Here is a 144,179-nt window from a genome sequence, read left to right as displayed (position 1 = left end):
ACCATTATTTCGATGCGTTACAAACTTGTTGGCCAAAACCAACTTATAATACCCTCCCCACATAATGGTGTAGGGTATAAACATCGCACGAAAGGCTGTATCATTGTCTGAAATCTCTTTTGGCACAAAACTATGTATTTGAAGTTGTCCTTTCCTATTTGAATCATACAAAATTCGTACATTGCACTATGGGACCAAGGACAGGTTTTTGAGGCAACAAATTACAGTAATCAGCAGGACCTTTCAAATTCCGATCCGATGGTTACAATGAGCATAAAAATACATTTGCAAAATTTAGTAAAAATCGGTTCAGATATAGCTTTCGTATATGTATATGTACAGTGACCAACCGTACTCTATTATAGAGGACAGTACTCTGTTTTAGGTGCCCGTACTTTATTTTTTCAACGTACTCTATTTGTCCTCTAGTTACATAGAGCATGTCCTCTATTTTTGACTTGTTTTACAAATACATGTGAATACAAAGGTGATACAATAAAATCCAAGAAACCTAGACAGAAATTTAACCAAATATTGTCTTTGTTGAAATGAAATCAGTCATTTGAAATCACTGTTTATTGATTTAAACACTTCTGCAAGCGCTCAAACCTATTGTTGAAACACTTTTTCCACTCCTATTGAAACACCTCCAAAACGTGGTTTTTGAACGTGTCAACAGTATGTTCTGTCGATTGCTGTTTTGTTTCGGGCATGTACGCATCGTATAAGGCTTATACATCGATCGTATTTTTTGAAATTTCTTGCATCAATCGGTATGGAATCCTTCGATAAGAAACCTTTTTTACGCCCACGTTTTCATGCGGTATGGAATGTAAGCGGTGAAAAAAATGCCTAAGGATGCCTCCATCATGGCGATCTTGCATTATCAGTTTACTCACGGCTTCAATGTTTTCTGTCAAAACGGCAGTTTTTGGACCACCCCTACTATTTTCGTCGTTGTTCGAGCGTCCACCACGATTGAATTCATTAAACCAGTTTTTAACAGAGCTATGTCAGTAGTCGCACGTACAAATTTTTTGGTAAAGTAAATTGAGTTTTTGGGCTAGAGCTCTACGTTTTGCACGGTCAATGGGGACGCCCCTTCCAGAATTAACGGCAAGTCTCACAGACATAAACATCGTGTCACCTGGTCTGACAAACGATGTCGTTTTTCTTGGACGTACATAGTTTGCGTAAAATATATTGAGCGTTTGGTAGAGAGTGGGAAGGATAGAGATCCTCTACAATCAATTTCACAAAAACGCAATTTACTTTACGGCAAACCTTTTACGTGTGAATACCACCGTTTTGGAGTCGAGCCATATTTGTTTCGACTCCGACTTTGGAGTCGAATCCGAGGACAATTTCTAATAGCACTCAATATGAATAAAATATACACATGTTTCCAATTTTTTCCTATATGTTGGCCTTTTTCTGAGGTGTTCCTTCAAAAGAACATTTGTTGTATATAATACACAACCACAAAACGTCTTTGTTTAAAACTTCTACGATTATAACAAAACAAGTAAAAGAGGGATATAGTCGGACGGGGCCGACCATGTGATACCCTACACCACTTCCCCTGGGCGCTAGTTTTCCGCTGAATTTATTTATATGATTGCGAAGTCTCCCTTGTTCCTTCGCGGATGTTACAGGAATATATGTGCATATGATTGCGACACGTTATATATTATTTTATAAATAAATATTTCTTCAAAAAATTAAAAAAAAAATATTAAGAAAAAATTAAGAAAGAAAACAAGTAAGAACAGACTATAGTCGGACGGGGCCGACCATGTGATACCCTATACCACTATCCCTGTGCACTAGCTTTCCGGGCTAGCTGTTATAAGATGTGCATTAGAAATTTTACCAATTTTCACACAAAAGTTTTGATCAATTTAACCCGCTAAATATTATCCGATCATACCGTTGACTTGCACGCTACTTCTTCATCTCAAACCAAAACTACGTTTAAAATTTCGCGCCGATCGGACTATTATTGCGACCTACAGAGCGGCTACAAAATCGAGCAAAAATTTTGTTTTTGGTCCATTTCATCCCTTTAACATTTCACGATCATCGCCAAAAACTAATCAGTTCTATTCTGGTCCAAACCCGACCTCCATACTAAATTTCGTGACAATCGGTCCATAATTGCGGCCTCTAGCTTGATTACAATTTTTAATGGACGGACAGACGGACGGACGGACGGACACACATCGCTAAATCGCTTTATCTCGTCGAGATATGAAGTTTGGTATACCACATGAGGGGTCTACGACGAATATTTCGCGGCGTTACATGAATTTTTGGGAAAACAAACTTATTATACCCTTTTCCACATTGTGGTATAGGGTATAAATACCAAACGCATTTAGAAATAGCTTTTGGTGACTTTATCCGATTCGATCAATGAAAGAGATCAATATTTCGAGGTACCACATTACTTATAATCAAAGGTAACATACAAACTTCAAAACACCGTACAGCATCGTAATTTGCAGCAACTTAAAAAATGTGAATTCCTCTGCCATGGCTTTAATACTTTTCTATCATGGTTGCGAAATTTTGTAGCATGGAAGATAAACGTAGTTCTTTATAAACAAACCAAAACTATAAAGGATAACACACTTTTATGTCACGGTTCACCTGAACCACGGACGGACACACATCTCAAAACCGCTTTATCTCGTCGAGATATGAATTTTTGTATACCACATGGTGGGTCTACGATGAATATTTCGCGGTGTTACATGCATTTTTCCCAAAACAAACGTATAATAAATACCCTTTCCACATTGTTGTGTAGGGTATAAATACAAGATCACCTAAATTTAAAACTCTGTGTGGAAGGTTCTGAAGTGGGCAGCCTTTCGCTCGGGAATATGAGCAATTTGAGATCATTATCTTCTTGGAATATCATTGATCATATTCTAGATCAAGAATGTATGGGATCTAAAACAAATATTCCAAAATATTTATACATTTCTTATCGTATATTAAGAAATCGAAACAATTCCTTGAAATTCATTTTTGATAAATTTAGAAAAAAATTGTTGCCCGGAGTTGGAGCCAAGTTATTTCATCGACTTAGTCTTAGACTGCAGCATAATTGCTCGACTCCAACTCAGGCTACGAAACCCTATTGACTACTGACTATAGGATGCTGCTTCATCGCCCAGCAAAAATTTGGTAAGCACATGTCATTTCTTCATGCATTACCGAGTAATGAGTGCTCATTACACTCCGCATTATCAGGCAGTACATCTATATCTATATATATATATTAGAGTGGGGCGATTTGAACACCATCACGGGCGTCTGGAGTTTCTGATTCTTGGGATTGTACTGACCGAAAAAGTCAACTAGACCATATGTCTACGGTGAAAATCGAGCCCCCGGATTTTGACTTGAAGTGTTTTTTAAAGGATTTTTGGACATTTTGGCATATAACAACCAAACCACTGAGATTTTCGATCCAACACAAAGACAACCATTGTAGCCAAGACAATAATAAAGAACTCTCTAGTACATCGCAAAAGCATTGGAACGCTCCTTCAGGTAGTTATGGCATTGAGAAAGTGCACATTTTTCGGAAAATATCGATAAACGACACTGTGCTACAAAATGGAACTCAAAGTCAGTGGGTGGAAAATTTCTTTTGGAGATGAAAGCCCTTGGTGAGTGTACTGAGAACCCAAAAGGAAATTTTCACCATAGGTCAAGTTTCCGAGATATTGCGTGATTAATGGTTTAATTTTGGCCCCTTAATTTGTGAACAAATAGCTTTATATCTCTCTAAAGCGTTATTGTAGCTTCATTTTGACATTACATGTCTTCAGTCAAATCGAATAGTGAATCTTTTTGTAGAATATTTCATCCCTCTAACTCAATTCCTTTCATGTCCTTTTCGTCCTTTATTTTTTGAACCGTAGTAAAAGTACGACAAGGCGAGATTTTACAGCATCCAAATATTCTACAAAAATGTTGTTCAGAAGATTTTAGGCACGGTTCTCATTGATGACCAATCGATATTTCCCCGTTTTCATGGTCCTTTTTGACATTTTACCGGTTTTTGTTCAGAAAACTATGTTTTGTTTTTATGTATGTACTAGGGGACCCGGCGAACTTCGTCTCGCAGTTTGTTAGGTACAGAACTTTATGGCTTTGGTTCAAACCTATAATACTATTATTGCTATCACCTTGTTCAATGGCAAATATTTCTTTGTTTTGAACTATTTAGGACGATCTTTGAAGCAGATGCACATAAGACAATTGTACTTTCGACAATTGTCAGTTTGACGAAGAGAGAAGGTACTGAGAGGCAAAGTGTTTATATTTTCCTCGACTCCCTCTTCTATAAACTGACAATAGCCGCGAAAAAAATTAGGTAACTCTAAATCGGGACTAAGATATATTTTTTAAGCAAATAACACGTTTTGCGATGTAAATAAAAATACTTGGTAGCGCAGTTGAAGCAAAATAATATGATAACGCCCTACTCGTTTCATAATCGATCGTTTTCTGAAATTCTTGTTTCCACCCACCACTGAACACGATAGGAATTGAATATGAATTTGAATTTAATGCTGAATATAGTGCTTATTTAAATTTGCGTTTTAATCAATTAACCCATTTTAACCTATTTACCCATTTTGATCCGATCGTTATCAGGTAACCACCTTCGTCTGTTTTTATACCCTCCACCATAGTATGGAGGGTATATTTAGTTTTTTTTTTCTGTTTGTAACACATCGAACTAATCATTTGCACATATATTCTTGATCAGGATAAAATTCTAATTCGATCTAGCCATGACCGTCTGTCTGTCTGCCCGTCTTTTTTTTTTTTTTTTTTTTTTTTTTATCGATCGTTCCCATCGCCACACTTTCCCGCCCCTGCCGACCGAGAGGGCCACCTCCCCTTAACGTAGGGAGCGCGTACACCTCATATTCCGGAATATGGGGGGTTAGTAGACTAGGGAAAACCAGCTACAGCAAAACAACAGCCGGTTATAAAATTACATTTTAAAGACAAACACATCAAAAAATAAACAGGTCTAATCTAACATATTGTCTGGCAACTGTTACAACAATACTAAGAACGTAAGATAAAGTTTTTTATGACATGCAGAGGTTCGGATAAAGAAATCCTATTATATAACTTGTTATATTCATCACATAAAGATCGGAGTGGATCTGTAATGTAATTTTTGGTATAGCCCCCATATAACGCTACCTCCCGATTTTCGGTATTTTGGGGATTTTAACTACATTTTTTGACCGAACTACCTGTAATTTCACGTTTGGGGTTCCCAGTGGTCACAAAACATCTCCACCAAAAACTGTCAATATAGGTCCATTTTTTGGTAGAGCCCCTATATAACGGTACCTCCCGATTTTCTGTATTTTGTGTATTTTAATTACATTTCTTGACCGAACTATCTGTAATTTCAGGTTTGGGATTCCCAGTGGTTCCCAAAGTATATCCACTAAAAACAGTCAAGGTCCATGTTTTGGTATAGCCCCCATATAGCGGTACCTCCCGATTTTTGGTATTTTGAGTATTTTAGCTAAAATTTTTGATCGAAGTACCTGTAATTTTACCGTTGAGGTTTCTAGTAATCACAAAATATCTCCACTAAAAACTGTCAACATAGATCCATGTTTAGGTATAGCCCCCTATAAAACTGTACCTCCCGATTTTCACTTTGATATAGCCCCATATAAGGTTCCTTACCGATAGAATACATTTTTTATGTTTTTTACCTTATTTAGGTATCAGAGGTCACAAAATATCTTCGTCTACAATTGTGGACAGGAAAGAATATAATTATACTGTTTTAGTTCAGAATATTTTATGGTGGAGGGTATAAAAAGTTCGGCCCGGCCGAACTTAACGCTTTTTTACTTATTTTTTCTGACTTCTCTATTTAATGTGATCTCCCGAATTCTACTTGCACTGCAAATTCGGTATTAGATGCAATGGCTCTGGTAACATGGACAGAGCTATTCTATTAGTTGCCGTTCTTTGTGTGTTTCGGATGCCTGAAGTCTTGTCACGCTAACACGTGACTGTTGTCGATTACTTGGTCACCCTATATTTACTTTCGACGTAAATAACATAGTCAAATTAATATCAAAAACTAATTAACGATTAATAAGTATTTACCTACTTATGTCGCCGATAAAGAATATTTGTCAGATAATTCGACCAAAAAAACTCCAATACCTCCGATTTCTTGTTTTTTCCAATTTTGAATCATCCTTTTTCGAATGCCATACATACAGTGTACCAGCAGTACCAATGTACATATGTATGTTTGTATGTATGTATTTGGCCGTTTGTAATTGCCTTCCACCTCTGCGGGAACTAAATTGATTGAATTCATACTCCTTTTACAGTGGGGGCATCATTTTTTTTTTTTTATCATGACAGAATCTAAACACTATCAAAATATATCTGGTACAGCTTAAATATTATACCGGAAGTTTATATCGGAAGTTTATCTTTCGAAGATGTTTTTACCTGCGGTTTAAAAGTATACATTTATGCTACAACTTCACTTCCAATGAAATTACCTCGGAGCTCTTGATGTTTCAATTAACCCACCAATTTTGTGGATTTGTACCTTTTTCCTTAAAACTGTGGAAACCACTTTTGGCATTATCATCTTAGTCTTTTCAATCGGTATCTAACCGAAACCACCACTAATCTTTACAAACTCTAAACTAAGCCCTTTTAACCATTTTTCGCTGTTAATTTCCTTAAAAGACGCTTGAAAATAAATGAAAATCGATTTGATTGTGAATAAAAAATTCTATACAACTTTCAAAAACTGTCCAAATAAGTGCCAAGATTTACTCCAAACACGAAGCTTGATAGAAATTTGTGGAAAAATTGACTTTATTGAAAAAATATTTTTGCAAATTTTCGCGATTTCTTTAGGTTTTATCCTTTTCTGCCATGAGAACATTTGGAATTGGTGCGAATTGTCAAAATCTGTTCAGCCTTCTTGAGTTATAAGCGTAGTAACTAACATCATCCTTTTTTATATATATATATATATATATATATATATATATATATATATATATATATATATATATATATATATATATATATGTGGTAACAAGGGGCGCCTTCGCCACGTTTTTGTTCAAAATGTTCTCGTACCGACACCGATAGATATCACAAAAAATACATACCATAATTATTTTTCCCAATACCCTGAAAACACAAAACCGCGTGCGTCCGCTATCATACCTATGGCACAACTGCCAACTTTTGCGAGACGATAGATCTTTATTAAACTCATGATCTTGTCTTTAGCGGATTTTTTCTAGCACTTGTATTTTGCGAGAAAATCGCTTCGTAACCAACAAAGTTGTAATCAGCTGTCATTTGATTGACCATTTTATTCGCTTTCTAATGATATACATATACGGTTAATCGGATACTTAAAACCGGTTCCAAAATCGGTTTTAATATCAGAATATCCGGTTCAAAAATTTAGATAACCGGATCTTTCCTCCAATAAAATTTGTTATTAGCGTGTTCGTCATTACAAGTGCTATTTATGGTAAGTATTTCAGAAGCACCACAAACCAATAACGAATATCTATATATATAAAAAAGGATGATGTTAGTTACTACGCTTATAACTCAAGAACGGCTGAACAGATTTTGACAATTCGCACCAATTCCAAATGGTCTCATGGCAGAAAAGGATAAAACCTAAAGAAATCGCGAAAATTTGCAAAAATATTTTTTCAATAAAGTCAATTTTTCCACAAATTTCTATCAAGCTTCGTGTTTGGAGTAAATCTTGGCACTTATTTGGACAGTTTTTGAAAGTTGTATAGAATTTTTTATTCACAATCAAATCGATTTTCATTTATTTTCAAGCGTCTTTTAAGGAAATTAACAGCGAAAAATGGTTAAAAGGGCTTAGTTTAGAGTTTGTAAAGATTAGTGGTGGTTTCGGTTAGATACCGATTGAAAAGACTAAGATGATAATGCCAAAAGTGGTTTCCACAGTTTTAAGGAAAAAGGTACAAATCCACAAAATTGGTGGGTTAATTGAAACATCAAGAGCTCCGAGGTAATTTCATTGGAAGTGAAGTTGTAGCATAAATGTATACTTTTAAACCGCAGGTAAAAACATCTTCGAAAGCTAAACTTCCGATATAAAATTCCGGTATAATATTTAAGCTGTACCAGATATATTTTGATAGTGTTTAGATTCTGTCATGATACAAAAAAAAAATGATGCCCCCACTGTAAAAGGAGTATGAATTCAATCAATTTAGTTCCCGCAGAGGTGGAAGGCAATTACAAACGGCCAAATACATACATACAAACATACATTTGTACATTGGTACTGCTGGTACACTGTATGTATGGCATTCGAAAAAGGATGATTCAAAATTGGAAAAAACAAGAAATCGGAGGCATTGGAGTTTTTTTGGTCGAATTATCTGACAAATATTCTTTATCGGCGACATAAGTAGGTAAATACTTATTAATCGTTAATTAGTTTTTGATATTAATTTGACTATGTTATTTACGTCGAAAGTAAATATAGGGTGACCAAGTAATCGACAACAGTCACGTGTTAGCGTGACAAGACTTCAGGCATCCGAAACACACAAAGAACGGCAACTAATAGAATAGCTCTGTCCATGTTACCAGAGCCATTGCATCTAATACCGAATTTGCAGTGCAAGTAGAATTCGGGAGATCACATTAAATAGAGAAGTCAGAAAAAATAAGTAAAAAAGCGTTAAGTTCGGCCGGGCCGAACTTTTTATACCCTCCACCATAAAATATTCTGAACTAAAACAGTATAATTATATTCTTTCCTGTCCACAATTGTAGACGAAGATATTTTGTGACCTCTGATACCTAAATAAGGTAAAAAACATAAAAAATGTATTCTATCGGTAAGGAACCTTATATGGGGCTATATCAAAGTGAAAATCGGGAGGTACAGTTTTATAGGGGGCTATACCTAAACATGGATCTATGTTGACAGTTTTTAGTGGAGATATTTTGTGATTACTAGAAACCTCAACGGTAAAATTACAGGTACTTCGATCAAAAATTTTAGCTAAAATACTCAAAATACCAAAAATCGGGAGGTACCGCTATATGGGGGCTATACCAAAACATGGACCTTGACTGTTTTTAGTGGATATACTTTGGGAACCACTGGGAATCCCAAACCTGAAATTACAGATAGTTCGGTCAAGAAATGTAATTAAAATATACAAAATACAGAAAATCGGGAGGTACCGTTATATAGGGGCTCTACCAAAAAATGGACCTATATTGACAGTTTTTGGTGGAGATGTTTTGTGACCACTGGGAACCCCAAACGTGAAATTACAGGTAGTTCGGTCAAAAAATGTAGTTAAAATCCCCAAAATACCGAAAATCGGGAGGTAGCGTTATATGGGGGCTATACCAAAAATTACATTACAGACGGGCAGACAGACAGACGGTCATGGCTAGATCGAATTAGAATTTTATCCTGATCAAGAATATATGTGCAAATGATTAGTTCGATGTGTTACAAACAGAAAAAAAACTAAATATACCCTCCATACTATGGTGGAGGGTATAAAAACAGACGAAGGTGGTTACCTGATAACGATCGGATCAAAATGGGTAAATAGGTTAAAATGGGTTAATTGATTAAAACGCAAATTTAAATAAGCACTATATTCAGCATTAAATTCAAATTCAAATTCAATTGCTATCGTGTTCAGTGGTGGAAACAAGAATTTCAGAAAACGATCGATTATGAAACGAGTAGGGTGTTATCATATTATTTTGCTTCAACTGCGCTACCAAGTATTTTTATTTACATCGCAAAACGTGTTATTTGCTTAAAAAATATATCTTAGTCCCGATTTAGAGTTACCTAATTTTTTTCGCGGCTATTGTCAGTTTATAGAAGAGGGAGTCGAGGAAAATATAAACACTTTGCCTCTCAGTACCTTCTCTCTTCGTCAAACTGACAATTTTCGAAAGTACAATTGTCTTATGTGCATCTGCTTCAAAGATCGTCCTAAATAGTTCAAAACAAAGAAATATTTGCCATTGAACAAGGTGATAGCAATAATAGTATTATAGGTTTGAACCAAAGCCATAAAGTTCTGTACCTAACAAACTGCGAGACGAAGTTCGCCGGGTCCCCTAGTATATATATATATAAAAGAAATGATGTTAGTTACTACGCTTATAACTCAAGAACCGCTGAACTGATTTTGACAATTCTTACCAATTCGGAATGGTCTCATAGCAGGAAAGGATAAAACCAAAAAAAAAAAAAACGAAAATCTGCGAAAAAAAAACTGCGAAAATATTTTTTGAAGAAAGTAAATGTTTCCACTCATTTCTATAGAGCTTCACGTTTGGAGTATACCGTGACACTTTTATGGATAGTTTTTGGCGAAAACTGTATATGCATCAACTGTGAGGCTCCATTGTGCGACTCTGTTTTGTAAACTTTTGAAAGATGTATAGAAAATTTTTCGACTTTCATTTATGTTCAAGTGTCTTTTTAGGAAATTAACCGCAAAAAAAATGGTTAAAAGGATAGACTTTAGTTTAGAGTTCATAAAAATTAGTAGTGGTTTCGGTCAGTTTCCGATTGAAAAGATGATGATGATATGACCGAAAGCTGTTTCCACAGTTTTGAGGAAAAAGTACAAAATTCACAAAATTAGTGGGTTATTTGAAAAATCAACAGCTTGGAGGTAATTTCATTGGAATTGAGGTTGTGGCATATATGCATACTTTAAAACCGCAAGTAAAAACATCTTCGAAAGATCAACTTCCGATTTAAGTCGTATATAATTTGAGTAGTACCAGATATACATTGATACTATCTAAGTCCTGTCATGATGCTAAAAATGATATCCCCACTGAAAAGGAGTATGAATTCAAGCAGTTTAGTTCCCGCAGAGCTGGAAGGCAATTACAAATGGCCAAATACATACATACATATGTATGTATATCGAAAAAGTATGATATTCAAAATTGGAAAGAAAAAATGCAAGAAATTGGAGGTACTGGAGTTTTTTTGGTCGAATTATGTGTCAAATATTCTGTATAGGGCGATATAAGGAAGTAAGCACCTTTACGATAATTAGTTTGTTATATTAATTTGACTATGACACAAAACACGTAATGTAAAATATACTAGAAATTAAATACAGTGTGGCCAAGTAATCGCATGAGAACAGCAACGTGTTAGTGTGACCGGACTTCAAGCATCCGAAACACACAAAGAACGGCAACTGATAGAATAGCTTTGCTAACAAGGAGAAATGTACCAAGTACTGGATTGTGCAGTCTCAGTGAAAATACAATTACCGCAGTTGTCCGTGTTACCAGAGTCATTGGCGTCTAAATCCGAACGTGCAAAGCAAGTAGAATTCGGGAGATCACTTCAAACAAAGAAGTTAGAAAGAAAAACGACGAAGGTGGTTACTTGATAACGATCAGATCCCTCTGCTTAAAATAGGTTTGTTGATAAAATTCAAATTTAAATGAGCCCCACCCCAAAAAATTAAATATTTTCACGTTCATTACTTTTTGCTACTTACATGATATGTGTTTTTACATATGTGTTGTCATTTTTACATATGTGTTGTCACATATACACAAAGTGACGGCACATACGTAAGAAACATATAGTGTAAAGTAGCCATTAGTAATGAAGCACTACAATTCTCTATCACTTTTATCACATCAATAAATTATCAAATTATCAGAAGTCATAAAATGACTTAAATTAATGGCATTGCAAATTATGATTGACGCAAATTTAACTTAAACAACATCAATTTAGTTCTTCATCTTCTTTCGATTATATAAAATTTTTGATTCAAAAACTTTAAATGGCACAATATTCGACATTAATCCCTACGATTGTATTCCTTCCTTCGTATTCAATTGCTTGAGTGAAATATCACGTTCAGTGGTGAAAACGAGGATTTCAGAAAACCATCGATTATGAAACGAAAAGGAGCGTTATGATATTACATTGCTTCAACTTTGTTGCATAACATTTTTATTTGCATCACAAAATGTGTTATTTGCTTAAAAACATGTTTGTCCCTATTGCCTAGTCGAGGAAAATAGAAACACTTTTCCTTTCAGCACCCTCGCTCCTCGACAAACTGACATTTGTATAATATATCGTCACCATAAATGCCCGAAGACGTATTTTAGTTTTCTGTATCAGATTTCATCAAAAAGCTAATTTCGCTTAAAAAATCGTCCTAAACAGTTCAAAACAAAGAAATATTTGCAATTGAAAAAAATACGCAAATTTCAGTACCTAACAGACTGCAAGACGAAGTTCGCCGGTTCCCCTAGTTTGTTATAAAAGCCAGATAGACGAAAACTTTAGTATCTCCCTAAAAGAAACGCTTACGAGTGAAAAAGTTAATGAGAAGGGTAGTGGTGTAGGGTATCACATCGTCGGCCGCGTCCCGACTATAGCCTTTGCTTACTTGCTGGCTGACACTTATTTGTTTTATTTTTTATACCCTCCACCATAGTATGGAGGGTATATTAAGTTTGTTTTTCTGTTTGTAATACATCGAACTAATCATGTGCGACCCTATAAAGCATCACAAAATATTTTTGATCAGGATAAAATTCTAAGACGATCTAGCTATGTCCGTCTGTCCGTCTGTTGTAATCAATCTAGCGTCCGGAACAATTGAGATAGAACGGTAAAATTTTGCACTCTAGTGTCTTTTTTCGTAAACATAAACATTGCAATTGAACTATACAACACATTTCGGGAACATTTTGGTCCCACATATTCTCGGCGAAGATCTGCTGGAGACCCCCTGGTCAACTCATAGAAGGTACATATATTTGTCTTCTGTAAGAAGTTATTTTTGTCTTCTCTGAAATACCTAATTGGACTTCTATGAAAGACGTTATGGCATTTTAAGAGAAATCTCACTAATCCCTGATATATATACGCGTAGTTATCTAAGCGTTCAATGATATCTCCCGTGTAAGCAAAATTTTATAATTCCAACTCATAGGTAACGTTACCGAGTGTTACTTGTACCAAGGATTTTGCCTAGTTGATCGTTGCCAATATGTTAAAAGTTGTAAATCACCTATACATGTATGTGGCAATAATTGTACGAAATCATATCTGGAAATCACTAATGTTACACCAATTACATGCCTCGGTAAATGATACATAGAAGCTATCAAACGCTCATGTCAGATAAATAGAGTGTTGCAACCTAGGCATTTACTTACGCGTTGAAAATACGTACATGAAAAATAAGTTTATCAGACGACTGTTGATTTCGATTACATTATCCTATTTTTCGTGTTTGAAAACATTTAGTGCATAAACTGTATATACATAGGACCCATGCATTGTAATTACTAATCCGCAAGAAGAACGTATCTTCATATAAATCTTGATATTTATTTCATGTTTATTGACTTTTATCATTCTATTCAGTTTGTGTGTGTTTTCAAGGACTGGAATCATTCCAGTGGAATGTATGGCGTCATTAAAGCTATGTCATAGTTTTTTGTTTGTTGTTTCAATATACATTAATAGGAATGATAGTCTGACTTTGCCAAAAAATTTTGTTCTGCTGACCTTAGCAGAACCATATAAAGCAATATATATGTTTTAATACACAAACATCTGTATGTTCATTAGGGTTATGACTTTTTGGCAGTTTTTTTCCTCAAATATGATTTCCTGTAGTGAGAATGAATGAACTTTTGCCCATTAATGCCTAAAATAACATTCATTCCACTTTATTTAAAAAAAAAAGGTACCGCACGAAAGAATTTTTTTTGGAAAAATACTATGAAATGAAAAAAATTGCTCTCAAAATAATATTTCCTGTTGCACGTGAAATGAACCTTTGCCTATTAATAACTAAAATAACTTTTATTCCATTTAAATGTTTAAAAGGTCCCGCACAAACCACTTTTAATTTTTATGATATATGAAATAAAGCTATATATAATATAAAATAATATATATGTAATAATACGATGGTAAAATTAGTGAGAAACAAATGGTTATGTCATTTTGGTTATGTTTTGTGCCCCTATAACTTGTATTCAGCTAAATATTTGCTTAAAGTGACTTCAATTTTTTTCAAAAGTTCTGAAAATTAAAAATTTTAAAAGCTTTTTGTGCGGAATCTTTTTATCGAATCACTTTATAATTAATATTTTATCAAAATATCATACAGGGATACAAGGTTGTAAAAAAGTCATAACTCTAATGTTCATACGAAGAAATAAAATCATGATAAATATTTGGACTCCTGCTGGAAATGATCATACGAATTGTGAATGTGAATAAAGATAGCACACTACACAATCTTACTTACCTATGCAGATGAATTTTGGACAACAGGCAGGGCTGCTAGATAATTTTTATGAAAAATCGTCAAAATTACGATAAATAAAATAAAATATCGTCAAATCTATTTTATAAAATATTCAAAAAATCGTCAACAATTAAAATACGAAATTTAGCTATATATAAATATATTTTTTATTAAAAGAAACATAAAATGGATATTCAAGTTATTAAACAAGTTTTTATATCAAATCAGTAAATTTAAGCTATTATATATAAATAAGAATGTGAATAAGCATATCGTCATTGATTAAATTATTTATTTTTTAAATAAATTTTTAAGTTCATCATTTTTTTTATGTTTTAAATAATATTTGATATAAAATATACCCTCCATTGAATCGTTACGTAGAAAATTTTGGTATTTCATTTTATTAAGATTTACCTGGCTGAGAACACGTTCAACAATGTTATCCCAATTCTTTAAAATTTTTTTTCATATGAGAAAAAATGTGAACCATCACCAAATGTCAAACCAAATACTCCAAAAATCAGTTTCAATATTTTTAAATATTTCCGTAATACCCAAAAATCTTGATTCACGAAATTTGGAATCCATTTTTTGTGTTTCCTTCATGTTTACGAAACTGAAAATCCTTTAAAGATGTCGACTAACTAAACTAAAATTGCTTTTAAAATCAAATTTATTTAAATTTTAAAAATTGCAGTTAATTGTTTTGTTCCAGAACTTGCAAGTAAGTGTCCACTATTATTGAAATTTTGACAATTTTTTCCTTCATAAATTTTCCAAGAAATTCTAAAATAATAGATTTTTGCTACTGAAGCGTACTTTATATACACATAAATATATTTAATTACTAGCGGACACGGTCCGCTTTGCTGGCCCTTGAGACAGTTTTATGTTACACTTTCTTAAGTCAATTATAGTTTTATTGGATCGCTAATTAGTCGGGATCTGCAAATGACTATATATAAAAAATAAGAAAATTTAACATACCGCCAAAGAAATAATGACTTGGGGCATGCATTTATTTCATCACTTCCATAGCATAACTGGAAGTGTTTATCTAAAATCTAAACGTGAATTGCTTCTAAAATTCTTTAAAAATTTATCTAATGCTTCTAGGGAATTTGTATGTGCCATCGTACATTCGTTATTTCCACCGTCACTGTATCATCTGAAATGACATGGAAATCGGGTTGGAAGTCTTGGAGATATAACATATTTAAAAAAGTGGTCGTAGGGCCACAAATAAGTGCCTCTGATGGAGACACAACCATCATTGTTTATCGAAATAATTTTCAAACCCCGCTCTGCCGAAATTCAATAAAATATATATTTTCACTAGGTGACCTCCCTGTACATCATTTAAAAATTACATGAAAATCGGCATATTTAAACAAGTAGGAAAAGCGCTAAGTTCGGTCGGGCCGAACTTTTTATACCCTCCACCACAAATTTCAGCCATTTCGTTGGATTAATGTGGCCACAACCTTCAAAATACCGAAAATCGGAAGGCACCTTTATATGGGGCTATATGATGGCGTGGACCTATACCTGCAAATTTCTGGGGGAAAGTTCTACGAAGGCTAAATACCAAATTTCAGCCATCTCGGTGTGAAAATGAGGCCAAAACCTTCAATATACCGAAAATCGGGAGATATCGTCCTATGTGGGCTATATCGAAGCGTGGACCTATATAAACATTTTATGTTAGAAATATTTCTTAGCCTCTGAAAACACAAAATACAAAGTTACAACCGATTCTGTTGTCAAATGGGACTAATACATTCAAAATATATTCAAATGACGCGTACTTTATATGGGGCGTTATATGGGGGCTATACCAAAATGTGGACCTATATAAACCAACTTTGGTAGAAATGTTTTTTGGCCTCTGGAGACACAAAATACAAAGTTACAACCAATTCGGTGGTAAAATGGGACAAATATCTGAAAAATTCCATAAGAAAAATCCCATGTAGAATTGCACGCTGATCAAGAATATATATAGTTTGTGGGGTCTACAATGATTATTTCGAGTAGTTACAAACGGAATGACAAACTTAATATACCCAAATCCTATGGTGGAGGGTATAAAAAGGCATACTCGTGCCTTTAGGTCCCAAATAAGGACCTAGGATGGGAGACACAACCGCCATTGCAAATTCATTTTCAAATTGATACGTTCGCAAATTTACAAAAATAGCGTTTTAAAGAATATTGCCTAGGGAAAGTACCACGCCCCTACGAAATTCAACAAAATATATAACATATTTTCACCGGGGTCATCCTATATTCTCTGAAACTTTCAGGAAAATCGGCTCAGTAGTTTCAGAGATATTATATATTTATAAAAGGCATGGTCTGGTCTTTAAACCCTAAATAAGTACCTAGGGTCGGAGATTCAACCACCGTTGCCTCGCAAATTTGTTTTCTAACCGATACGATCGCAAGATTTAAAGAATAGGGTTTTTAAAAAGTATTGCCTAGGGAAAGTACCACGCCCCCTACGAAATTCAACAAAATATATCTCCTATTTTCACCTCGGGTCATCCCCTACATTCTCTAAAATTTTTAGGAAAATTTTTTAGGAAAAGGTTCAGTAGTTTCAGTCGAGCCTGGGGGAGGTACCCCGTCCCCTCCGAAATTCAACCAAATATTTAACCTATTTTCACCACTTTACACTCTACATTCTCTGAAATTTTCAAGAAAATCGGTTTAGCAGTTTTAAATATATAACATATTTATAAAAGTGGGCGTGGTCGGGTCTTTAGTCCCCAAATACGTACTTAGGGTTGGAGATTCAACCACCGTTGCCCCGTAAATTAATTTTCTAATCGATTTTGCTAAAATAACGTTTTTAAAAAATAGGGCATAGGGGCGGTTCCCCGCCCCTACCAAAATTCAACAATTAACTTTTTAGGAAAATCGGTTCAGTAATTTTGAATATATAACGTATTTAAAAAATGGTCCTGCTAAAATTGCGTTTTTAAAAAAGTAGGGCATAGGGGTTCGGTCCAGCCATTCTCAACTGATGCCATTACCAACGAACAACATTTGATTTTTATTGATATACTCGTAGATATAGCATTTTTAGCGAAATAGGGTATATGGGAAGTACACCACCCCTTCCGAAATTCAACAAAATATGTAGCCTATTTTCACCGTGGGCAATCGCTCTTCAGTAGTTTTTGTAGAAAAGATAAAAATTGAAAATTGAAAAAAGTGGCCGTGATATTTTTTTTTTTTTTGCATAAAAACCTAAGTTGGTTTATGACGAACATTTCAGAAAAAGTATTACCCTCTGTCAACACCAAGGAGTGTGTTAACCCTCAAACTCAAAAAAAAAACGGTCCAGCCGTTTTCAACTGATGCCAACGAACGACATTTGATTTTTATTTATATAGATTGTCTATGAATTAAGTTTTAAATTAACTATAGAATATTTGAACAGTTTTTGGAAAATTATATTTTACAAAATTAATTATGACTATATAGCAAAATAAACAAAAATCATCGTTTTTTTTTGGCAAAAATCTTCAAATCGCCATTTATTAATTTTTGACCAAAAAATCGTCAAAATGACTATAAATCGTCAAATCTGGCAAAGAAATGCAAAGACAAACGTTCTAACAAGTTTTAAAAATGTCACTGTTGCTATGATGTTCGACCTATTGTTAAGGGTTTCATATAGCCTGGCAATCGTAGTATGTTATGTCTTTATTAAAACTTTTATTAATCGTATTTATTGGCCGATTGCTATATTACATTGCAAAATGCACAAAATTTAAACTTTTTCAAGTAAAATATACAAAAATGTAAAAATTAGCATTCTTGATATAGCCTCCATAGAACGGTTGTGGCTCATTGTCACACCGAAATGACTGAAAGTTTGTATATAGCCTTCGTTGGAGTTAGGTAACATTCCTCCCGAAATTTCTCGGTACAGGTCGAGGTTTTGATACAGCTCCCATATAGAACAGAGTACTCCCGATTTTCGGTATTTTGAAAGTTTTAGCCATATTAATCAAGTGAAATGACTTAAATTCGGTATTTAATTCTGATGGGAGTGAAAACGTTATAGCAACTAAAAAAATCCCTTGGGGGCTATACCCATTCAAGGGTACTGCCAGATTTAAAATTTTTTGAAGATTTTAGCCACATTTTTCTACCGAATTGGTTGTTAATTGGAATTTTACGTTCCCAGAAGATAGAAAACTTACTCGCAAAAAACTATCCATTTATGAGTATATCCAGGTTTTAGTCTACATAGCCACTATGAACCGGCATTGCCCAGTTCTATGTATTTTGAGTTTTTTCTTTTGTAAAATTTTCGAACCGAGGTTGCTGTAATTTGGCATCTTTTAAACGATTTTGATTCCTTTTTTCTCATGATTTTCATCAGTTAAGATATTCTACTCCTCTAAGGAACAATCCTTAACGTGGAGGAAGAGCTTAATATTTTCTTAAACGAAAGGAAACTAAGTGTTCCTATTTACTTTAATACCTTTTGTGATGGAGGTTATAAAAGTTTGACCCTGCAGATTTTAACGCCGATTTCACTTGTTTAAACATTTTTTGTATATTTTATATACAACATTTAAAAATGTTGTCCACCTCCCTTTCAAGCATTGCAAAACATTTATAAACTTTTCCATATGTAGATAGATGTTAAATACATCAAGCACAAGCCGTTCATTTGACTGGGATCAACGGTTGAAGTTGAAAACTGGATCTTGGAAAGATCAGATGGACAAACAGCGAAAAGTTTGGGTGTTTGGAAGTCCAAGTCAATTTTTTTAAACGTCCGATGTTTTAGTATTTTCGTCTCATTTGGCTCCTTTTGCCCAAAATATTAAGAAAAAAACATCTCTTTATGCATTAAAAGCTTTAAAACAAATTCTCCCTCTCTGTTTTATTTATTAATGGCCATGAACTCAAAACACATTTTTATTAGATCATACACGCATTGGTTTATATTGTGTTAGTGTGTGTGTGCATGCTTAGTGGCCCCCCATTTATGACTTCATAGTAGCCAAAATGACGACGCTTAAATATGTACATATGTATATACAAAAACAAAATGTTTTAAGTACAGAGAATATAAAAACAACAACAACATTCTATAAGATTGGCAAGCAGACGCAACTTGTTGACAATATGTACCTATGCCAAAAACAACAAAAGATGTCTGTATAAGCACCAGCAGAAGTAGTAGCGATTTCGAATTTCAAAATATGTGCGTATATATGTAGGTATGTATGTATATACAATGTATATTATATGTACATATATTTATATGTATGTTTTTATATGTATGTTTGTTGTAAATATCATGAATGGAGAAAGGGGTATAAAAGCGAAAACAATAAGTAGCAAGTAAGAACGGGCCGGGCCGAATATTTTATACCTACCCTCCATCACGAGATGTTTAACAATTAGTTTCTTTCGTTTATAAAATATCAAATTCAAGCAATTTCACTAAATCAATGTGGCTAACCTTCAAAAAACCGAAATTCGGGACGTACCGTTCTATCGGGGCTATATCGAACCGTCGATCTATACCGACAAATTTCTAGTGGAAAGTAGGACTAAATACCACATTTCTGATATTTCCGTAAGACAATGTGGTTGGGTGCCACCGTGGTGCAATGGTATACACACCCGCCTTGCACACTTAAGGTAGTGGGTTCGATTCCCCGGCCAGGTAACATCAAAACACTTTTCAACGGTGGCAAAATACCCCTCAGTAATGTTGGCGACATTTCCTGAGTATTTCAGCCATGTAAAAACTTCTCTTCAAAAGTGGTGTCTTAGACACGCCGTTCGGATTCGGCGATAAACTGTAGGTCCCATATCATTGAGCTAATATGAATCGGTGTGCATTCATTGATATGAGAGAAGTCTCCCGTGTCCCTCATGGGATGTTTGTGGGACAATTAATTAATTATTAATGTGGTTAAAACCTAAAAAATACCGAGAATCAAGAGATACGCTTCTACGGGAATATAGAGAGACATCGACCTATACGGATAATTCACTACTGGAATATTTTATAACCCCATGGAAGACTAAATAACAATTTTAAGTCATTTAGGTGGGATATTGACGTCAAAACCTTCAGAGTTACGAAAATCGGGGGTTACGAATATGGGGCTATATCGAAACGTGGAGCTATACCGTCGAATTTCAGTCAGACAAGTTTATAACTGCAACGTAGACTAATTTTAAATTTCACCCACCGAGGGTTGTTGTGGCCACAATTTCAAAATACCGAAATTCAAGAGGTACCGCTCAATGTACGGACAAATTTCTGGGGGAAACTTTTACACCACAAACGAAGACTAAATGCCAAATTTCAGCTAATTCGGTGGAATATTGAGGTCACACCCTTCAAAATACCGAAATAGAGATGGACCGTTCTATGGGGGCTATATGAAGGCGTGGGCCTATACCGACAAATATAGAGAGGAAATTTGAATGCCCCCAACGAAGACTAAATACCAAATTTCAACCATTTCGGTGGAATATTGAATATTGAAAATACCGGAAATCGGGAGGTACCTTTCTATGGTGGCTATATGAAGGCGTGACTTATACCGGCAAAATTCTGGTGGAAAGTTTTATACTCCCAACGAAGACTAAGTACCAAATTTCAGGCATTTCGGAGTGATATAAAGCTAAAACCTTCAAAATAACGAAAATCGGATAAAAAAACTTCTTTACCAAATAACAAAGCTCTATCTTAAAAATTGGGAGCTGTATCTTGATTTTAACATACGGACAGATGGACATGGTTATATCGACTTAGAACTTTACCCTGATTAAGAATATATTTTGTATAGGGTCACTTATGAATATTTCGATGTGTTACAAACGGAATCGCAAATTTAATTATACCCTCCATATTATGGTGGAGGGTATAAAAAATAGTTTCCTTTAGCTTACTAAAGTACAAAGCACTTCCAACACGCTACCTGAAAATATAGCTTTGTTTTAAACAAGGTTTAATACCAACGAGGCATCGATGTTTTCTACCTTTTTAGAATCCAGGCATTCCATTTGGAATGAGGTACCTTCATATAAGCGGTATCGTAGTACCTTCCAATCTGAGAATTCGCAATACCTCTTCGATGGGGATTATATTAAAACGTGTATCTATACCCACAATTCTCTGTAGGCCTGTTTTATACCCACATAGAATATTAAATACCAAATTTTAGCCTTTTCGGTAAGGTTATGCGGCTCGGTCGGTATCGTTCTATGGGGTCTATATCAAAACGTGAACCTATACTGACAAAATTTGAGGGAAAGTTTTGTAGCTTTAAAGAATGCTGTATACCAAATATCAGATATTTCGGTAAGTGGATAAAACCTTGAAAATAATGAAAATCTGGTGTACCGACTTCAAGGGGAAAGTTTTTTAGCCTCAAAGAAGACCAAATACCAAATTTCAGCCATTTCGGGAAGATAAATCCACATTACCTTCAAAACACTGAAAATCTGGAGGTTCAGTTCTGTGGGGCTATTAACATAAGCGTGGACAAATTTCTGGGAGAAAAGTTTTGTAGCCTCAAAGAATATTAAATACCCAATTTCAGATATTTCGGTAAGATAATGTGAAAAACCCCTGGAAAATATCGAAAATCTGGTGTACCGTTCTATGGGGATCTATATCAAAACGTGGACCTATAGTGACAAATTTCTGGGGAATAGTTTTGTAGTCCCAGAAAAGAACAAATACCAAATTTCAGCCATTTCGGGAAAATAACATGGCTAAAACCTTCTAAATATTGAACACGGTAATGCACTATAGGTAATTTGGCCTGTTTTTGAGGCAAAAATTATAGGCGGTGGACTTTTATATATTTTAAATGCTTTATATGCAAAAGTAGGAAAAAAAGAATTACACAGTAAAATTCGGATATAGCGAACATCGGTTATAAGAAACTACGTTTATATATGCGGACAGTAAGCTTTAATAAGAATGTTACAGATGAACACGTTTATAACGAACGCCGGATATAACGAACAAATTTTCATTTTCCTACCGCCTATTCTCATTTTACCTATTTTATTCGTTCCAACTTAATGAACGCGGTTAAAAAAGAAAACGGATATAATGATCAAATACAAAAAACTGATCCGTATTTTTAAAAATTGATATGTTTAAAATATTGATTCGCGACGAGATCTTTATAAATATTATTTTGTAAAGGACCAAATAAATCAAAATTGTTTTTTGTGTTTAATGTTTCCTTCACCACACAAAAAATTAAAAGAAAATATTTTTTCTGCAAGGAGTGTACCTTCAAAAAAGTGATATAATTAAAAAAAACGTTGATTCAGAACCCTTTGCTGAAGAAGAATCCCGGTGGCAGAATCTCAGATAAAGTTGGACAATTTTGTAAAAGTCTATAATATAAAACTATATAATAATAATTTTGTAAAAAATAAATTCTTAGGTTGTATCCTATATGACGATGTTTCCTGCTGTAACAAACATTTTGAAGAAAATTATTTCTTAAAACATAAAGTGCATACCGCCACCGTTCCACTGAATATCATACTTAAGTATTTGATTATTGCCAAACTCTTACAAATTGCGTTTAAATTCTACTCTGATCTTTAATTTTTAACATTTTTTTATTTTGTCTTCAAAATTTCCATTTTAACTTCGAATTATACCTCGAGTTTTGAATATTTTTATACCCTCAGCCTTTAGGCTATGAAGGGTATATACTAGGGTTATGACTTTTTGACATTTTTCCTCAAAAATGATTTCCTGTAGCAGATATGAATGAACTTTTGCCTATTAATCACTATGCTATCGTTTATTCCATTGAAATATAAAAAAAGTTCACGCACAAATCGATTTTAAAAAAATAAATTTTTGAAAAAATATATGAAATGAAAAAATCTTTTTTTTCAAAAAATATTTTTTTTTCACGAATGAATAAATCTAAGCCTACTAATAACTATAATAACGTTTATTTCATTCAAATATTAAAGAAGTCGCGAAAATGTCACTTTGAAAAAATTTCAAATTTTTTGTTGTTTGTTAAAAAATTATATTTTTTAAATAAAAGCGTTTACGACATTTTTACGATTCTCAGAATTGAAGAAAAATAGTGAGAAATAAATTTTATGTCATTTTAATTATTTCATGTGGCTCTAAAGTTTATTTTCAATTATATATCTGTTTTCTATGACTTCAAAAAAATGTCCATAATTTTGATAAATTCCAATTTTAAAATCATTTTGTGCGTGAGGTTTTTTCACCGAATCACCTTTTAATTAAGATTTTATGTAATCTTATGGCAAAACTCATCACTTTCATACGGGCATAACTCTTGAAGGGAGTAACGTATTCGGTTCATACTTTGCATATCGTGAAATTCCTGCCAGTCTTAGATAAGGTTCGAATACGTACTCAATCGGTTCACTCCTTCGGGTACCTCCCACACAAAATTTCGGATCAGTTCAGTTTAGGACCTGCTCTATAATCGCTTTGATTTTTATTTTAGAAACTTGTATTCATAGCCCCCAATACGACGGTACAAGTTTCATCAGGCGCAAGTCCATACTTCCAGAGAAAATAGCCTGAAAGATGCACAAAACCCCTATGACACCGTGTAAGGTGGTTGGAGCGCACGATAACCCTCGAACGGATCTGCCGATTCGGTCCAAAATATGGTCTTAGTAATGTTTTGTCCAAACATAGTTTAAGTTTGAAGATAAGCCCTATCGGTCCACTCCTTCAGGTACCTCCCCCACAAAAGTTCAAAAATGTTCGGAAAAATTTTCGTACGGTAACTCTTGAAGGGAGTGGCCGAATTGGTCTATACTTTACACATCCTAATATATCTACCAGATATAGATCAGGTTCAAATATGGACTATATTTGTCCACTCTATCCAGTACCTCCCATACAAAATTTCGGATAAGTTCACTTTAAGACCTGATATCGAATCACTTTGATTTTTGTTGAAGCAACTTGCATTCGCTGCCTCATTTACGATGTTAAAAGTTTTTTTAGGGGCAAGTCCATACTTCTTGAGCAAACAGCCCGAAGAGTGTAAAAACCCCTTGTGGCACCATATGTTGCGGCTGGAGATCCACTTCCATAACGGTCAATGTCGATCCATTCCTTTTAGTATCTCCTCCGCAAAACTTTTGATCTTTAATCCTAATCAACATCGGTTCAAACGCCCTAAATACATACGTATTTTTGGAAAAAATTGTTTCAATATACACATTCTGAGGGTATATCTCTGTCGGCAAAGCCGACTGATACTTTTTTACTTGTTTCAATATCCACAGGCTGAGGGTATATCTCTGTCGGCAAAGCCGACTGATACTTTTTTACTTGTTTGAAAACAAATTGCACATCCATATAATTTGACATGTTCTTTCTTCGAATCAAATTAGAAAACTCGCGTTATTAAAAGTGCAAAAATCGACTTTTTGCTCTAAAAACCTGTCCAAATTACCTATAGTGGGATGTACCGTTCTATGGGAGCTATATCGAATATATATAACGAATTTCTGGGAGAACGTTTTGTAGCCACATAGGAGATCAAATACCAAGTTGTTGAGAATAAATAATTATATTGTGTGGTATCTTCTAAGCAGCCTAGCGCATCCCGTTTTTTTTTTTTTTTGGTCCGGTTTTTTACACTTCAACCACTATAACTTAGTCATTTGTTACCCGATTTAAAAATAAAATAGTAGATTATTCGAAAGATATTATTCACCCCTTTAAAAGGAAAAAGGATCAATAGAAATCCGTTTAAATTTGAAATTGTAAGAAACCCAGATTTCCACTACTTTTACCATTATAAAACAATAAAATCAGAAACGCGAAGGGCCCATTAAGGTTTTTTCCTTCCACAAAAATCGCCCCGGCCTAGTATGCATAGTGAGCAAATTTATCCGCTATGCACAAAATCTATTTTAACTTCGCGCACTAAGTACAAACGAAACACAAACATCATATATGCCTCCACACCAATGTGTAGGGCACAAAAGTAAAACAAAACGTTTATGTTAGAAGCTATTTTTTGTTTAGAAACGAATTAGCCGGTTTCGATGCCGGCCATCTCTGCTCCCAATATTTTGGTCAAAACAAAAAATATGAAATCTGAAAAAAACTCATTTTTATACAGTACCTGTATGTGCAGTTCTAAGAGAAAGAGAGAGAAGGTGTGTGAGAAAATTGTTTAGTAGGTACATATCAACAAAATATATTTCAAACCGCCGGCAAATGCAGAAAATGGCAAAACAAACAAACATTTGTTTCGACTGGATTTGGTTTTTGTTTTGGCATCTATGGAATATTTTCGCAACACAGAGTTTCAGTTGTCAAACAGAATACAACGCCAAACGTTGTTAAAGTGAATCGAAAGCACGTTTTTTTAAAAGTTGTTATTTTGAATCTTGTTTTTTAAAAATGGCATCTTGCTGCAATATTCGAAAACTTAATTACACCTCGGCAATAGTTTTTCTCATTATTGGTTTTATTGGAGTTTTAATTTGTCTCGCATTCTTTGCTCTACCCAAGGATGAACAATTTTGGGAAGATATGGGTAATGGATGAAACAATTAACCTTGACATTATTATTTGAAAACAACAACAAAATAACGAAGAATTAAAAATTCTGTGTGATACTTAAAAATATAGATGCAAATGGACGAACATTAAAGGGTTTCAAAATTATATCATTTTGAATTTAACAAAATAACAAAGAATTCAATTAAATTAATTTAAATATACTTGATGTGTTTTTTGCAGTATAGTCTGCAATCGAGCGATATTTGCTTCCATTGTAAGTTTTGTGGAACCAAAGATGATTTTTAACGAATATTCTCTAAAGGCCACAATTTTGGTCCAATCGATGAAAAAGATTTATCAAATAATTGTTGTGGCTAAAAAATGTATCTTAAAAATTTTGTGAAAAATTTCTCTAAGTTTGGCATGTAGTCAGTAAATTAAAAACATATTAGTTTGTTTTAATAATATTTTTTTCGATATTTCGGTTGTCTCCGTCATCAGGGATTTAATACTTGTTATACCCTCATTTATGCTAACGAGGGTATATACACTTTCATACGGGCAAAATGTGCCTCATAAAAATAATGGTTTTATACCCCAAGTATGTTTGGATGAAATGTGTTTCAGACAATTTGGAGTTGATTTAGCCATGTCCGTCCGTCTGTCTGTCTGTCTGGCTGGTGCGCACGATAACTCTCGAACGGTGCAATCGAATTGGTTCAAAATGTGGCTTTCGTAATATTTTGCCCAAACTTAGTTTAAGTTCGAAGATGGGTTATATCGGTCCAATCCTTCCGGTACCTTCCCCACAAAAGTTCGAAAATTTTCCGAAAATTTGTGCGCACGATAATTCTTGCAGGGAGTAACCGATTTAGCCCACACTTTGTACATCTTGAAAGTTCTACCAGACTTAGATGAAGTTTAAATATGGACTAAATCGGTCCACTCCTTCGGGTACCTCCCACACAAAATTTCGGAAAAGTTCAGTTTAGGACCTGCTTTCGAATCGCTTTGATTTTTGTTGTAGCAACTTGTATTCGTTGTCACCCATACGACGGTACAAGTTTCATAAGGGGCAAGTTCATACTTCTAGAGAAAATAGCCTGAAAGGTGCAAAAAAACCCCTATGACACCGTGTGTAGTGGTTGGAGCGCAAGATAAATCTCGAACGGATCTGCCAATTCGGTCCAAAATTGGGCTTTCGTAATATTTTGTACAAACATAGTATAAGTTCGAAGATAAACCATGTCGGTCCACTCCTTCAGGTACCTCCCTCACAAAAATTCAAAAATCTTCGGAAAAAATATGCGCACGATAACTTTTGAAGGGAGTGATTGATGTAATCCATACTCTGCACATCCTAATATATCTACCAGATATAGATCAGGTTCGAATATGGAGGTACCCAAAGGAGTGCCAAATATAGCACTCCTTTGGGTACCTCGCATACAAAATTTCGGATAAGTTCACTTTAAGACCTACTCTCGAATCACTTTGATTTTTGTTGAAGCAACTTGTATTAACTGCCTCAATTACGGTGGTAAAAGATTTTTCAGGAGCAGGTCCATATTTCTTGGGAAAACATCCCGAAAGGCGTAAAAAGCCCTATGCCACCATATGGGGCTCTCGAACTGTTCTACCGATTTGGTGCAACATTTGGTCTTCGTCATACTTTATCCAAACTTAGTTTCATGGGGCAATACCGGTCCCCAACTTCCGGTACTTCTCCCCAATATTTAAAAAAATGTCACTACAATGTTAGGACGATATCACTTGAATGGAATTTGGTCCAAACTTTGGATCTCCTAATATTTTGTCAAAATTTAGTTTAACTTCTAAAATGGCCCATATCGGTCCTCCCTAAGGGTACCTCCCCCACAAAAGTTCAACATTTGTGTTAATTCCTAATCCACATTTTTGTCGGCAAGTTCAAATGTTGAAAAAGGACCACAAAATTCTGAAGAGACGATAAATACATTCTATCTGTCTGTAGATGAAAGTTTCAATTCACATTGGCTGAGGGTATACCTCTGTCGGCAAAGCCGACTGACACTTTTTTACTTGTTGTTGAAGCGATTTGCATTCGCTACCTCCATTACGACGGTAAAAGTTTTTTCAGGGGCAGGTCTATATTTCTTGAGAAAACAGCCCGAAAGGTGTAAAAAACGGCCACCATATGGGGCGGTCGGAGAGCACGATAACTCTCGAACTGTTCAACCGATTTGGTCCAACATTTGGTCTTCGTCATATTATATCCAAACTTAATTTCATGATGCAATACCGGTCCACAACTTCCGGTACTTCTCCCCAATATTTAAAAAATGTCACTAAAATGCTAGGACGATATCACTTGAATGGGGCAACCAATTTGGTCCAAACTTAAATCTCCTAATATTTTGTCAAAATTTAGTTTAACTTCTAAAATGGCCCTTATCGGTCTTCCCTAGCTATAACGTGACATTTAGGGTTCTTAAGTATCAATAAACTTATATAACAAAAGTTGTGGACATAGGTCCATGTTTTGGTATAGCCCCCATATAACGGTGCCCCCCGATTTTCGGTGTTTTGATGTTTTTAGCTACATTTTCAGAACGATATAGCTATAATTTGACATTTAAGGTTCTTAAATGTCAATAAACATATATAACAAAAGTTGTGGACATAGGTCCACGTTTCGGTATAGCCCCCATATAACGGTACCCCCCGATTTACGGTATTTTGACAGTTTTAGCTACATTTTCAGACCGATTTAGCTATAATTTGACATTTAGGGTTCTTAAGTGTCAATAAACTTATATAACAAAACTTGTGGACATAGGTCCACGTTTTGGTATATGAAAAAACTTGTGGGCATAGGTTCACGTTTTGTTATAGCCCCCATATAACGGTTCATTTAAGTTCATATTTTCGTATAGCCCAGATACCTCCGAACTAGCTGTTAATGACATTTGAAGTTCCCACGTTATGTACCGATTTTCGATATTTTGAAGATTCTAGCTAAATTTTTTAACCGAATTAGGAGTTATTTGACATTAAAGGCTCCCATCAAAAACTGTCAACATAGGCCCATGTTTTATTATAACCCCTGTATAACAGTACCTGCCAATTTCTAGCCCACCAAAAATTGTCAACATACATAGTTAGATATAGGCACCATAAAAAAGGGCCTCCCGAATGAAGCATAAATGTACATAAACATTATCTGACATTTTAACGTACCCACTTAAAGTTGGGGACAGGAATGAAAAGTAATTATTCCATTTTAGTTCAGAATATTTTATGGTGGAGGGTATGAAAAGTTCGGCCCGGCCGAACTTAATGCTTTTTTACTTGTTTTTGAAATGGTCTTAACATATGGGAGTCTTAAGCCATTATTTTAATGAGGCGCATTTGTATATACCAATAAGGTTGATGACTTCTTGGTAATCAGCGTTTATAATCATCCTCTTTGGTTCACCTATGTATATGTGCGGGTTTTAAATACAATGTACATTAGGGTGACCTAAAAAAATTGTTTTGGACTCATACCCCTAATTTTTCCACTTGATTCAAAAACCATATATATTAAATTTTATGGCGATAGGTTAACGCGAAACCGTGCCACTCTAGCAATCTTTGTTTCCATAGTAAATTTATAGGGCTAAAGGTGCATTTTAACGAAAATTCTCTAAAGGCCGTAATTATGGTCCAATCGATGAAAAAACTGTACCAGTTTATTGTTATGGCTAAAAGAAGAATCCTACAAAATATTTTGAAAATCGGATCGGATTTTAATATAGCTGTATAGTACCCAACATAACCAAAATCGGCCAAATATGCATGTTATAGCTAGATCAAAATCCGATTGGATTTTCACAAATTTTTGTAGGATAAGTAACTATCTAAAATTTTTTTGTATTTTTACATTATTTCATTTAATATTAAATTATGGTTTTTTGTCATTTTAGGTGAAACTAAGGGATGGTGTTACACCTTCATTTCGCTATTCCTGATCTATACCCTAGCATTATTTATCACATCGATTCTACTGATACTGGGACTTAAAAAGGTATAACAAACGATATACATACATGTATGTACGTGCATTTTAAATTACGATTTGTTTCTCTTTTTAGAATCGTCGTAATTTTATGACACCCTTTATTCATGTCGTCTATTCTGGCATTGCTATCACACTGGTTGTTGCAATACGTGTATTCTTCCGTGGTCTAAGAAAGAAACAGCCAACCGGTAAACTTGCCCTTGATTTTTTTGTGGATCTAGCTGTGTGCGGTAAGAGATATCTATAGATTTTTTAATTTGTTAATTTCTTAAATTCTCGTTTATGTTTTTCTTTTAGCATTTCAAGGTTTGCTACTATATCCTGTCTATAGGTATTACAAGTCACTTAAGTCCGCGCCATATTCGCCAGAGCAGCATACATTGAATGGCGATCAACCGATCAATAAGCCTCAATACACCATGCAAGGCCAAGCTTAATAATACAAAATACTCGCATTTTATATTACGAATTTAAGAGCTACTAACTAAGCTGCCACGAAATTATTCTATAAACAAAAAATATTATTCACATACACACACAAAATCTGCCATTGAAAACTACCACATTAATAAAAAAATTATGTATTTTTATACAATTTGAAAAATAATTAGTTACATATATCATCGTGGGAAGCAGTTTAGAAAAGAGTAATTAGATAGGCGTGTCTATCGGTACATTAGAGTATTCTCAAAACCAGTAAGCAAAATGTACCTGTCGTGAGCTCGTGTCGTCATAATATAGCCGAAGAATTTGTTGTTTCAATACAAAGAAATAAGGGGTCGATCATGCATTGCCACTAAACTTGAGTTGCGTTGTCAATTGCCAGCGTGACTGAGATGAAATGTTGCATTATTGATGTCAACCCAACTGGGTGGTCGATAGACGTGTTATCGACCAGTTTTTTTTTTTCAAACTTGTAAACTTTATACATATTCAATCCAAAACACACAATTCGAAAAAAAAAAAATTAAAATGATAAGTTCAGTGGAATTATTTCTTGATGATGAAGAAATTGTACAGGACATTGCATCTATTAGAAGAAATTTGAGGGGCAAGTCAAATCCATTGGAATTGCCATCTGCACTGTAAGTGTTTGCTCATGTTGGAAAGATCTTTATAATCAGTAAATTATTTTAGGTTTAAGGCGTATTTTCGATTGCCAAAGGATGTCGTAGTTTACATTGTGGAAACGTTAAAGGATGACTTTTAAAAGTGTGCGTTGCGTTGAGATTTTTGGAACTTCTTTCCTTTAGCTACCGTTCGTGGAAAAACTTTTTCTTAATTGTAATTTTTTTCTAAGTAGCCGATCTTCGGCCGGGGATTTAAGTCTTCCTCCTATGGACACGTGCAAATCTCGGGAACGGGAAGAACATTTATTTAAAATTGAAAATTTTTCTCTAAGTATGCGGACTCTAACAAAGGAATTTTCGGAACTTAATATAGCCATATCTCGGGAAAAAAATAATATATCGTTGAAATCAGTACAAACAAGTAAAATAAAAATAGGTAAAAAACTTTTTAAGTTAATCGGTTTTATGTTAAACATACATTACAATGTTTAAGATAAATGTACTAAAAACCAAAAAATAATAAAATAGATACAGTCGTGGGAATTATAAACATATGCATAGACTAGACTAAAATAAAACCGTGGGGCACGTCAATTGTCTACAAATTATCGACTTAATGTGCGATAGAAGAATCGTTTAATTCGTCGTTAGGCAGTTGGCCCGCAGACGGTAAGGAAATTACTTACTATTTTCTTGCTCATGAAAATTACAATAGTTATACACTCCATGTAAATAAAAAAGATGTTTCAACTAGTTTATCGTTGGACATTCACACTGCTGGCTGGCGAGGAATCGTTTCACTGCTCGTAGTTTGTCTTTAATCGACAAAGTACTACTCGCTCACCACTATGAAACCCTAAAACTCGCTTATAATCGAGCGTGCTAGCTTGTTTCCACATTCTAGCCCTACTTATCACACGTCCATCGTTGTCGGTTGAACAACTGCCTAATTATTGTGCAACATTACAAAACAAACATTTTAATCAACGATTGTAGACAATTGACGTGCCCCACGGTTTTATTTTAGTCTAGTCTATGCATATGTTTATAATTCCCACGAATGTATGTAGGCGTTTCTGACGCTATCATCTGTGTGTATCGCTCACGTTGCTTTGTTAACCTGGCTTAATATTCTTCAGGCGTTTCTGACGCCGTCATTTGTGTATATCTCAGGTGTTTTTGACGCTAATTGTTCCCGTCGTTTCTGTAATCGACTATTTCTATCACCTTCACTTTCTTTAGCTCGTTTTGCTTTATACTTTTCTTTCGCTTTTTGAAGCCTTCGTTTACGTTGTGTTGTAGTTTCTGTTTTATTTGTGTTTGTATTTTTTATATATTTTTTTACCATTTTGTTCCCACGAGTAATGGACATTTAAACGGTCGACCCCCCAGAGGTCCAAAAAAGGGGCAAGGCTATGTACAACAAGATGCGCCTTAGTCTTGAGGGGAAAACGCTAACGACATATCATTTTTATCCACCCTAATGCCATACAGTTCTCGGCGCGTTTTAACCTTTCACCTTAACTTGGGTGGTGTACCGCTAACGACGTATCATTTTTAGCCACCCTAATGCCACACAGTCCTCAACGCGATAAAAAATCTTGACTTGGGTGGTTGATTCAGGCTGGATTAATCAGATACCTAAATTACAGATTCAATTTCTAAATTTAAATCTTAATTATACGCCATTTAGTGGCTGCGCCCATCTTAAATATTGAGGTTGAATAGTGCACTGTATTCTTCTTGTCAAGCCCTTTTATTTGATACCCATATTGGTGGGATTGATAAAAAATTGTTGTTAGCCATTTGGTAGCGGCAGCCATCTTACATTTCAATTTTGCATAGTAAATTGTATTCTACTTGTAGAGACCTTTCATTTGATACCCATGTTGATGGGATTGATAAAACCTAAGTTATCCGCCATTTTGTAGAGGCCGCCGTCTTGGATTTTAATTTTATATAGTACATTGTATTCTACTGGTTGAGCACTTTCATTTGACACCCATATTGATGGGATTGATAAAACCTACTTTATCCACTATTTTGTAGCGGCCGCCATGTTGGATTTCAATTTTGTATAGTATATTGTATTCTGCTTGTTGAGCCCTTTCATTTGATACCCATATTGATGGGATTGATAAAACCTACGTTATCCGCCATTTTGTAGCGGCGGCCATCTTGAATTTATAATGATAATGAATAAACATAATTGTATTGTCACCAAAATCCAAAGTGTATACAAAATTACAGATTAATCGGTTGACAGGAAGAGGGTGAAATTTGAATTACTAAATTTGACCCAAGAATAAATAATAAAACAAACGGGGTGAGCTAAATAAAACCATTTAAAAAGTATCAGTCGGCATTGCCGACAGAGATATACCCTCAGCCTATGTGAATTGAAACATTAATCTACGGACAGATCGAATGTATTTCGGGTCTTTTCAGAATTTTGTGGCCATTTTGTACCTTTGAACTTGCCGACTTTAATGTGGATTAGGATTAAAGTTTTGCGGAGGGGCTACTTAAAGGAAATAATGAAGGAATAGACGACATAGGAAATGGATCTGATTTTGAGAGTCATATCTTTTTGATATATATTGGGCACACTAGTCATTTCAGTGGGAAGCATGGACTTGTCCACGGAAAACATAATATGACTGTTAACAGCAGGACCACAATGAACAGCATCTGCATTCATTTCCAAAGCATCTTCGAAGAGACCCTAAACTGCATATCGACACGAATGTTTAACTTTTGTGGGGGAGGTACCCTAAGGGGAAAAAGAAGTTCTCGTGCTCTCCAGCGATTACATATAGGGGTTTTTACACCTTTCGGGCTGTTTCCTCAAGAAGTACGGACTTGCCCCTGAAAAAACATTTATCGTCGTAATTGAGGTAGCGAATGCAAGTTGCTTCAACAGAAATCAAAGTGTCTCAAGAACAGGTCTTAAAGTGAACCTATCCGAAATTTAGTGTGGGAGGTACCCGAGGGAGTGGACAAATATAGTCCATATTTAAACCTGATCTATATCTGGTAGATGTATAAAGATGTGTAAAGTATGGACCACATCGTTCACTCAATTTAAGAGTTATCGTGCGCACAAGTTTTCCGAATATTTTTGAACTTTTGTGGGGGAGGTACCTGAAGGAATGGACCGATTTGGATTATCTTCGAACGTAAACTATGTTTGGACAAAATATTACGAAAGCCAAATTTTGGACTGAATCGGCAGATCTGTTCGAGAGTTATTTGCGCTCAAACCATTACATACGGTGTCATAGGGGTTTTTCGCGGGGTTTCAGCCTATTTTCTCAGGAAGAATGGACTTCCCCCAGATGAAACTTGCACCGTCGTATAGGGGGCGGTGAAAACATGTTGATACAACAAAAATCAAAGCGATTCTAGACCAGGCCCTAAACCGAACTTTTCCGAAATTTTGTGTGGGAGGTACCCGAAGGAGTGGACCAATCGAGTTCATATTGAAACCTTATCTAACTTATCATATCGTTATATTTAGCCTAAAGGCATGCCCTCAGCCTACCAGCCTACCCTCACACTACCTGTGGTAATATTTTTAATTCCTTAGAATAATGGTAGCTAAAGGAAAGATAAGCCAAATGTTTTGCGGTGGGAAGTTTCCAAAAGTCCCATGGCAATGATTGCAATTGCATGGCTCAATCTACATTGTCGAACGTATTGAAGGAAGTTGCCCACTTGATAGAGGACAACTTGTGCCAAAATTGGATCGTTTCGAAATTGACAGAGGAGGAAAAAAGACAAAATAAAAATCATTTTTAGTCCAAAACGAAATTCCCTGGTGTAGTCGCCTGTATAGATGGAACACATGTGCGCATTGGATTTGCACTAAATTTATCAATTAATATTTCAAACTGTTGTTTTGTCGTTATTTTCACCATATCTTTGATACACAAAATTAATTAATGATGCAATAAATCAACAATTGTTAAGAAAATGTTTATTTTCCTTTCTATTTTACTTCTTGTTTCTTCGAAAATGTTCACTGCAACTGAAAATAGGTGGTTGCTGAAAAATAGCCGCTTCGTCATAAATAAAGTAATTCTAGCAACGCCACTCTACGATAATTGCTATCGAAAATCGACGCCTAAGAAAACTGATGAGGTCAAGTGGCGTTGACTGAAACTATAGTCTTTCCTGCCTTTCCCGAAAGTAAACCAATTGTTAGACAAACATTTGAATATTTTTTTTTTCAATTTTTGTTAATACAGCTTTTTTACTCGTATACAAACTTGAGCTCTTCGATAACTGTATAAAATCTTCTCCTCCGGCAGCACTTTACTGTGTTCCTCTGTATATATTGTAAGACTTATTTCATCATAAAAACAATATTTTACAGCTATCGGTATTCCGATTAGACTTATGGCGCACCTCATTTCGCATAGACCGGAAGAGGCTGTATATGGGTGCAAATATAGCACACTGAATAACTGAAAGACAAAAGAATGAGAATATTAAAATTTATGATCTATGAAAATGTCCTAACGAGTTGTCAGATGTGAAAATTCTAGACGTCAAGTACAGGCTAACAAATTCTGCGGTGCACAACTGCTACGTTATAAAGAGACCGCGCAAAATGGTTTAATTTTACCTAAATACATAAGTAAAAACAAATAAAACATTAAGTTCGGCAGTGCCGAAATTTTTATACCCTCCTCCATAAAATATTCTAAACTAACATAGAATAATTAGTTTCCTGTTAGGTGTAAAAATTGTTCGATCACGGCTACCCCAAATGTCGAAATTAGGGCAAACAAGTATAAAGGTATCAGTCGGCTTTGCCGACAGAGATATGCCCTCAGCCTGTCTGAATTGAAACTTTCATCTGTTGACAATATCAAACCGATTTTTTTTTTTTTTTAAATATATTTGCTTTGAAGTTCAAAATTGTTGCAGAGGATGTACTTGAAGGAATGGGACGACATAGTCTACTTTGGAAGTGCATCTTATTTTGGCAGTCATTCCTTTCGACAGATATTGTGCCCACCAGTCATTTCAGGTGGTCACCGTATATCTTAAAGCTTTTGGACCACTAAGTCAGGAAGCATGGACTTACCCACGAAAAACATAATATCTCTGTAAACAGCACCCAAAGGAGTACATTTCCAAAAGATCTTCGAACAGATCCTAAACTGCAATTAAAAAAAATGCTGAACTTTTGTGGGTGAAGATTAATATAGACCATTTCTGAAGTAAAAATACATTTGGACATATATATATATATATATATATATATATATATATATATATATTAGGAGATTAAACAAAATTTGGATAAAAAATATTACGAAAGAATATTTTTGGACTGAATCGGTTGAGCCGTTCGAGAGTTATCGTCCGCTTCATTCAGCCACTATACATGGTGCATCGGGTTTTTATAGCTTTGGGGACTATTTTCTCAGGAAGTATGGGATTGCCCCTGAAAAAACTTGTACCGTCGTATGGCGTCAGCGAATGCAAGTTGTTACAACAAAGATCAAAGTTATTCGAGAAAAGACAGTTTTTTTCGAAAGGCATTTTTTTCAACCCAAAGGAGTTGAAATATATAGCCCACTAGGGGACCCGGCGTGTTTCGTCAAAACATATGATTAGTCTAAGAACATTATTTCGATAAGGTATATTTTTATCGTTAGCCTAATGACTGAGGGTTCAATATCACGGTGCTCTTGAACCAACGTTAAATGAATGGAGCTTACAACTGGGAAGTTTTTGTGGATTCTGAAAAGCAAAAAAATCCAAAAACAAGAAAAAATCGCTGGAGGGAATTTTAAATAAGTTCAAATTTTTAGGTTTATTTTAGGTTTTCGCGATTTTGTTTAGAAACCACAAGTCCTATCGAAATGAGGCTAAAGAAAATGTTGTAACTTTGAAAATTTGTTTCATTTGTTCCTAGGTTTTACTATTTTTGAGATATAGAAGTTCAGGTCACATTTTTAGTTTTTTTTTTTTTTTGTCAAGTTTTCACGATTTGCTTCAAAGAGTAAATCTTGTCGAAATGGGACTTCAGAAAATCGTATAGCGGTGAAAATTCTTTACAAGATTGGGATTCGTAATTTTTTTACTCGGTTGTACCATTTTTGAGATATATAAGTATAAGTTAGGAAATTGTAGTCCTGACATTGTTTTATAAGGAGACGATACAGTCAGTGAATTGTCCAAATTAGAACTTCTATATCTCAGAATTGGTAAAAACTATGGAGATATCATTTATAAACAATATTGTAGAGAATTTTCACTGCTACAAAATTTTCTTTGGTTCCATTTTGATAGGGCTTGTGGTTTCCCAGCAAAACCTAAAATCCCTAAAAATTATTTTTTTTATTTTCTCATCTAAGCTTCTTTCATTTAAAGTTGGTTCAAGAGCACTGTAATATACAATACAAATAACAGCAGATTTTAATACAATACCATATAACGAAAGTTTGAGCATTAATTTCGTTTACGGTTGTTTTCAGCTACAAATTTGTTACTGATAGGAAAAAATTCAGATGGACACGCTATTTGTAGCAGATATTATCACTTTATAATGCACAACAATACATTTTTCTCCATTATTTTATCCCACTGTTTAGCAACAAGTTTTATATTCATTACAGAATTCCAAAACACTGGCATGGCATAAAGAAGGAATTCAGTTTTACTGGAAGTTTCTCTAAAAAGAGTATTCAAACAAAAAAAAATTTGAATATTTCTTAGACAACTTGATGACAAAGTACATTTTCAGTACAGAACCTTCAGAACAATATCAGTTTTCATTTGAAATTTTAAAAACCAAAAATTATTTTAGAGAAAAAATCGTAATAATTTGTTAAAGTAGCTCAAAAAATTGTAGTCGACCAAACCATTTCGGGGGGCCCCGGGCCCCCCAGTGCCCCCAGTGCCCCCCCCTGCGTACGTCCCTGGTAGTGCTGCATTACTAATGGCTACTTTACACGATATGCTATTTACATATGTGTTGTCACTTTGTGTATATGTGTAAATACATATGTAAAAAACATATCATGTAAGTAGCAAAAAGTAATGAACGTGAATTCTTTTTTGGTGGGGGGCAGGTGTGGTAATTTTGGTTTATTAGAGCTCATTTAAATTTGCGTTTTATCAATTAACCTATTTCGAACAGAGGTATATGATTAATCCGATAATTGATAAAAGTTACCTTCTTCGTCTGCGTTTCTTTCTGACTTCTCTGTTTAAAGTGATCTCACGAATTCCAAAGTTCGGAATAAAATCATAGGTGAACACGGAGAGTGCATTTGTATGCAGAATCCTAATTTAAATTAGAAGGGCGCTCTCTTCTTGTTCATCTCTGAATTAGATGCAATGGCTTTGGTAACAGGGACACCTGCGGTAATTTTACCTATATCACAAATTAATATGTCGCCCGATATAGAATGTTTGTCCATAATTCGATCAAAAAATCTTCAGTACCTCCTATTTCCTGTTTTTTTATACCATCAGCCTTTAGGCTAAATGTGCCTCATCTTAATAATAGTTTTAGACCCCAAGAGTGTTTGGACGAAGTTCTTTCAGACAATTTGGAGTCGATTTAGCCCTGTTCGCCAGTCTGTCTGGCTGGTGTGCACGATAACTCTCGAACCAACCGAACCAAATTTTGAACTTCATAATACCTTGTCCAAACTTAGTTTAAGTTCGAAGTTCACCCATATCGGTCCACTCCTTCGGGTACCTTCCCCACAAAAGTTCGAAATTGTTCTATAAAATGGTGTGAACGATAACTACCGAACGGCGCAATCGATTTGGTCCAAACTTTGCAAATCGTATTACTCCTTCCGGATATAGATCGGGTTTAAATATGGACCATATTTATCTACTCCTTCGTATACCTACCGCACAGAATTCGGAATAAATGAAGTTTAGGAGCTTCTATCGGATGGTATTGAATTTTTTTTCAGCACATTGTCTTTGCGGCCCCTTTACCAAGATACACCTTTTTCGGGGGCAAGTCCATACTTCCTGATATACTGGGGTAAAAACTCCAAGAAACCCTGACGGCACCATCTACTATGCGAAATCCTGAAGATAACTCTCGCAGGGAGATCTGACTGGTCCAAACTTTGCACATCGTATTATTTCATCCAGTCCTTCGGGTACCTTCCTCACAAAATTTGGGAAAAGTGGACTTTGAGGACTCATCTCGAATCTGTTTGATTTTTTTGCAGAAGGTTGTTTTCACTATTCCTATTTCATCGGTACAATTTTTTTCCGGAGTTAGTCCATGAAGTATGAAGGATAACTCTCAAATTTTTCAACAATTTTTTCCAAACTTTGTTTAAACTCGCTGTTTAAAGTTGTGTTAGCTTCTTTTTTGTTTTTGGTAAAAGGCTGAGGGTACAGCTGACTCATACTTTCTTGTTTCTTTCCAATTCTGAATATCATACTTTTTCGATATACATACAAATGTTTGTATTTGACCATTTTCAATTCCGTTCCAGCTCTGCGGGAACTAAACTGATTGAATTTATACTCCTTTTCAGTGGGGATATCATTTTTTAGTAACATGACAGGACCTAGACAGTATCAATGTATATCTGGTACTACTCAAATTTTATACGACATAAATCGGAAGTTGATCTTTCGAAGATGTTTTTACTTACGGTTTAAAAGTGTCATGCATATATGTATATGTATATGCCACAACCTCATTTCAAAGAAATTACCTCCGAGCTCTAGATTTTTCAAATAACCCACCAATTTTGTGGATTTTGTACTTTTTTCCTCAAAACTGTGGAAATCATTTCCTGCGTTATCATCTCCATCTTTTTAATCGGAATCTGAACGAAACCACTACTACAAACTCTTAACTAAACCCTCTCTTTTTAACAAAGTTTTCGTGGTTAATTTTCTAAAAAGACGCTTAAAAATAAATGAAAATCGATTTGATTGTTAATAAAAAATGTCTATACAACTTCAGAAATTGACAAAACAGAGTAGTACAATAGACCCTGGCAGTTGGTGCATATGGGGATTTCTGAGTGAAATCGGACACTTTTTCAAGATGAGGTTTTTGATTTCCTTTATTTTTTGCTGTGGCGATGCTGCTGATTAACAAAACATTTTAGTATATTTTCAAATTTGTTTTGACTAACGGTTCCAGAGATATCGCCCCTTGAAAAAGTCAAATTCTTTAAAAACTACATGCAAAGAAATACTCATAACTTCTTTAATATTGGTCCAAATGGGACCATCTTTTTTTTGATTTGTTTGTTTTTTTATCAGCTATCGAAAGAAATATTTAAAAGAAAAATGCACTGTGGGCTTCAATGCAATTTTCGGGATTTAATATTTAAAATCAATTTTTATACATGATTGCACCCTTCGATTTTTTCAAAAAAATTTTATGTTAAACTACGTTCAATTACAACGCTTTGAAGCCCTATGTGGTAATGGGATTCGGACGATTACTATTTTTTCTGAATTTTTTAAAATTTGTCAATACAATTTTTCCTTAATACCTTTGCCCAAATTTTTATTTCCTGTATTTTTGAAGCTAAGAGTACATATTTATCATTATATATTATATATTTATCATAAAAAATAGAAAAAAAATCCACAGTGGACTTTAATGAAATTTTCGCTGATGCATTTTCAAAATCGAAAAATGAACCAGTTTTTAAGATGTTTGAGAAAAATTCATAAATATAAAATCAAAACAAATATTTATAAATGAAACTTTTAATTTTTTTAATAAAATAATAAATTTTGGACAAAGGTATAAAGGAAAATTTGTATTGACAAATTTTAAAAAATTCAGAAAAAATAGTAATCGTCCGAATCCCATTACCACATAGGGCTTAAAATTTTTGTAATTGAACGTAGTTTAACATAAATTTTTTTTGAAAAAATCGAAGGGTGCAATCATGTTTAAAAATTGATTTTAAATATTAAATCCCGAAAATTGCATTGAAGCCCACTGTGCATTTTTCTTTTAAATATTTCTTTCGATAGCTGATAAAAAAAACAAACAAATCAAAAAAAGATGGTCCCATTTGGACCAATATTAAAGAAGTTATGAGTATTTATTTGAACATAGTTCTTTAAAAATGCGATAATTTCAATAGGCGATATCTCTGTACCGTTGGTCAAAAAATAATTTTAAAATATACTAAGATGTTCTGTTGGCTAGGAGCATAAATTGAACCAAAAACAATTGAAATCAAAAATTACTTTTCTCCGAACTGTCCGATTTCACTTGGAATTCCCCATATACAATTTTTGTCAAAAACTGTCACGGTATACTCCTAACACGAAGCTACATAGAATTGTGTCAAAAAATGTCAAAAATATTTTTGCAAATTTTTCGCAGATTTTCGCGGTTTTTTTAGGTTTTATCCTTTTCTGCCATGAGACCATTCCGAATTGGTGCGAATTGTCAAAATCTGTTCAGCCGTTCTTGAGTTATAAGCGTAGTAACTAACATCATTCTTTTTTATATATATAGATATTCGAACCTGTTCTATGTCTCGTAGAAATATTACGATGTTCACAGTACGGACCAAATCAAATACTCTCTTCGAGAGTTATCGTGCTCATTATTTTTGTAAAAAGTTTTGAACTTTTGTGGCGGAGGTACTCAAATGAGTGGACCGATATGGCTCATCTTGAAAAACAAACTAAGTTCGGACAAGATATTACAATGGCAACATTTTGGACCGAATCGGCGGATCCGTTCGAGAGTTATCTTGCTCTCCAACCACTACACACGGTGTCATAGGGTTTTTTTTGCAACTTTCAGGCTATTTTCTCAGGAAGTATGGACTTGCCCCTGATGAAACTTGCACCGTTGTAAGAGCGGTAGTGAATACAAATTGTAACAAAAAAAAACATCAAAGCGATTCGAGAGCATGTCCTAAACTGAACTTTTCCCAAATTTCCATATTGGAACATCATCTATGTCTAGTAGAAATTTCACGATGTGCAAAGTATGGACAAATGCACTCCCTTCAAGAGTTATCGTGCACACAAATTTTCCGAATATTTTCGAACTTTTGTGGGGGAGAAAACGGAAGGAGTGGACCAATATACTCCATCTTCGAACTTAAACTAAGTTTGGACAAAATATTACGAAAGCAAAAGTTTGCACTTAATAGGTTGATCCAGCCGGCCAGCCAGACAGACGGACATGGCTAAATCAACTCCAAATTTTCTGAAACGAATTTCGTCCAAAAATACTTGGGATATGAAACAATTATTTCGAGGAGGCACATTTTGCCGGTATGCAAGTGTATAAAAACACACTGTTCATAAGCATAAACGTCAAACTACACCTGTCCAGTAGGGAAACCTTTATAATAACTGAAATCTGGAGTTTTCGATATTCGGGGGCTATGTAAAACTCTGTTCTCATCTATGCCGTCCATGTTGTGAACAGAGTGGCCATAGATTTAGTGGCGGATATTTGCATATTCCTCGCGTTGAAAAAGGTCTTAAGATCAGTAAAATAGAAGTTCAGCATTTCACAAATGACATTAGGGAAAGTATCTGACGCCAAGATTGTACAATAATTCGCCTACGCTACGATCTCAAGGCTGCCTGAAGGGGGCGAAATACTGGAGAGGTAGAGGTTCAACAGTTCCGAAAATATCACCCCACCTTGGGAAACTCCCTATTTCGCTCTACGGGGCTTCGACTTCTTGTTCCGGAATTCAAAGTACGACAGTCGTCCTCACATATTTTACTATCCAACGTGAAGGGTTGTCTGCCAAAGGCTTTTGATAGGTCAAGCGCCACAATCACTGTTCTATTATACGACTTGCTCTGGTTGAGTCCTCAACTAATATGTGTGGAGAGGGCGTGCGGCGCTGTTGTCGTGCTGTGCTGTTTACGGAACCCATGATGATCGGTATTTGGTACGGGCGACAAAAGCGAAATCGGTTGGTACGTTTCACCGTTGCTTGCATTCATGTATAGTTTCAGTAGCGAGACCACCCTGCCAATTTTCTAGTCTTCGTAAACAAAGTGGGTTTCTAACGGCAGGTTGAGAACTTTAGCGAGATACTCGACTATCGGCTCATCCATACCATGGAGATTCTATCAGGTCTTTGGATGATCTAGCGTTCCTGATGGCATTCACAACATCATCCATTTTACTGTTAACTTCCAGAGTCAGCTCCTGACTTTGGGGATGGCACAATGAAGATCATCACGCTCATTTGATAATCCCATCGCATGTGCTGGGAAGTTTGGTCTCACTTCGGGTATTCGACTAGCAGGTGTATGGCGAACGCCTATAGCAGTGGTGTTGTCTCGCAACGTCCTTTCTTCTACCCGAATATCAGAAGGGTTGGGCATGTCTCTGAAACGGTTATTAGTGAACTCTCTTGAACTCGACTAATTATAATAAGCACTGGAGTACAGCTATTTATCGGAGGGATGTATATGTTCAGCTATTCAATGTACGAGTCATTAGAGTCAGGCTCAAGCGAGATAGGTCTGTATGGAACAGACTGGTGCAAGAGGAAAGCTAATCCCCCAACTCAACTTCTGGTGCTATCCTTCCGTAACGCTGTAAGCTGAATTTGTTATTGAGTTTGGTTTTTTGCACCGCCGCGTCGTGATAAAATCCATTATTTCCTCGATCTTACCTCGGAGTCCATTGCAAAAGGATGCATTTTCGGGGAATGGAACAACCACTGCTGGTGTTAAATGCTGCGTGTGCGACTGCTGGGGGCTGTGTTCACGCAGTGCTGCTTGTTGCGTGAACACAGTCTCTGTCGTAGTCCCTCGCATGGACGAGTCCGGAACAAGCCCTGAGATGCACCCACTTCCGACATCTAGTGCATCTCACAGATTTGACGAACTGAGCACATTTAAATTGGCCCTGGATTATCATCCGTCCCGGCACGATCAAAAAAATCCAGAGCAGGCATTCCGAAAAAACCGGTACTAATAAAACATGTGTACACAGAAGTGGCGTCAATCCGGTACGAAAGAAGCCGCTGCTGTGGGATTGACAATGTTCGGTGGAGAAGTTTTGTGGTCACTGGGAACCTCTAATTACCGCAAGTTTGGTAAAGAAAAAAATAGGTAATATCTTCAAAATGCCTAAAATCGGGAGGTACCGTTATATGGGTCCTATACCAAAGCACGGACATATGTTGACAATTTTTGGTGGAGAAGTTATTTTTGAACACAGGGAACCTCAAATGTAAAATTATCGCTAGTTCGGCGAAACAATTAAGTATAATGCTTAAAATATCTTAAATCGGGAGGTACCGTGGTATGGGGGCTATACGAAAACGTGAAAAAAGCTCGAAATAAATAAAATCTGTTGATACCTACAATTTTTACATTTCTGTGGAAACGTTTTATACCCTCGGCGAAGACCTGAAAATGTTGGAAATCGTACGTTTAGAAACCTATTCTAAATTCGTTTTTAAAAGAAGTAAAGTTCCGTACCGAGCTTCATAATAAGAAATAATTATCTACAAATTTATATTCAGGGAATGAAACCTTTTTCCATCTCAAGGTGATAGAAGTAGAATTTTTGTTGGTCCTAAAATGTTATCTGACAACTCTCTCTACTTCACAATCACTCACCGAAGAAGAGCATAAATGCACTATATAGATATACATGGTACGGACTCAACAGCAAAACGGCAAGACCAACACACAGGTAGCCAAATATTTTTATATATGTTAAGATCACAAAGGGTGCCATATATTGGTGATCTCTCTAAAGGGGAAAGACATATAAGTTCATATTAAATACTCATATTTCAATTATAACATAGATACCTGTTTAATGCCTCTGATAAGTTGAAATTGAACAGTGATCCAGACGGCTATAGCAACGATTATATAAAAGCTCTTCACAACTATTTCAACTGAAATGAGATGATAATGAAATTAATTTGTTACAAAAAAATATAATATTTTGTAAAAGAGGATTCCAAAAAGTCATTGTATTGTATTCATATTAAGTATGTACGATTATTTCTTTGAATTTGTCTCCTCTAGATTTTCATTCTGGAAAATGATTCACTCACTTGCATTTTCGACACCATTCCCAAATGTTGGGACTTTCTCTCTGTTAAAAATGATGTATATTATCGTTAAAACGGTTGCTACTACGCAAAAACATATATTCCAATATGCCATAAAATAACCGAATTTTTCACGAAATCCCATTTTTGCGGAGTTTTTCCTTCTTGTTTTATTTGTAAACTTTATTTAAATTTCTTACTATATTTTATTTGTTTTTAGTTTGAAGTAATGTCGCTTAATGACAAGACAACACCGACAAAGCGATTACAAACCAAAGGTTTTTTGTCTGTTGTGAATACAAAATAATCTTCATGATGATCATGAATTGTATTAGTGACGACAATTTTGAGACGAATATTGACATAGAAAATATTTGGAAATCGAGTAAAGAATAGGTGCTGATAATTTTTTCTGAGCTAAGTCCCATAGATGACTGTCGCAGCTGAGTTTTTCTGTAGTATGAGAGATGTCTGTTTGTTTGTATTTTTGATTTTGAAAAGATAAGAAACGGAACTTCTGGACCGGACTGACGGAACTTTTATACCCTTTATTTCGTGAAGTAAGAAATTATGACGTATGTACATATGTACAGAATTTACAGTATTTACACCAAATCGCATTTCGTCAAAATATTAAAAAAAAAATTAACGAATTTAATGTATTAATGATATATAAGAGACAACAAAAATAAATAAATAAATAAAAATAAATAAATAAAAATAAATAAATATCATTCATATGAGAATACTAGACACTTAAAGAGTTCGGTTTTTCGCTAAAAAGGCATCATTTCAAAAACTGAGAAGCCAATTGATAATTCCCTTCGCCGGGATGAAATCATGATATTGGTAGCGATCAGTAAAATGTTGCAACCCTGTCAGTTCGTTTTGAAAAACATTATTCTCTGTAATAGAGGGTAATAAATGAAGTTGAGCCAATGGGGGAATACTCCACTCAAGCAATCGAAAATGAGATTGAATCTTCAACAATAAACAAAACAAACAAAAAACAGCCGAGGCACGGGCGAATGGAGCTTTGTTAAAAACAAAAAAACAAAATTCCAATAACAACCTCACAGGCAACTGTGTTGGTGTTCTTTTCAACTCACAGAATTCGAAGAATTCTTAGTTGATACGTGCTGACATGTTGCCAAATATTTTGATTTTGGTGTTTCTTTGGAAAAGCCGAAAAGTGAGTGTGATTCTCATTCATATGAGAATACTAGACACTTAAAGAGTTCGGTTTTTCGCTAAAAAGGTATCATTTCAAAAACTGAGAATCCAATTGATAATTTCCTTCGCCGGGATGAAATCATGATATTGGTAGCGATCAGTAAAATGTTGCAACCCTGTCAGTTCGTTTTGAAAAACATTACTCTCTGTAATAGAGGGTAATAAATGAAGTTAAGCAAATGGGGGAATACTCCACTCAAGCAATCGAAAATATCAAATTAATATTACGCTACGAGTAATTTTTTTAATGATGGAAAATTAACGATATTCTGAAACGGCAGCGTGAAAGAAGACCCGAAATATGAAGACACGTGTCCCAAAGACTTTGGGACTTGATGTCGAAAGGCATCATTTTGTCAAGCTCATATGGGCCTTAATGTAGATAATAAACATATCGCTCATTTACTCAAAGAGTGGCATAAATCAAAAAAATGGGTCTTTTGAGTTAGCAATTTCTATTTTTTCTACGACTTCTGCTTTATATTGTGTCAAATTTTCAAGTTGATATCTCTAAAACTCAACGAGTTACAGCTTATTTGCTAGGAGTTTGGAATAAATCATGAAAAAAGTTGTTTGAGGTTATGATGCACTTAAGCTCCTCAAATCATACTTGATCTTGCACAGAAATTTAGCACTGATACCTGGCTAGTTATTTACAAAAGATTGTCGAATTGGTTATTTTATTTTTTGTGTAATAATTTTCTTATGTTGGGAAGTCAAATTTCAATCGACAACTTAAAACGCGTTTTTTCTCGAAACTTGATTTTTTGAGATGTGTCACTCATTGAGTAAATGAGCGATATGTTGAATCTGAGGTATGAGTATTGTAACTCGCGAACGCATTTCTGTAAAATCAACTGTTTTAGCACGATTCATCGAGGAATTTTTTAAAATAATAATTTGAGCGGAAGCTCTGTTCGTACGAGATTAACGTAAAAACAATTAAGAAAGTATCAGTCAGCTGTGCTGACGGAGATATACCCTCAGCCACTGACCCAAAAAAAAAAAAAAACAACAACATAAGCAAATCAAACAAAATAACTATGCCGTATATAACATATCGTCTGCTCCGTCGGAAAAGGTCGTAAGTCCACTTTTTATGGAAATCGCGTTTTTGGTACAAGATGATAGTATAAGTCAAAACACGTCGTATGATACAAAGAAAATGGCAGTATGTCGCGTTTTTCTATATGTTTTGACCTTGTCAGAAAAGGTCGTAAGTCCACAAAACGTACAAATTTGAGTACGAAAAGGTCGTAAGTCCAAAGGAAAATGTATACTTTAAAAGAATGCTACAGCTAATGTAGTTCAGAGATAATTTTTAACGTAATCCATGGATGGGGTACAATGTAAAGAACTAGCCTACACCTTTCGATGATAATCGGATGATATTTGGCGGAGCCTGTGGACCAAACTTTTGAACAAAAATGTGATAAATTCTATATTGCAACGAAAATTTACATTTGAAATTCTGGCCTTTTCATTGAAACAAATTGGGATGCTGTATGCGTTCAAATACCTCATATATTGAAAAATTAAAAAAAAAAACAAAATTTTTACTGTTTTTACTGTCGTATATCTTATTTAAATTACTGGTAATTTGTGGTTTCTCTAGGGACATTTATTCACATAACAAGATTAGTTTGTATTCTGAATTCATGGTGTCAGAGGTATAGTTCCCTATGGTTTTCACGGTGATTTTGAAAGCTCTGCTGATAAACTTCCTGAACGCAGGAAGACATTACATGCTGAAGATTCTACATGGTTTGCAGACAAAAATAAAAGATGCAGAGAGTTGGGGCAGAAATACTTGGGAAGACAAAAAAGGACACTATTTGAAATTACAACGTAGCTAAAAAACGGAATTAACGGAATTAATCATGAAATTTAATTGAAGGAAAAAGGTCGTAAGAAATGTTGGTGTCGATTTGCAATTTTAACATACCACCAAATAACTGATGATTTGAGGCATGCCGACTGTGTCCACCTTCTTATAATGTACCTTATATACCTGATGAAACTATAGCTACGATATTTGCCTTCAAATCTAAACGCTTGCTTTCCAATAAGACCAAACCTTCGTTATGCATAACATCTGGTATTTCCATTAATTTGTAGCATATTTAAATAGGAGGGAGTGGTCGGGTCTTATTCCTAAAATATATACCCTGGATTGGGGAAACGGAAGTTTTATGTATATATAGCGCATTTAAAAAATAGGGCACAGGTGCAACCCGCTCCTCCGAAATTCAACAAAATATATAGCGTACTTCCACCAAAGAAACATCCCTCTCCCCCCCTCTGAAATTCAAAAAAATATAAAGCCTATATAGCCTTGTATATTCTCTGAAATTTTCAAAAAAAAATCGGTTCAGCTGTTTTTAAGCCTATGCGGAACATACAAACATACACACATTGTCTTTTATATATAAGATTTCACCCAAAAGTGTTGGTCCATTAAACCCGCCAATAATTATCTCATCACCATGTTAAAATGCAAGCTTATTCTCTCTTAAGCTCAAATCATTCTTAAAATTTTGCTCCGATCGGAATATTACTGCGATCTACAGGAAAGCTACAAAGTCGGGTAAAAATTGTGGGTTTGGTCCACTTCACACCTTTCGATCATAACCAACATCTAATGGGGTCACCTATTGTCGGAACCCGACCGCCACAAAATTTCGTGACGATCGGTCTAAAATTGAGGCCTAGAGTTTAATTAAAATTGTTAATGGATGGACGGACATAATGACAAAATGGCAAGGGGAGGGGATCTACGACGAATTCTTAGCGATGTTACACGAATATTGGACAAAACAAACTTACAATACCCTTTCCACATTGCACATAGGTTTCAATCAGGAAATTTTTGGCCAAAACCCTATTTTTGAAGTTTCGACATTTTAATTTGTTTTTGCACAGAATAATAAAAAACACATCAAGTCATCTGAAAATAATTAGTTTTTGTAAAAAACGTTAGTATTCGTTGATTGGCGCAGTACCAAAGTTGACACTTTTTTATGTAAAAATAAAACAGACTTTGTGCTGTAAAATATACAATTTTTGATGTATTGCGTCGCTGCATAAATATACAGAAGTGAGACCAAAGTTATTATGAATCGGGAAGCTGTTAATGAGTACTTTCATAATATTTACAAAAAGAACTATGAAATTTGTAAAATTAGCGTAATAAAATCAATGTTTTTATATATATTGAAAATTATTTTTTACAAATATTTTTTAAATATACTTAAACTTTTAAAAAAATGTCCAAATTTGTCCACCTCCAAATCGAATTTGGAAGATAGCAGGGGGTCTGTACTAATAAATTCAGAAGTAAAATCGTGCTCAAATTTTAAGATGGGAGAATTTTTTGTAAATACCTGTTGTGACTGTACGTAGTATCCAATTGAAATAGAACGGTAATACGCACATCTATCAACCGAATTCCCTTAAAATTCATATTTAAGGGTTTCAGAGTGTAGAAAACAAGTATGTATAATTTTTTTGAAAATAGGTAAATTTTTTGTCGTAGCCCCCACATAAAATTACTGTCCGATTTTAGATATTTGTGGATTTTAGCGACACTTTATGACCGATTCGGCTGAAATTTGGTATTTTGACCTCTTGGAAGATATGAATCCTTCGTACCAAAAATTATTAACATAGGTCAATGTTTTGGTTTAGACCCCACACAACGGGACCACCCTGTTCAACAAATTTTGGCAGTTTTTGGTCATTTTGGTCGTTAAAACGTAAGAATTGCTGTTTGTGCACATTTATTATAAATAATAACTAATTTCGACACAAAATGGACGTTGAAATAGTTTTGGCCAGAAAATTTGGATTTGGGACCATTGTGCATTGTTTTGTATAGTATAAATATTTTATTAAAAAAACGTCCGTAAATTGTAGGAAAAGGTCGTAAGTCCCTACAAAAATACAAAACTGTACAAGGAAAAGGTCGTAAGTCCAAAGACATCCAATTATCTCCCAAACGCGACGGAATTTTATCAAACAAAGTACAGGTATTGAAGCGGAATAAATAAACGAAGAATACTGCCTTTACCACCATAATAAAATCTTTAATACAAAAAGCGCTGGAATGTTTTTTCTTCCTCCTGAAAAATTTATTGAGAGGGACTTACGACCTTTTCCGACGGAGCAGACGATATCAAGCTTTTTGTAGAAAATTAACTTATGTTGAAACTGAGGTATGGGGTATTGTAACTCGCGATCAGTTTTACTATACCATAACTTTTGACCGCATTTCGGTAAAATAAACTGTTATAGCCCGATTCACCGAGGGGTTTCTTAAAATAATAATTTGAGCGGAAGCTGTGGTCGTACTAATGTAAAAAAATCGGAAAAAATCGTTGAATTATGTTATTTTCCAATTAGTGGATTTACAACACAATGAAGAGCTTAATGCTCAAAGGAGAAGTTAAAGAGTACACTTCAGAGTTGAAGTTTCTAATGTATGGTTTTTTAATATATCCACTGTATCTACCTCAAACGGATGCTGACATTTTGAAACCTGAAAAATTGGATTTTTTGAATTTTTGCTCTAATCGGGACGCGCAGCTGGATTTCCATAAAAGCTTATTATTTGATTCTAGTACTCGCGATTTCGCATTTTTTAATGTATAACATGAGGGTGTAGCCCTCACAGGATCACAGTAATCTGCGCCCAAACACAAAATTTTTGTGCGTAAATTTTTCTCAAAAACCTATTTTTTTGGTTTAAAATTTACAAACGTCATTCGATTTCCGTGGAAACCCGCGTAAATATAGTTTTTTTACGTTCTGAATCTAACAAGCCACGACGCGTAAAAATCCACACACTAGATCGGCGGATATAATACCACTCAAATTTCGAAAATTTGCAAAAAATTATTTTGAAAATATCGCATATTAAAAAGCGTTTTGGATGTGTCAGTTCTACTTAAATAAATAGATCGATACACGTGTTTAAACTGCTCGAAAACAGATATTTAAAAACTCTCGTAAATCCAGAGATATAATAGATTTTTTCTAAAAATTGAGTGCGATGCTACATCCACGGTTCTTGATGGATCGCATTGAAACGGCATAGAATGATGTATTTTTTAATGGTGATTATTGAAATCGGATGCGCATAAAATGTAAATGAACTTCGCGGAAATTATGACCATTTTGCAGTATTTTGCACCCTACTATGCAGCAGATGCTACATCGTGGCCGCCAAATAGAATTTGACAAACTGTACATCAAATAAGAGGGATTGATTCGCTGTTGGAAAATCGGATGCGCATCATGTCATTTTCATTATTACGCGGTTTATATGCGTCTCCAATGTTATAATATTCAATATAACATTATTTTAACGTTATGGCACAATTGGAATTCCTTGTGATTTAATATAAGGTTCTAATAATATTATCCAATAGGAAAACTATGTGTTACAACGGAATATCATCATTATTGCGTGAAATTTTGACGAAAATGCCGAAGAACTCAAACATTTTTTCTCCAACTTTTCCTATAAAACCATAAAAAAATAAAATTAGAACAATATGATTTTAATTTTTTCGTAATATTTTCTTCGTATTTTTGCAAATAACATGAATACTATAGCTCCAACCTTCACAACTTAGGTTTCATTTTATTCCTCAAAAAGTCTGGATGCTGTTATAATTTTTTTATATATTTTTCGTAAGTATGAGCGCTATTGTTTCAAAAATATGTTTGTAAATACGTGAAATTATTTAACAAATTTGATTTTTCGCGAATCCATTGAGACTTTGCGATTATTTTTTTGCATCATCGCAAAGGTTACGAATTCAATTAACGATAATAGGATAAGGAATTTTTTCTAATTATCATAATTAAAACGGCCATATCTTTTGCGCGCAACGATCAAAGTTAGTAACGAAAACAGATTTGGAATGCAGATTTTTTTCTTAATCTACATATCGCTCATTTACTCAAAGAGTGGCATAACTCAAAAAATGCGATTTCTGAGTTAGCAATTTCTATTTTTTCTACAACTTCTACTTTATCTTGTGTCAAATTTTCATGCTAATATCTCTAAAACTCAACGAGTTACAGCTCATTTACTACGAGCTTCGCATAATTCCACACAACAGTTTTTTGAGTTTATGAAGCACTAAAACAATTCAAATCATGCTTGATCTTGCACAGAAATTTAGCACTGATATCTGGCTAGCTGTTTGCAAAATATGGTCCAAGTAGTTATTGCAGTTTATTTGTAATAATCTTTTTAAGTTGGGAAGTCAAATTCCAATCGCGAACTTAAAACGCGTTTTTCTCGAAACTGGATTTTTTGAAATGTGTCACTATTTGAGTAAATGAGCGATATGTATGTACCAAAAATCATTGATGTAGTATCAACAATTTTTTTTTATTTTTTTGAAATGGAAAAGACAATTTTAGACATTTTTCCTGATATACATATTGAGTTTGTATGTATAACGAGTTTGCTTTAAAATCTGTACGTACCGTAATGTGGGGCTATGCCAAACCATTGACATAATCAAACTTCTTCAGAAAGGTCTCGAAATATTAAATTACGTTAAACTAAGTTTAGAAGAAATGGTTTTGGAGCTTTTGGGTCATTATCTCAGGAAGTATTGACTTATTCCGGAAAAAAGTGTACCGATGTAACTGAGGCCGCTAGAACAACCTAATGAAAAACAAGTAAAAAGTCGTTAAGTTCGGCCGGGCCGAACTTTTTATACCCTCCACCATAAAATAGTCTTAATTAAAATGGAATAATTAGGGACCTTTTACAATTTTAGGTGGAACAACTTTTCGACAATAAATAGACACCTACTGCCTCCCACTATTGTTTAAATTACACTGTGAACACAAATGTTGGGGCAGAGATAATTCCTTTTGGAGATGAAAGCCCTTGGTGTGTGTATATTAAAAACCCCGAAGGACAGATGCGCCGTGAGTCGAACTTCCGCGTTATGGCGTGATGAATTTTTTGCAAGAGACACTGTAAGCCATCATGAATTAGCATTATATCTTTGTTTGTTGTTTTTGTAGAGCACTTAAGCAACAGTGAACAAAGATATAAAGTTAATTCCTGATGGCCCACAGTGTCTCTAACAAAAATTTCATCACGCCTTAACGCGGAAGTTCGACTCACGGCGGATCTGTCCTTCAGGGTTCAAAATATACTCACCAAGGCCTTTCTTCCCCAAGAGGAATTTTCCGTGCCCCAGACTTTCACCTCCATTTTGTTGCACAGTGTTATCTAATCTAATCTAAAAAAATGTGTTCAGCTAGGTGAAAGGTACCACCTACGGGGCTATATCAAAGAGTCAACCTATCTTTAAATTTTTTGGCGGAAAAGTTTTATAGCTGCAGGGAACTTCAAGAGTCAAATTGAGGGTAGTTTCATTAAAACAATGTAGACCCTCAAAAATGGACCCATTTTGACGAATTTTAGTGAAGAAATTTCGTGACCACTGAAAATTCCCGAAAATCGGGAGGTACAGTTATATGGGGGGATATACCAAAACATGGACCTATATTGACGATTATTTTTGAATAGACAAAATTGTAGCTAAAATTCTCAAAATACCGATCATTACAGCTAGTACGGTTAAAAATTGCAGCTAAAATTCTCAAAATACCGAAAATCGGGAGATACCGTTATATGGGGGCTATACCAAAACATGGACCTATGTTGACGAAGTTTCGTTGGAGATGTTTTATGACCACTGAGAACTTCAAATGTCAAATTACAGCTATTTCGGTTAAAAACTGTAGCTAAAATTCTCAAAATACCAAAAATTGGGAGGTACCGTTATATGGGGGCTATACCAAAACATGGACCCATGTTGACGATGTTTGGTGGGGATATTTCATGACCACTGAGAACCTCAAATGGCAAATAACAGCTAGTTCGGTTAAAAAATTTAACTAAAATGCTCACAATACCGAAAATCGGGAGGTACCGTTATATGGGGGCTATACCAAAACATGGACCTATGTTGACGATGTTTGGTGGAGATATTTCATGACCACTGAGAACCTCAAATGGCAGATTACAGCTAGTTCGGTTAAAAATTGTAGCTAAAATTCTCAAAATACCGAAAATCGGGAGGTACCGATATATGGGGGCTATACCAAAACATGGGCCTATCTTGACGATGCTTGGTGGAGATATTTCATGACCACTGAGAACCTCAAATGGCAGATTACAGCTAGTTCGGTGAAAAATTGTAGCTAAAATTCTCAAAATACCGAAAATCGGGAGGTACCAATATATGGGGGCTATACCAAAACATGGACCTATGTTGACGATGTTTGGTGGAGATGTTTCATAACCACTAAGAACCTCAAATGTCAAATTGCAGATAGTTCGGTTAAAAATTGTGGCTAAAATTCTCAAAATACCGAAAATCGGGAGGTACCGTTATATGGGGACTATACCAAAACATGGACCTATGCCCATATCCTTTCGGATATAAGTTTATTAATCACTAGGAACCCTAAGTGCCAAATTATAGCTAATTCGGTCTGCAAATGTGGCGAAGAACGTCAAAATACCTCAAATCCAGAGGTACCGTTATATGGGGGCTATACCAAATAGTGGACCGATATAGCCCATCTTCGAACTTGACCTGCCTATGGAAAAAAGACCCTCGCGTGCAAAATTTCAGAACTCTATCTCAATTATTGCGGACGCTAGAGTGATTACAACAGACGGACAGACGGACGGACATACGGACAGACGGACATGGCTAGATCGTCTTAGAATTTTATCCTGATCAAGAATATATATACTTTATAGGGTCGCAAATGATTAGTTCGATGTGTTACAAACAGAATGACAAACTTAATATACCCTCCATACTATGGTGGAGGGTATAAAAAAATCAAAATGATGCGAGAGGAGCTCTTAAACTTCAATTTTTCCGAATATTGTTTGGGAAGTACCCGAAGGAGTGGACCGATATAGTCCATATTCAACCACAACCTGATACATGACTGGATGAAATAATACTATGTGCATATTCCACACCAATCATAAACTCCCTGAGAGAATTATCTTGCGCATTTACCATTTTTGTTGGTGCCGTCAGGATTTCTTCGAGCTTTTAGGCCAATATCTCAGGAAGTATGGACTTGCGCAAGAAAAAATGGTACCGTCGTAAAGGGACCAGCAAGGACAACCTACTGAAAAAATTTCAAAACGATCCGAGATCTCTAAGTTAACTTTTTCCGAATTTTGTGTGGGAGGTACCCGATGGAGTGGACCGATATAGTCCATATTCAAACCCGATCAGTTGATCCGTTCGAGAGTTATCGTGCGCACCAGCCAGACAGACAGACGGACGGACGGACATTGCTAAATCGACTCCAAATTGTCTGAAAAGAATTTCGTCCAAACATACTTGGGGTCTAAAACCGTTATTTCGATGAGGCACATTTTTGGTCGTATCAAAGTGTATATGCCCTTTCTAGCCGTTGCACGATGGGGCCAATAGCAGGTTTTCGAGGCAAAAAAGTCAATTTTTGAAGTGAACAATTTGAAAAAAATAATAACGGATTTCGATTGCCAACACTCTGAATCACTAAAAATAAAAAAATAAATCAATCTGGTAACATCACATTGCGACATACAGATCTGGCAATGGTGACATATTTTCTTATGCATAATTATAATAATATATAATTTCAAAGATATCGAAGACAAACTTGGCTTTTGTGGCGGAATCTTAGCCGATTTTTACTAACTTTGGCACCTTTTTTTATTAACTTATAACAGACCACAGGCAAAACCATAAAATTTGAACATATGTATATAAGGGAGCTATTTCTATATCTAAACCGATTTCAATATAAATTAACAAACTTATTTGTAGTCCGAATTCCGTAACATTTTCCAAATTTTATTGTAATTTGATGGAATTTGCATGCTTGGTCAATCATTTGCCTGAAATTGGGCGAACATATATATGGGAGCTATATCCAATTCTAAACCGATTTCAATATGATTTGTCAAAAATGTTTCTAGACCAAAATCCGTCACACATTTCAAATTTCATCAAGATTGGACATACATAGCGGGATTGGTGCCCAAATACCTAAAATCGGGCGAAAATATATATGGGAGCAATATCAAAATCTGAACCGATTTCAATATAACTTGGCAAACTTATTTGTAGTCCTAATTCCGTGGTATTTTCCAAATCGCATAAAAATTGGGCAGAATTTGCGTGTTTGGTCCATCAATTGCTTGAAATCGGGCGAACATATATACGGGAGCTATATGTATATATGAACCGATATGAACCAAATTTGGCATATTAGTTTCTAAGCCCATTATAAACATCTGTACAAAATTTGGAAGGTCTAGCTTGCCCCAGTGATTTGTTGCCTCGAAAACCTGTCATTGGCCCCATCGTGCGTTGAAAGGAACGAGTTTTTATACCCTCAGCATTTATGCTAACGAGGGTAAATACACTTTCATACGGGCAAAATGTGCCTCATCGAAATAATGGTTTTAGACCCCAAGTATGTTTGGACGAAATGTATTTCAGACAATTTGGAGTTGATTTAGCAATGTCCGTCCGTTTGTCTGGCTGGCTGGAGCACACGATAACTCTCGAACAGAGATGAGGTTCCAATATGGACTCAATCGGTCCACTCCTTCGGGTACATCCCACACAAAATTTCGAAAAGGTTCAGTTTAAGACCTGCTTTCGAATGGCTTTGATTTTTGTTGTAACAACTTGTATTCACTGCCCCCCATACGACCGTATAAGTTTCATCAGGGGCAAGTCCATACTTCCTGAGAAAATAGTCCATACTTTCTGAGAGAATCCCTATGACACCATGTGTAGTGCTTGGAGCGCAAGATAACTATCGAACGGATCTGCGATTCGGTCCAAAATTTGGCCTTTGTAATATTTTGTGCAAACTTAGTGTATGTTCGAAGATTAGCCATATCGGTTCCACTATTGCACTACTATTTCAAAAATATGTCTTCAAGTACATAAAATTTTGTTATAAATTTGAATTTTTGCGAATCCATTTAGCAATTTCGAGACTATTTTGCATCATCTTACAGAGTACGAATTCAGTTAATGGTAATGACATATAACAACTTATTATATCAAGCTGCGATTTTTTAAAAAATTTTCTAAACAATTAAAATGATCATATCTCTTGCGCGCACCGAGCAAGGTTAGTTACAAAAACAGATTTGGATTGACGATTTTTCTACCCTCAGCATAATGGTTTTAGACCCCAAGTATGTTTGGACGAAATGTGTTTCAGACAATTTGGAGTTGATTTAGCAATGTCCGTCCCTCTGTCTGGATGGCTGGAGCGCACGATAACTATCGAACAGAGATGAGGTTCCAATATGGACTCAATCGGTCCACTCCTTCGGGTACCTCCCACACAAAATTTCGGAAAAGTTCAGTTTAAGACCTGCTTTCGAATCGCTTTGATTTTTGTTGTAACAACTTGTATTCACTGCCCCCCATACGACGGTATAAATTTCATCAGGGGCAAGTCCATACTTCCTGATAAAATAGTCCATACTTTCTGTGAGAACCCCTATGACACCGTGTGTAGTGGTTGGAGCGCAAGATAACTATCGAACGGATCTGCGGTCCAAAATTTGGCCTTCGTAATATTTTGTGCAAACTTAGTTTATGTTCGAAGATAAGCCATATCGGTCCACTATTTCAGGTACGTCCCCCACAAAATTTCAAAAATGTTCGTAAAAATTTTGCGCAAGATAACTCTTGATGGGAGTGATCGATTTGGTCCATACTTTACACATCCTAATATATCTACCAGATATAGATCAGGCTCGAATATGGACTATATTTGTCCACTCCTTCGGGTACCTCCCAATTTTGGATAAATTCACTTTAAGACCTGCTCTCGAATCACTTTGATTTTTATTGAAGCAAATTGCATTCGCTGCCTAAGATGGTAAAAGTTTTTCAGGGACAAGTAAATACTTCTTGAAAAAACCGACCGAAGGGTGTAAAAACCCACTATGGCACCATATGTAGTGGCTGGAGATCCACTTCCATTATGGTCTATGTCGATCCATTCCTTTGAGTATATCATCCCCAAAACTTTTGATCTTTAATGCTAATCAACATTTTTGTCGGTTCATACGCCCAAAAAATTTTAAACCCCCTAAATACATACGTTTTTTTGGGAAACATTTTTTTCAATATACACAGGCTGAGGGTATATCTCTGTCGGCAAAGCCGACTGATACTTTTTTACTTATTTTATATTAATTTCCAACTAATGGCATTTCATTACAATGTAGAGCTTAATATTCCAAGAAGAAGTTAAAGAATATAGTTCAAAGTTTTTAATATATCCACTAGGGTTATGACTTTTTGACATTTTTTCTCAAAAATGATTTCCTGTAGCAGGGATGAATGAACTTTTGCCCATTAATCACTACACTATCGTTTATTCCATTGAAATATAAAAAAAGTTCACGCACAAATCGATTATAAAAAAATATTTTTTTGAAAAAATGTATGAAATGAAAAAAAAAAAAATTTTCAAAAAATTATTTTTTGTGGCACGAATGAATAAATATAAGCCTACTAATAACAATAATAACGTTTATTCCATTCAAATATTGAAATAGGTCATGCACAAACCAATTTGAAAATTAGTGAGAAATAAATGTTATGTCAGTTTAATTATCTCATATGGCTCTAAAGTTTATTTTCAAATGTATATCTGCTTACAGTGACTTAAAAAAATTGCCCATAATTTTGATAAATTCAAATTTTAAAATCATTTTGTGCGTGAGGTTTTTTCACCGAATCACCTTATAATTAAGATTTTATGTAATTTAATGGCAAAACTCATCACGCTATGATACAGGGGTATGAGGTTGTAAAAAAGTCATAACCCTAATATCCACTACATCAGCCTTTAAGGGATGCTGACATTTTGAAGACTGACAAATGGTTTTTTTTTTAATTTTCTCTATTTTGGACGCGCAACTGGGTTTATTTAAAAACTTAATATACGATTGTAGTACTCGGGATTACGCAATTTTGCATGTATAACTCAAGAGTGTAACCTTCAAAGGATCAGAGCAAAGTAGAAATTTTTGTGCGTAAATTTTAGAAAAAAAAACCTTTTTTATACCCCCCACCATAGTATGGAGGGTATATTAAGTTTGTCATTCCGTTTGTAACACATCGAACTAATCATTTGCGACCCTATAAAGTATATATATTCTTGATCAGGATAAAATTCTAAGACGATCTAGCCATGTCCGTCTGTCCGTCTGTTGTAATCACTCTAGCGTCCGCAATAACTGAGATAGAGCGCTGAAATTTTGCACCCGAGGGTCTTTTTTCCATAGGCAGGTCAAGTTCGAAGATGGGCTATATCGGTCCACTCTTTGGTATAGCCCCCATATAACGGTACCTCCGGATTTGAGGTATTTTGACGTTCTTCGCCACATTTGCAGACCGAATTAGCTATAATTTGGCATTTAGGGTTCCTGGGGGCAAACAACATATCTACAAAAAAATATGTATGTAGGTCCAAGTTTTGGTATAGCCCCCATATAACGGTACCACCCGATTTGAGGTATTTTCACGTTTTTTGCCACATTTGCAGACCGAATAAGCTATAATTTGGCATTTAGGGTTCCTGGAGGCCAAGAAACATATCTACAAACAAGTATGTATATAGGTCCAAGTTTTGATATAGCCCCCATATAACTGTACCTCCCGATTTGAGGTTTTTGAGTTTTTACGCCACATTTGCAGACCGAATTAGATATAATTTGGCATTTAGGATACATGGAGATCAAAAAACATATCTACAAAAAAAATATGGATATAGGTCCAAGTTTTGGTATAGCCCTCATATAACGGTAACTCCCGATTTTCGGTATTTTGTGGATTTTAGCTACAACTTTTAACCGAACTAGCTGTAATTTGACATATGAGGTTCTCTGTGGCCACGAAACTTATCCACCGAACATCGTCAAAATAAGTCCATGTTTTGGTATAGCCACCATATATCGGTACCGCCCGATTTGCGGTTTTTTGTGGATTTTAGCTACAATTTTTAAACTAAATAGCTGTAATTTGACGTATGAGGTTATTTGTGGCCACGAAACTTATCCATCAAAAATCCTCAATGTAGGTCCATGTTTTGGTATAACCCCCATATATCGGTACCTTCCGATTTTCGGTATTTTGAGGATTTTAGCTAAAATTTTTAACCAAACTAGCTGCAATTTGACATATGAGGTTCTCTGTGGCCACGAAACTTATCCACCGAACATCGTCAAAATAAGTCCATGTTTTGGTATAGCCACCATATATCGGTACCTCCCGATTTTCGGTTTTTTGTGGATTTTAGCTACAATTTTTAAACTAAATAGCTGTAATTTGACGTATGAGGTTATTTGTGGCCACGAAACTTATCCATCAAAAATCCTCAATGTATGTCCATGTTTTGGTATAACCCCCATATATCGGCACCTTCCGATTTTGAGGATTTTAGCTAAAATTTTTAACCAAACTAGCTGCAATTTGACATATGAGGTTATCAGTGGTGACGAAACTTATACACCAAATATCGTCCATATAGGTCCATATTTTGGAATAGCTCCCATATAACGGTACGTCCCGATTTTCCGTATTTTGAGATGTTTAGGTAAAATTTTTAAGCGAACTAGATGTAATTTGACATATGAGGTTCTCTGTGGCCAAGACACCTCTCGATCAAAAATCGTCAATATAGGTCCATGTTTTGGTATAACACACATAAACGGTACGTCTCGACTTTCCGTATTTTGAGATTTTTAGCTAAAATTTTTAACCAATAGGGTTAATTGGAGATTTTATGTAAAGTTAAATGGTATTATATAGTAACATAATTTACTCCTCCTAGGATTATGCCTTGACGTGGCAGAGGGTCTAAGTACTTTCCCAATGGAAAGGAAACCAATTATTCCATTTAGGTTATTTTATGGTGGAGGGTATAAAAAGTTCGGCCCGGCCGAACTTAACACTTTTTTACTTGTTTTTGGTTCAAATTTCACAACTGTCATTCGATTCCCGTAGAAACCCTCGTAAATTTATTATTTTTTTGCATTCTAAACTGATAAGCCATGGCTCATCCAAATCCTTCAATTATATCGGCAGATTGGTACCCCCCAAATTTCGAAAAATTGGAAAAAATTGTTTAGCAAATATCGCGTATTAAAACGCGTTTTATTTAGATGTTTCATTTTTACTTAAATAAATAGATCGATGCGCCTTTTTAAAATTTGGGAAAACAGTTATTTAAAAACTTTCGGGAATCCGGAGATATAATATTTTTTTCCAAAAATTGATGGATACCACTGTTCTTGATGGATCCCACTGAAAGGGCATTGAATGATGTATTTTTTTAATGGTGTTCATTGAAATCGGATGCCCATAAAATGTAAATGTACTTAGGGTAATTTTACTGTATCTTTCGACCCTAATATGCAATTGATGCTACATCGTGGTCGCCAAGTAAAATTTCACAAAGTGCATATCAAATAAAAGGGATTCATTCGTTGTGTTGGAAAATCGGATGCACATGATGTCATTTCCGCTATTAGGCGTTTTATAAGCGTTTCTAGTGTTATCTTATTCAATATAACATTATTTTAATTTAATTAGAATAACACAATTTTTATTTTTAACCCCAAATTTTCTTCGTATTTTTGCAAGTAACATAAATTTTAATCTCCGACATTACGACATAGTACTAATTTTATTTCTCACGAAGTCTGGATGCTGTTGTAATTTTTTATACCCTACACCACTATGTGGGGAGGGTATTATAAGTTGGTTTTGGCCAAAAAGTTTGTAACGCATCGAAATAATGGTCGTAGACCCATACTTATATAAGTTAGACCTACGAGAGCTTAGGTCTGAAAAAAAAATTAAGATCGTCTAGATCCTAATTAAGATCTTCTAGATCTTGTACGCGTTACTTTGTCGAAAAGGAACGCGGACCCTTTTAAACCCGGAGTTCAATTATCAAAATTGAACTTAAGTGACACTTATCAAAAGTTTCGCCGCTCCCGAATTAAAAAACCGTTTGTTGATTTAAGACGACTTTATTCACTGACAGTTGGTAAAAGAGTGAAGTTAATGTTGTATTACAATCATAAATAGATTACAAATATTTGCTTATTTGACATTATGATTTTCCATGAAATCATGTCACTTAGCTTTTAATAATTTGTTGTTACCAAATTCTATTAAATTTGTCTGCACGCGTCGAGCATTGCATTGGTTGACCGGAAATTGCATTTCTTGGGTTTATTGAAATCGGACAGACGAAATGTTCTGCAAAGCAGTTTCATTGGGTTGGCTGCTTTTGCAACGGAAGTGTATTTTCTGATTTATTAAAATAATTAATTGGAATTTAATATTTGGGGCAGATGAATGTCTGCAATGTGCTTTTGCAACGGAAGTGTATTTTCTGATTTATTAAAATAATTAATTGGAATTTAATATTTGGGGCAGATGAATGTCTGCAATGTAGTTTAATTGGAATTGAGTTTAACAGAGTATGCAACTTTATTGTTGCTGAGCTTTAGTTTTATTAGGTAAAACAACATATTATGTGTTAACTTATATATCAAAATGAATGTCTCGACGAGCTGAGTCGATCTGGATATGTGTGTCCATCCGTCCGTCCGTCTGTTCATCTAAACTTTGTAATAACGCTACAGGTCGCAATTTTTTTGGATGTTGATGGGGGTCCCGGAGGGGAAGAAGCTTATTAATTTTGGTGATGGTCGGATAATATTTAGGGGTCGGAATGGACAAAAAAACTTATGTGGGTAAAAAGACAACGTCTTTTTCCAAAGCGAATATCTCAGTTTCTACATGGGGTATACCAAAAGCAAAAACTGACAATGAAAGTAGAAAATATCACCTTTCTAATGATGTAAAGTAGGTTCTCGTAGGTGATCAAACAACGAAGATATCACAATAGTCGCAAATAAAACCCAAATTTTAATTTTTGCGATTTTAATTATAATGACGCATATCACAGCTTTGCTTGGGGACTTTCCAATAGCAAAGCCTAACTATGAAAGTAGAAGATCCCATCTTTACAATGATGCAAACTAGGTAGGCGTAGGTGACCAAATAACGGAGATATCGCAATAGTCGGTAATAAATCCCATTTTTCCATGTTCTTGGAAATCACGCCACAGGTCCGAATTTTGATCGGATCGTCACGAAATTTTGAGGGTTAATGGGAGTCTCACAGATGAAGAAGCCTATTGATTTTGGTGATGGTCGTATAATATTTAGGGGTCGGAATGGGCAAAAAACTTATTTGGAGAAAAAATCAACATTTTATTCTAAAGCAAAAAAAAGGGGTATACAAAAAGAAAGTAGAAAATATCACCTTTACAACGATGTAACGTAGGTTGTCGTAGGTGGTCAAACAACAAAGATATCGCAATAGTCGCTAATAGAACCCAACTTTTAATAATGATGACGGATATCACACCTTCGGTAGGGGACCTTCTAAGAGCAAATGTTCTTAGTCATTTAGTAGACAACCTCATCTTTAAAATTATGCAAATTAGGTTGGCGTAGGTGGTCAAATAATAGAGATATCGCAACCGACTGGTAATGCATCCCTTTTTTCCACTTCTTCTGCAATCACACTACAGGTCGGAATTTTGATCGGATCATAAAGAAATTTTCTCACAGAGATAGAAGCCTATTGATGTTGGTGACGTCGATAGTAGTCAAATGTAAAATTAAATATTAATTATTTTGGTTCAGTTCGCCTTAAGTCATTTGGTATAAAAGCCAGATAGGAGAAAACTTTCGTATCTCCCTAAAAGAAGTGTTTTCGAGTGAAAAGATTATGCACAGAGGTAGTGGCGTAGGGTATCACATAGTCGGCCCCGTACCGACTATAGTATTTTCTCACTTGTTTATACATATATTGCAGCATGGGGTCCCTTCGCCACCTTTTTTCAAAACGTTTCGATGCCGCTACCATTAAAGTTTTTTTGAAGTATTAATTTTGGTGAAGGCAACCAATTTAAACCAACCGATTTTAATAAAGTCCATCAAGAACCGTGGATGTACATGCACAATCAATGTTTGGGATAAATAGGATACAGCCTCCATAACGCTAAACTTTTTAAAACTCTGTTTCCCCAAAACGTTTCTTAACTGAAAAAGAAACGATCCACAGAAAACGCAAATTAATATGCGATATTTTCAAAAACATTTCTCGAATTTTTTAATTTTTGCAGTAGTCATTTTCGCCGTTCTAGTGGATGGATTTTTAATATCTATGATATATATGATCCGGAACTAAAATATCGCGGGATACCAGCACTCTAAAAAGAATATTGTAAATACTGTACCCAAAAATAGGTTTTTTAGAAAAAATATTGCACTAAATGTTGGCTTTGGCAGTAAATTACTGTGATGCTGTGTTGGTAATTTGAAAAACCCGAATGCGCGTCTCAGATAAATCAAAAATCGAAAAAAATACCTAAAATCAAAATGTCAGCACCATTAAAAGGTGGATGCAGTGTAAATTTTGAAAAGTGATACATTATAAATGTAATCCTCATCTTGTAAACGTAAAAAACCTCGTGAGCTTCAAAGTGTATTTACCTATTTTTACTCATTTACGCGGCCATAACTTCCACGAAAATTAAATTTTTACCAAATTTTTTAGCTTTGTTCAAAAACACTTAATTTGATCAAGCAATAGTCACAGTTACTGGTAAACTACAATAATTCACGTCAGAGATCATCAATGAGTTACTTGCCCCGCGTAAGCCAATTGAGCACGCACAAGTTTTTTGGGCCTTTTGCTTTTTAATGCCTGTGTTTTCGTGCACTCTGTATTTTTTCCACCACCACAAAAAACACTTACGACGCACAGTGTTGCCGCGTGGACAAAAATCAAAAAATGTGATGTTAACTTTTACATACAGTTTGCCAAGGAAATGTTTTCAAACTGAGAAAACGAACACTTTCCATGCATTAACAAGTGAGCAAAGGCTATAGTCGGGACGGGGCCGACCATGTGATACCCTACACCACTACCCCTGTGCATAAGCTTTTCACTGGTAAACATTTCTTTTAGGGAATATAAACCGATTACCAAAAAAAAATAATATGCCTCTTTGTCTCTGGGACCCAACCATCCAATCAAAATTACGACCTGTAGCTTGATTGCAAAAAATGGAAGAATTGGATGCATTACCGACTATTGTGGTATCTCCCTTGCTTGACCACCTTCGCCAACCTGCATTACACCAATGTAAAGGTAATATTTTCTTCTTCCATTGACAGGCTTTGCCGTTGGAATACCCCTACTAGAAGCCAATATATTCACAAAAAAATAAAACTTTATATTTGTCTCCAAATGAGTTTTTCCCATTCCGACCCCTAAATATTATCCGACTATCACCAAAATCAATAGGCTTCTTCCTATGTGGGACCCGCATCAACTTCCAATCCCGATCCGATCAAAATTGCGACCTGTAGCGTGATTACAAACAAATCGGGAAATGGGATGCAGTACCGACTATTGCGATATCTCTGTTGTTTGAGCAGCTAAGACAACCTCCTTTACATCGTTGTAAAGGTGATATTTTCTACTTTCCTTGCCAGGTTTTGCTTTTGATATACCTGTTAAAGAAACAGAGATATTGGCTTTGAAATAAAACGTAGACCTTTTCTACAAATAAGTTTTTGCCCATTCCGACCCCTAAATATTATCCGGCCATCACCAACTTCAATATTCTTCTTCATCTGTGAGACCCCCATTAACCCTCAATTTTTCGTGACGATCCGATCAAAATTGCGACCTGTAGCGTGATTTCCAAAAAAATAGAAAAATGGGATGTATTACCGACTATTGCGATATCTACGCCGACCTAGTTTGCATCATTGTAAAGACGGGATATTCTACTTTCATAGTCAGGCTTTGCTTTTGGAAAATTTTCAACCAAAGCTGTGATATTTGTCAATATAATTAAAATCGCAAAAATGAAAATTGGGGTTTTATTTGCTACTATTGCGATATCTTCGTTGTTTGAGCACCTACTTTACATCATTAGAAAGGTGATATTTTCTGCTTTAATTGTCAGGTTTTGCTTTTGGTATACCCCATATAGAAGCTGAGATATTTGCTTTGGAAAAAAACGTTGGCTTTTTATCCACCTAAGTCTTTTGCCCTTTCCGACCCCTAAATATTATCCGACCACCGATCCGATCAAAATTGCGACCTGTAGCGTGATTACAAGGTTTAGATGGACAGACGGACGGACACACATAGCCAGATCGACTCAGCTCGTCGAGACATTCATTTTGGTATACATAAGTATGGGTCTACGACCATTATTTCGATGCGTTACAAACTTTTTGGCCAAAACCAACTTATAATACCTTCCCCACATAGTGGTGTAGGGTATAACTAGTAAAAAACAAGTAAAAAAGTATCAGTCGGCTTTACCGACAGAGATATACCCTCAGCCTGTGTATATTGAAACAATTTTTTTCCAAAAAACGCATGTATTTAGAGAGTTTTAACAATTTTGGGCGTTTGAACTGACAAAAATGTTGATTAGGATTTAATATCAAAAGTTTTGCGGAGGAGATACTAAAAAGAATGGATCTCCAGCCACTACATATGGTACCATAGGGGTTTTTTAGAACCTCAGGGATGTTTGCTCAAGAAGTATGAACTTGCCCCTGAAACAACTTTTACCATCGCAATTGAGGCAGCAATGCAAGTTGCTTCAACAAAAATCAAAGTGATTCGAAAGCAGGTCTTAAAGTGAACATGTATCCGAAATTTTGAGTGGGAGGTACCGGATGGAGTGGACAAATATAGTCCATATTTGAACCTGATCTATATCTGGTAGATATATTAGGATGTGCAAAGTATGGACCAATTCGGCCACTCTCTTCAAGATTTATCGTACGCACAATTTTTCCGAACATTTTTGAACTTTTGTGGGGGAGGTACCTGAAGGAGTGGACCGATATGGCTTATCTTCGAACTTAAACTATGTTTGGACAAAATATTACTAACGCCAAACTTTGGACCGAATCGGCAGACCTGTTCGAGAGTTATTTTGCCCTCCAACCTCCTCACACGGTGTCATAGGGGTTTTTTTGCAACTTTCAGGCTATTTTCTCAGGAAGTATGGACTTGCCCCTGATGAAACTTATACCGTCGTATGGAGGGCAGTGAATACAAGTTGCTAAAGCAAAAATCAAAGCGATTCGAGAGATGTTCCTAAACTGAACTTTTCCAAAATTTTGTGTGGGAGGTACCCGACGGAGTGGACCGATTGAGTCCATATTAAAACCTGATCTAAGTCTGGTACACGCTCCACGATGGGCAAAGTATGGACCAAATCGGTTACACCCTTCAAGAGTTATCGTGCGTACAAATTTTCCGAACATTTTCGAACTTTTGTGGGGGAGGTACCGGAAGGAGTGGACCGATATAGCTCATCTTCGAACTTAAACTAAGTTTGGACAAAATATTACGAAAGCCAAAATTTGAACCGAATCGGTTCATCCCTTCGAGAGTTATCGTGCGCTCCAGCCAGACAGACAGACAGACAGACGGACGGACATTGCTCAATCGACTCCAAATTGTCTGAAACACATTTCGTCCAAACATACTTGGGGTCTAAAACCATTATTTCGATGAGGCACATTTTGCCCGTATGAAAGTGTATATCACCAATATTTTTGAAAATTTAACATAGCTGAAGCCAAGGTTTACCCTTTTAGAACACGCGACTTGTGATTGTATATTATACAAATTAAATGTTTATGGATAAAATGAAATGTTTTTGGACGTGGCAAAAAATATTGGCCTCAAAAGTTAATTTGCGTGGAAGCTGTGGCTATATTTATGTTAGAAAATGGGTAAAAATGGGTTGAAGCCAACGTGTCTTTTTTTGTTTTCTCTCGATTTGTGAGTAAACCACACTTCTCACGATTTTCCTGTCAAAGTAAAAGTAGAAGCCAACTAAATAAGGATAATCTCACTAATGTATAACTTTTCAAAATTTCATCAGCGTCTACCAATAAATGACGCTGACATTTTGAAGCCAAATTTACAGTGTTTTTTGACATTTTCTTCTAGTCGCGTTCCGCAAACAGATTTTTCAAAAAGGCTTTAATAGGATTATAGTACTTGCGATTCTAAGCTTTTTGATACGTATATCGTGAATGTAGCCTCCACAGCTTCACAGAAATATGTATCGAAATGACGAAATTTTGTGTGAATATTTTTCTAAAAATCATATTATTCGGGCCTAATTTTTACAATTGTCATTCGATTTCCTCGTACTTGATTGCACATTTTAGTTTTTTACGTTCCGGATCTAATAAATCATTCTCCGTGAAAATCCATCCCCTAAAACGCGAGTTACAAGAAAATCCAAAGTAGAAAAATCACCTAAAATTGTTTTTGGAAATATCGCGTATTTTATCGCGTTTTCTACGGTTCGTTTCCACTGCAATGAAACAACTAATACAGCATCTTCGATTTAGCGGAAACAGAGATTTGAAAACTTCACTGATAAGGGAGCTACATTCATTTTATCCCAAAAAATAGTGTGTGATGCTACATCCGCGGTTCTTCGTTGACCGCCTTGAAATAGATATATATCGATGTAGATTTTTATGGTGGACACTGAAATCGGATGCGGACAAAAAGCATACGCACTCCGCGCAAGTTAGCGACGTTATATAGGTTTTTTGGCACTAAGATGCAGCCGATGCTACATCTTAGCCACCAAATTAAATTTCGAAAACTATATTCAAATTAAAAGATACGGTATTACTGTACATGAAAATCACTTGCGGACAAACTGATTTTGATAATTACGCGATTTACACGTATTTAAAAATGCATATAAATAAAAATGGTTTATTTGACCTCTATTTCCATTTCAGAAGCTTTGACATATATCCCCATCAACCCAATTAGCTTCCCTAATGGGAAAGCTTTAATATGAATGTCAATAAAGCAAAATCCGTCTATTTTGTTGGGAGATTTAAGCAAAATGAAGGAAGTATTCCTATAAATTTTTACAATATTTTCTACTACATAATGCATGTGAAAAATATTTTTTTAAACAAAAAATTATTTTTTTGACCGAAATATGTGCTTATTTTGGCTGTAACATCCAAACTATAACACCAATCTGTATGATTGTAGTCTCATTTGATTTGCCGTGAAGTTTGGATCCACAACATTTTTTTTTTGTAATTTTATGACCACTAAATGGGTCTTAATTTTGAAAAAAAGTAGACTAATATTCAATAATTTATCAATTTTATGTACATTCCGCGAATCCTGTGTAACATTTTGCAGGTATTATGCAATCTACTCGCTGAAGTCACTTCGAGAGAACTTTTTTGTAACAATTGTGCTCATTAAAATAATATTTTCTTTCTTAAAAAGCGAAATAAAAACGCCATAACTTTTGTCCGCAACAACCAAAAATTGGCTCGCGACCAGATTCGTACTCGGAATTTTTTTCTTAACCTACATATCAAAAATCGTTGATGTAGCGCGAAAAAAATTTATCCTTTTTTCCTGAAATGGAATATGAAATAATTGACAATATTCCTGATATACCCTTCATAGCCTAAATGCTGAGGGTATAAAAAAAACAAATTACTTACTTTACTTAGCTGGCCCATTACGGAACATTTGTTCTATAGGCCGAACTAAGAAAAGATCTCCAATTCTCTCTATTTGTTGCTTCGCTTTCTGGAATACCGCGCCTTTTCATCTCATCATCCACTTGTTTGCGCCATCTATTCCTTGGCCTGCCAATTCTGCGTGCACCGCCAAGCGGTCCGTGTTTATACGCCTTTTTAGCGGGTTCATCATCGCTGATTCTTATGATATGGTCTAGCCAACGCAATCTCTGCATCTCGATACGTTTAACAATATTGATGTCGTTGTACAGCAGATACAGCTCGTGGTTCATGCGACGTCGATATTCACCGTCAACGCATATTGGTCCGTAGATCTTTCGAAGAATTTTTCTCTCAAACACACCAAGCACTGCCATGTCTGCTTGCGCAAGTACCCAGGCTTCGGAGCCATACATCAGCACGGGTAGTATCACTGTTTTTTAGAGCGTTATTTTTGTTTGACGAGATGTGACTTTGTTTTTAAACTGCTAACTTAAACCAAAGTAGCATCTGTTGGCCAATACAATTCTTCTTTTTATTTCAAAACTGATGTCGTTTGTTGTGTTTACGGAGGTGCCGAGGTAGACGAAGTCTTTAACTACCTCAATATTATAGGAACCAACTTCCACAGTCGGTCCGAGCTCAATGGACGCATTGCGCGTCGACACCATCAACTTGGTCTTCTCAACGTTTACCGCCAGACCCACTTTAGCAGACCTTCGACCTTCATAAAGGTATCAGTTACTTCTTTTACTGATCGGCCTATGATGTCTATATCATCAGCATAAGCAAGTAACATGTGACTATTGGTGTAGATTGTGCCACTTCCTTTGACGTTTGCCTCTCGTATAACCTTTTCTAGCAGGATGTTAAAGAGGTCACACGAAAGGCTGTCTCCTAGTAGTTTAGTCGTTCGCACAATATCCTTGACACTATCTTGTAGGCAATAGGGAGTAGACTTATGCCCCTATAGTTAGAGCATACAGTCTTATCTCCCTTCATGTGGACGGGGCACAGGATACTCCGGTTCCAATCATCGGGTACTCGTTCTTCCTGCCAGATGGTGCTAACTAGCTGATGAATACAACTTACCAGCGTGTCGCCTCCGGTTTTGAACAGCTCGGCTGGTAAGCCATCGGCTCCTGCTGCTTTATTATTCTTCAGCCGATTTATTGCTGTCTTTACCTCATCTTGGCTGGGCGGTATACATTCAATACCATCTTCTGGGATTGGGACTGTGGTATCTTCGTCGTCTTCGCTGCTATTGGATACCAACAGTTTTGAAAAATGTTCTTTCCATATCCTGAGTACACTATCTGTATCAGTTACCAAATTACCTTGCTGGTCTCTACAGGAGGATGTGCCTGTACCAAAGCCATCAGTTTGATGCTTGACTCTTTGGTAGAATTTTCGGACTTCATTCTGACTCCTGTACATCTCGATTTTTTCACACTCCCGCTTTTCCATCTCTCTCTTTTTCCTGCGGAAAGACGTTTCTCCTCTCTCCTTTTCTCCCTGTATCTCTCTCGTGCGCTACGCGTTGCTACGGATTGTAAAGTAGCCCTATATGCTGCATTTTTCTCTTCGGTGGCAGCACGACACTCCTGATCATACCATGGATTCCTTGGTGGAGGCCTCTAGTATCCAAGTATGGATTTTGCGGTTGTTTGCATGGAGTGGGCAATGCTTTGCCATTGCGGTGATGGGGTTATGGGGATGAGGAGTGCTTTGATTAAGCTATTGGGCTAGTTGAGTGGAATATGCTGTGGCTATCCGTTGTGATTGCAGCTTACCGATGTCTAACTTTCGTGTTGTGTCTGTTCGTACTTTGTTTGCCACGTTTAAGCGGGTGCGTACCTTTGCTGCAACAAGGTAGTGGTCCGAATCAATGTTTGCGCCTCGGAACGATCGTACATCCAACACGCTGGATGAATGTCTTCCATCTATCACTACATGATTAATTTGATTACTTGTTCTTTGATCTGGAGACAGCCATGCGCCCTTATGAATATTGAGATGATTAAATCTGGCTAACTACCATGTTTTTTGCAGCTGCAAAGTCTATCAGCCTCATACCATTGTCAGATGTTTCACTGTGGAGGCTGAATTTCCCGACTGGGCCAAAGATATTCTCCTTTCCAATTTTGGCATTAAAATCGCCTAGAATGATTTTAATGTCATGGGCAGGGCAACGGTCATATGTTTCTTCTAGGCGCTCGTAAAATATATCTTTGGTCTGTTCGTCCTTTTCTTCAGTGGGAGCATGAGCGCAAAAAAAGCTGATGTTGAAGAATTTAGATTTTATTCGAATTGCAGGAAGTCTTTCATTCACTGGAGTGAAGCTGGATACCAGATGTTTTAGTCTCCGACTAACTACGAATCCGCAACCAAACTCATGCTTTACGTCATGGCAGCTATAATACAGTGCGTCACATTTAGGTGTTGTTGTGACGCCTTTCCCAATCCATCGTATCTCCTGTATGGCAGTAATATCGGCCTTGTACTTTTCAGGTACGTCTGCCAATGCGAAGACTGCACCTTCTCTATAAAAAAAAAAACAAATAGTTGTGATAAAAATGTCGGGTTTTTTTGCAAAAATTAGTTGGTCGACTTATTTAAGACCAAGTTGAATGGATAAATAAAAATTAACCCAATTAGTTCAACAATAATAACCAAACGAATAATTAACACGTAATGCAAGGTGCCAAGAAAATGTTTTCCAAATGTAATTAAGGCTCCAAAATACCCCATGTTTTCGGAAATGTTAAAAAATCATGACATTTTATGAATTTTATTCTTAACAAGGATTAGTTTTTAGCAAGTATCAACAATATTAGGCATGGAATATCCCCACTAGGAGGGTTACTATATGGACCAAGGGGGTACCAGATCATATTGCATGTAAGCAATGTCCTATATGTCTCAAGTCGAGAATATCTAAAAACTAAGACGTTTTATGAGTATTTTGGTTTACCCAGATGGACTGCCATCAATTACAATGAATATTACCTACAGGAACTCGATCAGGAGGGTTGCCCGATCGACTAAAAAAGTACCAGGTCTTAATAACAGTAAACTGGACCTCCTAGGCCCACAATTATATCTTAAAAGTGGTATATTTAACTGAAATCGAATAGAGGGATAAGAACACTCACTAAAACAAACCAAAATATAACCAAAAAGTATAAAAATCATTTAGAAATACATATGAAAGATATTGCTAGATTATACTGAGCTTGCTACAGACATCCGATTTTATCTATTAACAGCCCGATTGGGGAATTCTAGTAAGTTTTTTGGCACTGATGGTATACCAATGTAACACTGTAGCATTATTTCCCCGTCACCTAGAAAATTATGCCACAGTATTACTTAAGATTACACGAAATGTCTCCAGTAGGTCATAGTAAGAATTTGCGAAAATTTTAGAAATCTGTACCCCACAAATTTTTTAGGAATATTAGTCTCCAAATGTGCTATTTTCGACTGTTTCATGAAATATTCTTATCTCTTAATTAATTCAGAGTTAAATAAACCACCTGTCGGTCCTGGTTGGGGGCCTAGGTGGCCCCGTTTACTGTTAATAAGACCTGGTACTTTTTAGTCGATCTGGCATCCCTTCTGATCGAGTTCTGCTGTAGATAATATTCATTGTAATTGATACTGATACTGCTGATACTTGTTAGCAACTAATCCTTGTTAAGAATAAAATTCATAAAATGTCATGATTTTTAACATTTACCGAAAACATGGGGTATTTTGGAAACTTAATTACATTTTGAAAACATTTTCTTGACACCTTGCATTACATGTTAATTATTCTTTTGGTTATTATTGTTGAACTAGGATAGGTTAGGTTGAAAAGAGGGGCGAGTACTCGCCACATGTCCCGGTGGACATACACGTAAGCCATGAAGTAGGCCTGTTGTGCGCTCTAGTCTAAGTTTTTTGAAGAAGGGGACTCTACTATAAACTAATTAAGGAACTCTGTTCCCTTAACAAAATCCCGTAATTGTTTTAGTTCGTCTACAATTACCTGATTAAGATCTTGTATTGTGTCGTTCCCTAAAAACTGGGATCTGATGTTTGTGAAAGCGGGGCATTGGCAGAGAAAATGCTCCAATGTTTCATCATCCTCTCCGCATGCCCTGCATACGCTGTTGTCTGCACAATTAATTTGTAAACCCAGGTGACCTGTAAGAACACCTGTAAGTCTACTCAACTCTGCTTTACCTAGCAGTAATAGGTTTTTAGTTTTTTCCTCATTTGGGTCTCCCCATAGGATTTTTGTGGTTTTCCATAATTCCTCTCTATTCCATAGGGATAAGTGGTCATTTTTTGCCCAATTTTTTAACTCTAGCCGAGACGCATTTAGTGGCTTTGCGTTCGCCAAGTTTACGGTTGCTAATTCCCTTCCCTTTTTTGCCAGAGAATTTGCTATCTCATTACCTCTATTCCCCGCATGTCCCGGTACCCATATTATACGCACCGTGCCATGCTGAATATAGCTGTTGATCGAATTTATACAATCCAAGACTGTTTGTGATTTTACTGTCTTAGATGTTATTGCTTTGATTGCAGTTTTACTGTCCGTAAGGACGTTTACAGTAATTGGCCTCGTGTTGGCATTAAGCCAGTTCAGACACTCTGTGATCGCTCGGATCTCCGCTTGATGGACCGTATTGTGATCCGGCAAACGAAGAGATATTTCGGTCTCTGGTTCTTCAATAAAGAGACCCAGTCCCGTTCTCCCACCTAGCATTGAGCCGTATGTATAACAACAGTTTCCAGTCGGCATTTGTGCTAGATTTCCGCCGATCCACGAGTCTCTGTCTGGAATTAATGCCTCGCATGAGGCAGCTACAAATGTTTCAGGTATGCGGTCCGATACAATGTTATCCATTGACTCTCCCGTTGTTACCTGTAGAATGTTTTGATGGTATGTTACGTAGTCCTTACTGATCCACTCGTCATTGTTGAACTAAGTGTGTTAATTTTTGATTTATTTGGTCTTAAATAAGTCGACCAACTAATTTTTGCAAAAAACGCGAAATTTTTCTCACTTTTTACTAATTAATGCATGAAAAGTGTTCGTTTTCTCAGTTTGAAAACATTTCCTTGGCAAACTGTATGTCTATGTTTTTTTCTTACAGTAAACACATCCAATACAAGGAATCTGAAAGAATTTTTTTCGATATGTGCATCCATAATTAAGTTATAGCTCTTTAAATATGAAAAATATTTCCCAGGTAATTTAAGGCGATAATCATATGAAAATTAGACGACATTTAAAATAACATTTTCTGAAAATTTTGTTGATTATACTAAAATTTTTGGATGGAGATTTGATGAGTGGGCTATAAATATAACTTTTTCGTACAAAAAGTTGATATTAACTGCACATGGGCAATGTACCGTTATCAAGAAATCAAAATTTAAATTTGATAAAAAAAATTCAAAATTCTTAATATTCAGTTGGACTGATCTTTTGATTGCCACCTATCGCCACCTTGACTGCTGTTCTCCGTTAATTGGACATCTCTTTCAAATCAAAATGTGTAAAAACATTCTGCCCAACCCTGCAACCTTCTGAGATATATCGGTTGCGATTTTATATAGCCCCCATATATATCTTTTCCTGATTTTGCTACAACTCGTTCAATTTTGATCGAATAGCCTTAAAATTTAGTATGTGTTATTTTTTTAAGCCCCTGAGTAGATACACCGATTTTTACACCAATCGGTTCAGATTTAGATATAGCCCCTATATATATCTTTCCCCGATTTTGCTATAACTCGATTAATGTTAATCGAATAGCCTTCAAATTCAATATGTGATATTTTCTTAGGCTCCTGGGTAGATTCACCGATTTTAGCAAAAATCGGTTCAGGTTTAAAGTACGAAAATCGGTGAAACAACTCAGGAGCCTAAGAAAATATCGCATATTATATTTGAAGGCAATTCTATTAAAATTGACCAAGTTATAGCAAAATCGGGAAAAGATATATATGGGGGCTATATCCAAATCTGAACCGATATGGACCAATGTTGATATTTTTCATTCCTGTCCCCTCATAAGAACTTCTGCAAAAATGCATCAACCTAGGTCAACGTCTACTATTTTTGTCCACATTTGTATGGAAGCGGCAACACTGTGTGTCGGAGGAATATTGAGGCAACAACCTTCAAAATACCGAAAATAGGGAATTGCCGTTCTATGGGGCTATATTAAGGCGTGTACCTGTACCGACAAGTTTCTGGGGGAAAGTTTTATACCCCCAACGTAGACTAAATACCAAATATCAGTCATTTCTGAGGAATATTGAGGCCACAACCTTCAACACACCGAAAATTGGGAGGTAAGTTCTTTGGGTGCTATATAAAGGCGTGGACATATACCAAAAAATTTCATATGGAACGTTTAGTACCTCAAATGGTCACAACCATCAAAATACCGCAGATCGGGAGGAACCGTTCTATGGGGGCTATATGAAGGCGTGGACCTATACCTAAAAATTTCTGGAGTAATAATGAGGCTAAAACCTTCAAATTACCGAAATGTCGTCTTATGGGGGCTATATCAAAACGTGGTCCTATATAAACATTTTATGGTAGAAATGTTTCTTAGACTTTGGAAAAACAAAATACAAAGCTACAACCGATTGTGTTGTCAAATGGGACTAATACATTCAAAATAACTTAAAGTGACGCGCACTATATATGGGGCGTTATATGGGGTCTATACCAAAACGTGGACTTATATAAACAAACTTTGGTAGAAATGTTTTTAGCCTCTGGAGACACAAAACACCAAATTACAAATATCTTAAAAAATCCTTAAAACGACGACGCATCACGCGTCACTTTGTATGGGGCTATACGAAAACGTGGACCTACATAACCCGCATTCAATACCAAAAGTCCTACGCACATACATATAATAGATTTTACCAAAATTTCATCCACCTACTTCAATCCGTTCGGACGCTAGAGTGATTTCCACAGACGTACAGACGGACGGACAATGCTATTTCGATGTAGAATTGCACGCTGATCAAGAATATATATAGGAATGACAAACTTAATATACCCCCATATATGGTGGAGGGTATAAAAAGTTCCAAATAGTTAAAAAAAACATAGTAGTGAAAATCTGGTTCCAATGTCTCCATATGACCCTTTATGCACTATTGACTCACTTCTTCCAATGTCTCTACTGATTCACTACCTCCAATGTCAACACATGGTCCCCCAGCAACTACTGACATTCTAGTTCTAATATCACTACTGACTTTCGAATGACTCGTTCATACAAAATGTCTATAGGAAATTACATGAGTTGTCTACATTTTGTCAGTAGTACTGTTGACAGTGTCAGTAGTAAGTTAGTATAGGTTCACTATTGACATTTCCTACAGGGCTGATATACACACATACATATGTATCCCTACGGTCAATAACCGGGTACAAATGTACCTTTTTATACCCTCCACCATAGTATAGAGGGTATATTAAGTTCGTCATTCCGTTTGTAACACATCGAACTAATCATTGGCGACCCTATAAAGTATATATATTCTTGATCAGGATAAAATTCTAACACGATCTAGCCAAGTCCGTCTGTCCGTCTGTTGTAATCACTCTAGCGCCCGCAATAATTGAGATAGAGTGCTGAAATTTTGCACCCGAGGGTCTTTTTTCCATAGGCAGGTCAAGTTCGAAGATGGACTATATCGGTCCACTCTTTGGTATAGCTCCCATATAACGGTACCTCCGGATTTGAGGTATTTTGACGTTATTCGCCACATTTGCAGACCGAACTAGCTATAATTTGGCACTTAGGGTTCCTAGTGATCAACAAACTTATATCCCAAAGGATATGGGCATAGGTCCATGTTTTGGTATAGTCCCCATATAACGGTACCTCCCGATTTTCGGTATTTTGAGAATTTTAGCCACAATTTTTAACCGAACTATCTGCAATTTGACATTTGAGGTTCTCAGTGGTCATGAAATATCTCCACCAAACATCGTCAACATAGGTCCATGTTTTGGTATAGCCCCCATATATCGGTACCTCCCGATTTTCGGTATTTTGAGAATTTTAGCTACAATTTTTAACCGAGCTAGCTGTAATTTGACATTTGAGGTTCTCAGTGGTCATGAAATATCTCCACCAAACATCGTCAACATAGGTCCATGTTTTGGTATAGCCCCCATATAACGGTACCTCCCAATTTTCGGTATTTTGAGAATTATAGCCACAATTTGTAACCGAACTATCTGCAATTTGACATTTGAGGTTCTCAGTGGTCATGAAACGTCTCTACTAAACATCGTCAATATAGGTCCATGTTTTGGTATAGCCCCCATATAACCGTATCTCCCGATTTTCGGTATTTTGAGAATTTTACCTGCAATTTTAACCGAACTAGCTGTAATGATCGGTATTTTGAGAACTTTAGCTACAATTTTGTCTATTCAAGATTAATCGTCAAAATACATAGGTCCATGTTTTGGTATATCCCCCCATATAACTGTACCTCCCGATTTTCGGGAATTTTCAGTGGTCACGAAATTTCTTCTCTAAAATTCGACAACATGGGTCCATTTTTGGAGGTCTACATTGTTTTGATGAAACTACCCTAAACTAAACTTAAAGATCGGTGGACTCTTTGATATAGCCCCGTAGGTGGTACCTTTCACCTAGCTGAACTCATTTTTTTAGATTAGATTACACTGTGCAACAAAATTGAGGTGAAAGTCTGGGGCACGGAAAATTCCTCTTGGGGAAGAAAGGCCTTGGTGAGTATATTATAAACCCCGAAGGACAGAAGCGCCGTGAGTCGAACTTCCGCGTTATGGCGTGATGAAATTTTTGTTAGAGACCCTGTGGGCCATCTGGAATTACCGTTATATCTTTTTTCACTGTTGCTTAAGTGCTCTACAAAAACAACAAACGAAGATATAATGCTAATGCATGATGGCTTACAGGGTCTCTTGCAAAAACTTCATCACGCCATAACGCGGAAGTTCGACTCTCGGCGCATCTGTCCTTCGGGGTTTTTATCTCTGCCCCCAACATTTGTGTTCACAGTGTAATTTAAGCAATATTGGGAGGCAGTAGGAGTCTATCCATTGTCGAAAAGTTGTTCCACCTAAAATTGTGAAAGGACCCCAATTATTCAATTTTAATTAAGACTATTTTATGGTGGGGGGTATAAAAAGTTCGGCCCGGCCGAACTTAACGACTTTTTACTTGTTGAAAATAAAATTGCTGTCAAATCTTAAATAATAGAGATATTTACATGAGCAAATGAAGAGGAGGTGTTTCCACGCAGGATCGCGTATAGAAACTATATATATTTCCGATTTATAGATATGTTACAGCCCCTACATTATTTTAGTACATAGATCAACTCGTTGAAAAAAATGAAATATTCATGCGGGGTTTTCTGCAGATTGGTCTGTAAGGATGCTAGATATAATTTTAAATTTAATTTCATGCATATGTGAAGAAAAAATGCTGGAAAAAGCACTTAGCACTTGTATTTCTTCAAAAACTTGCCAATTATTTTGTTTATATCTTTGGAATGGGCATTAATTTGTATATGAAACTTAAAGTGAAATTAAATTAAGATATTTTCCCATCTTTTTTGTGACCCTACGCACCATAGTACCTACGTGGTAGGCCAAACATATCAGCAATCGCTACTGTTTTGAATTATACTAAACTTCTCAAAATATCAGTTATAACCCTCTACTCTCCAATCCTACCTACCAATGTTGTTTTTGATTGGAGAGTAGTAAAAGCAGTTTATTATTCTGTATTCTAATATCGAATGATTAAAAATTAGATACTCACAACAAGAATTCTAACCTGCTATTCTCCACAACATTCTAAATGTTGTTTTTGATTGTATAGTAAATAGTAAAAACAGCGGATTAAATTTGTAATGGTAATATATTTATTTTATTGTTTTAGTTTTGAAGCATTGTGGCGTTTTTTTATTGGGATAGCGTTTGCAATTTTGTTTTTTCAAAATAGTCTGGCTTAATCCCATTGTTGTTGTTTTAATATTTTAAAACAACTATTTTATTAGTGGAAAAGGTTTGGCATTGTTCGCCAAGGGGTAAGGCAGGGAATACTATAGTTTCGATCCACGCCACTGGATCTCATCAGTTCCCTTGTTTCTTGTTTGTGGATATTCTCCACCGAAGTTATTTTTCAATAACTTCTTCAACAAGAAACTTTTTATACCCAAACATCAATCGTCAGCTCGAAGTATAAAGGTAATCAAAGAAAAAAGTTCAATGAGAAGTTTTTCCTTGGCAATCTCATACAACTCCGACGAAAGTGTCTGCGAAACAATTCAAACCTCTTCCACTTGTGTGTGTCGTCGAATTTCGACAAATGCACACACCAAAATTTGGTTGGTCTGCTTTACAGCAAAAACAACACACGTCGTGCCAGTGTCTTCAATTTGAAGCATTGTGGCGTTTTTTTATTGGGATAGGATGATGAGATCCAGTGGCGTGGATCGAAACTATAGTATTCCCTGCCTTACCCCTTGGCGAACAATGCCAAATCTTTTCCACTAATAAAATAGTTGTTTTAAAATATTAAAACAACAACAATGGGATTAAGCCAGACTATTTTGAAAAAACAAAATTGCAAACGCTATCCCAATAAAAAAAAACGCCACAATGCTTCAAATTGAAGACACTGGCACGACGTGTGTTGTTTTTGCTGTAAAGCAGACCAACCAAATTTTGGTGTGTGCATTTGTCGAAATTCGACGACACACACAAGTGGAAGAGGTTTGAATTGTTTCGCAGACACTTTCGTCGGAGTTGTATGAGATTGCCAAGGAAAAACTTCTCATTGAACTTTTTTCTTTGATTACCTTTATACTTCGAGCTGACGATTGATGTTTGGGTATAAAAAGTTTCTTGTTGAAGAAGTTATTGAAAAATAACTTCGGTGGAGAATATCCATAAACAAGAAACAAGGGAACTGATGAGATCCAGTGGCGTGGATCGAAACTATAGTATTCCCTGTCTTACCCCTTGGCGAACAATGCCAAATCTTTTCCACTAATAAAATAGTTGTTTTAAAATATTAAAACAACAACAATAGGATTAAGCCAGACTATTTTGAAAAAACAAAATTGTTTTAGTTTTTGAGGAAAAAAGGTATAGAATACACAAAACATTTAGTGTTTGCACAAAGGTATGTCGTAGTCTTTCTGAATTTTTACTGCAAACGGGTTTTCCACACAAATCACATATTTCCCCGGTTTTAGTATCTTCTTTTCTGGTATTCTCTAAACAATAATTGTGAGATTTTCACTAGATTTGTAATGCAAAAACAAATGTTTACTCAGCATGTCCCATATGTCTCTTATATCTGCTGCCATATCTACAATAATTCTTTGGTTTTGGGTATTAGCGTCGTCAAACCTTATGAACCGCAATATTGACCAGAATCTTATTATACCTATAGTTGGCCGATACCAAGGGTAAGATTTTGAAGACCATACATCTTTTACGTTGTCTTTATTGGAATGGATTGCCCTAATCATTATAAGTATTTCGATAAAAGAATACATTTCCCCTGCGGTTACATTCTTCCACATACGTCCCTCATTTCCTTCACTTTTGTTCTTGTTTGTTGTATACGTTTGCATCATTGACTTTTTTATTTGCGTTGCGTACAATAATAAGGGCCCTTTCTAAGCTTAGCAAACATTTGAAAGTATTTGCTTTTGACATAATTTCAGTTTTTTTATCGGACTAAATCGAATACACGTTTGACTGAATTTTGAGTACTTTTTTCATAAATAGCCGTCTTTAGCTGTAAAGCACACTATGGCACTATCTTCATCAATATCACTTTGGCAGTCAATTTCACTATCATCATCGTCTTCCTTTAGTTCTTCAAAAGCAAAACTATCGCCTTCAAACATATATTTGGGACCTCTACGTCGGATACCTCATTTATCGTAACAAAAATTGTAAAACAATGGTGGTTCCTGATTTTTGGTCCACCGCGAAGGTCCTATGGTGCGTAGGGCCACAAAAATTGTAGGAAGATGGGAAAACACTTTAATTTATTATACCCTCAGCCTTTAGGCTAAAGAGGGTATTTACAGTTTGATACGACCAAAAATGTGCCTCATCGAAATAATGGTTTTAGACCCCAAGTATGTTTGTACGATATCCGTACAATTTTGAGTAGATCTAGCAATGTCCGTCCGTCTGTCTGTCTGTCTGTCCGTCTGTCTATCTGGCTGGCTGGTGCGCACGATAACTCTCGAACGGATCAATCGATTCGGTTCAAATTTATGGGTATCAAAATATTTAGTCCAGATTCGATTTAAGTTCGAAGATGGCCCATATAGGTCCACTCCTTCAGGTACCTCCCCCACAAATGTTCAAAAATTGTCGCAAAACTTGTGCGCACGATAACTCTTGTAGGGAATAACCGATTTGGTCCATACTTTGCCATTGTGTAATTTCTACCAAACATAGATGAGGTTCCAATATGGACTCAATCGGTCCACTCCTTCGGGTACCTCCCACACAAAATTTCGGAAAAGTTCAGTTTAGGACCTGGTCTCGAATCGCTTTGATTTTTGTTTACGCAAGTTGTATTCGCTGTCCTCTATACGACGCCGTAAGTTTCATTAGGGGCAATTCCATACTTCCTGAGAAAATAGCCTGAAAGTTACAAAAAACCCTATGACACCGTGTGTAGTGGTTGGAGCGCAAGATTACTCTCGAACGGATCTGCCGATTTGGTCCAAAATTTAGCTTCCGTAATATTTTGTCCAAACTTATTTCAAGTTCAAAGATGGATTATATCGGTCCACTCCTTCCGGTACCTCCCCCACAAAAGTTCGAAAATTTTCGGAAAATTTGTGCGTACGATAACTCTTAAAGGAAGTAACCGATTTGGTTCACACTTTGCACGTTATGGAATTTCTACCAGACTTAGATGAGGTTCCAATATGGACGCAATCGGTAAACTCCTTCGAATACCTCCCACACAAAATTTCGGAAAAGTTCATTTTAGGACCTGCTCTCGAATCGCCTTCGATTTTGTTGTAAAATCTTGTATTCACTGTCCCTATACGAAGGTACAAGTTTCCTTAGGGGCAAGTCCATACTTCCTGAAAAATAGCCTGAAAGTTGAAAAACAAACCCTATGACACCATGTTTATGGGTGGAAGCATAAATACATAAGTTTTTTGTGAAAAATGTGTTTCAGTTTGAACAGGCTGAGGGTATATCTCTGTCGGCAAAGCCGACTGATACTTTTTTACTTGTTTTCTAGCAGTTTTCTTCACATATGCATCAATTTTGGATTTAAAATTATAGCTGGCATCCTTACAGACCAATCTGTAAAATACCCCTCATAAATATCTCTTTTTCCAACGAGTTATGGCGTTATTTTGAAATGGGTACAAATGTACCCGGTTGTTGATCTACGTATACTTTTTTGGTTATTGACCGTATGGGTATATACAAGAAACAAAAATATATGCACGTTTTGAAGTTCATTATATGTTGAAAAAATGCAAACATAGTACACATATATAAATATACACCTATGCACTCTAGGTCTTCTCCGCTTGTATTTGGTCCAAAATATAGCAAAAACAAATTAAGAGAAAGAAACACATTGCTCGTCAATTCAGTCAGGCATTCAATGCCTTAGCTCATAAACATTTTTAAATATCGGCTGTTGGCTAACAAAAAGTGACAACACAATTAAAAAGAAAACATCAAAAGGCATCAAAATAACAAAGCATTAATTGCGAAAAAATCAAGTGCTATACGTTAAAAAGTGGACCAAATATGCACGTAGATAGTTTGAAATGTCTATCCCGTATCTCGGCATATTTACATTTGGTGTTCAGCTTTATTGGAACAGTTGTGGTGATAGGTGGATTGGTAGTGATTGCAAGAAGTAAATTCGAAGCTGTTGAAGATTATGGTAAATTGTGGTTATTTAGAGGAAATTTAAAAGAATTGATGTATGTGATTTTTTCTATTTATAGAAGCTACAATTGTTGATGTTGAGTTACTTGAGCTGCATTTTGTTATATTTTGCGCTGCTATTTGGTTTCTCTATTACTCTGAAAGTTGGTATTGAAAAGGTTAGTAGAAACAATTTAAAACATATTAGGTACAGCCTAAACGACAAACCTTGTACCTTTGAAAATATGTCAAATAAAGTTAGCCCCATAAAACTTTATGTAACAAATATTCTCATAAATGCAGAATACAATTTGGGTGGGGTTCTGAAACTTTCGGGCCATTATCGAGAGAAGTTTGGGGAATAAAATTAAAAAGTAAGTTGCGGCTAGAAGTACCAGAAGGGTGTCTACTGCCGTTCGGGACGAAAGTCCTAGATTGGTGATTATGAAAGGCGAGTGCAAACTCCCGATGAGGAGACGCCTTAGCATAGATCATGGTAATGATCGTCTTACAATAGTTTATCGTAGATTTCGCGAAGCGTTTTTAAAACAAGACGATCGGATATCGATACAATTATTGGAAACGTTCGATGTCGAAGACGTTCGATTATTTAATGATGGAATTGGTCCCGTTAGAACCCAGCCAAAGACCGTATTTTGTGCCAATAAAGTGCCAAGTAAGTTGTGGATGATCCCGTCAGTAATTATTTTAGGATAAATGTCCGCTCCTAGTAAGAGATCCACTCGACCGGAATCCAACGTAGTTGGATCTGCCAAACGTATATTTGGTAGTCGAGAAGACAGCTCAATGTCAGATGAAATTGACGGACAACTATTTGATAGTTCTGGTAGAACCAAAGCATTAACCTTAATAGACAAATTTCTATCGAAGGAAGACCCTACCTCAATGGAGGAGATTTCTCTTGAAATAGCCGAAACGGATTTATTAAGTCCAGTAATCGTGGATGAAGTCGAGTTGGTAGAAATGCCGAGTTTGGAAACCACTCATTCTGAAATGAACGATGATTCGGATGCTGGATCAATTATGGCACGAACTGGATACGAAGTATCCTTGTGAATAACATTCACCATAGCTGTCCCAATTACAACATTGTTGGATGAAGTGGTATGAAATACCTGTCTATTCAAGAAAGTGGAAGGATTTGGAGGGGTTGTAATTGTAGGGGGCGAATCGGACGAACTCGGACTCGAATTTGGTTGTGAACCAGTCTCAGAATTAAATCGACGACTAGAAATAGAAGTCGATGGCGATGTTATCGCTGAATTGGGAGATCCTACTGTCATCTCACGATGTAAAAGACTGCGGTGTCTTCTATTGCAACAAGAACAATTGAAACGGCTACTGCAATCCTTGACATGGTGCCCACGAGAAAGACAGTTGGCACAGCAGTAGTTTCGTTTCACAATATCAAAACGATCAGGAACTGAAAGTTTTCGAAACTCCCCACAAATTCGAAGATGATGCTTCTGTCGTGGACATACTGGACAATATTTCTTAGATTTGGAAAAGGGCGAATTAGAAGATGGTGCATTCGGAGAATGTCTTTGTTGATTTTTACCATCGGAGATGGGTTTTGAATCTAACCCCCTTATATTATGAAGGCATTCTAAAGTTTGGATCCTTTCTGTAAGAAAGATATCCAGATCTTTCCATAAAGACAAAGCGGATTTATTTGTAATGCTTTGCTCCCATAAAGTTACAGTATCTCTTGGTAACCGTTGAATACAAAGAAACACTAATAATGGATCCCAACCGTTAGTTGACACATCGTAGATCGTCAGGGCAGAAATGCACCTATTTATACCACGTTGTAGTTTCTTCAGACCTGAACTTGTCCTCTGTTTAAGACCGGAAGGTCGAATAAAACTTTGATTTGATTATTAACCAAGATGCGGACGTTATCGTATGCATCTATTAATGCCTTCCATGCTAAATCAAAACTTCGATGGATGAGAGGAAACTTGGAAACAAGTTCCCGAGCCTCACCGCTTGTTTTATTGATTAAATGGCACAACCGTTCAACATCGCTTATGCTGGAGTTGTTAATGTAGAGCGTTGAAAACAAGTCTCTGAATGTTGGCCATGATTAAAAACCCCCATTGAATACATCAATATCACAAGGAGGCAAGTTAAGATTGTGCGTAGCACTCTCATTTGTAAAAGGAGCCGAAGTGGTATTACTGGATGGATGCGAATCATCCAACCTTGGAGTCAAATTCTCCTGAATAGGAATTTGCATGGAAGGATGTGGTGTTGCACGAAGTGCACTTATCTTTCTATTTATACTCGCCAGGACCTGCATATATGATCGGTATGCAATATCATATTTGCTCTTAGCGGAAGTGATGTCACAAGGATTTGACTTTTCGGAGGTCTGAAGATAATCCAAGCACTTATCAAATGTGTCTTTGACTTTATTCCATAGTTCTTTGGCCTCTGACCCATAGACCTCTAGAATATAAATGTCGAGATCTTCATCCCGTAAAGAAGTGAAGCTTGCATCGAAATTAATTAGAGCATCAATTGCGTGAATAAAGAAATCGTATGGGGTGAGGGCCATTTTAATCGAAGATTAAAAGCAGAAATGCAAAAATAAGAACGAAAATTGGAATAAAATACCAAAATGTTTCTAATTTTGTACAAAATGATTGATCGTAACGAAAATTACAGCAAATTGGATTTAGTATATTGAAATATATGCCAATAATTTTTAACAGTGTATCGAAAGATGCACGTAATTTTGCTCAGTGTATCGAAAAATACACAATTTTTATAAATTTTTTAAGAAATTTCAATAAAAACAATATTTAAATAATTATTTAATTTTCTTCAGTGTACCGAAAATTACACATAATTTTGCTCAGTGTATCGAAAAATGCACTAATAAATTTTACTTGTACGGAAGCGCACTTAATTTTATTAATAATTTGCAAAATTATATTTTAATATAAATAATTATATTTCGTTACGACCCGCTTTATTATACCGCAAATGTGGTTACTGATTATTTTTTCTGATAAGTGATCTTATTGTAATTGTTGTTACTACACACAACAGAATTACAGTGCTGGATATGTTGTTGTTGCCAATTTCTTTTATTCTTTTTTATGTATGAAATTGACCACTAAATAGCAAGCACAGTTGTTTTTGTAAAAATCACTGATCACTGCTGCTAGTTACACCACACGTTTTATGCTTATTTTCGTGTAACAAAAATGAGAGAATTATTATTGCAAATTTCGTAAGAGAATATTACAACAAAAACACTAAGGCGGCACTATTGTAAAACGATCGATGGATGTTTTTATTATTTTGTTGTTATTGTTTAAAGGTAACACTGCTCACTTTCGTAGAAAACTGACAGTACGTACCTTTTGTATTGATGAAATTATTGATGACGCTGACGGAGCCAGGCGTAGTGGATGAAATCCTTGCTTGCTTTTATCCGGTACGAATGGACCAAATGTTTAATCCAGCCTGAAGAGACTGGATGTTTAGCTGCGAAAGCAGAAAGTTTAGGTGGGAAACCAAATTATGAGTGGACTGTATATTTTAAAGCGTAGCTTTTGTTGTTGTTTGCCTAGTAGAGGTTGTGCGGTGTAAATAAACGAAAAAGAAGAGAAATAAAAACACAAGGGTTTTTAGTATTGATGTCTGGTATGTTTATTGAATGTTTGCTCGTAAAGCTTTTACTTTTTTCGTAAACAATTGTTAGTATTGTTAAGTGGACGGAGTCCGTGAACGAAGTTCGTCTATTCTGCCTTGTGTCGAATAACACACCCTCCTCAAACGCAGCTTTAACTAGACTTTGGCGGGCAACCTGTCAACCTCTCTTGTCAGAATATGTCAATATTACTTTGCGCCGAAAGCGCAAAGTTGGATGATTTACGTAGTAGACTATTTCTGACACATGACTGAAAGTCAGTCGAATTAGAATAACAAAGCCAATTTGAACTTTAACAGGAGTGATAAATATAATTATACCCTTTATACTGTGACGGAAGTTATAAAGCCAGTGTTTTGTAGGAGGTCATTTGTCACAAAACTTAGCATAAATCTTCTCCAAATGCGTTGTGTTAGACAAACCTCAGAATCGGACGCCGCAATCAAAAGGAGGCCATTGCCACTATTTTGGGGACTGAGAGGGCAAGAATCCTATTGATGGGCAAAAAACGTAATTGGAAAAAATTCAACGCTTTATTCGTATAAGAATATCTCCACTTCTAGTAGGTTTAAAGCCTGCCAATGTCAGAGGAGAGTATCGCCTTTACAATGATGCAAAGTAGGTTGGAACAGGTGATCAAAGATCTGATTTATCGCAATAGTCGCTAATCCGACCCCATTTTTCATTTTCGAGATTTGAATTGTAAAGACGAATATGGGGACCTTTGAAAAGCAAAAACTGGCAATGAAAAAAGAGAATATCAATATCACGCCATGTTGCCAGACGCCATTTGACATTTCCATTGGAAAGTTTGACCGTTTTTAGCCTAAACGTACTCAGGACAGTTTGTCATACGACCATGTGATGTATTGCTTATTGTTTTATTTGAAAAAATCACTTTGGAAAAAAAATGGAATTTTGTTGTGAATATCTCCACTTCTAGTAGGTTTAAAGCCTGCAAGGTCAGAGGAGAGTATCGCCTTTACAATGATGCAAAGTAGGTTGGCACAGGTGATCAAAGATCTGATTTATCGCAATAGTCGCTAATCCGACCCAATTTTTGAAAAGCAAAAACTGCCAATGAAAAAAGAGAATATCAATATCACGCCATGTTGCCAGACGCCATGTGACATTTCCATTGGAAAGTTTCACAGTTTTTAGCCTAAACGTACTCAGGACAGTTTGTCATACGACCATGTGATGTATTGCTTATTGTTTTATTTGAAAAAATCACTTTGGAAAAAAATGGAATTTTGTTGTGAACATTTTTGTCCGATCATTTTTCACAACTTTCGACGTGGATAATCACGCACAAAATCGGCCGTTGTGCCAGAAAAAAATATGCCGTGCGTGAACGGATAATGCGCGACTGCCGCGTTATATACCGTGAGATAAAGGCATCATTGGGCATTTCTTCCACCAACTAATATTTGATATTACATAAACACCTGGCCGCAAAAATGAATTTTTCTCGTTAGATCCAGCAAAATTGGACAATCGCTCAAAAAAGTCTCTTGTGGATTAATTCAAAGAAATTGTGCATAAAATCGATCGAGGTGCTTCACATGACGTTTATAAGATTGCCACAGACGCAGAATCTAGGATCTATGCTTAGGAAACCGAAACAAAGCAGGGATCGGCCGTTTGAGTCTTCGAAAGCGAGCCAAATCCAACTAATGTCGTTCATGTAAGAAGCACTTCGAAGCAAAAAGCCGCCTGTTTATTCAGCAAAACTGACCATGTGGTGACTATACGGCTTGAGAAATATAGGACGGTTAATTTTGAGTGGTACACTACACTTTGTTTGCCTGAAGTCTTCTGAGAAATTCGAAAAACGAACAAGAATCATTCTGCATAGTGACAATGTGGGTTCTCACACATCGATTCAAACCAGCGCATGTTTGACCGGACAAAATGTGGAATTGATGGGTCATCCGCCGTACATCCCTGAATGGGGATCCAATGACTTCATTTGATTCTAGCATTTCAAGAAAAAAAATGCGTGGTCAACGATTTTTGTCGTCTGATGATGCTGTAAAAACGTTCAAAAACGACAAAAACCATGTTTTGAAGGTGTCACAATCAGAGTTGAAAAACTGCTTCGCCAAAAGGTTTGAGCGCACGAAGAAGTCTATAAATCATCCTGGAGACTACTTAAGAAAACAATAAAACCGTTTTTGATGGTAAATATTCGCGTTTTCATTGTTAGGCCAGTAATCGTTCAGCCCTCGTATAGCTTTTGCTCAGTTCTTCAATTTTAAGGTAGTGATTCAAGTGGAGACGAATAAACATTTTACTTTCTGCATTACCAATAAAATCAAGCTCAGTGATTTTAGTGAAATTATAAAGAGATATTACTGTGTTTAAACAACCCTTAATGTTCGTAAGCATGGCACAGTGTGTAGTGTGTTTGTCTACCCAGCAAAATGTTCGATGCCAAAGATGCCATTCAATCATGGGTGCAAGTGGTCTGGCATGTCATCTTTTTAGCATCTTCATCGATGAATTTTATATGAGCGTGGACCCCAAAAGATCATTCTTTTTTGTATCCAAAGCATGTCATTTACACCAATGCTTTGACATGTCATTTTCACCAATGCTTTGGCATGTCATTTTCACCAACCCTTCGCAATGACATTATCATTACGACGAGAGTTTTAACAACCTTGGTTTTGATTTCGCGTCTACGAATTGTAAATAATTAATCTTATATAATATATCTTATATCTATTGGATCGATGGGTTCAAATGCTGATGAAAAGATCGAATCTTTCTCGACTTCCTTTTCATAGGTTCAAATGCTGATGAAAAGATCCGATCTTTCCCGACATCCTTTGCATTCCCAGCAAAATAAATTGGAAGTAGTGCAATGTAGAGTAGTTCTTTCACGGCATGTTTTTATGCAGTTCAAACGGAGTCGTGAAAAAGGCACTCCATTCCTCACATTTTAATCGTGTTAACATTTCCAAACATTTGTTAATACAAACTAAATAATATTTAATTTGTGAACATTTTTCCGGTAATTCACGAGAAGAAAATTTCCCAATGGAGTGCTGTTGGAGTACATGTCGAAATCTTAACTGGTGATGGGAAGACAATATCAAACCCATTTAGCAGATGAAGCAAAAACACTTAAGCTTGGATTTAATGAAGAGAGAAGGAAACACACATGTTTGCGATTGAATTCAATAGAGAATTTTCATAATTTGTGTTAATTTAATAAAGTTATTAATATTTTTGTTTTACACAATTAATAAATGCATTTTGTTTCGTTATTCAAAACACGTGCTACCCCAAAGGGTCAGTTAAAATGCAGTGCCAAAGGTTCAGTTAAAATGCAGTGCCAAAGGTTCAGTTAAAATGCAATGCCAAAGAGTCAGTTAAAATGCGGTGCAATGGAGTGCCTCTTTCCGGGGTCACTCCTTGTAAAAATCATGAGTGAAAATGCATAATTTGATGCACTTCCAAATCACTTGTACATATCATTTAACTGCCTCTTTGGAGGCAAACTTTTCGCTGGGATTGGTTCAAATGCTAATGAAAAGATAGGATCTTTCACGACTTCGTTTGAACCAATGCAAAAGATGCCATGAAATCACGTCATCGCATGGAACCCCTTCCTTCAAATTTTGCTGGGTACAAATCAGAAGTTCGCATGCTCAAATCCAGCAGAGAACAAAATAAAAATGTGGAGTGTGTTGAAATTGTATTGACACGGTTTTCATTTCCAAGAAATAACCGATTATTTTTCAATTTACTGGTAATACAGAAGGTAGAATTTTAGATAACATTGTAATGGGTTACACGGCTCTATACCCCTCATGTGGAAAACCGTTTTTCAATCTCAACGAGATAAAGTGATTTAGCGATAAGTGTCCGTTCGTCCATTAAGAATTCTTCTAAAAATAAATGCCGCAATTATGGACCGATTGTTAGAAAAATTTGTATGGAGATCGGGTTCCGATCAGAATACACCTTTTTCAGATGTAATTCAAATTTTTTGAAGTGTAATTTGTAATTCGAGAATTCCACTTGTAATTCGAATTATTCCATTTGTAATTCGAAATATTCCATTTATTGCATTTATTCGAATTACAAATGGAATAATTCGAATTTCAAATGGAATAATTCGAATTACAAATGGAATGATGTTTTGAAAATTGTATATTGACAATTTGAAAATAAACACAATTCACCCAGACTGATGGGGGTTCATTTTGAAATCAAAACTATTTTGATTTTCATCAGTCTTGAAAAGCTCACACATACATTCTCAAATTTTTGAAAATTCACACATACAATCACAAATGTTGTCGGGCAGACTGATAGGTGAGTGCCTAGCTTTACATACTAATTTTTCCATTTGATACAAAAACCGTATATATGAAATTTTATGGTGATCGGTTAACGATAACGCGTGCACCCTGACCAATCTTTATTTCCAAAGCACTTTGTATGGGAGCCATTTCATTCCAACCTCGATTATACGGGAATCGATTATCCGTAAACCTCCATTATCCGGGAAAGGAAAACACAGAATTTTTTATTCATTTTCACCAATTAACCGTGAAATTCTTTATGACCGGGGATAATTATTCTTTCGACCAAATTTCAAAAGGCAAAAACCATGCAAAAATAATTTATTTTAGAACAGTTTCAATTTTAAACTTTAAATTAAGTTTAAAATTGGTCATATTTATATCCAAAAACGAATATTATTTTATTAAAAATACATGAGAAACAGTGTTACTCCATTATCCGGGAAAATCGATTATCCGTAATGCCTCCGATCCCGACCATTACCGATAATCGAGGCCCGACTGTATTTTCCAATCGATTATTTTTTTTTAATTCATTTATAAAAATTTCACAATGATCCATAAGAAATTCTGCCTAAGTTAGTGGTATAGGGTATCATATGATCGGTCCTTCCCGACTATAGCTCTTTATTATTTGTTATGTAAATCACAATACTAGATAAATGTTATCACTTTTTTCAGCATAAACATACACTGTTGGAACCGTTCGTGTATTTGTTATACACTGGCTGTTGGTTATATGGCGTACTGGCATTTCGTCATTTTATTTCGGGACTTTTAAATGGTGGACCCTTTTTAACGATGTTTCTTATTTTTCTAATACATTTTGCGATTATTGGTAAGGCTTTAAACTTTTAATTTTATCATACGTGGTTATCAATTTTTTTATATTTTCTGTTGCAGGTATTCAAGTAGCATTATTTTGGCCAGTATTAAAGTTATATCACAGATGGCGTAAGGAACATAAAATGTCGACATCACACACCAGTAATATTTGACAATATTAATTTGTAATAATTGTTATGCCTTTGATACTTTGAATAAAATTAAAAAATTAACGAAATTGCAGGATCACAGGAACTTTACCTAGCACTATATAAGTGGCCGAAAAATATGCTGAAAAATACATAAATCTCATTTACGACAAGAGTGACACATTTCAAAAAAAATCACAAAAATCACACAATCAAAAAATATACTGTAACTCTTTAAGTTTTAGAGATATCAACAGGAAAATTTGTCACAAAATAAAATGGAAGTCATAGAACAAATAGAAATTTCTATCTCAAAAAACACATTTTTTGTGTTATGCCAATCTTTGAGTAAATGAGCGATATGTACTATTTTTAGCACTGTTGAGGTAAATTTTTGTTAAATTTTATCAGACCTCAGATTTTGAATTTGCCTGCAGCTGAGAATGAAAATTCGAACTTCTGATGAAGGCGTGGTCATATACCGACACATTTCAAGTGGAAAGTTGTATAACCCCAACGGAGTAGAGTTGGCAAACAATCGATGGCACTATCAATAATATCGATACTTTATTTTGAATGTCACTATCGATTGATAGTTTTTTCATACCATCGTTACTATCGGACAAAACTGAATTGGATAAATTTCCAACGTCTTTTGAGTATTTATCATTCCACCATGATATGTTAGTGTTCAATTGTCTTCTAATAGTACACAGCAAAATTAATTGGAAGTAGTGCAATGTAGACTAGTTCTTTCACAGCATGTTCTGATGCAGTTCTAACAGAGTCGTGAAAAAGGCCCTCCATTCCCCACATTTTATGCGCATTCAGATGCGATCCAACGAATGACATCCATTTCTCACATTTTAACTGCATCCGGATGCAGTTCCATCAGTTTCGTGAAAAATGCACTCCAATTCCTTACATTTTAACCGCATTCGGATGCGATCCAACGATTAACATCAATTTCTCACATTTTAACAGCATCCGGATGCAGTCGAAATGAAGTTGTGAAAAAGGAACTCCGTTCGTTACATTTTATTAGCAGTTGTTAGCAGTCCCTATAAGTACATAAGTCAGTTTGTACATCCCTACAATTCGTCCAAAAAAATTATTTCCAAAATGTTTTTTATAAAAGCTCTGTTCCTTTACGTGCAAGAATCTTCAACTTTTACCACTTTTTGTTCGAAAAGTGTTCCTTTACTTGATTTAAGCATACAATTGTTATGAGAGCAGTTCACAACTTTTGCTAATTTTGCCACTTTTACCATTTTCAAAAGTAAAGGAACATACCAAAAATAAAATAATTTTTTGAACTTTTGCGGTAACTCATGAGAAGAAAATTTCCTAATAGAGTGCTGCTGGAGTACATGTCGAAATTTTAAATGGTGATGGGAAGACAATATAAAAACCCTTTTAGAAGATGAGGCAGGGACAGTTCAGCTTGGATTAAATGGAGAGCGGAGGAGCAAACTCAGTTGCGATTGAATTTAATGAAGCAATTTCATAATTTAATATGTTAAAGTAATAAAATACTTATTATTCTTGTTTTACACAAACAATAAATTATTTCTATTTATTCTGGAATATTTTGCAATGGCTTGCATTCTTATTGCATCTTTGAACTGAATAACAAGTAAGAAGGCGTTAAGTTCGGACGGGCCGAACTTGTTATAACCTCCACAACGAGTTGTATTGAAGCAAAATGGAACAATTAGTTTCCTTTCGTTTATGGGGAAGACTGAATACCAAATTACAGCAATTTTTGTAAAATAATGTGACTAACCTTCAAAATACCGAAATTCGGGAGGTACCGTTCTGCTATATGAAAACGTTGATCTATACCGAAAAATTTCTGGCTGAAAATTTTTAGACTTAAAGAAGACTTAATACCTTATTTCGGATACTTCGGTAAGATATTTTGGCTAAAACCTAAAAAAAAAATCAAGTGGTACTCTTCTATGGGGGTATAGCCACGTCTTCCTATATCCCCCATAGAAGCATACCTTTTGATTTTTTAGGTTTTAGCCACATTATCTTACCTATTCTGATAATTCTCTTCTGGAATAATTTATAACCCCATGGAAGAGTAAATAACGAATTTCAGTCATTTCGGTGGGAATTACGAAAATCGAAAAACGTAGACGAAATACCAAACTTTAGGCATTTCGGTGGGTTGTTGTGGCTACAACCACGACCTGTACGGACAAATTTCTGGGGAAAATATTATACCATCCATTTTGGTGGAATATTGAAGCCACAACCTTCAAAATACCGAAAATTGGGATGTACGACCCATACCGACGAATTAATAGGGGAAAGTTGAAAACTCCCATAACCTTCAAAATACCGAAAATCAGGAGGTACCGTTCTATGGAGGCTATATGAAGGCGTGGACCTATACCGACAAATTTCATATGAAAAGTTTTATAAATGAAGACTAAATACCAAATTTCAGCCATTTCGATGGATTATTGTGAAGGCGTGGACCTATACCAACAAAATTCTGGGGGAAAGTTTTGTACCCCAACGAAGACTTAGTACCCAATTTCAGCAATTTCTGTGTGATAATGAAGCTAAAACCTTCAAAATACAGAAAATCGGGTGGTACCGTTCTATGGGGGCTATATCAAAACGTGGACCGATATAGCCCATTTGCAATACCAAACATCCTACGAGTAATAGAAACTTCTATACCATATTACAAAGCTCTATCTTAACAAGTAAAAAAGTATCAGTCGGCTTTGCCGACAGAGATATACCCTCAGCCTGTGTATATTGAAAACAAATTTTCCCAAAATACGTTTTAACAATTTTGGGCGTTGGAACCGACAAAAATGTTGATTAGGATTAAATATCAAAAGTTTTGCGGAGGAGATACTAAAAGGGATGGATCGACATTGACCGTTATGGAATTGGATCTCCAGCCACAACATATGGTGCCATAGGGGGTTTTTACACTCTTCGTGCTGTTTGCTCAAGAAGTATGGACTCGCCCCTAAAAAAACTTTTACCATCGTAATTGAGGCTGCGAATGAAAGTTGCTTCAACAAAAATCAAAGTGATTCGATATTAGGTGTTAAAGTGAACTTATCCGAAATTTTGTGTGGGAAGTACCGGATGGATTGTACAAATATAGTCCATATTTTAACCTGCTCTATATCTGCTAGATATATTAGAATGTGTAAAGTATAGACCAATTCGGCCACTCCCTTCAAGAGTTACCGTACGAACAATTTTTCCGAACATTTTTGAACTTTTGTGGGGGAGGTACCCGAAGGAGTGGACCGATATGGCTTATCTTCAAACTAAAACTATGTTTGGACAAAATATTACTAAGGCCATATTTTGGACCGAATCGGCAGATCCGTACGAGAGTTATTTTGCGCTCCAACGACCTCACACGGTGTCATAGGGGTTTTTTGCAACTTTCATGCTATTTTCTCAGGAAGTATGGACTTGCCCCTGATGAAACTTGTACTGTCGTATGGAGGGCAGTGAATACAAGCTGCTAAAACAAAAATCAAAGCGATTCGAGAGATGGCCCTAAACTGAACTTTTCCGAAATTTTGTGTGGAAGGTACCCGAAGGAGTGGACCTATTGAGACCATATTGGAACCTCACATTACTCTGGTAGAAAGTTTACGCTATACAAAGTATGGACCAAATCGTTCACTCCCTTCAAGAGTTATCGTGCGCACAAACTTTCCGAACATTTTCGAACTTTTGTGGGGGAGGTACCGGAAGGAGTGGACCGATGTAGCTCATCTTCGAACTTAAACTAAGTTTGGACAAAATATTACGAAAGCCAAAATTTGAACCGAATCGGTTCATCCGTTCGAGAGTTATCGTGCGATCCAGCCAGCAGGACAGACAGACAGACAGACGGACGGACATGGCTAGATCGACTCCAAATTGTCTGAAACACATTTGGTCCAAACATACTTGGGGTCTAAAACCATTATTTCGATGAGGCACATTTTCATCGTATCAAAGTGTATATACCCTCCTTAGCCTAAAGGCTGAGGGTATAAAAATTGCGAGCTGTGCCGTGATTTCAACAGACGGACGGACGGACAGACGGACATTGTTGTATCGACTTAGAATTTTACCCTGATCATGAATATATATACTTTATAGGGTCTCCGACGAATATATCGATGTGCTACAAACGGAATGATAAATTTAATTATACCCTCTATATTATGGTGGAGAGTATAAAAACGCATTCCGAAGAGTGCCTTTAAATTCACATCCAAAGCACTACATCAAAACACGTGCTTTGGATGCAAATTGGACTGCATCCTATTCTACCTTAAAGGGTTAGTTAAAATGCGATTCCAAAGGGTTAGTTAAAATGCAGTACTAATGGCCGCATCTTTCAATAGTCACGCTCTTGTAAAAATCATGAGTGAAATGCATAATTTGACGCACTTCCAAATTTAACTGCATCTTTGGGGGCAAACTTTCTGCTGGGTACCTTTACATATAACCAGATTTAATAATCGCACTGGGTTTCAAATTTGCATTGCGTATACATAAAATAAATCTCATAAAGAAGTTTAACCCGAAAAAAATCTATACTATAAATATGCCCAGAAAAATTTGAAGGAAGGAATTCTATGCGATGACGTGATTTCATGCCATTTTTTTGCATTGGTTCAAACGAAGTCGTGAAAGATCCGATCTTTTCTTTAGCATTAGGATCCATGCAAAGGAAGTCGTGAAAGATCCGATCTTTTCATCAGCATTTGAACCGATTCCATCGATCCAATAAAGATGTTTGTGTTTTTACTTACACACCTTTATATTTTCTTTTATTTATCTAAATATGTTTAAAGCTATGTATATCATACAAGTACGACTTCTAAACAATTGGTGTTGTACTTAACGTCGTTCAGACACTGCAATAAAAAGGAAATCCCTATCATCGAGCTAAAAATAGAATCGGACTGCGCTCTTTGGTATTATACAAATTCCCTTGTCTGTTCTAAATCTGCCATAGAATGAAATCAATCAAATCTCGCTTGTCGAAATTTGAACAAGCAGTCAGAAACGAAAAGGAACAAGAATATGAAAAGAAAGAAGTAAAGAATTTTGGAAAGATAATGTTATAACTTAAAAACAAGTGAGTCAAAACCCCTGTGTATAAACTTTTGACCTGTAAAATTCAAAATATTAAAATTGGGATAGCTTAGCGCCTTTGCTTTGAGGTACGCCAATTATCAAAAGACTTCTTTCTCTGAGACCTCCATCAACCCCCAACATTTCGTGAGGATCCGATCAAAATTCCGACTTGTAGTGTGATTGCACAAAAAATGGAAAAAGTGATGCATTACCGACTATTGCGATATCTCTTTTGTTTGACCACATATGACAACCTACTTCACATCGTTGTAAAGGTGATATATTCTACTTTCAGAGTCAGACTTTGTTTTTGGAAAGTCCCCAACCAAAGCTGTGATATTTGTCATTATTATTAAAAAAATGAAAAGTTGGGTTATATTAGCGCATATTGCGATATCTTCGTTGTTTGACCACCTACGGCAACCTACGTTACATCGTTGCATAGGCGATATTTTCTATTTTCATTAGCAGGTATTGCTTTTGATACACCCATATAGAAGCGGAGATATTCGCTTTGAAATAAAATGTCTGTGGGACCCCCATCAACACTCAAAATTCGGTGACGATCGGATTAAAATTGCGACCTGTAGCGTGATTACAAGGTTTAGATGGATAGACGGACGGACACACATACCCAGATCGACTCAGCTCGTCGAGACATTCATTTTGATATATATGTATATGTATGGGTCTACGACCATTATTTCGATGCGTTACAAACTTTTTGGCCAAAACCAACTTATAATACCCTCCCTACATAGTTATGTAGGGTATAAAAATAACAATAAAAATTTTAAATAAAAATATAAATAGCAAAAATAAAAATAAAAAATTTATCGCCCTGGGCGAAACGCCTAAGCCGCTTCCGCGGTCGTTTTTGCTTGCAGGGTAGAATAGATAAGAATTAATGTTGTGTTGCATTAGGTTAAGTTACATTTTCATAAGTAGTTCGTAAGTGAAATATTTTTGAATAAAAATCAGTGCCTTATGAGCGAGCACTCACTTAGACCTCAGTGTTTGCGTAGCAAATAAATATGAAAAAAAAGAAGAAATAAAAACACAAATTTTTTGGCAGTAAATGATTCAAAATAATATTGGTTTTATTGAAGAATTTGGGTTATAATATTATCGTAGATAATATTTACCTTTGTAAAAGCTGTTGCTTTAGCGAAATTCAAGAACGAATTAACAAGTGTCAACAACGAAAGCGTAGGTGTTGTAAAGTGGCGCTCAATGCATTAGTTACTCGTTAGAAGTTTGACAGTACTGCTTTGTGCTGTAAGCGCAAAGTTGTACTTCAAAGTAGTAATAAAAATTCTAACGGATGCAAGGGTTTATAAAAATAAAATAAACCAAAGTATAGAAAAAAGTTTAATTGTTTAATTAAACATTGCCGCCAGCATTGCAACATCTAGCTGTGTTGCAACTAAATAGAATTATATACAGTGTATAATATAAATACAAATAACAATTGTGGTTATTAAAAATTTTCAATTCATTGTATATTTTCTAATTCATTTTTTCAAAATCAAGGTTGCTCGGAGAGCCAACGCAATTATAATATTGCTTTTCAAACTACCTACTAAACGAGCTCGTAAAGCACGCAGGTCGCGGGACACCGTATGGCTGTCATCACAAAAAAGGGTTACATGGGACATGTACCGGAGACAACCCAACCAAAAATGGTGAGCTGTGCCCATGGGAAACCCGGACTCGCATATGTTTGTGGCTTCATGATTCGGGGGTAAACATCCGGGCCTAACACCATAGCAATGCGGCCAGCCCTGAAAAACTGGGGATCCGCTAGCATCATGCCACCGTAGTGGTCCTTAATGGTCTCCGAAGCTGTTGCTGATGGAGTTATGATGTGCTGCAAGTCGGAGACCCTTGCAGACACTAACAGTCTCTCACTTCGACTGTAAAAGGACTCCAAGTTGAGGGGACAGTACTGGTCCTGGTCAACATTAATTGGAGAGAGCCGCATTGACTCTACCAAGGATCGACAGATACGACTGTTACCTGCACACGGATCCAACAGGGCCCGTACTGGATAACGTAGATCACCGAAAACCAAGTTGCACACAACAGTGGGACCCAGAGTTACCATTGGTTGGATGCTGAATGTGTGTACAGGGTTGTACCTCACTACAGACGGACAAGGGAGTGCAGGCGGACGTGTCGAGACGGACAGACCCGAAGAAGGACGAAGGTGTTGGAGGTTCTTAGACTCCTCTCGCGACAAACAGGGGTGCAGAAGAGTGTGGTGCTTCTCATTGCATTCTCGACACCTCTGCTCACTTGTGCACTCTCGGAAGGAGTGGGATGCGCAAAGGCAGTTGGAGCAGATGTGTCGAGAGACCAACGTCCGGACCTTTTTTTCCAAGGACATGCCTCGGAATCTTCTGCACCTCCTTAATGGATGCGCCTTATGGCAAAGAGGACATCCGGTTGACTTTAAACCGCCACTTGAGCCAGAGTTTCTCGTTCCCGGTTTTGAACCCTTCGTCGACCCTTGATGTCCACCAACAGGTATTACACCAGAACCCACGATCTCCTCTGAGGGAGGAACGGATTCAGTGCTCCCGGCCTGGATCGGCTCTTCTAATTTCTGCGAAGTCAGTGCTGGTGGAATCTCCTGCATGGGAGTATCAGCTTCCGTAGCTTCAGTCGTAGGACCTGGTTCTGTTGAGGTCGTTTCCGCCGTAGGGTTTGACGATACCTCCTGAGATGGTGCCAATGGAACGTCAACTTCTCTTTCCTCGTCAGACATGGGGGTGAGACCCTCATAGTCGGGAAGAGTTGCAGCCATCTTACCAATATTTTCCATTCTGTGAAAAGATAGAGAGGCCGCGAAGTGAAGAGAATTAAACAATTATTTATTTTAATTGGTCAAAATGACCAATTTGACTACTGGTCGTCTTACAATTCCGTTTTCGGTTCGTACATCGGCGACTCGAACGTGACCGTCGCTACCGGGATAAACGTTAATTACGCGACCTAACTTCCACGATGTGGGAGGCAATTGTTCATGACGAATGACTACGATATCATCCGTTTGTATATCGCGCTGCGGATGCTGCCATTTGTAACGCTTTTGCAGACTCTGCAGGTACTCTTCTTTCCACCGTTGGCAGAATTGCTGAGTAAGCGCTTTTATCTTACGATACCGATTCACGATATGCAACGGAGCTTCGTCAATTAATGGTTCTACAGGAGCAAGAATTGGAGACCCTATTAGAAAATGACCCGGTGTTAGCGCTACAGCATTTTCGGGACTATCATTCATTGGGCACAAAGGCCGAGAATTCAAGCACGCTTCAATTCGAGAGAGTATCGTTGATAACTCTTCGAAAGTATATTTTAGGTTGCTAGCGTGTCTTCTAAAGTGCAACTTAAAACTCTTAACCGCAGCTTCCCAGAGCCCACCCATATGTGGTGCTCCAGCTGGGATGAATTTCCATGAAAGCTCCTGATAACTATATTGTGAACACACCCTATCACGACCTTCATGAAGTACAGCCTTGAAGTCACGCTCTAATTCTCTAGACGCACCAACGAAATTGGTACCATTGTCTGAGAATATTGTTTTTGGGCAACCACGGCGTGAAATAAACCTTTGAAATGCCTCTAAAAATGTTGTCGTTGACAAATCTGAGGTGGCTTCTAGATGTAGTGCTTTCGTAGAAAAGCACACAAATGCACATACGTAGCCCTTAGTAATTCTACAACAACGACCTGTAAAAGACTTGATGTCGAAAGGACCAGCGAAATCTATGCCAGTAGTGGCAAATGGCCTTGTTATGACAGTTCTCTCCGGAGGTAGAGATGCCATAATTTGAGAACACGACCTTTTCTTTTCTAAAATGCAAGGTTTGCATCTTCTTATAACCTTACGAATCAACGACGTTGCTCGAGGTATCCAATATTGCATGCGTAACATACGTAAAACCAACTGAATTCCTCCGTGAAAGGATATATGATGGAAGTATTCCACCAAAAGAAGCGATAACCTGCAATTGTATGGTAATATAATTGGATGTTTCTCAGTAAGAGGCAATGTTGGACATTGTGCTAACCGTCCATTGAGTCGAATAACTCCCCTATCATCTAACGTAGGATTAAGGGGGAGCAGAGAACTTTTTGAACTCAACGGTCTTTTGTTTATTAAACAATAATACTCATCCGGAAAGTGAACTTTCTGAGCTACTATAGCAAGACGTAATCTTGCATTTTTTATTTCCATGGCCGTAGGATGTTTTCCATCGAAAGTATGTCGACCTTTATGCAAGGGATGAGTTTTATGGAAATAACGGTAAACCATTGCAACAGCGCGTAACGCTTTGTCTAGGTTTGAATAATCATCCAATATGTCTTTATGTTCCGAGAAGAACGAAACATGACACCTTACTGGGCGCATTTCAATGTCCGTATCAGGGACAGAAGTAGACTGGATATCCCACTGAGAAGAATCCTGACGAAGCCACTGTGGCCCATGCCACCAAATTTCTGACAATGACAACTCTGACGGTGAAAGTCCTCGGCTGCCTAAGTCAGCAGGATTGTCTTCAGATCGTACGTGATACCAATTACTTTGACCAACATTTTCATGTATCCTACATACCCTATTTGCAACAAAAGTGGACCATGTAGAAGGGGTTTTCTTTAACCATGAAAGGACGATCGTAGAATCGGTCCAACAGTAAACTTTTCGAAAAGATATATCAATTTCAGCTACAATCGATTTATACAGTTCTGAAGCTAAAACTGCACTACATAATTCTAATCGAGGCAGTGAAATTGATTTGATCGGTGCTACTTTTGTTTTGCTAGAAAGCAAAAATGTAAAAATTTCACCATTAAAGGCAATGATACGGATGTACACCACCCCCGCGTATGCCTTTTCCGAGGCATCAGAAAATATATGAAGTTCGGCTACACAATCAGGCACATATTTAACCCAACGAGGTATTTGAATCGAATTAACGCCCTGATAAGTTTCAACAAAGCTATGCCATTCATGTGCCGTCGTAGACGGAAGCGAATCGTCCCAATCAATCTTATCTAACCAAATCAGCTGCATAATAATCTTGGCTACTACAATTACGGGGCTCAACCAACCTATGGGATCGAACAACTTAGCAATTGCAGACAAAACTTCCCTTTTGGTATAATTATCTTTGATGGCAAGGGGCTTGACATTAATATAGAACATATCTAACTGAGCATTCCATCTGATACCCAGAGGCTTAGAGCTACTAGCTTCCACGAAGTTAAGAAGCTTAGAGTCTATCAAATGTTCAACGGGAAGGGTGTCTAGGATGGAGCGATCGTTAGATGTCCATTTTCTCAACTCAAATTTGGCGGAATCTAATGCATTAATAAGTTGGTCCCTAGACCTTTGCGCAGTCTCCAAATCATGATATCCCGTCAGGACATCGTCAACGTACATGCACTTACGTAATATGTGTGCCGCCAGCGGAAAATCGGCTCATAGTCCTGTATAGGATTATTGGGAGAATCCCGAAACAGAATCCTTTGAAGAGAGGTATGAGCTGGGTCTACCCGTATCTGGCGATACATTTGGGTAATGTCACAATTAAAAACATATTTATATAATCTCCATCGAATAATGAGGAGGACCAAGTCCAGTTGTAAAGTCGGACCGACGTGAAGAATGTCGTTGAGGCTTTTCCCATTAGATGTTTTGTTAGATGCGTTAAAAACTACCCTTAATTTGGTTGTTTGTTTATCGGGGTTGATAAAGGGGTGATGAGGCAGATAACAAACCGTAGAGTTTGTCGACGTTGTCGAAACTGGCCTCATATGATCTAACTCTAAATATTCACGAACCACTCCATCGTAAATTTCCTTAACTTCTGGTCTTTTAAGGAGTGATGCCTCATTACGAAGAAATTGTCGTAGACAATTCGTCCTAGAGTGTCCGAGATCTAGTTGGCCTATGAATTCATGTTTAATGGGAAGTGATACGACGTATCTTCCATTAGAATCCCTATGAGTGGTTCGTTTGAAGTTATCCTCACAAAATTGGTCTGAAGGAGACAATAATTTGCGCTTTGGGACTTCTTCTAGTTCCCAGAAACGAAGTAGAGTCTCGTTGAGCTTCTCTTCGTGGGAATATTTCACATTTGTTGAAAAGGTAGTGACGTTACTAGAAGAAGAAATGTTATTGTTGGGGACTGGACCTGTAATAATCCAGCCGAAAACGGTTTTCTGTGCGACTAAAGACCCTAGTATATTAGACTCTATCCCCTGAAGAAGTATTTTCGGATACAGATCTGCTCCTATTAACATGTCTACTGGACGACAGTCAAATAGATTTCTATCTGCCAAACGTAAATTTGGCATTCTAGATGCAAGTTCTTTGCTAATGGAGAAGGACGGAAGATTGCCTGAGATAGTGGGAACTACTAAGGCTGTCATTTCCATAAAGATTGTAGTATCTACAGGGGAACCTACACATAAGGAACATGATTTTCGTGACATTATCGAAACAGCCTGATTTACTCCTGATATTGTAGCTTGAGTGGAGGATGTGGCTATACCAAGACGCTGTTGTAACCTTTCAGTTATAAATGATGCTTCAGAAGCAGGATCTATTAGAGCCCGAGCTGGATACGTAATACCCCGGTGAACAAGGTTCACCATAGCTGTGCCCAATAGAACTGTCCTGTTTTGCGAAGTATGGAATACTTGCCTATTGGAGCTCGAAATCTGACCTGATGACGTTGTAGCGATATTTGGGTTAGTTTGATTGGATTGGGAATTGGTTGGAACAAATTCTGATTGCAATGGGGGTTGCGACGTCGTCGTTCTATTATTAGAACTGTTATTTTGTACCGTATCATGATGGAGTAAAGTATGATGACGTTTGTTGCACCTTGAACAACTGTGGGAGCTAGTGCAATTCCTAACGTCATGACCTCGAGATAGACAATTAATGCAAAGCTTGTGTCGTTTTGCTAGTGTGTATCGGTCGGCTGAAGAGCGCTTTCTAAATTCTGGACATAATCTTAAATGATGGAATTGCCTGGGACACAGTATACAACACTTTTCACCAGAGGATTGTGAAGATTTGGGTGGAGCCGCATTCGTAAAATGGGTCCTAACTTTCTTCTGCTCTGATCGTTTGTTGGAATCGATTCCTTTTATATCCCTAAGACAAGTAAGAGTTTGAATTCTTTCCGTTAGAAAGAGATCCAAATCTTTCCATGAAGACAACGCAGATTTATCTTTTATGCTCTGTTCCCACAGCGTAACTGTAATTTTGGGAAGCCGTTGCAGACAAAGAAAAACTAATATTGGGTCCCAATTTTCAGTAGCAACTTCATAAATTGCCATGGCAGAAATACACCCATTTATACCTCGTTGTAGACCTTTCAAACCAGCGCTCGTTTCATTGTCAAGAACTGGAAGATCAAAAAGAACCTTAAGTTGGTTGTTAACCAGAATGCGAACATTATCATAGGTTTCTTTTAAAGATTTCCAAGCTAAACTAAAACTTCTATGAGTGAGAGGGAATTTTGACACAATATCTCGTGCATCGCCACTCGTTTTCTTGAGCAGATGACACAATTTTTCAATATCACTCAGGCGAGAATTATCAATATAAATAGCTGAAAAGAAATCCCTGAATGTTGGCCAAGTAAGAATGTCACCATTAAAGACATCGATGTCACATGGCGGAAGATTAATACTGTGTAGACAACTCTCAGCGTTGGAAACAAAAGAACCTTCACCAAATATACCACTTTGACGCGAAACGTTCAGACCAGAAGCAATGTCTTCTTCTAGAGGCTGTGCTGCACGTGGAGTGCTTGCTTGATTAGATACCCTAGCTGGAGTTTGGTTCTTCGTTGAAGGACGAAATTTGTCTATTTTCCTATTTACAGCTGATAATATCTTAACATATGACTTAAATGCAACATCATACTTGCTATTAAGGGACGTAAGTTCATTAGCCGAAGGCTGGTCACTTGACTGAATCTCATCTAGGCAGTTGTCAAAGAGATCTTTAACCTTATTCCAAAGTACCTTAGCTTCATCCCCATGAATTTCTAAGGAATACGTGTCAAGCTCTTCATCTGGAAGAGTTTCAAATTTCGCAACGAACTCTACCAGAGAATCAGTGGCTCTGATAAAGGATTGAAGAGAACTCAAAGGCATTTTGATGGGTTAATTGACTTTTAAAACCAAATCAAAGACTAAAACCACAAGTCTGCAATAAATTTCCAACAAAAAATTGTTGAAAATTCAATAGTTGACCAAAAAAAACTATTATTGAGACAAGCTTGCGAAAAAATAAACTTGAATTAAGGATTAAAACCCAAAAATCAATGTGATTTGTATCTCAAAGAAAGAATAATTGGAAAAAACTCTATTCAAAAACCAACAAAATATTTATTAAGCAGCAAAAACCAATAAACTGCACGGTAAATATGAAGTGGAAGAAACTTTTCCTTAAAATGTAGCGAAAACTACACCAATTTGAGAGAAAAGTAGAAAAAAATCAAAAATTCACTTTTTTCAGTGTGTGAAAAAGCAATAATTTTCGCTCAGTGTATGCGGAACATACAATCACTGATTGAAAATACCAAAAAATTTCCAAAAGTTCAAAACTTTTTCAAAAAACCGAAATTATTTTGAGAAAATTCAAAAAATTCACCAAAAAACACTAATTCAACAATGTAGTGTGCACGGACTGTAAGATGCACACGACCACAAAATGTTAACTGTATTAAATTTTTTCCCAAAATTTTAAAATTCAATAAAAAATCAAAATTCGAAATATATAAATTATAATTTACGTAATAAAAAATAATATAATATATATTCGTATTTATCGAGGACCGACTGTACAGTACGCCCCGAATTTCCAACATTAACAACAACATTAACAACAACAACAGTACTGGCTAATGCAGTCAATGTGGTTATGTGGTTCACTGAGTGCCTGTATATTTTGTTTTTGTATTTTTCTAATTTCTTTTTATTCTTTAGCCTTTATTTTTTGTTGTAAAACACTATGTAGGCTTTTTGTATGTGGATAAAATAAAAAAATATTAATAACCACTGAAACGATAATTAGGCACTTTTTCACTGTTCTCACTTGTTTTATTTTTATTTGTTTTGCAATATCTCTTAAGGAATATCACTTTGCATGCGACGAGTAGGTTTGACGGGAGAATAAAAACAACAACAACAACAAGCCGCGTATTGTAAGACGACCGTAGGTTATGTCTTTTGTTTGCAATTATTTTTTCGAAAAAAGTAATCAAATTGAAACACTCGCGAATGCACTCTTAAATAGAGATACACAGTCTTACATAAGTATACGTACGCCCCATAAATCTCGGGTTTTAGAAGAAGTAATGATATTTATGAAATTCCAAGTACACAGGTTTATTTCGTCTCACTAATAAACAATATTTAATACAACAAAAGTATATTCCATAATATAAATAACGGTAAATTTTACAAAAACCAAAAAATGATACTTACAAAAGTATACATACGCCCCAAGGAAATATGAGTATTTTCGTACAATTTATGGAAATAGCAGCAAAATTTATACATTTTATTGTTTTGGCGAATATGTCTGGGTGTCCGAGATATATTTTAGAGAAAAAAAATAATTTTTGGGTGTTAAATGCCGTTATTTAATGCCAAACTTCTTGTACAGCTCGTTAAAGCGGACCCTTGCCGATTTCTTTCCGTTTTAGGTATTTGAGTATACAAAAGCCACAATATTAGTGTCAGATTATTGATTTTGATATCCTAGAAAGCTTTTTAGTTGACCTTGTGCATAACACACCTTCCTGGGTGTCGATAAATTCACATTTTTCCTGGGATATCTCAGGAAGTTAATAGATTCCTCGGAATTTTTGGCTCAAATTACATACACAAGACCTTGAATTGTGTTTTAATATGGTGTTATATAATCCTTGGACACCAATTGAATCAGAAATGTGAAATATTCTGTTAAAAACCTGGTCCCAGAGCATCAAAATATAATCACTACCAAAAAGCATGAAATTTACACTGTGAACAGCGTAGTTTTCGAATTATGACCATTACCGTCAATATAAGGTCGGAAAGTATCGGATAATTGTACATTTCTGATTCAATTGGTGTCCAAGGATTATATAACACCATATTAAAACACAATTCAAGGTCTTCTGTATGGAATTTGCGCCAAGAATTCCGAGGAATCTATTAACTTCCTGAGATATCCCAGGAAAAATGTGAATTTATCGACACCCAGGAAGGTGTGTTATGCACAAGGTCAACTAAAAAGCTTTCTAGGATATCAAAATCTATAATCTGACACTAATATTGTGGCTTTTGTATACTCAAATACCTAAAACGGAAAGAAATCGGCAAGGGTCCGCTTTAACGAGCTATACAAGAAGTTTGGCATTAAATAATGGCATTTAACACCCAAAAATTATTTTTTTTTCTAAAATATATCTCGGACACCCAGACACATTCGCCAAAACAATAAAATGTATAAATTTTGCTGCTAATTCCTTAAATTTTACGATAATACTCATATTTCCTTGGGGCGTATGTATACTTTTGTAAGTGTCATTTTTTGGTTTTTGTAAAATTTACCGTTATTTATATTATGGAATATACTTTTGTTGTATTAAATATTGTTTATTAGTGAGACGAAATAAACCTGTGTACTTGGAATTTCATAAGTATCATTACTTTTTCTAAAACCTGAGATTTATGGGGCGTACGTATACTTATGTAAGACTGTGTACGTACCTTGATTTTTTAACGATTATTATGAGGGAAATGAGGGTGAATTAATGAGGTGATGGATGTGTTGTGGTTGGCTTGCTTCTATGAAAATAGAAGAAGAGAAAAACCTTTATAATTGTCGTAAACAATTGTTTATCCGGTTCGCTCAGGACCAAATGTTTGCGTAGCAAATAAATATGAAAAAAAAGAAGAAATAAAAACACAAATTTTTTGGCAGTAAATGATTCAAAATAATATTGGTTTTATTGAAGAATTTGGGTTATAATATTATCGTAGATAATATTTACCTTTGTAAAAGCTGTTGCTTTAGCGAAATTCAAGAACGAATTAACAAGTGTCAACAACGAAAGCGTAGGTGTTGTAAAGTGGCGCTCAATGCATTAGTTACTCGTTAGAAGTTTGACAGTACTGCTTTGTGCTGTAAGCGCAAAGTTGTACTTCAAAGTAGTAATAAAAATTCTAACGGATGCAAGGGTTTATAAAAATAAAATAAACCAAAGTATAGAAAAAAGTTTAATTGTTTAATTAAACACTCAGTGTATTTTCTTTTTTACAAAAATTGAGTGCGATGCTACATCCTAGGTTCTTGATGGATCGCACTGAAACGTCATAGAATGATATATTTTTCAATGGTAATCATTGAAATCGGATGAGCATAAAATGTAAATGTACTTCGTGGAAATCATGGCCATTTTACTGTTTTCTGCCTAATTTGATTGAAAACTTGATTTTAAAATTGTTTCCCCATATACTTTTTTCCCCATACGAGTATCTCGTAGGAGGAGTAGAATTATCATTAAGCTCGTTTCTAACGAAAAATTAATTAAAAAGATAAAATTTGTTATTTAGTCTCACATGGAGGTTCTTAAATATTCCTGCTGATAATTCCTGTTATAGCCCCATAGAACGGTTCCTCCCGTTTTACGGTATTTTGCAGATTTTATCCACATTATCCCTTTAGTCTTCCTTGGGAGGATGAACAATTCGTGAAGACAATTCGGTGTAGATGTAGGTTCACGTTTGATATAGCTTCCACAGAATTTTACCTCCCGATTTTAGGAATTTTGAAGGCCATAGCCATATTATCCAACATAAATGTTTTATTTTGTTTTGCCTGGGGATATAATATATTCCTACAAAAATTGTCGGTATCGATTCACGTTTCGATATAGTCCTCCCCTTAGAATGGTACCTCCTTATGCACGACCAAATTTAACGCCGGTTTTGACTGTTTTACTTACTGCCATAGTCATACTAACTTAAACTTTGTAGATCGCAATATTTTTTCCAACATTGGTCATGTTAGTAAATTAAATATATAGGTCCACTCCATGAAATTATTACCGAAGGTAGTCCCTGTGATCCTGATGAAAACAATATAAATATTTCGTGGCCAAGTCCACAAGTCCCGATATATGAGGCCAGAACTGTCCCAACAACACAGCTGACGCCATCCCAAAATGGTGTTAAAAAAAAGAAAATGTGCTTTTATTTGCGAACCCGCGGTTACATACATATGCATATTTAGGGCTACCACTTCTTGCACCTCTTAAAAATTTCGCAGTCTTTAGTCATTTTAAAAATAAAAGAAAACTATGTTATAATAAAATATTATGTAACTTTCAAAATCATTTTAATGGAAAATTTTATTGATTTTTGTTAAGTAGTTTTTGAATAAATTCAGGTCCGACTAATTTGGTCTTGCCAGGATCATTGGGATTACGTTTTGTTTTCAGAACCAATCCAGGTGATGCCATTGTCGAAACCGCAAGAAGGGCTACAATAACTATGAAAGTCAGAAGACGAAATTCCATGGTGATTTGTGTGATGTTTTGCTATTGAAACTGAAATTGTATAACTGACTCAGTTTAGATTTCTTGCCGATATTTATATAAAAATAGATTATGTGATTGAAGTACGTTGGCCTTATTTTTATGAAAAGAAATATGTTTTGATATTTGCTATACAAATAGTGGGTTATATTGGGTTTTCCTAAACATAAACTACTAGCTATATGATTGAAACGAATTCAAAGCAAACACATATGGGAACAACTAAGTATGTACTTAAGAGTATTTACTAAACAAAATATAGATATTGTTATTATTATCATTTATTTCGTCTTCAACTAAAACAGACGTACATTTTTTGGTCGAACTTCATTTTATCGCCTTTTTCTATAGTGTTTTTTATCCCCTCGTTTATATACACTCTACCAGTAGACCAGGAGTTTACACCAGACAATTTTGAGCAGAGAAAAGCAAAGATACATAACTGTTTCACTAATACATTTACGAGTATACTTTTGGCAACTACCTAGGCGCTGTTTTCAAATTTTTATTGACAGTAAACATGGAAATTTATGAACAAAAGAATACAAATTTATTTCAAACAATAAGAAATAAAGAATTGTATTCCCGGATGCTCCTAATGCCTTAAATAGGTCAGGAAATGTATCTAAAAATGTCTTCAATCGAGCGGAATGTCAAATTACCTCTATTTCGGAAAAGTTTAATGGAAAAGTTTTGTGACTACAGGGAACCTCAAATAACAAATAACGGGTAGATCATTCGAAAAATTGTAGCTAAAACTCTTAATATACCGAAAATCTGGAGGTACCGTTATATGGGGACTATACCTAAACATGGACCTGTTAAAACATTTTTGTGGAGAAGTTTCGTGACTGCAGGGAGCCTTAAATGCTAACGTTAAATTACTGGTACTTCATTCAAAAAATGTAGATAAAACTCTCAAAATACCGAAAATTGGGTGGTTCCGTTATATGGAGGCTATATCGAAACATTGAACTATGATGAAAATCTTTGGTGGAGACGTTTCGTGACTGCAGGAACCTTAAATATAAAATAACGGGTGTTCAAAAAAGTGTATCTAAAACTCTCAAAATATCATAAATCGGGAGGTACCGTTATATGAGGGCTATACCTAAACATTGGACATATGTTAAATAGTTTTTGTAAAGATGTTTTGTGACTACAGGGAACATCAAATGTCAAATTATGGGCAGCTCAGTCTGAAATTTATCTAAAAACCTTAACATACCTAAAATTGGGAGGTACCTTTATATCAGGGCTATACCAAAACATGTTGAACTCAAATGTCAAATCTCGATTTCAATCAAAAATTTAAATTAAAATATTAAAATATAATTAAAATATTTTTGGAAAAATCGCGCGATTTTTTACAAAATTATTTTCATAATTTAAGAAGATAAAAAGTTTTTGTAAAAACATTCAAATGCTTCCTTAAAAACAAAAAGCGCCGCAGCACAGTGGATCCACCCATTGGCCAAAAATAAAAATATGAATGTCAAAATTTTGGTACAAAATCTGGCAACTCTGATAGCTATGACACGGACCTTTTTAAAAATATATTAGTTTTTGTTTCATTCTAACGCGATCATCTTAAGAATAGCTTCAAAAGTCGGAACATTTGACTAATATTTTTGCAAGTAAATATATTCAAAATATCGCGAAAATAATACGTATAGCAAAATATTATTGTGGATTTTGAAGGAGGAGGTCATAGCTTAATTTTCATTAAAAAATAGTGTTTTAGCGTGTTGTGGAATTCTAGTTAGCTGCATATTTTCTTTGTGTATTTTGGAATGCCAATTCGATCAAATACTTAAATTTGACCTAAGGTTTTAGCCATGATGCCCACCAGTGCCCACCTCGGGAATAATTTTCTAAAGTAGGTCATGGGTTTAACATTATTCAGTATTAAAATCAGCTGCCATCTAGTGCCAGACTATAAATGGTGGGTCGTTGACTAAAGCTGCCTAGAATAGAGTTTCTATGGGTATATTAGCGTATAACTCTGTTATCTGACAACGTACATTAACATAATTGGCATCAGTGGCAAGATGAAGAAATCTTCTTCCAAATGTGTCTTACGTTGGTGGTACCTACCTTTCAGGAAGAACGCTATAAGATCTATATTACAAATTTTACAAAATTGCGGACAAAAAATGTTGATTTTTTTAATCCGCTAAATTGGTGGGATTTTATGTTGCTTTGGAGATTGTTTTGTTTCCCCAAGCCTATTTTTGCATCATAAGAAAATCGGGACCTTTGTTCATGTCATTTTGTATTAACAGCATAAAACAATTCTTACCGTATACCGCCCACCCCAGAGGGGAAAGGGGGAGAATGTCACTCTCGTGGTTTCTTAAAACACTCTTCGCGGCAGCACAAAGCTATAACCGGCGCATTGGCTTGATTTTTATAATCTATATATTTTTGGCCACTTTCTCCATACAAGTCTATCCACTGTGTGCAGGTGAAAATATTTTTTAAAAAATCTCGCAATTTTTTACAAAATTATTTTCACAATTTAAGAAGATAAAAAGTTGTTGTAAAAAAATTCTCCTAAAGGAGAACGCAGGCGGATTTGCAAACAGGCTCTGGTATTCCTTTATAATTTGACATTTAAGGAAGCAAGCAAAGCAAGCGACGATTGATTCTGTTCTGTCCTTTAGGCCTTCTAAAATGTATAATTCCGCTTACATTCTAACTTCTTCTCTAAAATTAAAAAAAAAAAATAATTAAATATCTGCAAATTTCAAAATTAACCAAAGAAATAATTTATAAATTAAGAAAAAAATCGTTTGGTGTTATGTCCGCGATTTTTTTTGGGTGTAATGTCCGCTTTGCTTCACAAACCTAAGTCCCAACGAATTTTGTGAGTTATGTCCGGGCACCGTTATATATGATCTATACCAAAACATTGAACTAGGTTGACAATTTTTAGAGAAGAAGTTTTGTGACCACTGGGAAACTCAAATGTCGAGTAGTTCAGTCAAAAAATGTACCTAAAATGTACCAAATGTACCAAAAATACCAATAATATGGGCGTACCGTTATGTGCAGGCTACACAAAAAACATGTTGAAAATTGTTAGTGGAGAAGTTTCGTGACTGCAGGGAACCTCAAATGTCAAATTAGGGATAACTGATTTCAAAAAATGTAGCTGAACTCTCAAAATATCGAAAATCGGCAGGTACCGTTATACGGGTGCTATATCTAAACATGGACCCATGTTTAAAATTTTTTTGTGAAGATGTTTTGTGACTGCAGTGAATATCAAATGTCAATTTGTGGGTATTTCAGTGAAAGATTTAGCTAAACCCCTCAACATACCGAAAATCAAGAGGAAACTTTATATGGGGGCTATACCAAAACATGGACCTCGGTTAACGGACACACCAAAATATGGACCAATGTTAAAAAATGTTAATGGAGAAGTTTCGTGACTGCAGAGAACCTCAAATTTGAAATTACAGGTAGTTCAGTCAAAATGTAAATAAAATTCTCAAAATACCAAAAATCTGGAGGTACCGCTATATGGGGACTATACCAAAACATGGGCCGATATAGCCCATCTCCCAGCCCATAGTTTGGATGTAATGATAAATGTCATTCATGTTTGGGGTACATTGCAAAGAAGGCCCAAATTTTACATAAAAATCTGATAATTTCTATATTGGACTTCTGGCCTTTTCATTGATGCAATTGTGATGATGCACGTGTTCAAATACCACGCACATGGCAAAATTTTTAAAAAACCCAATTTGTTATTGTTTTTTTGTCGTATATCTTACTTAACATTATTAACAAAATCAAGTATTCTATGTAATATGTGGTGCTTTTACTGTACTTTCCAAATAAAAAGATTGATGTTTCCGCTGAATATACAGGCATTTGCAAAGCAGTCCGTCATATTTGGATCATACATTTTTTTAAAGTTTTAAGAACGCTCCATTTGTTAAAACTTTTCGATCTGGTCGATAATGACAAAGGTACGGATCTGCGTGGTTTAAAATACATGCTAAACTGAGATCAGGAGTTATTCTACTATTTCGCTAAATTTTCATACAAAGCCTGAAGTATTTTTCTAAAACTTCTTCAAGGAAAATAGCTTTTCATCGTGAAAGTATATTTTCTTAGTGTGATTAGCAATAGAATTAAAAAGAACAGAGTAGTATTGAAATTACAATCAAACAAAAAACAAACAACGGAGATGTCGCAGTAGCCGGCTATACATTATATTTTTCAATTTTTTTTTTTTGTGGTCGTCACGAAATGTTGAGTGTTGGGATCGTCACGAAATTTTGAGTGTTGAGGGGAAGAAGCCCATTGATTTTAATGATGGTGATAATTTATAACTACTGTTAGGAATATATGAAACTCCAAAACAAAAATTATTATTGTATATAAATTGCGATTAATGGTTGATCTAATACACTGTCAATATGAATATTAGGGTATAACAAGTAAAAAAGTATCAGTCGACTTTGCCGACAGAGATATACTCTCAGCCTGTGTGGATTGCAATACCTTTTTCCAGGGTTTAAAATGCTAACGCCATATCAGCAAAAGCACCAAATATTTGCAGCTTTGCCTGCTCAAATTTCTTCCAAATATGTTTAGCAACAATGAACAACGGCAACATGTAGCAACAAATTTCACAAAAATATTGCTAGCGATGCTGATGCTACTTGATATCGTCGCTTTAATAAAATAGCATCGGGCACGCATACTCATATTTTGCAGCACACATGATCAACACATATCAGAAAAGAGAATAAGCAACAAAGTTTCAACGGCTTAGCCATGTTTTCAGCAAACAATTGTTTTTGAGATCAGGGTTACCAGTGTAATGCATTGAAAATCATCATACAATTAATTACACTTTTTCGTTCAAAGGACATGTGAATTTTTGGTGAAGCCGTTCAAAATATATTTTTTATATTTAAGCAATAATAATTAGGTTCTACCATACGATGGAGGCATTTTGACATTAAATTACACCTTTTTTACTACTGCGTTGGCAACTCTATTCGCAAAAACACAGTCGGTTGCTAATTCGCTGCGACGAATGGTCAGCCGACTGCTAAATATGAAGCGTGGTTGTCGATTATGCCTAACGAAAAAATAATAGGCGTAAAAAACGAAATAAGCGAAAATGTACAAAAATAAATATGCGTTCGGTTGCTTATTTAGCCGTGTGTGTCAATATTGTGTACACAGAAAAAAATAAATTAAAAATTAGTTTTTTCTGTGTATGAATTGCTTACTATTTCCGTTCATAATTTTTTTTGTCCATAATTTGAAAACACCTCTTTTGAATTGAATGAAAAAAATTTTGTATACATGTACTAAGTTCTATTTTTTCAAAAGTATGAATGATTTTCTGAAATACAAAAATTATTTTCCTAGTTTCCCCATTATTTGCTCTCTGGTTATGTTGACTCCCTCTCTCTTTCTCGATTTTCATGCAAAAACCAGTTTTTGTGCTTTGCCTATAGAGATGCTTTGCTTCTATTGTTTTTGTCTTTACTTTGTCTCTCCCTAGTTTTTGCTATTTATCAAACGATAAAACAAAGGGAAAAAGATGGTAGTAGTCTTTCCATATGTACACATATGGCCAAAATAATAAGTACATCATAGTGCATTTCTGATGTTGCGCAAAAATAATAAGTCATAAAAAATGATGGATCACATAATAAGTACATTTGTAAATCATTACTATTTATTTAATTAGTGTTCGGTGCATCCACCTCATAGACAAATATTAAATATTTTTTTGACCAACCAAATGTAGGACTTTAACAAGAAAGTAACTCAGGAATAACATTTTACTAATTTGTTGTTGTATAAGTGATTACAAATAGGCTTCAAAATGTAAGTCATGTTTCTCGAGAAAAACCCGATGATGAAGCGCATTATCAGAAATGCACTATGATGTACTTATTATTTTGGCCATATGTGTAGCTGAATATTTACAGTCATAAAAATATTAAAAAGTAATATGCTTTTTGTTGTCAAATTCACGTACTATAAAATGTCCTTACCCCACAAACGACCAAACTCACATACATAATCGATTGTTAGTGTTGCCTATGCTCTTAATATTTCTATTTGTTTATTTTGGTTACGTCCGTCGCACCACCAACTCCCTTTAATACAAGATAAACAAACCATTACTCTCAGTCTCGCATGTGGCACACATCAAAAAAACTTCAATTTGTGTTGTTGTGTTTTTAGCCGTTAGAATTCTATTTCTTCTTCTCACTACCTCTTTCCATATTCAATTGTTAAACGCACAAAGTTTTTGGTAGAGGAAGGTACTCCTCTATACTCTTTGCTGCCCCCAACACACAAAACGCATTTTGCTTTACCGAATACTTTGTACGTGTACAATAGGCATAGCGAAAAAAACATACATGCATCATGTGCGACTTGTTGCTATGAAGATCACAGAGAATAACTATTAGCAGTTGTCAAGGCAGGTTGAGAGCAAGTGAGTGTAAATTTGTTCTTGTTTCCAAATGTAAGCTCTCTTGCTCTCAGTAAGCGCTCACTGTCTAACGCGGTTTCAGGGAATAACTTTTTTTCTTAAAATGTACAGTAGAATCCCCACAACTCGTCATCTAGGGGACGACAATGTGTTTACAGAATATTGATGGTTTTATTTATAGTGGTATACAGATTATGGAGATGCCACTGTTGTTTTGCCTGCATACATTGCATCGCCAATTCGCCCGCTACCCTGCCAGCATTTGGAAGTGACTCACTCACTCCCTCGCCTAGGAAGTCACTCCGGAGACACGCCAAGGAAGATCGTTGTTGAATTACACAAACAATTTCTATTGCCTTCTTGTGATTACCTTTTATCGCGTATGGCGACACTTCGGAGTGACTTCTGAGCGACTTCTAAGGCGATTGTTTACATTTATTTCATGATCCAGCACATTGAACAAATATAGAACATTTTCTATGTGAGTATTAAATGAGACGGTGGTGCAGTGGTAAGCATACTCGCTTTGCACTCTGAAGGTCCGGGTTCGCTTCCCAAGTCAGGCAGCATAACATCACATTTTTAAAATAACAAAATTAATGTAGGTGGAAATTCCAAAGAATAGTTTCTCTAAAAGAGCGTACTTAAAAATAAAAAAATAAGTAAAATGAAAAAAAAAAAAAATAAAATAATAAATAAAAACCGCCAATCCTCCTAATAAAAAACAAAAATAAAAGAAAAATAAATTGAAAAAAAAAATAAAAAAATATTTTTTTTTTTAATTTCAAGAACTATCGCGGAAACGATCTTCCAGAAGTGTCCCTGGAGTGACTTCCAAGACGACACGCCGGCGTGGTTCATTTCTTCACAACGGAGGGCACTCCAGGGTGCCTTCCGCGACTATCGCCGCGACTGTTTCCATCGCCCTGGGCGACACGCCTAAGTCACTTCCGCGATAGCTTTTGCTTGCAGGGTACAAGAAAATAAACATGATGGCCTGGGTTTTGTGTGCGCAAAATACTTACTAACATGTGTGTGTGTGTGTGTGTAAAAGTCTCAGAACAAAGAAACTTCTCTCCAGCCAAACTAGCATCGAGAGGGTTGATTTAATTGCAATTGAGACGTTCGGCGATAAACAATTAGATTCTAATTATTAGAAAAACGCGGATATCAACAGTGTCAAAGTGAAAATTATTTGTGAAGTGATTTAATTTATTATTAAACTAAATAAAAATCTCGGTAAGTTCATTATGATTTCTTGTTTCATGTGTCGTGAAATCTATCAATATGTTGAAGAATACATTCTTCACTTGAAAGATGTACATTTGCTTTCTGCAAATGAAAAGTTTTGTTGTACGCAGGTTGACTGTGGTCACTTTTTTGACAATTTGTATAGATACAAACGACACATTAACAAGAAACATGGAATTCTCACTGGAGAAGAGTTCTTTGAGTATTGGAGGAAATGTTGCCAACTTAGATTTTCCCAAATTGACAACAATAAGGGTGATATTTTTAAACAATGGCCGGAATACATAAGTGCGAACGGAAAACAATTGGTAGGTTTGAAATAAAAGTAACGTATGCATATATTTTAGTATATTCTTTTATACATATTGCAGATTGCCATTGATTTTAAAATCAAGTATCCACAAAGTGAAGAAATGATCGATAACTGGCCACTATTTTCTGAAAAATTGGAATTGGAATTTTAAAGGAAAAGATCCCATATAAGACCACAAATGGATGCCTTTTAAGAGGTGTAGATGAGAGTACAAGCGAAGGTATATATTTTATTATCATTCTTTATTTTATATTTATATTATTCTTTCGACGACTAATAACAAATTTTACTTTAATTTCAGATTGCAAAGACCTGATAATACTGAAGTGCCTACTGCAGTATTTACCTTCATCCAGCAGAGCCAGGGGAAAGAAGCATTCCTTAGAGGACTCAATGAGGACTGTTATATTATTCGGTGATTCGACAGCAGAAATTGCGGGCAACATGCAAAATACAATGTCAACAGATATGGTTGTACAACCCTGTATTTGGATTATTGGAACCCCAACAAAAATTATTGAAACTTTTGTATATGTAAACGGGTTTCAAATTAGTGTAGACGGTGTCATTTCCGCTATAGACTTGTGTTTCAAATGTTTTTTGTTTTCAATTTTGAATACCCCCAAGAAGCTAAAAACTTTTGGATTTTTATTGAAAATTTTTTTTATAAATTACGTATTTCTAAAGTGAATACAAAAATATCTACTTTATGTTATGAACTGATAAACTAAATGAAAGGTTAGAACATTTAAAATTGTTCAACCACATAATCTGACCTGAATTATTCCTTTTTAAGTTTTTAAAACTATTAAACAAATTACTTTCTTATGAAGTGAACTAAATTTGTATCAATAAACGATTCCTTTTTATTTTAAGGTATTTTTATTTATGTGATTTTAACCACAACATATTGATGTGACCTGAAATATTTTTTAGTTTTAATATGTTTAAAACAATTACAAATATGTACTCTTTATTAATTGAACTGAATTTGCATCAACAAATGATTTATTTTTCATTTTTATAAAATGGTTTTAATTATCTGTATTTCTAATATACATCATAAATTTCAATAGAAATTTACATTAATTTAAACTTTTTAATCACAATAAACATTACATTTTAAAAATCATTGTTTTATTTATTTTAATTTATTACATGGGTCGCAAAACTAATTTTTGCATAACATGTACACTTTTCACAAATAAAGGGAACCCGTTTTTGAAATTAATGGACAAAATTAATTTTATAGAAAAAATAACTTCATAAACAATACAAACAATGTTTTGAATATAAGTAATTTTTTCTTGCTATAAAAAAAGGGGCGTTTTGAAATGAATGAATAGGTTCATATTTTGCAAAATCGAATAGACATGTATCCCATGAATATATTTCATTCAAAAAAGAAACCAGTATTTATTGCTTTATGAAGTAGGTTCATAAAATGCAAAAATCTGAACATTGGAAACACTTTATGAACACTATTCATACATTGTACGAATTTTTTTTCTGTGTATGTGGGTGGTACCCCAAGTATTGGACAGATGAGGCCCAAATTTAAGCATAACCTAAGTTTCGATTATATTTAGAAATTTAATGTTTGGACCAAATCGTTTGCTACGTCTATTAGATATCGCAAGTACCATTTTAGCGAATATTTTCGAACTTTTGTGGGGGAGGTACCGTAAGGAGTGGACCTATAAGCACCACCTTCGAGTTTCATCTAATATTCGAAGAAATATTGCGATATCCAAAGTTCGAGCTCTCCAGCCATAGGGGTTTTTTACAACTGTCGGGATGTTTTCTCAAGAAGTATGGACTTTTTCCTGAACTTTTACTGTCGTAATTCAGGCAGCGAATGCAAGTTGCTTCAACAAAAATCAAAGTGATTCGAGAGCAGGTCTTAATGTGAATTTATCCAAAATATAGCCCATATCACTGTGCAACACTGAAAATGCAAACAACTTCTAGTATGCATTTTTGGAAAGTACATATTTAGAATACAAAAACCCTAGTAGGGTTTTGTCCTGTCAGATCCAGTTCGGATTTTATGGCTTCATCTAAACCGGGCTAAATCTACACTTTTTTGCATTTATCAGGCCTTTATCTCAGAAACGAATAGGAATTTGGCCTTGCTGTCTTTAGCAATATTGTAGCCCTAAACTAGTAAAACTTATCCTTTGAAAAAACCGCATAAGAAAAAGTCCATCTAGGGCATCAAAATCGATAAAATATAGAAAATTTTACATAATTGCTGAAATTCTGGTCAGTATCGGCTATACTATTGTGAGTTGAACCAAATAACCTTTTGCATAAATCTTCCAAATAAAGTTTCCAACAATTCTTTAGAACATTCTGAAACTCTAAAATGCTTACTTCATGTTGTTTCAGCGGTATTTTGCATCATATCTTTTACAACACGTATTTCATACACAGTTCACACCAACAGTTTATTCTCGCATTTCGGATTTCACTACATTATTGACATTTTTATTAAATCGTCGTTGAAAAATGTACTGAAAGCAACGGCATAGAGGCATTTTACAACAAGGACATGTTCTGAAGAGTTGTGTACTACATTCCAGAGAATATTTTTCCAAAATAAAATATTCAGAAAAAATTAACGGTTTTGGAGATACGGTGCGAAATGTATAAAAATTGTGGAATTTTTCCATATATTTTGAAATTTGAGGCAATAAATGTAGTTTTTCGAGTTCATTATATCTCCAAATATTTTATTCTTGTCCTTATATACAAATTTGCTTCAGAGGTCAGAAGAAGATTCGCATTGGTTTCAGAGATATAGCCCCGAATTTCTTTAAAAAGTCAATATTTAACCATTTTTAGATGGGGGCATAAAATCCTAGCTGGATCTGACACAAAAAAACCCAACTAGGGTTTCTTGTCGTTTGGGTCTGTACTTTCAAAAAATCCTCAGTTAGAATTGTTTGCACAAGATCACCTTAAAAATGTTGCACAGTGTATTCGAACCTGATCTATATGTGGTAGATATATTAGGATGTGTAACGTATGGATCAATTCGGTCACACCCATCAGGAGTTATCGTGCACAGAGGGTTTTTTTCACTTTTCAGGCTATTTTCTCAGCAAGTATGTACTCGCCCCTGATGAAACTTAAACCGTCGTAAAGGGGGCTGTGAATACAAGTTCTTACAACAGAAATCAAAGCGATTTGAGAGCATGTTCTAAACTGAACTTTTCCGAAATTTTTTGTGGGAGGTACCCGAAGGAGTGGACCGATTTAGTCCATATTGAAACCTCGTCGAAGTCTGGTAGAAATTTCCCGATGTGCAAAGTACGAACCAAATCCGTTACTCCCTTCAAGAGTTATCGAGCGCACAAATTTTCCGAACATTTTCAAACTTTTTGTGGGGAGCTACCGGAAGGAGTGGACCAATATAACCCATCTTCGAACTTAAACTAAGTTTGAACAAAATATTACGAAATCCAAATTTGGGACCGAATCGGTTGGTCCGTTCGAGAGTTATTGTGCGCTCCAGCCAGACACACATGGCTAAATCAACTCCAAATTGTCTGAAACACATTTTGTCCAAACATTAGAGTTGTGTCGTTCATGAACGAACCGGTTCAAAGGAACGATTCCGTGAAAAGAACGAACGGATCCGTATCCAGCTCATTCTTTTACATCGTTCATTTAGATATCCGATGGAGTGATTGCTGCTAACAAAACCACCACCATTAGCTTTGCATACACACAAGCAAGCAAAAAAAACAAATGCATTGGTTTTGCAGTCAAACTCTAAACAAACGCTGCGTTAGCACAAGCAGCACAAATTTCCACACAAAACAAACAATGATTCAGAGAGCTACTCTCGCTCAGTAACAGCACATCTCGGTCATATCTTTCTTTTGCATCATTCGTTCATCTGGTTCTTTCATATCAAATCCAGAAACAAAACCACCCCCATTACCCCACAATTTGTCATTCGTGAACGAACATTTTCAAAAGAACGATTCGGTGAAAAGAACGACGGAGTCATATGCAGCAGAGAACGAACGACTTCAAAAGAAAATAACACAGTCAAATGTATTGTTGAACGAAAAAGAGCCAACGAACGATCTAAACGACCCGGATCTTTTTGGTGAACGGAATGAAAAAGATCGATCCGCTCAATGAACGAGATTGCCCAACACTACCAAACATACGTGGGGTCTAAAACCATTATTTCAATGAGGCACATTTTCCCGTATGAAAGTGTATATATATAAATGCTGAGGGTATAAAAATGACTTTAATCGCTTCTTTACCGCAATTAGAACACCACCACCTTGTAAATGCCATATTCAAATCAAACAATTCTCCATCACAGAATTTAACCATGTTTCCACAATCACAAATACATCATATTCTGATTGTGTCGAAAAATTTAATAATAAATTACATTTATAACGCATTCAGCACCATTTTTGTTCAAAGAGAAGTGAACATTTTACAACTTTTTTGGTTTACGGGAACGCATTTCGGGGAAAAATGTTCAAAATGTGTTAAATGTGTAAAAACTTTTTAGTTCTGGAACGAAGCTGAGATGTTAAGTCGTGTGTAATCGTGTGTACCCCGATCAGTTTTGACTGCCAGTTTTGCTCAAATAATCGGTTGCTTGCCAGTGTGGCCGTTCATTTTTGTCAGTCATCAAGAAACCACAAAATAGTTTGTGGTTGCTGGACAGTTTGACACTTATCGATAATTCCGAAAAAACGACAGTCAAACCTGATCGTGTGTACCCAGCTTTAGACTGTTTGCAGTGTTGCAGGCACTCCTTGGAAAAAACAACAGGCCTAATACTGACATTAACAGGCCAAAGCGATGGTTTTATAAGCAGAAGAATTTCCAACCTTAAATTTTACAATCCTAATTCCCGTTATTACATCCTTTCTGTAGTTAAATATTGGCCGGTATCGGTCAGATAACCCATTTTTTATTCTTACATGTTTGCTTTAAGAATAAGTGTCAGATAAATTAAAAGGAACTTTGTGTTCCTTTTAAAATTTAAACTGCGCCCGAGAGTTCGCTGCACCAAAAGCAAGAAAAAATTGTCAGCTATGTTAAATCAACCAATCAGATTTGAGAAAACTTGAGGTATACAGATTTTTTTGCTTGATATTGCCATATTTTTACAAAATATAACATTTAGTTTAAATGGAAGATGTAATAACAAATCCCTTGTAATGCGAACTTTATTTCTTACTTTTCTTAAAGTACTCGTAAGGTACAACAAAAATAGGCTTTAAAAATAAGATGTAAAAACGGGCCTAAGGCTCATTATTATATCCTTTCTATAGGCCGGTATAGGAAAAATAACCCGTTTTTTGTTCTTATAAGTTCTCTTTAATAATAAGTGTCAGATAAATTAAAAGGAACTTTGTGTTCCTTTTAAAATTTAAAGTGTGCCCGAGAGTATGCTTCACCAAAAACAAGAAAAATTTGAGAGCAAATTCAAATCAACCAATCAGATTTGAGTAAATTTGATGTGTACAGACTCTTTCTTGACTAGCAATGTAAATTCAATTCCTATTTTAGCATTTTTAGCATTTTATTTACATTCCTCACATTAGAACAGGCATGAACGCTTCTTTACGAAAAAGTTAACTATAACACGTTGTTGATATTTATTAAAATTATTGTTTTTCATTAAAATTACAACTTTTAACACATAGTTCTTTACTAAAATTACATTTTTGGACCTCTCCGTATTGATTTAAAATTGAAAAAAAAAACTATTAAAAACCATAACTTAAAATATTTTAATTACTCTTAGAAAAATTCGGTTCTCTTTCCCATTTAATTACTCAGAATAGCAGTCTCTGCATTAGAACCAGCAGCAGTATTAGAACCAAAATGAATTCGTTGTTTACAAACTAATTATCTCTTTCACATCTGCAACAATTGTGTTTAAAATCGACTCTTTGACTTATCTTAAATCCTGAGACAGCAAAGACAACAGTGATAGCATTTGTGCCGAAACCTTTAAACAGTCATCGCAGTTGTAAACTACATTTTTATTATTATTAAAAAATTCACCAAATTTATCACCATCCAATTGAGAACACAGAATGTGAAGCTTAGTTTACAAATACGACAGGCAACAATGTTTGTATTAGCAGAACTGAAGCATTTTTCACAGCCAGAACTAGGTGTTGTTCTGATATTTCCAAATACGTATGTATGTAAGGAAATACTTCAAAGAACGTTTTATATATCAACCAACGTAAACAGAGTAGTGATAACACGTCTATGCACAACTACTGCAACTGACTGATTGTGGTCCTGGCATACTGGTCCAAAAGTTATACGAAGACCCACTGAAATGACTAGTGGGCACGACATCCATCCAAAAGATATGACTCCTAAAATAAGATCCACATCCATAATGGACTATGTCGGTCCATTCCTTCAAGTACCTTCTCCGCAACACTTTTGAACTTTAATCCTAGCCCACATTTTTGTCGGCAAAGAAAAGACCCTAACTACGTTCGATTTGTCGGTAGATGAACATTTCAATTCACTTAGGCTGAGGGTATATCTATGACGGCAAAGCCGACGGATACTTTTTTCTTGTTTCATAGATCGTTTCCGGATATGGCGCACAATAAAAATCAGGCCTATGGTGGATTTGTGAGGTCTAAAACGCATTCTTGTGGATCTATTATATCGTGGAGTATTTTCATTACTTTATTTCACATATTAGCCACGATTGGATTTTGTAAATAAATATATGTACGTATGTACATATGTATGTCATGTTAAAGGTAAGTAATTCAGCAACTGAACCGATGGTCATTTTTACGACTACTGTTGCAAAAACTTCTTGTAAATATACATACATATATGTATATGTGTCTGTTATTGTCATTTCGTCTGTTCTACTTACATATTTTTTAAGAAATTTACCACCACTCTCACCGCATTTACAATTTAATTTTTTTTAGGCTTGTCGAGATTTATATTTGAATAAATTAACAGGTGTGTTCACACATGTCATAATGAGCAAATGTGCGTGCGTGTATGTGAGAGAGATAGAACGTTTTAATGGTCAATTAAAACTCAGACGGCCACTACACATGAAGAAGAGAACGAAATGAAACAATGATAAAAAAGTAGGAGAAATTAACAAAACTTCAATTTTTGCTGAATTTAAATTTTGTTTCACCTAACAATTTAGTTTGTGGCCTAGACGCAAGGTGGAAGGTATTATTTGGCAAGAGCATAGTATATTTTTAGGCGCGAGAAATTAAAACTATATTGAAATAAATTTTTTAGCTTAGTCATGATGTACTCGTGGGATCGTCTGAAATGTTTATCGGTTATATCCACATATTTTCATGTGGCCCTTGGTATTGTTGGTTCATTTGTTTTCATGACCATGCTGGCAATGGTCTGTGATCATGAGGATGCGACATCGGTTAAGGAATATGGTAAGTTTTCTTTTTTTAATAAAACTATGTATTTTATTAATTAACGTTTAATTTTTTTGGCAAATTTTATTTTCAGAAGATAACCGAATTATTATCCTGTGTTATTTTGTCGCCTTGTTGCTGTATTTCCTGTGTATGCTGGCATTTTCGATAGTTTTGATTGTTGGTATTAGCAGGGTAAGTTTAGAAGGAACGTTAGCACATAGTACCGTCTTAATATAACAATTTAATCAAGTAAAACAGCGTTTTTATATCCTCCACCAAGAAATATTCTGAACTAATATGAAATAATTGGTTTTCTTTCTGTAAAGAAATTACCAATGTCCACAATATAAGGTGGAGAGGTTTTATGGACACTGGGAACCCAAAATAACTAATTTCCTTGGTATCTATAACCCCCTACTTCAAACACTTTAAAAATTGTTAAAATTATAGCTCGAAGAGTTACAAATGACACTGACAAGTAACATTAAATAATAATAATAATAAAAAACTTGAATTTGAAACTTGATGAGATTTGGTATTAAGTCTTCGGCGGGGCTAAAACATATTTAGGAAGTTAATTATGAGTATAGGTCCACGTTTTCATATAGCTCCCACAGAGCGGTACATCCCGAAATGGCTGAAATTTGGCATTTAGTCTTCACTGGAGATATAAATATGTCGGTATTGTGTGTTGCGGCCTCACTATCGCGCGGAAATGGCTGAAATTCGGTATTATTACCCCTAGAGAGGGCGTATAAAATTTTCCACAAAAAAAGTGTCGGTATGAGTTCACGTCTTCATATAGCCCCAAAGAACGATCCCACCCGTTTTTCGATATTTTGAAGTCTGTGGCCTCATTTTGGCTGATATTTGGTATTTGGTTTTCTCTAGGGGTATAAAACTTCCCACCAGAAATTTACCGTCTTCATAAAGCCCCCATAGAACGGTACATCTCGATTTTCGGTATTTTGAAGGTTGTGGTCTCTATATAGCACCGAAATGGCTGAAATTTGGCATTTAGTCTTTACTGTGAGTATAAAACTTTCCACTTGAAATCGATCGGTATAGGTCCACGTCTTCATATTGCCCCATACCTCATGATTTTCGGTATTTAGAAGGTTGCGGCCTCAGTATCGCATCGAAATGACTGAAATGTCATATTAAGCCTTCGTTGGGGGTATACAACTTTCCACCAGAAATTTGTTAGCGTAGATCCACGTCTTCATATAAACTTTATAGAACGGTGCCTTGCGATTTTCGGAATTTTGAAGGTTGCAGCGTCGTTCTCAAATCGAAATGGATGAATTTGGTCTTTAGTCTTCAATGGGGGTATTAAATATTCTAGAAGAGAATTATCAGTATATGCTTTTATCTATATATATAAAATTCTTCGAGTCTGCCATGATGTTCGAAATTAAACTCCTCCGAAACGGCTGGACCGAATTCGATGAAATTTTGTATGTGGAGTTTTTAGGTCTGAGAATAGGTTTTTAGCTATGTTTTATACTGGTCCCACATTTGGAATACAGTACGACCTCGGTAATGTAAAATGATGCGTGATCGAAATTCCAAAAAATTGATTGAGAAATAAGGCAAATCGTAATTTCAAAGATGGTTAAATAACTGGAACGTCTAAAAATGTGAAATGGTCACTATGCTATGGTCTATCTAAATGTATATAAATTCTTTAAGACTACTGACATGATGTTCTAAATTAGACTTCCGTGTGTGCAGGTTCATAAGTTGGTAGAATACAGAAAATGGAGGAGATGGGGGACCTCTCCCATAACAGGTTTTAACAAATCGCCAAACTCAGAGATTATTAGACGTATTAGTAAAAACAATATAATTGTGGCCTCTGTCAATAATGGGTTTTTTGAATCAGAATATCGCAATTGCGTTCAATTTTTGAAAACTTTATTCTTTCTGATTACTCGCCGTGAACATTAACTTTAGGGCTTGAAATACAGCAGAGTCTAGATAAATTCAACTAGAATTTTGAAGTAATTTTTTATGAATCACCGATGTTTCCTGTTTAAAAGTGTAAAATAATAACTCAATGAAACAGCACTTTGTTAACAACAAGTAAAAACGACGCACAGTGTCACGACCGTGGCCAAAAATGGTAAAAACTAAATACTTCGTTCAACAAATTTTTTGATGGGGAGTGATAGAAAACATATTAATTAAGAAGAATCTGACTTTTGGTACTGATACGTGAAGTAGTTTTTGCTATATCAGAATTTAAATCCGACAATTTTAGTTAATACGTATTTTTGTGTTTTTCTTCCTAAAATTAATAAATTATATTATGCGTTAATATTTAAAATTAAAAAGTGACGATCGCTGCAAAAATGGTTCCTTAGTTCTTTTGGGATGTAATAAACTTGGCTACACTTTTGTTTGCATGTAAATATTAATCACATGGTGTTTACATTTACCCAAACATGTATTACTAAGTTTATTTATTTTCTGAAGCAAATTTTAAATTGAGTAGAGTGGGAAAAAATTGTATTAAAGTGTATATCGATATTTTTTGCTGTATGAGTAGTAAAAAGTGAGTACTTCAAATATATAAAGGTCCCAGCTGCAGAGGTTTGCAGACGAATGTGTCATTTCTCTTTTTCAGCGACCACCTCACTGAGAGGATACCCCCTTTTTTAACAAATCGTTTTGCGGTGTTGGCTATAGCGCGAAAACGAATGAACCGATCATCATATATTTTTCTGGGCTTATTAAGTACCTAATAATCTTGCTTTAAAACGAGAGAATTTTAAAAATATCATTTTTTAAAAAAAAAATTTAAAGCGAAAATCAAAATTCGATTTTTTACAAAAAATTGACCTTTTTTGACCATTAATCGGTCAAAAAAAATCTTTTTAAGGAAATTTCTCATATATAAAGATAAGATTTTGATATATTCAATATGCTCACAAACAATATGAAGACTAAACACCAAACTTCAGTTATATCGGGTGGATATTGAGGCCGCAACACTCAAAATACCGAAAATGAGGAGGCACGGTTGTATGGGGGCTATAGGAAGACGAGGACCTATACCGACATATATCTGGTGGAAGGTTATAAGTCCTCCAACGGAGACTTAATACCAATTTTCAGCCATTTCGGTGTGATAATCAGGCTAAAACCTCCAAAATACCGAAAATCGGGAGGTACCATCCTATGAGGGCTATATGAAGGCGTGGACCTATGCAGACACATTTCAAGGTGAAGATATAATGCCCCCTATGAAGACTAAATACCAAATTTCAGCAATTTCGGTGTAATAATGAGGCTAAAATCTTCAAAATACCGATAATCGGGAGGTACCGTTGTATGGGGGCTATATCAAACCGTGGACCTAAGCCCACAATTCTCTGTTGGAATATTTGATACCTCTGCCGAAGACTAACCACAAAATTTTAATACTTTTGGTTGGTCATTGTGTCTAAAACATTCAAAATACCGAAAATCGGGAGGTACGGTTCTATGGGGGCTATATCAAAACGTGGGCCGATCAACCCAATTTTTTGTCCTGAAGATTGTAAGTCAATAATAGGTACGTGTACCAAAATTGATGCACCTACGACAACTCCTTCTATTTTTGGCCACCGTTTATATGAACTCGCGACATAGTGCGACGTTACCCACCAGCATAAATTATATTGAAACCAGGTTTCAGACATTTCGGTTGAAAAAAATCCCCAAAAATCAGTAGGTATATATATGGGGGCTATATGGAAACGCGGATTTTACCGACAATTCTCTGCTAAAATATTTGATACCTCCAAAGAAGACTACATACCAAAAAATGTCGAATAATGCCGCTAAAACCTTGAAAATACCGAGAACCGGAAGGTATCGTTCAATGGAGGCTACATAACATCTTCTACCGGTAATGTTTTATACCCATAATGGAGACTAAACACCAAATTGTAGCCTTTTCGGTGGAATAATGACTCTAAAAACTCCTAAATATTGAAACTCGGGAGGTACAGTACTATGGTCGCTGTATTAGAGCGTGGACCTATGCCATAATTCTATGTCTATTCTCTATGCTATAATTCTCTGCAGAAATGTTTTATACCCCAAAGGGAGACTAAGTACCAATTATAGCCATTTCGTATGAATAATGTGGCTATACACATACAAATACCGAAGTTAGAAATCTAGCGATGACTATTTGCAAAAACTCGACCTGTACCGAATATTCTATATTTTATACCCACACTGAACACTTAATACCAAATTGTAGCCATTTCTGTGGGATTATGAGACTAAAACCTTCAAAATATCGAGACTCGAGAGGTACCGTTTTAGAGTAGCAAAACGTTGACCTATGTCGATAATTTATTACAGAAATATTTTATGCCTTCAAGGGAGGCTAAATACCAAATTATTGTCATGTCGGTAAGATAATGCTGTTAAAACCTTGAAAATACTGCAAATCGGGCGGTCAGTGGTATGTCGGCTATATCAAAATGTGGACTGATATAATAAATTTTCAATACCAAACATGCTACGAGTAATAAATAGAAACTTCTGCACCAAATTGAAGAGTTCTATGTTAAATATCGCGAGCTGTATCTTGATTTCAACAGATAGACGGATATCGTTATATCGACTTATTTTTTATGTTGATCACAAATTTATACATACTTTATAGGTTCTCCGACGAATATTCCGATGTGTTGCCAACAGAATCACATAGTTAGTTATACCCTTACACATCGTATGGTGGAAGCTATAACTTAAGTAACTTTCTATTCTATATATTTTATCTATATTTTTATCTATATTTTAAGTAACTTTCTACATCTGGAGATACCATTGTATGAGAGTTATACGAAAACATCGACATTTCGTCAATTCGGTTCGAAAATATATAGCCCACATAGATTGGTTTCACCCGATTTTTGGAATTTTGAAGGCTGTGCCCTCAATATCGTACAGAAATGGCTGAAATTGGACCTAAGCCTTCGCTGGGGGTATACAACTTTCCACCAAAAATTGTTCGGTAGAGGTCTACGTCTTTATGTAGCCCCCCATAAAACAGTGCCTCCCGATTTTCTTTAATTTGAAGATTTCAGCGTCATTATCAAACTGCAATGGATGAGATATTCCAGAAGAGAATTATCTTCAGGTACTTTGAAGGTTTTATCCACATTATCGAACCAAAATAGCATAAATTTGGTACACAGACTTCGCTATCGGTATAAAATATTCCCACGCAGAATTTTCGGTATAGGACCACTATTTAATTTAGCACCCATATAAGAGGTACTTTCGATTTTCGGCATTTTTTGAGGATTTAGTCTTATTTTTTATACAAAAATAACAGTAATTCGACACATCGTCCAAGTTGAATGACTTTGACATAGTATTTCGGATTTTTAATGTTTCATTCGAATTAAAGCTTGTTTAAGCCTTGACATAACGGTAGGGAACATAACATTTCACTCAGGTGGAGGATATATAGAAGTTCTTACTTGTTATTATTGAGTCCCACCATTTACGTCGTAGTTTTTCATAGCCAATATACTCAGAAGACAATGCAATATTTAGATGTCTGATACTTAGGATAAGTTTTTTATTTTCTTTAGTCGATGGTCAATAGAAACGCTCTAGGTTTCTATTGAAACGTTTTTCTTCAATTCTCTTTTAGTTTCATGGAAATTTAAAAATTGGCACGAGCATTTCTTATGGGATAACAAACTACGAACTACTAAACAAAGCAATACGGGAAACACAGAAAACCATTTACAGGGGTTTCACTAGTTTATACTACTTATAAACTTGAAGTCACCATGTGACCATTAGTAGTGTGACCGACGACTTATTCTTAAACCTCAATCAGTTACGAAATTTTAAGACACATTTGATTCTAATAAACATTATTTTTAAATTTATTACTATTTTTTTTTAAATATGTACTTTTCTCCAAAGTGTCAGATTTGACTTGAAATTTCCCATATTTATGTATGCTAGATCAACTTAGGGTCCTATTATTGAAAAATTTGTTTATTTTTTCAATTTCTCTCATTTTGTCTGCAGAAACAACCCCAGCTAATGGCTCCCTTTGTCTATTTGGTTTATGGCGGTACATGGATCTATGGTTTCCTCGCATTTCGACATTTTATATGGGGTCTTTGGCACAGAGGACCATTAGCAAAACTTTTAATTAAACTAGTAGTTAATTTGTCGTGTGTTTGTAAGCCAATTCAACATAATATTTAGGAAACAATATTTTTAAAAATTTCAAAAATTTGTTTATCTATTTCAGCAATTCAGGCGGCAATATTTTGGCCGGTTTATATTCTCTATAGACAATGGCATACAGAGTTACAGGAGGAACTGAAACAAGGCACGCATAAAGAAAGTAAATCAAAGATTGAAACGATATTGTCACTGGAAAGATATTAAAAAATTATAACAAACTTTTTTAGAGTAAAAAGTAAACAATTTTATAAAAAAAATAATACCACTTCATCTATTCCTTGTTGACTGTTGTAAATTAGGTAAGTTCGGAATTAATGATTTGAAATAGAAGACTATTGTAAAACATTGGTCTATATTACTCCGATTAGTGGTATTTTGACTAGAAACTAGAACATTTAGCTGGGTTATAATCTTAAAAGTATAACTTCCACGATTTAAGTAAAAACAATTAAATTACATCCAAGCATTATTTTGTGATTGAAGATTTCGCATCTTAATAAAACAATAATGTAGACGTAGTTTTCAACTAGTTAATGCCTCCATTACCAAGCCCAACCAAGCAATAATGACAGAAAATCAACGTATTATCGCGAAAAGATTAAAGTTTTGGTTAAATATTTACCATAAAGACTATGGTATTGCTTATAATAGTGAAATACACTATTCAACAATCAATGAACCAAAATAAGCTGTTGAGGAGAGTTGGTACAACTTTATTCGCTTTTATTCTCCATTGAAAAAACAAGAGCCCTATTAAGAATTAATTTACTATAAATGGTGGCTTAATTTTGACATTAAGTGCATATTTTCAACATTTAACTAGGGTACGCTAAAACGAATGCCTTACCATTTTTAAAGTTTTTGTACGGAATTTTTCACGATAAATTGTTATAAAGAAATCCCTAAATTAATGTACTTCGCGAATGAACACGAAAGTTGGCTTGCGTTTAAACGATTGTCGATCATGTTTTGGTATAGGCCCCACATACAAAACTTCCCCATTTTCGGTATTTTGGGGAGTTTAGCTACATTTGTTGACCGAACTCTCTGTAATTTGACATTCGACGTTCCCAATGGTGACAAAACTTCTCCACTACAAATTGTCAAAATAGGTACACGTTTTGATATAGGCACCATGGAAAGGTGCCGCCCCCATTGAATACAGTTTTAGGTACATTTTCTGAACTAATTTAAACATTTGGGGTAACCGTGGTCATAAAAGTTTGACCCGGTCGAACTTAGCGGGGTTTTAACTGTTTTAATTGAATTAGTTGAGCTATCATGACCTCACGAGATTGTATTGTTTTTTGCCAGGGGGAGACAATACTGCTTGAGATGTGGGCCCTGAATATGCGAACTGGGGTATATCACTTTTTTAAACAAGGTTTAGAACTAATAAGTAGACAGCGGAATCCTATGCAAATGCATATATGGTTAGGATGTTCGTAGAGAAAATCTGATTAGACAGAAACTCGTTTTATTACAAAATAAAATGAATTAGGCCCAGAAATTTTTGCATATTTTGCATATCGTGCATATTTTGACATATTTTTACATATCTGCATAAAATGAGCATATGCAAAAATAAATTCACGGATTTGTGGTCCAAAAATTTCGACGAAATGGCTGAAATTTGGTATTAAGTCTTCGTTAGAGGAATGCAACTTTACAACTGAAATCTGTCCGCATAGGTCCACGTCTTCATATAGCCCTCATAGAACGGTACCTACCGATATTCGGTATTTTGAAAGTTGTACCCTCAATATCCCACCGAAATGACTGAAACTTGGTATTTAGTCTTCGTTGGGTGTATAAAACGCTCCACCTGAAATCTGTGGGTGTAGGTCCACGTCTTTATATAGCCCCCATGGAACGGTACCTCCGGATTTCTGGTATTTTTAAGGTTGTGGCCTCAATATCCCTCCGAAATGGCTGAAATTTGGTATTAAGTCTTCGTTAGGGGTATAAAACTTTTCACCTGAAATTTATCGGCTTGGATGCAAGTTTTGCGATTTATTATTTAAAATCAATTTTTTTATAATGATTGACCCTTTCGATTTTCTTGAAATTTTTTTGTATTAATTAGAAAGATTTTAAAACCTATTTGGTAGTGGGATTCGAATGATTACTATTTTTTCTATAAAACATAGGACGTTGCATTTATTAACATTTGTTTTGTTGTTTTATTTAGAAGTTTATCTTAAACATCTTAAAATCTTGTTTATTTAGCGATTTTAAGAATGGTTTAGAAATTGGTGTACCAACATTAGTGGGTATTACTGAATGAAGTTTTGTTGTGCCCGCGATAGGTTTAAACATTACATATTTCATATTCAAAATATTTCGTATTTAAATAAACATCTTCTGAAGAAAATATCTCTTTAATATTTGGTAGATTACACTGTGCAGCAGCATTTTTGGGGGGTGGAAAATTTCATTTTGAGATGAAAGTCCTTGATGAATATACTAAGAACCCAAAAGGAAATTTTCGCCATAGGTCAAGTTTCTGAGAAATCGCGCGATGAAGTTTTTGATTTGTTCCCTATAATACTTGGGAAAATAACTCCATATCTCTGTTTGGCGTTGTTGTAGCTTCGTTTTGAGGTGACATGTCTTCAGTTAAATCGATTGGCGAATCCTTTTGTAGAATATTTCATTCTTCTGACTAAATGCCTTTCATGTCCTTTTCGTCCTTTATTTCTTGAACCGTAGTGAAAGTACCACAAGATGAGATTTTTCAGCATCCAAATATTCTACAAAAATGTTGCTCAGGAGATCCCGTTTTCATTGTGATTTTTGATATTTATTCGGACTTGGTTCAGAATTAAACTATGTTTTGTTTTTCTGTATATTCGTTATTTGTTATGTATAGGTATGTAGACATAATAATTGGTTATTGCTTATGTAGACATCTGGGGTGCTTCTGAAATATTTACCACAAATAACTTTTGTAATGAAGAACACGTTAATAACAAATTTTTTTGGAGGATATATCCGGTTATCTCAGTTTTTGAACCGGATATTCCGACATTAAAACCGATTTTTGAACCGGTTTTAAGTGACCGATTAAACTTATATGTATACCATTAAAAAACTTAGAGTTGTGAATCAAATTAAATTAATTCGCTTATGACAACGAAAAGGACATGAAAGGCATTGAGTTAGAAGAATGAAATATTCTACAAAAAGATTCGCCAATCGATTTGACTGAAGACATGTTAATTCTATACGAAGCTACAACAACGCCAAACAGAGATATGGAGCTATTTTCCCAAGTATTATAGGGAAAAAGTCAAAAACTTCATCGCACGATTTCTCAGAAACTTGACCTATGGCGAAAATTTCCTTTTGGGTTCTCAGTATACTCATCAAGGGCTTTCATCTCCAAAGGAAATTTTCCACCCCCCAGATTTTGAGTTCCATTTTGTGTCACAGTGTTATTTGACTCGGGTGCTCAGCCATATAATTACCGAGCTGTATTTATTTGATCATTAGTTTAGTTAGTTTATTGTCCGACTGGTACAATAAATGCTAATCCATGTTCAAAATCGAGAAATAATTGCGTTTTTACGATACGATGGTATAAAAGAAAAATTGTACTGACAAATTTTAAAAAATTAAGGAAAAATAGTATTCATTCGAATCCCACTACCAGATAGGACTTGCAATTTTTGTAATTGATCGCAGTTTCATACAAAAAAAAAAAATGACAAGAAAATCGAAGGGGTCAATTATTGTTAAATTTGATTTTAAATTTAAAATCGCGAAAATCGCATCCAAGCCCATTGTGCAAATTTTTTTTTTATATTTAGTTAAATAGCTGATAAAACAACAAAATATACACAAAAAGATTTTTTTCAAATTGGACCAATATTAAAGAAGTTTTTACAGAATTCGACTTTTTCAAGGCGTGATATCTTTGGAGCCGTTGGAAAAAAATTCTGAAAATATACTGAAATGTTTTGCTGATTAGCAGCATCACAACAGCAAAAACTAAAGGAAATCAAAAACATCATTTTAAAAAGTGTCCGATTTCACTTAGAAATCCCCATATATATCATTATATATTATATATACATAACTTTATTTCATATATCATAAAAATTAAAAGTCGTTTGTGCGGGACCTTTTGCAATATTTAAATGGAATGGCTGATTCGGGAGGTACCCGGAACGTTTGTTTAGCCCCAAAAAAGACTAAATACCAAATTTCTACCATTTCGCTGACGAAATGTGGTTACAACCTTTAAAATATCGATTATCGGAAGGAACCGATCAAAACTTGGACCTATACTTACAAATTTCTGGCGGAAAGTTTTTTGGTCCCAAAAAGGACTGTATGAAGAAGTGGACCTATACTGATAATTTTCTTCTGGAATGTTTTATACCCCATGGAAAACAAAATACAAAATTACATCCATTTCGGTGTTATATTGCGGTCACAACCTCCAAAATACCGAAAATCGGGGGTTAACGTTTTATGGGGGCTATACAAAGACGTTGACATATACCGACAAAGTTCAGGTGGAAAATTTTTATTCCTCCTAATGAAGACTAAACACCATACTTCAGCCATTTCGGTGTGATAAGAGGATGAAACCTCCAAAATACCGAAAATCGGGAGGTACCGTTCTATGGGGGTTATACCAAAGCATCATGTGAGTAATAGAATCTTCTGTACCATGTTATTAAGCTCTACCTTCAATATTGAGAGCTGTATCTTGATTTCAACATTGGCTTAAAATTTTATTCTGATTAAACATATATTAGGGTTATGACCTTTTGAAAATCTCATATGCCTGTATCATATTTTGATGAGTTTTTATCTACGTTTAGATAAAATCTTAACTATAAAGCCATTCGAGAAGAAAGCTCACGCACAAAGTCATTTAAAAATTTTTCTACTTTCTTACTTTTCCTTACTGTTGAAGTCACTATAAGCAGATATATAACTGAAAATAAGCTTTGGAGCCATACGACATGAGCAAAATGACATGTTTCGCACTAAATTTATCATCATATCATTACAGATGCCCGGACATAACTCCCAAAATTCCCGCGATTTTTTACAAAAATATTTTCGTCTGCGGCGCTTTTATTTTTATAACCTACACCACTATGTGGGAAGGGTATTATAAGTTGGTTTTGGCCAAAAAGTTTGTAACGCATCGAAATAATGGTCGCAGACCCATACTTATATATACCAAAATGAATGTCTCAACGAGCTGAGTCGATCTGGCTATGTGTGTCCGTCCGTCCGTCTGTCTGTCCATCTAAACCTTGTAATCACGCTACAGGTCGCAATTTTGATCGCAAGACCTGACAATGAAAGTAGAAAATATTTCTAATGATGTAAAGTAGGTGCTCGTAGGTGATCAAACAAAGAAGATATCACAATAGTAGCAAATAAAACCCCAATTTTCATTTTTGCGATTTTAATTATTTTGACGAATATCACAGCTTTGGTTGAAAACTTTCCAAAAGCAAAGCCAGACTATGAAAGTAGAAGATCCCATCTTTACAATGATGCAAACTAGGTCGGCGTGGATAACCAAATAACGGAGATATCGCAATAGTCGGTAATATTTATTATTATTATTATTATTTTTTTTTTTTTGGAATGAGGGTTAATGGGTGTCTCACAGATGAAGAAGCGTATTGATTTTGGTGATGGTCGGATAATATTTAGGGGTCGGAATGGGCAAACACTTATTTGGAGAAAAGTCAACATTTTATTTCAAAGCCAATATATCTGTTTCTTTAACAGGTATATCAAAAGCAAGACCTGCCAAGGAAAGTAGAAATTCTCACCTTTATAACGATGTAAAGTAAGCTGTCGTAGGTGGTCAAATAGCAGAGATATGGCAGTAGTCCATAATGCATCCCATTTTCCAATTTTTTTGTAATCACGCTACGGGTCGCAATTTTGATCGGATCGTCACGAAATCTTGGGGGTAAATGGGGGTCCCAAAGAGAAAGAAGCCCATTGATTTTGATGATGGTCGGATAATATTCAGGGGTCGGAATGGGCAAACACTTATTTGGATTAAGGTTAACGTTTAATTTCAAAGCAATTATCTCTGTTTCTTTAAGAGGTATATCAAAAGCAAAATCTGGCAAGGAAAGTAGAAAATATCGCCTTTACATCGATGTAAATTAGGTTGTCGTAGCTGCTCAAACAACAGAGATATCGCAATAGTCGGTAATGCATCCCATTTTCCGATTTGTTTGTATTATGCTACAGGTCGCAATTTTGATCGGATCGTCACGAATTTTTTGGGAGTTGATGCGGGTCCCAAAGAGGAAGAAGCCTATTTAGTCTGGTGATGGTCGGATAATATTCAGGAGTCGGAATAAGCGAAAAGCTTATGTAGAGAAAAGTCAACGTTTTTTTCCTTATGCGAATATCTCCGCTTCTGGTTGGAGTATTCCAAAAGGAATACCCGTCAATGGAAGAAGAAAAAATCTCGTTTATATTGATGCAAAGTATGTTGGCGTAAGTTAGCAAACCGAGATATTGCAAAATTCAGTAATATACCCAATTTTTCAATCTTTTGTAATCAAGCTACAGGTCGTAATTTTGATCGGATGGTCACGAAATTTTGGTTGCTTATGGGGCTCCCAGAGAGAAAGAGGCATATTATTTTTGGTGGTAGTCGGATTATATTCCCTAAAAGAAATGTTTACCAGTGAAAAGCTTATGCACAGGGGTAGTGGTGTTGGGTATCACATGGTCGGCCCCGTCCCGACTATAGCCTTTGCTCACTTGTTAATTCTTCAATGAAATAAACAGTATTTCAGTCATTAATAGGCAAAACTTCATGAATTCCCACTACAGATATATACTTTATAGGGTCTCCGACGAATATTTAGATGTGTTTGAGATATGTTGTTAATGCATCTATATTCACTTCTCTTCTTACGGTTTTTTGTACTGCAATAGGCTGGGGGTATATTAGAAATGCTGATACTTTTTTACTTGTTATGAACATTGATTTTGTTGAAGGTTATCTCCATATACCAGTGGCCGAATAGATATGCAAGGAAGACAGCAATAACAACACCCATAGGAAACCTTGAACTTCGTAGGATGACGTTTAAACTTTTTTCTTTGGGAAGCCCATATTTCCCAAAATATTGACTTAATACCTACAAAAGGTGACATCTGATATTTTGGTACTTATGTGTTTTTGTTTTTAAAACAAACTTAAGGAAAAGCGACTAAAAAGTATTAATGTTTTTCCATGGATTCTCCTAATTGCAAAAAGTAATAAGGTTTCCACAAACTTCATCTGCATTCTCAGCCGATTTTTATTTTTGGTATAAAAATACTTCCACTTTCCCTAATTTTGCGTGCTAACTTATAATTCGAAATAACAATAATGTCAAATATTATTATATTCAAAGATGTGGAAAAGAGCAGACAAATTCACCACTAACAACTTTCTGCAACTACATGACGTCATAACATTAGGTTTTAGTTCTGACCTATGATAAAATAACTAAAGAAACTTAATAAATCACTTACACTATTTAATAATTTGAAATAGGATACTCGTACTGTTGAATTTTACTTTAAATTTCCTTTTGATGTTGTTGATAATGATGTCATTTGGTTTCACTTGTCACACCTTAACCTTGACTGGGTTAGACAAAAATGTGTTGTGGTTTTTAACACACATATGTAGGTATGTATATGCGTGTAGGTCAGGTCACATTAACTAATCGCCATTAATAGTGTAACACAACTACATACATACATGAAGAAAAAAAGAAAAAGGTCAAACTAAATTCGCAAGCTGAATTATTATTTTTGAACTTACATAAAAAGGAAGGAAGTAGAAACTGCTTTGAATTGGATAGTACGTGATGTTGCACATTTGGGATTTATTAGAGGCACTGTGACGTATGAATAGTGACGCTAGTCATACGCCCCCATGACCTTGTTCTAGTAATTTTAAACAACTTGACTAATTTAAGCCGTCTTTTTGCTTAATATTACATTTAAAAATTGTTACAATTCGTATTCGATCCCACATCAAAGACTCTGGAGAACAATTCTAGTTTCCTTAAAATGTTATGTCTTAAATACAAATTTGTCAAGTGAATTATTTATTTAAGGTTTATGTTTTACATTTCACAGTAGATGAAATCCAAGTCCAGGTAGGGCTTTTTCACGTTTTTAAGGATCCATAAATATAATGAAGAACCTGTTATACCTTAACGTATGTACACATTTTAAATTACAAGCAACAGTTCAATTATTGCCTCTTAGCATGACTTTATGCGAAAAATAGCAACTTAATTGCCCCATTCTAGTATATTTGGGCGTTTCTTTTAATTAACCATGTTATTACCTTGTGTGTGGTTTCGCTTATGTTACCATAAGCTTATCCTCCCAAGAGCATTGTACTTTTTGCTGTAAAACGAAGAAGATAACGATTAGTAGCACGACATGAGTTTCTATTTTCGTTCTGCTCTGCCTTGCTAAGTGTTTTGAATTCCTTGACATCAGCTTCAGTTAGCCAAAGAAGATCTAACTCTTCAGGTTGTTGTTAGCAACCGCGGTCGTTACCTGTCAAACGGAATATAACGAGAATAACTAAAAATTCCTTAAATATCCATTTAAAAAAGTAACAATGAGTTGTTGTAATATTCGCACTTGGAGTTTAATAATTGGTTGGGTTAATGCTGTGATAGCCCTGCTGGTATTCTTATCCTTGGTGGCATTCGCTTGTGTTATTGACGACAAATATGCCGAAGAAAATAATTGGAGTGGTAATTTAATTCAATTAAATACAAATGTGAATTAATATGTAAAAAAAAACTTGATTATTCTGAAAAAAATGTCTAAAATTGGTGTTTTAATTTATTAACTGTGGTAAAAAAAAAAAACTAAACAATAATATGTGAAATTTAAAACAAAACAATAAAATGTAGATAGGACATGTGTGCGTATAAATAATAATCGTATACATACGCCACCAAAGCTATAAAGATATATTTTTAATTATTTTGAAAGAAATGAAAGTGAATCAAGAATGTACTCACAACTTTACACCTTTTATGCCAATGTTTGTGGTTTTGACTCAAAAGTTTCTAATACATCCAAATAACAATTCTGGACCCACTAGGGTTATGACTTTTTTACAACCGCGTATCCCTGTATAAGATTTTGATGAGTTTTTACCTAAAATAAGATAAAATTTTAATTAAACGTTGACTAGCAAAGAGCCTGCTACTTCGTATGCGGAAAGAATATAAAAGACAAATTAACAATATTTTATGTGGAAATTGTGAACACTGAAATTTTTGTTGCACTAATACCAATTTTAATTAATATTCGTACCACTTTAGTTCGATTATCAAAAAATCAGCCGTATCTCACCCCTACACATCAACAGCGAGACATTCTTCTAAAAAAATACACCCAAGACCAACTTTTAGCACCATTTATAACTTTTTCGTAGCTTTGTAGTAGGTCATTTCAATACGATTTCAGCCCTCACCTATCCTCATACCAAATTTCAGGATTGTACACATTTTCTAAAAAAAACTTCTTATATTACACGGTTTGTAATTTATTAACCATATTCTGACACCACAGCGTAATAGAGGACCGAAAATAAAAAGACACGTGTCCCGGCGTTTTTCCCTATCACTTCAACTTTCGCAGTTATGGGCCCCCAAAGACCTGAGGTTTTGATGTCAAAAGGGAAAACGATCCCTTTTGTCAGGCACATATCATCTAAATCGCTAAGAATTTGGGTTTACTCGTGCAAACAAAGTTGTAACTCTCGTCCTAAAGAATAATAATTGTGAACATGTAAAATCCATTCAACCTAATCTTCAAGGTCAAAATCGTCAAGATCGAATTTCCATTATAATTTTTTCTCGGACTTTAGTCTGTAGATATCGAACCGATCACAATTGAAGTGAACAAACAACTAGAAAAATTTTCCTTAGATCTCAATAAACAACTAGAACTAGAACATACGAACTCTGTATCAACGGTTTTTAATGACCAAAATAGCAAAACAAATGCGGTATTTATCCTTTCTTTCTCGGTTTCCGCTCTATAGATACTAAACCGTTTAAAATTCAAGACAAAAAATAAACCACAATAATGTAGCAAAGGCATCAGCAAACAACTTTCTGGAACATACGAAACGTCTATGAACGTTTCTTAAATGCGAAAATAAAAAACAGCATTTGAAAATATTAGATTTTTATACTTTTTTCTCCTAATCTGGTCGACAGATGGCGAACCGGCCAAGAAACTACCTTTTTATACCAACCGTGATTCTCTTTTCCAATTCAATCAGTTCCTCTGAAACCAATTATAGTACTTTACATCAAATCCGTTCGTTGGTATTGATATGGTTACGAAGTTTATCGGCAAATCACACACACGCGACCCGAACGCAAAGTAAGAGAGCAAATGTTTTGATTTTTTTACTTCAGTCTTGTACTGAATGTCATGCAAGCAGGTTGATGCCGCTTTATTTGTTTTTTTTTTTTTTTGGGTATACTGAAAAGATTTTGCAGTTGTACAGCAAATATGTGGAGGGAAGAATTTGAAAATGATTTTTTGTTTTGTATTAATATTTTTAATGACGCAGAATGCCTCGTCTAAGCATTTCCTTTTGGCTTCGTAAAACTTTTAGAGTGGATAATTTTCACTGTGAGGTAGAAATCGATGTTGTTTAACAATTTTTATTTTTTTTATCTAAATTTACCCGAATTTCGTTAATTTTATTTTTTTTATATTTAAGTTAAGACCCTAATGTAAAAATATAAAAAAGAACGAAATCGCTATCATTAATTAACTCTTAGCCATAGATGGGCAAAATTAAATTGAGAGTATGAGTGAGAGAGAGAATGAAAATGCACTGAAAGGAATTAAGTGCAAGCATTTTGTGGTTGCTGCCTTAATGATCCGTAAACATGTACATGTTATTGTATGCTTTGTGCATTTAAAAAATTAAATAAGAAAATAATAATATTATTTTAAACACATGTTTATATTGCTTAGAGAAAAATTAAAAAAATATATTTAAACTCTTGTATTTTTTTCATCATAATATCATTTTTCCATAACATTATGCGTATTTAATTTATGATAATATGCGAAAAAATGTTTTCTTAAAACGTGTAACACTTTTTGTAAAATAACAAAAATTTTATTATGTTTTTATATACATTTGTAACAACATAATTAATTCCCTGAAAAATAATTGTAGATTTCGTTGTGTGTACACAAGAAAATCACGCGCACACCCCATATGTGTGTTCATTCTTCGGCTTCTCAGCAGCAACTGATTCGAAGAGCGTAAGAATGCGTGAGGGTTGACAATCAACGCTGGCGTGCATGAAAGCAAACCATTGCTCTTAGCCATCGCAGTTTTAATAAAAGAAACTGAAGTGGATACTTTTCTGATTCACTGTATATTATTTTTAATTTTAGTCATACAAAGCGAACGCGCCAACAATATATTTTTTCTATTTGAAAATTTTGCCTTTTTAGGCGAGGATCATTTTTTTTTTCTACACACACACCACCCTGTTTGGCTCTGAACGCTAACACGCCGAGACAACTTTTTTCTTGTGTTTTTCATTCCATACTCAATATGAAAATCATCACCCTGTTC

The 144,179-nt window shown here is 35.4% G+C and overlaps 3 protein-coding genes and 2 long non-coding RNA genes across 7 annotated transcripts in view; 4 read left to right on the top strand and 1 right to left on the bottom strand.

Annotated features, from left to right (window-relative positions):
• Positions 1–25,788: 25,788 nt before the first annotated feature.
• On the top strand, positions 25,789–30,578 carry LOC141386478 (uncharacterized). Its single transcript, XM_073955040.1, has 4 exons — positions 25,789–25,999; positions 29,913–30,013; positions 30,081–30,237; positions 30,305–30,578. The coding sequence occupies exons 1-4, from the start codon at positions 25,864–25,866 to the stop codon at positions 30,442–30,444; spliced, it is 534 nt and encodes a 177-aa protein (XP_073811141.1). The 5' UTR covers positions 25,789–25,863; the 3' UTR covers positions 30,445–30,578.
• A 4,721-nt stretch (positions 30,579–35,299) lies between these two features.
• Positions 35,300–87,696, bottom strand: LOC141406381 (uncharacterized). 2 transcript variants are annotated; one of them, XR_012413376.1, is made up of 4 exons: positions 87,488–87,696; positions 44,872–44,960; positions 44,674–44,809; positions 35,300–35,546 (listed from the first exon to the last, which is right to left on the bottom strand). XR_012413376.1 is itself a non-coding variant. In XM_073991722.1 (4 exons), exons 1-4 carry the CDS (start codon positions 45,262–45,264, stop codon positions 35,434–35,436), a joined length of 480 nt encoding a protein of 159 aa, XP_073847823.1. In that variant the 5' UTR covers positions 45,265–45,396; the 3' UTR covers positions 35,362–35,433. The 2 variants fall into 2 exon arrangements, 1 of the variants encoding a protein (XP_073847823.1); XM_073991722.1 differs by lacking the exon at positions 87,488–87,696 and adding an exon at positions 45,123–45,396 and having other exon boundaries at positions 35,362–35,546.
• Positions 83,828–93,130, top strand: LOC141406382 (uncharacterized). Its single transcript, XR_012413377.1, has 4 exons — positions 83,828–84,111; positions 84,176–84,274; positions 92,781–92,937; positions 93,003–93,130. It is a non-coding gene; the product is annotated as an uncharacterized lncRNA (long non-coding RNA).
• Positions 93,131–118,293: 25,163 nt separating this feature from the next.
• LOC141405078 (uncharacterized) lies at positions 118,294–120,000 on the top strand. 2 transcript variants are annotated; one of them, XR_012413133.1, is made up of 4 exons: positions 118,294–118,546; positions 118,704–118,866; positions 118,930–119,091; positions 119,173–120,000. It is a non-coding gene; the product is annotated as an uncharacterized lncRNA (long non-coding RNA). The 2 variants fall into 2 exon arrangements; XR_012413134.1 differs by having other exon boundaries at positions 118,532–118,546; positions 118,669–118,866.
• Positions 120,001–141,051: 21,051 nt separating this feature from the next.
• LOC141406762 (uncharacterized) overlaps positions 141,052–144,179 on the top strand; it is an 18,547-nt gene continuing 15,419 nt past the window's right edge. Inside the window, exon 1 of the mRNA XM_073992766.1 lies at positions 141,052–141,306. Coding sequence (XP_073848867.1) covers positions 141,168–141,306 — 139 coding nt within the window. The 5' untranslated portion in view covers positions 141,052–141,167. The remainder of the gene's footprint in view (positions 141,307–144,179) is intronic.

Source organism: Musca autumnalis, unplaced genomic scaffold, assembly GCF_047663935.1.
Source record: "Musca autumnalis isolate F117 unplaced genomic scaffold, ASM4766393v1 scaffold_5, whole genome shotgun sequence".
Lineage (NCBI taxonomy): Eukaryota > Metazoa > Arthropoda > Insecta > Diptera > Muscidae > Musca > Musca autumnalis.
Note: the sequence above shows the minus strand (reverse complement) of the source record. Positions and strands in the feature narration are given on the sequence as shown.

What these genes read in the sequence shown, in the direction of transcription:
- LOC141386478 (XM_073955040.1), top strand. Translation starts at nt 25,864, where the DNA reads ATGGCATCTTGCTGCAATATTCGAAAACTTAATTACACCTCGGCAATA. An exon ending in ACAATTTTGGGAAGATATGG is followed by an intron (nt 26,000 to 29,912) that starts GTAATGGATGAA and finishes TTGTCATTTTAG; the next exon opens with GTGAAACTAAGGGATGGTGT. An exon ending in TGTGGATCTAGCTGTGTGCG is followed by an intron (nt 30,238 to 30,304) that starts GTAAGAGATATC and finishes TTTTTCTTTTAG; the next exon opens with CATTTCAAGGTTTGCTACTA.
- LOC141406381 (XM_073991722.1), bottom strand. Translation starts at nt 45,264, where the DNA reads ATGGGATTTCGTGAAAAATTCGGTTATTTTATGGCATATTGGAATATA. An exon ending in GAATGGTGTCGAAAATGCAA is followed by an intron (nt 44,961 to 45,122) that starts GTGAGTGAATCA and finishes ATCTCATTTCAG; the next exon opens with TTGAAATAGTTGTGAAGAGC. An exon ending in TGCATTTATGCTCTTCTTCG is followed by an intron (nt 35,547 to 44,673) that starts GTGAGTGATTGT and finishes TTTGTCTTTCAG; the next exon opens with TTATTCAGTGTGCTATATTT.